Below are 144,179 nucleotides of genomic sequence, written 5' to 3' on the forward strand. Positions count from 1 at the left end.
GTACAATTAATTAACTGTGTGAGACCGTAAAACTATTCGTCTGGTGGGATAGAGGATTTAAAACGTTAAATTATCATTTTTGGCGTTGTTAAATGATTTCTAGTTGACCGATTTGATCAGCCTGCATCCCACAGAGAGTGCAATCAGCATGGACACAGAAAAGTTAAACTTATTCTGTTATCACTGTATACTTCAGATATTACTTTATATAACTGGTACTTGTCCAAACATTTGTGCTTTTACTTTGAATAACATGCCACTTATATCTTCCGCCTTAAGCCTTCATTTTGACCCTGTATTTTGATCAATAGCTTGCCTAAATCCTGTGCTTAGATACAATACTATGATCTTGTGCTTAGATCAATAGCTTGCTTCAGTCGTGTACGTAAGAGCTTTTACCTTCCTTATGTAATATAATTTGCCTGAATCCTCTACCTTGATCCTATACTTTGATCCTCTTCTTCAATCAATAACTTGTCTATATCCTGTGCTTAGATAATGTACTTAAATAAATAACTTGTTTATATCCTGTGTTTACCTATCTCACTTAGGTCAATATATTGCATCAATCCTGTACTTAGAACTTTTACACACTGATCTTGTACTTAGATCATACATTTTCTTGAATATTCTACCTAAATTCTGTATTTTGATCCCTTGCTTAGATCAACAATTCACCTAAATCATTTACTTAGATCATGCTTAGGTATATAAATTCTTTACTTAATTCACGTATTATGATCTTCTGCCTGGCTTATATACGTCATATCCTGCTTAGGCTTTATAATAAGACAGGTAGGCTTCTTAGACCCTTGCCTTTGATGGTGTGGTTAGATCCTGTATTCATATCGTGTGCTTTGAGTTTCTGCTTTGAGTGTGCACTTAGATCATGTGCTTAGATCGTGCCTGGATTCTATGTATGTGCTTAGATCGAGTATTTACATTATGCTTAGAATCCGTTTATTGGTCTTCTTTATGTACTTAGGTCAATATGCTTAGACTGTCATGGTTACTGTATATTTTCTTAGATTTGCTTTGATCATGTACGTAGATTGTGCTTTGTTTCTGTATGTGTCCTTAGTTAGTGTACTTAGACTGTGCATGGTTTCTGTATGTTTGCTGAGATCATGTGCTTAAACCATGTACTTAGGTTGTGCTTGGTATTTTTATATTTACTTAGATCATGTGCTTAGAATGTGCCTAGTTTCTGCACATTTGCTAAGATCTCGTGTGCAGATGGTTAGGCCTTTGAGGTAGATCCAGGATTCCAGAGGCTTGGATGATATGTGAATGACTGTGTGGCTCATTTCACTGGACGTGCTGTTGATGGCTCTCCTACTTTTGTTTCCTCTCTTTCTTTTTGTGGACCCTGCCATGCCCCATATTATCATGGGAAAGATGATGATGATGGTGATGGGGATAGTATTGGTGATGGTCATGGTGCGTAAGACTGTTCTTTTTTATTGTACCGTTTATTCTTTTTAATCTTATTGTGGGGGCGCTCACCATCCACTCACTTGATGTAGTGCTGCTCTCGGGTGTTTGCCCTTTCCTCTCCTCCATCCTTCTTTCCTTTCATCCTCTTCTGTCTGTCTTTTCATTCCTTCCTCGTCCTTCTGCCTATTGGTGATTTTAGACTCCCTCTTCTGTCTTTCTTTCATTCTTTCCTAATCCTTCTGCCTGTGGGTGACTCTACACTGAGTGACAAGACAAATGGTTTCCTGTACACCAGGAAACCACTGACTACGCTGGGTGGTAACCATATAACCAAATTTTGGCACCTGGTGGTTTAGTGGGTAATTACGGCGCTCCAGTCGGATTGAGCCGGTGACGGTTTATAACCAAGGGATGATTGGGGTTCATTGATCACATAATGCCACTCAGGAATTAGTGATGCTGGTCACTCTCCTCTTAAATGTCAGGACCAACTTGTCTAGCCCCGGGCTTCTACGCTTCTCATGGGGGAACGTAGGACTGGATGATGATGATGATGATGATGATGATCAATTTACTTACTATTATGGCGCATATTACGGGCTTTTGTATATGAGTGGTAGTTCGTTCATGTTCACAGGTTATTTATCCAATAACATATACCGTTAACTCTAAACAGAGTACTGTACCATAAAGTGAAGGGATAAGGGAATGTTATATCTAATCCCTCTAATTTGAAAAGTCTGTCCCAAAGTTAACAATATTGTCTGGAATTAGCAAAAATATATTGCTAAATAAGTCACGGATTAAAGGGTTTAAGGTTAACACAAGACGACCTTACTGAGCAAAGAGAACCATCAGCAGTCAGAGTTCAACACTGGTGCTGGAATTGTCTGCCTTTATCACAGTTTCCGTGTGTGAATTTCATGTCATCCATATACATGTATTAATCACAAAATAAATGGGTTATGTTCCTTCTAGTATTTTCTCTCTCTCCGTCTGTTGTCTGACACCGTATCCTGTGAGGGCGGGCCTAAACCTAAAGATTCTAGTAGCCGGATTCTCGTCGGCTTAGTAGGTTTTCTAACACCTCTGTCTAGCGATGCATTATTGTCCACTTTACATTAACCCCTTCACTGCGATGACGTGTTTGCACACTTTAATCTATCAATAAACAAATATATTCAGTTTTAGAAAGTCTTTCTATCTGAAGGGGTGGAAGAAACATAGAGCTTATTCTTCCAATTCCAGAAATCTTTCGAATATATAAAATAATGTGGAGATGGGATGAATAAGAAATGCATCATCAGACTGAAGAAATTTAAACTCTCTTGTTCTCACACACACAAAAAAAAACTTTATATAACTAAAAATTGTTGGTCATTTTGCTTCGTCTGTCACATCCTCTTTACACGCACCAACGAACAGCCGGTGAGAGCAGACGTCCCAGCCATCGCTGCTAACCTTAAGTAGTTTCAGGAATTTTGTCTGTCCTGTCTCCTAAGGTCTTGTTTTAAATTTAAAATAATGAAAGTTAATAGACTACCAAAAATGCAAAGATTTATTGGCTAGAGTATACATGAATGTTTGTATTTTTTTTCGGTAACAACTGTTTTGGTACTTAACCAACATCAAACATGGCCGAAAATGTAAACAATGAGGGACTCGAATTTCAAGGATTTGATACAAATACCAATGTCATGGACCTGGTTAAAACATTAATTATGAGGATTAGTGAATTTGAAAAGAAAGTAGAGAATCTAGTGATAAAGGATGTGTCTGAAAATACGGATACTACCATACAGAGTCTGATCCAGTCCAATGAAACAGCGAATGAAGAGATTAGAAATTTGAAGCATGAAAATGTTGAATTGAGGAGGAAACTAGAAGACAGTACTAATAAAAGGAAGAAGGTGAGTAGTGTATTAGAAGAGCATAAGGCAAAGTGGGCACACGTAGAAGAAGAACAGAAAGAAGTGGTCAATTTAAGAGAGATCATCCAGGAAGAAAGGGAAATGAACAAGAAAAAAATGGAAGAAAATGTAGTGAAAATACTGAAGAAAAAAGAGAAAATAGTGAGAGAAACTGTAGAAAGGAACAGATGTGTGGTAGTATTTGGAAACAGGGAAGAGGAAGAAAAGGTTAGGTTCGTAAGACTCGAGAGAGACACGAACCTGGTGAGAGGAATATTAGGCAAGATTGACCCCGAAGGAGACAAGTGGGTAAAAGAAATTGAGGAAGTAAGGAGGATAGGGCCTTATAAGAAAGGGGAAACAAGACCAATGAGAGTCAAGTTTACATCAGAAAGTGTAATAAATGAGATACTTAAAGTGACCTGGAAATTAAGCAAAGAGGCAGGGATGGAAAATATAATAAGAAAAGATCTGAATGAAGAAGAAAGAGAAGTTTTAAAATCATTAAAGGAAGAAGTAAAGGAAAAAAATGATAAGAGGACAGAGGAAGAATGTAGTACTTTTTTTTGGAGAGTATTCGATGTGACAGTAAGGAAGTGGTATTTAAGGAAATAGAAGTGAAGGAAACTAAGGGGGATGGCTGTGAAAGATCAGAAGTTGAGGAAGGGGTACGGACAGAAAGTAGGAGAAAAGAGGGTATTAAAAACATCAAAAATAATTTGAAGGTGATATATACTAATATTGATGGTTTCATATCGACAAGGATCGAAATTAACGATTTCTTGAGAGAACATGAACCTGATGTCATGTGCTTTGTAGAGACCAATTAAGAGAAGATATTGATGTTCATTTGGGAGATGGTAAATACAAACTGTAGAGAAGAGACAGAAAAGAAAAAAAGGGAGGAGGAGTGATGATAGCAGTGAAGAACAACATAAATGTAGATACTGTGGAAATGGGAGAAGGCAGGGCTGAAGTGATATATATGAAATTAGAAACTGGAGAGAATGTTAAGAGAGATATGGCGGTAGTGTACGTTCCCCCAAAGACGAGAGCATGGAAGGATGGTGAATACCATGAGATGTTGTCAGATACGGCTAGCTATTTGCAAAAAATAATTGAGAAAAGCAATAATATAATTTTGGTGGGTGACTTTAACTGTAAAGAGGTGAACTGGGAGGAATGGTACTCGGGAGGCGGCGAGGATTCGTGGGGCACTATGTTATGAAATATAATAATGAATAATGTGATGACGCAATGGGTCAAAGAAGAGACACGGTTTCGAGGTGAGGACACACCAGCAAGGTTAGATTTACTGTTCATCAAAGAACCCGATGTAATAGAATCATTGAAATATCTCTGTCCTTTAGGAAAAAGTGATCATGTGGTCATTGAGTTCCAGATGTTAATAGGGAACGTCGAGCCAAGAGACGAGCTTCATAGACAGGGAAGATACAACTTTGGGAAAGCAAATTTTACAGGATTGAGAAACTTTTTTGAAAATGCGGATTGGAGAAAATTCAGAGAAACAAGAGAGATACAGAGGAAGTGGGATATCTTTCTAGACCTCTATAATTTGGGAGTGGAAAAATTTGTACCAAGAGTAAGAGGGAAAGAAAACAGGAAAAAGGAGTGGTTTAATAGAAGGTGTATGATAGCAAAAAAAGGGAGAGATAAGGCGTTGAACAATTGGAGAAAGAGAGGTAACAACAGAACAAAGGAAGAATATAAAAGAACAAGAAATGAATACACAAGAATACGTAGAGAAGAAGAAAGGAATTTTGAAAAAGGTATAATAGACAAATGCAAGGATGAACCCAAACTGTTTTATAGATTTGTTAATGGCAAACTGAAACAAAAGGAAGGAATCACCAAACTGAAAGTAGAAGGAGAGGTCTTTAAGGATGCGGCAATGCAAGCAGAAATATTGAACAAACGTTTCCAGTCAGTTTTCACTAAAGAAAAGGAGCTTGTGAAAGGGGAGGGAGTGATTAGAAATGTTCCGGTGATAAAAGATATAAAAGTGGAGGTACAGGAAGTGTATAAATTACTGGAAACTCAAGATGTAAGGAAAGCTCCAGGACCTGATGGAATTTCTAACTGGGTACTGAAGGAATGCAGAGAACAACTGGCGGATAAAATTCACAGTTTAATAGTATGCTAACTGGAAGAGGGGGAAAGTGCCACAAGAATGGAAGAGGGCAAATGTGGTACCAATTTACAAGGGAGGAAAGGAAACAGGGAAGAACCCCTGAATTATAGACCAGTGTCTCTAACCAGCATGGTCGCAAAATTGTGTGAGAGAATCCTGAAAGACAGATGGATAAAATATCTGGAAGAGATGAATATTTTGGCTGAATGTCAGTTTGGATTCAGAAGTGGAAGGTCATGTGTTTCTAACTTGTTGAGCTTCTACTCAAGAGCGATTGACGTGGTACAGGAGAGAGATGGTTGGGTGAATTGTGTGTACTTAGACTTAGAGAAGGCCTTTGACAAGGTACCTCATAAGAGACTAATGTGGAAACTAGAATATATAGGAGGACTGAAGGGGAAACTTCTAGAATGGATGAGAGACTTTTTGAGAGACAGACAAATGAGGACGGTAATAAAGGATAGAATGTCTGGATGGAGGAAAGTAACAAGTGGAGTCCCTCAAGGCTCGGTGTTGGCGCCAGTAATATTACGTTCCTGATTTACGTAAATGATATGGTAGATGGAGTGAACAGTTATGCAAGTCTGCTGATGATGTAAAGATCTTGAGGAAGGTAGAGATTGAGTAGGATTGTAAAATACTGCAGGAGGATTTGGATAGGATACACAATTGGAGCCGGACGTGGGAAATGAAATTTAATATAAAGAAATGTAAAATATTGGAAATGGGTAAAAGTACCAAGAGGCCATCACTGAATTATTTGTTGGGTAATGAATTAATCACAAAAAGGAGAGAAGAAAAAGATCTGGGAGTGCTGGTCCAAGATAGTTTGTCACCAGAAAAGCATATTAACAAGATAGTTGGAGAGACTTATAAACTCTTAACTAACATAAGAGTAGCATTTCATTATATGGATGAGGAGATGATGAAAAAATTGATAGTGGCCTTGATCCGCCCCAGGTTAGAATATGCAGCGGTAGTGTGGTCCTCACACAAAAAGAAAGATATAAACAAGATTGAGAGAATACAAAGAACAGCAACCAAGATGGTCCCCAGTCTGACAGACCTGTCATACAGAGAGAGGCTGGAAAAACTGGATTTGCCTTCCTTAGAGGAAAGGAGAAAGAGGGGAGACATGATTGCAGTGTTCAGGACCATGGTGGGAGTAGATAAAATTGACAAAGAAGATCTGTTTGTATGGGATAAGAGAGCAACAAGAGGACACGGAGTGAAATTGAAAAAGTCAAGCTGCTTGAAGGATATCAAGAAATATAGCTTTCCTTACAGAAGTATAGACTTATGGAATAGCCTGGACAAAGAGATCGTCCAGTCTAAAAACTTAAACGAGTTCAAAGCTAAATTCGACTTACTGAGAAACAGCGACGGAAACCCACGAGCATAGTACATTCCGTGTATATCACAATTAGGTATATTAGGTAAATACTTAAATATTTGGAACGACTTAGACAAACAGGTGGTGCATGAGAAAAACATTCATGTGTGTAAAGGTAGAGTTGATAAATGTGGATATGGAGACAGGACAACACGAGCATTGCTCAATTCCTGTATACTACAAATAGGACAAATAGGTAAATACAAATAAGTAAATATATATATATATATATATATATATATATATATATATATATATATATATATATATATATATATATTTAAGCTAAATAGTTGGCATCCCCAAAATATAAGTTGATAATTACGTGCCACAGGTAACAGAAACTGGTAAGATGGAAGTCCTACAAACTCTAAGCCTATGAGAATTTATCTGAAATATATATATATATATATATATATATATATATATATATATATATATATATATACAGTATATATATATATATATATATATATATATATATATATATATATATATATATATATATATATATATATATATATATATATATATTGTTACATAGCCTATGATTTCATCATCCTTTGTGTAAATCTAACGTACAGTATGCTGCATGTTTGATCATCTAGCAGTTGTGTAATTTGAGTATAAGTGTTGTTGCATTTTTTCTTGTACTGTGTAGCATAAGGTGTTAATTCGTAGGCCTAGTGAGGTTTTTGTGATTCACTCCCCCCGTCCTCCCTTATAGTAGAGTAAGTCGTTCTTTCTGTTGTTCAGAGCAGGATTGTCAACTCTTTGTCCCCATGGCTTCATTTGTGCGTCCTTCTTACAAGTTGTATCAAGCTCTGGCGGCCCCTATATAATGAGCTCAGTCTCTGCATTATTGCCACTTAGATCTACTCCTCATTTTGCTCACATCTCTGTCCTCCCCTGTACAGTTGTTATTATTGTGAGTGCTCAGGAAGTCTCCAACCATCTAGCAGTTGTGTAATTTGAGTATAAGTGTTGTTGCATTTTTTCTTGTACTGTGTAGCATAAGGTGTTAATTCGTAGGCCTAGTGAGGTTTTTGTGATTCATATGTTTTGGGTGTCTGCCCTTATTAATAATATTTTGTATCTGTAATAATATATCTTGCATTCACTGAGTATTATCTGGTATTTTCATTTTATCAGGGCTGACTTAGATAAATTTACTCTTGCTAATTTCGTGTTAATAGAGGCTATTGCAGTTAACCATATATTTAACCTGTTTTTTTGCCATTACATCATCCTTATGAGTCCTGAATGTTTTGTTGTTAGTTTGAGCATTAAACTTTAACTTGTAATTTTACCTAACTCTCTTGTTTTGAACCTGGAACTTTACGGGACCGTAGTGATTTTTAGTATTCTCGCTTAAAGTGTACATTATCTTTCTCTGTTCCGTAACATAAATTTGGCGACCTCTTATCAGGATATTCAGGATATTATCAAAGGATATTGCTCGATATTTTGTGACTGATTTATTCATGATGTCTACTATTACTACGCTTGATGAAGCCAAAGATTTTTTGTCAAATGTGCAAACAGTGTGTAATGTAGAAAACAGAACAAACAATGAACTTAAGCTTGTTGCTCAACAATTGGGAATTGCTGTTCGCTCTCATCATTCTAAAGATCAAATTGTTGACATGATTAATGAAAGCTTGTTTAATGTAACTCCTCCAAATGAGCAAACGCAGATTGAAATAGCTAAGTTACAGCTAGCCCTGCAGGAGGCTCGTGCTAAGGAGGCTGAATTTCAGGCAAAAGCTAAGGAGGCTGAGTTTCAGGCTCGTGCTAAGGAGGCTGAGTTTCAGGCACAAGTTGAACTTGCTAGGATTCAGGCAGACCATGAGTATTGCATGAAACAAGGTGGAACTGGATCATCTAGCTCTGATGCTTTTGATGTGGCTAAAAATGTTAAACTTGTCCCTCCTTTTAATGAATCTAATTTAACAAAGTATTTTCAGCTGTTTGAGAGGGTAGCTACAGGTTTTAATTGGCCCAAAAAGTATTGGCCAGTACTCCTTCAAACTGTTCTCACCGGTAAAGCTCAAGTAACTTATGCATCTTTGCCTCAGGATCAATCTGATAATTATGATGTAGTTAAGAGCTTGATTCTTAAGGCCTATGAGCTTGTTCCTGAAGCCTATAGAGTAAAATTTAGGACAACTTATAAGCAAGACAAGCAATCCCATGTTGAGTATGCAAAAATCAAAGAAGATCTGTTAGAGCAGTGGTTAAATTCTAAGAATGTGGGTTCTGATTTTGACAAATTTAAGCAGATGATTTTGCTGGAGGACTTCAAAAGGTGTGTTAATAAAGATGTAAGCCTATATCTTGATGAGAAAAGAATAGATAATTTATCTGATGCTGCAGTTTTAGCTGATGAATATGTTCTCACTCATAAGAGATATTCTAAAGAAAAAGGGAAAGCTGAGAGTAAGTACGTTGCCTCTACTCAGAGTACAGGTAACAGGAAAGAGAATAAAGATGATGTTTCTCAGGAAGTAAATACCAGCTTCACCTCTAGATTTCAGAAAAGTAAATGTGCTTATTGTAGTAAGATTGGTCATACTACGGAGAAATGTTTCAGGAGACAGCGTGATGTGAACAAAAAGGAGTCTTTAAATATTCAGTCAAATGGTCTAGTGTCCACCCTTGAGAGTTCCCAGAATTCTTTAACTGAGTTAACTGAACCTGCTTTGAGGGGTAAATTAAATTCTTATGATGGAGCTCCTCTTTTGAGCACTAACGTGGGTGACACTCTCAAGAGTTCATGTGCTAATTTCCTGTCTGATGGTTTTGTCAGTCCTCTGGACAGTAATGACAGGAAATCAGTTAAAATAAATCTTGATACAGGTGCTTGCCAATCCCTTATGCTGACCAGTGTTCTAGGCTCTAATGTTAATTCCTCTGATGAAACTGTAATCTTACAAGGTGTAGGGAATAATTACTTCTCTGTCCCTCTGTGCAGAGTGAATTTAGAGTCTGGTTTTGTTAATGGTTCCGTTATGGTTGGGTTGGTTGAGACACTCCCAATGTCAGGAGTAACTTTCTTCCTTGGAAATTATATTGGTGGAAGTCAAGTGTGTCCAGCTCCTCAGTTGTCTAGTGAGCCAGTGGCTGCGGCCCGGGATTGTGATGTCCCTGATGTGTTCCCTGCATGTGCTGTCACTAGGGCTAAGTCTAAAGTTACTGGTGACTTAGAGGATAATGATGATGATGATTTTATCCTAGCTGACACTTTTGTTGCTAATTTGGACCACTCACCAGATGAGGCAGTACCCCGTAGTGTTGATAACTTGTCTCGTCAAGAGTTGGTTGAGTTGCAGGTTGCTGACCCTGAGTTGAAAGGTCTAGCTAACTCTGCTTGCAGTGAGGAAGAGTCAGCTGGTGCTTCTACTTGTTATTATATAAAGTCAGGAGTACTTATGAGGAAGTGGAGACCCCCAACAGCATCAGCCGACTGTGAATGGGAAGTTGTACATGAAGTTGTCATCCCTCGTGTTTGTAGGCAGGATATCATTAGAGTGGCTCATGATTCCAGTTTGGCAGGACACCTTGGAGTGAGGAAGACTGTGGCACGCATTTTGAAACACTTCTACTGGCCAGGTATCTTTAGGGATGTTTCCTGGTAATGTAAGTCTTGTCACACCTGTCAAGTTGTGGGGAAGTGTAATCAGACCGAAAAGGTTGCACCTCTAGTTCCCATTCCTCCTTTTGAGGCGCCATTCACCCGTGTGTTGGTGGATATTGTGGACCCTCTTCCTAAGACTTCTTCAGGATTTTCTTATGTGTTGACCCTGATTGATATGGCTACTCGTTATCCTGAAGCCATTCCACTTAGAAATATCTCAGCAAAGAACGTGGTTAAGGAAATGCTAGGGTTCTTCACAAAAAGTTTGGTCTGCCCAAGGAGGTACAGTCCGACCGGGGAAGTAATTTCATGTCAAATGTTTTCAAGCAGTCTCTGAAAGAGTTGGGCATCACCCAGATCACGTCTTCAGCTTACCATCCCCAGACTCAAGGAGCGTTGGAGAGATATCATCAAACACTCAAATCGATGCTCAAGAAATACTGTTTGGAACATCAGAAAGACTGGGATAAAGGTCTTCCATTCGTTGTGTTTGCCGCAAGAGAATCTCCAAATGAATCACTGGGCTTCTCACCTTTTGAACTACTGTTTAGCCATGAAGTAAGAGCTTAAGCTACTCAAGGAATGCTGGCTGTCGGAGGAAGATGACGTCAACCTGCTGGAGTATGTGATGAGGTTCAAAGAACGGCTGTCCACTGCTTTACAGCTGGCGAGAGAGAATTTAGGAGCTGCTCAGGAGAAGATGAAGACTTGGTATGATAAGAAGTCCAGGTTACGCCACTTTCAGCCAGGAGATCAGGTTTTGATTCTGCTACCGGTGCATGGGCAACCTCTTCAAGCCAAGTTTAGTGGTCCTTATTTCGTGGAGAAGAAACTCAGTGATGTCAACTATGTCATCGCCACACCAGATCGTAGAAAGAACAAGCAACTTTGTCACATCAACATGCTAAAGTTATATCACAGGCGGGACGAAAATAACCCAGTCTGCACTGTAGCTGTTCCACCCGAGTCTGCAGCATGAGCCTGAGTGATAGTTTGGGGAAGAATCCTGATATCATGAATGATCTCCAGATTAAGCTTTCTCATCTACCTCCCGAGGAAAGGCAGGAGTTTTCGGCATTACTGCAGGAGTACCCGCAAGTGTTCCGTGCCACTCCAGGAAGAACCACTGTGTTGATGCATGATGTCGATGTTGGAGACGCAAAGCCAATTAAACTGCCTCCTTACCGTGTGAACCCAGTGAAAGTTCCTCTCATCCAGAAGGAGCTTGGCTACCTGTTGGACCACAAGATGATTGAGCCCTGTCAGAGGAAGTGGAGTTCTCCTGTCACTCTGGTCCCTAAGCCAGGGGGGTTACAGCGGCTTTGCATTGACTACAGACGTGTTACTCAGATAACCAAAACAGACACTTACCCTCTCCCTCGTGTGGAAGATTGCATAGACAAGATCGGAAAGGCTAGGTACATAAGTAAGTTTGATTTGTTAAAGGGATCCTGGCAAGTACCTATGACTGAACGTGCTAGGGAGATCTCATGTTTCGTAACACTAGGAAAGACTTTTGCATGTTCTGTAATGCCATATGGTATGAAGAATGCACCAGCCACATTTCAGAAGCTCATGAATGTTGTAACAGAGGGTTTGGCAGGGTGTGTTGTTTATATTGATGATGTATTAATCTTCAGTGACAACTGGAAAGATCACCTATGCCATGTCAGTAAATTTCTTGAGCGTTTGGTTCAGGCTAATCTTGTAGCTAATTTATCAAAGTGTGAGTTTGGTCAAGCTAAAGTTCAGTACCTTGGGTACGTAATTGGTGATGGACATGTTGCACCACCAGGAGCTAAGGTTCAGGTTATAAGTGATCTTCCCAGACCTAAAAGTAGGAAAGAGCTACAAAGATTTTTGGGAATGGTAGGTTATTACAGGAGATTTGTTCTTAACTTTTCAATTCTTGTATTACCACTTACAGACCTACTGAAAAAGGGAGTTAAATTTGTCTGGACCGATAACTGTGAATCCTCTTTTAGTAAACTTAAAGCTATCCTATTAAGTCAGCCAGTGCTCGCTACTCCAAATTTTGCTAAGCCTTTTAAGATGGCTGTTAACGCAAGTGATACAGGAGCTGGGGCTGTTTTGCTGCAAGAGGATGATCAGGGTATTGAACACCCTGTATCTTATTACAGTAAGAAGTTCACTCCACCTCAAAAGAACTACTCAACTATTGAGAAAGAGCTTTTGGCCTTGATTCTGGGTTTACAGCATTTTTCATTTTATTTGTGTTCTGGTTTTGACCCCATAGTCATTTATACCGATCATAACCCACTGAAATTCCTTAGTAAGTTTAAAGATAAGAATCAGAGATTGACAAGATGGAGTCTACTTCTTCAGGAGTATTCATTAGACATACAACATGTATGAAAAGTTGCAAGAAGGAGTAGGAAGGGTACCTAGACATGATGTTTTGATCTGCGTTGGAGACTTTAATGCAGTAATGGGCTGTTCAAATGAGGGATTTGAGGCATGTATGGGTAAGATGGGAGTTGGTAGTAGGATGAGTGAAAACGGAGTGAGGTTTGGAAGCTTCTGTCTAGCAAATGACTTAGTCATCGGGGGCACACTCTTTCAGCATTGCAATATACACAAGACAACATGGGTGTCGCCGTGTGGAAAATATAAAAATCAGATTGATCACATCGCTATCAGTAGGAGGCATAGAAGTTCTCTGCTAGATGTTCATGTTAAACGGGGAGCGGATATTGGTAGTGACCATCAACTCAGCATTGCAAAAATAAGGTTTAAACTTAAAAATCAGAAGAAGGAAAAATCTGGTGTTGGTAGATACGACATTGTTAAGCTTAGAAGGGAAGGAGAAGAAAAGGAGGAATTCAGATTAGAATGCAGAAATAGGTTTTTGGTGTTGGAAACGTTGGAAGAGGGGGAGAGAAGTGTAGATGAGATGTGGGAGGATGTGAACAAAGTTTTGCATGAGACTGCTGAATGTACGATTGGAAGGAGACATAGCTTCAGGAGAAAGAAATGGATATCAGAGGAAACGTGGGATATGATAAAAAAGAGAGGTGAGGCTAAATTGAGGAGTGAGTTGCAATGCGTTGATGAACGAGAGATTGAATTAGCAAGAGCTGCGTACTGGAGTTTGAATTCAGAAGTAAGAAGGTTAGCTAGGAGAGATAAAAGAAGATGTGTGGATGAAAAGGTTGCAGAGACTGAAATCTTAATAAACAAAAATGATGGACAGAGTCAAAGAATAGCATATGAATCGATTAGAGAACTGAGTGGTAATGCAGGTAAACGCAAGAAAATACCAGTTAGAGACAGGGAAGGAAATTTATTGACCAAAGATGGAGATATTAAAAATAGATGGAAAGAGCATTTTGAGACAGTTCTTAATAGACCAATACCACCAGAAGAGGATATACCGTCTGCTCAGGAAGATTTAAATATAGAAACAGGAGAGTTGAGGCTTGCAGAAGTGGAGAAAGCAATAAAACAGTTAAAGAATAATAAGGCACCAGGGGAGGATGGTTTATTTCCGGAAATGTTTAAAGTGGAGGGGGATAGATTAATAATGATCTTGACCAAGCTATTCAATAAGATATGGGTGACGGGGTTACTACCATCAGTTTGGAAGAATGGTGTAATTGTTAAAGTTCCGAAGAAGGGAGACCTGAGTGAATGTGGTAATTGGAGGGGAATCTCTTTGTCACCGATAGCTTTGAAAGTTTTCAGTAGAGTGTTGTTAAATAGGTTGGAGCCGGTGGTTGAGGGTATTCTGAGGGATGAACAGGCTGGTTTTAGAAAGGGACGTGGTTGCAATGATCAGATCTTTATAGTTAGGCATTTGATGCAGCAAGTTAATGAAATGAGAGTACCGTTAAGTCTTTGTTTTGTTGATTTTGAAAAGGCTTTTGATAGTGTTTCGAGAGAGACTATGGGGAAGATCATGAGACATTATGGAATACCAGAGGAGTTTGTGAGGGTCATTATGAACATGCATGAGGACACATTTTGTAAAGTGATGGTTGATGGTTGTCTTAGTGATTCGTTTGAAGTCAAGTCCGGAGTAATTCAAGGTGGTGTTCTATCGCCTTTACTATTTATATTGGTCATTGATTACATTATGAAACGCGTTGGAACAGAAACCGGTGCAGGTATACTTTGGGGAGAGAACAGGAAACTTTTGGATTTAGATTATGCAGATGATATAGTTTTGATTTGTGATGGGCCAGAAGAGATGCAGAGAGTGTTGGACTGTTTGGTGAGTGAAGGTCGCAAGGTGGGTTTGGTTATTAATTGTGGAAAAACTGAAATAATCAATATGAATATGGAAAATGCGCGGGAATGTGTAATTGAAGGTATGGTTGTAAAGCAAGTTGATAGGTTTAAATATTTAGGTACTTATTTAGCCAAGGATGGTTCTTTGAACTTTGAATTCCAGGAAAGGTTAAAGAAGGCTAATCAGGCAATGGGAATGCTTAAAAATATTTGGAATAATAACAATTTCTCTGTGCATACAAAAATCAAAATTTATAAGGTAATGGTTAGGAGTATCTTAATTTATGGACACGAGTCTTGGTACAGCACAGTGACTATGGAAAATAAATTCTTGGTGTTTGAAAATAAAGCACTTAGAAGAATATTAGGAGTTAAGTGGTGGGAAAGGATACCAAATAGTAGAATTAGAGAAATAACGGGAGTGCAGCCGATCGATGAATATGTTAGATTCTCACGATGGAAGTGGCTAGGACATGTGTATAGGAGACAGGGAATAGTACGAGGTACACCAGGGTGGGTGGCACTTGGTAGGAGAGGTAGAGGAAGGCCAAAAGAGACGTGGGTGAGGACAATGAGACGGGAAGCTGGAGATGAGTGTTGGGGAGATCTTGAGGAGTTAGCACAAGATAGGATGTGGTGGTGTGAGTTCATCGAGGCCCTATGCATCCCCGAGGGTGCCACAGGAAATGATTGATTGATTGATACAACATGTCAAGGGGAAAGAAAACGTTATTGCAAATTGGTTATCTAGACTTTAGACAGATTGTTTTAGAGTAATAAGAAATTTCCTTTGTAAATATTTTTTTTCTTTGTGGGGAGGTGTTACATAGCCTATGATTTCATCAGCCTTTGTGTAAATCTAACGTACAGTATGCTGCATGTTTGATCACGAGCGTGTTCTACCTCACTCCCCCCGTCCTCCCTTATAGTAAAGTCGTTCTTTCTGTTGTTCAGAGCAGGATTGTCAACTCTTTGTCCCCATGGCTTCACTTGCGCGTCCTTCTTACAAGCTGTATCAAGCTCTGCCGGCCCCTATATAATGAGCTCAGTCTCCGCATTATTGCCACTTAGATCTACTCCTCATTTTGTTCACATCTCTGTCCTCCCCTGTACAGTTGTTATTATTGTGAGTGTTCAGGAAGTCTCCAACCATCTAGCAGCTGTGTAATTTGAGTTTAAGTGTTGTTGCATTTTTTCTTGTACTGTGTAGCATAAGGTGTTAATTCGTAGGCCTAGTGAGGTTTTTGTGATTCATGTGTTTTGGGTGTCAGCCCTTATCAATAATATTTTGTATCTGTAATAATATATCTTGCATTCACTGAGTATTATCTGGTATTTTCATTTTATCAGGGCTGACTTAGATAAATTTACTCTTGCTAATTTCGTGTTAATAGAGGCTATTGCAGTTAACCATATATTTAACCTGTTTTTTGCCATTACATCATCCTTATGAGTCCTGAATGTTTTGTTGTTAGTTTGAGCATTAAACTTTAACTTGTAATTTTACCTAACTCTTTTGTTTTGAACCTGGAACTTTACGGGACAGTAGTGATTTTTAGTATTCTCACTTAAAGTGTACATTATCTTTCTCCGTTCCGTAACACTATATATATGTATATATATATATATATATATATATATATATATATATATATATATATATATATATATATACACACACACACACACACACACACACAAGTGCTCGTGGGCCCTTCGGGCCCCTCGCACTTGCTCCTGGAAAGGGCTGTCACTTTTATGTGCTATTCTAGTGTAACGTTGTCACTTGGATATTTTGCAGCTAACCAATTGATAGTGTTATTTGCAGCTTCGGGAATGGAACCCAGTTTCCTTTAGTTGTACCTTTGGGCAAAAAATTCAATGGAGATCCTATGCCGGGCTCCAGGAGCGGCGTTTTTTTGGGTCAGAAATGTGATCGCTCATTAAATATAGTAAAAGTTCTTCAATCGTGATGGGACCAAGTTTTTTTACATCAGCGATTTTTTTGTGATTCTTTTGCCAGTTTTGGTGCGATTTGAATGTGTACTTTCGATTGCCCAAAACACACACACACACACACACACACACACACACACACACACGGCTATAATATTTTATATATATATATATATATATATATATATATATATATATATATATATATATATATATATATATATATATATATATATATATATATATTAATGTGTGTGTGTGTGTGTGTGTGTGTGTATCGGGAAGAGCATGTGAAGACTGTTAGGCTCGAAAGGATTGATCTTGCTGGTGAGTCTCTCGAGTGTGTGGAAGAGTTTTGTTACTTAGGAGACATGTTATGTACTGGAGGTGGGTCTGGAGCTAGCCCTGTGCCTAGAATGAGGAGTGGTTGGAAGAAGTACAGGGAGTTGTTGCCTCTCCTGACATTGAGAGGGCTCTCTGTGCTAAGGGATCTTTGTATGAGGCAAATGTTAGGAGTGTAATGATGTATGGCAGTGAGACCTAGGCAGTAAAGGAAGAGGATATTCTCAGGCTAAAATGTACAGAAATTTCAGTGATTAGTTGGATATACAGTGCGTCTTTGAATGCAAGGCCTGGGGGAGCTGGGTTTACGATGGAAGAGTTAAGAGAAAGGGTGGGACTGGAGTGTATTGGTGCTGTGATGAGGAGAGGTAAACTGAGATGGTTTGGCCATATGGAGAGGATGAGGAATGGCAGTTGAGTGCAGAAAATGAGAAGTGTTAATGTTAGTTGTAGGGTTTTGAGACGCAGACCGAAAAAGACCTGGGACGAGGTCATACAGTGTTACCTCAGGAAAGAGGGACTAAATAGGGAGGCTTCCAGAGATCGAGCAGCGTGGAGGGCCGCCATTAGGTGACCAAGGCTGACGCATGCAAGCATGCTGGAGCCTTTATAAACGAAACGAAACGATATACATACATACACACACACACACACACACACACACATATATATATATATATATATATATATATATATATGTACAGCCCAATAACCGAACATCCCCACTACCCAGACCTAATCGTCCTGGGATCCAACATTCCCAAAATGGTCCGAAACCCCCCCCCAAAAAAAAAAAAACGATTTTTTTCCCGTCCGTAATTTGAACTTGCCGCCCGCGCCGCGGGAGAGCATTGTTTTGGCGCATTATTCCTCCGACGTCCGATAGAGCACTGCTGCATCCTCCCCACTTCCTGCCTGTCTCTCACCGCGAGTGTATGCTCCTTGTAATGGCTGCCCACGTGATCGCTTTTGTGGTGGTGCCCTACCTGCTGCAGGGCCTCCTGCTGCTCTTTGGCTTCCTCTTAGTGTGTGTGATGATGGCCCCACCACCTGCGAAAAGGAAGAGAGTGGTGTTGACTCTGGAAAAGAAGAGGGAGATATTGGAGAAAGTGGATGCGGGTTGGTCTTCTTCCCGCATTCTCCGCGAGTACAACCTGGTCCGGTCTACTTTGTTCGATATCAAGAGGTCCCGAGACAAACTCATGCAGTACACGGCTGACTTCTCATCAAGAAGCAAACGCAATATGGAAAGGAAGGTTATGTTTACCCCCAAGTTTGCAGAAATCAACCGATCCACGTTGATTTGGTATCGACAGCAACGTGCTGCTGGTGTGATGGTACGTGGAAAGGAGCTGAAGGCTGCTGCTGAGAAGTTCGCCAGGCTTCATGACGCCATAGACTTCAAGGCATCCGAGGGTTGGCTCTTCGCGTTCAAGTTGCGACATGGCCTTACCAACCATAAAGCACATGGCGAAGCATTGGACGCTAACGAGGATGGAGTTGACGAGTTTCGGCAGAAGGTGAAAGGCTTGATCGACAGGGAGGGCCTAACTCTCGGTCAAATCTACAATGCTGATGAAACTGGCCTATTCTATCGCTCGCTGCCAACGAACACTCTAGCCGAGGAGACGGAGAAGCGTGTACCTGGCCGCAAGCTTTCCAAGGAACAGATATCTGCTTTGTGTTGTGCCAGTGTTCACGGCATGCACCAGCTTAAGCCCGTTGTTGTTGGCCGTGCAAAGCAGCCTCGGTGCCTTCGTGGCGTGATGGATGTCCTTCCTGTCGTCTGGTACCATTCTTTGAAGGCATGGTTCACAGCTGTGATCTTCAAAGACTGGTTTCACCGTCAGTTCGTCAAGGAGGTCATCCATTATCAGACGAAGACACTGGGAATCCCGCGCGACCAGGTAAAGGCTCTCCTTCTACTCGACAATGCACCTGCCCACCCGTGCGACAAGGACTTGGTTGCTGAAAATGGCCGTATTAGGTGCATGTTTCTGCCACCTAATACGACTGCTCTCATTCAACCAATAGACCAAGGAGTGATCGTGGCAACAAAGCGCCTATACCGTCGGAAGTTCCTGGACGAGGTGATGGTTGTTCTCGAGGACGAGGACGAGCGCAGAGAGGGACGGGACACACGAGGCAAGCGGACTTTGGAAAACCTTCGCCGCTACATCAAGTCTGCGTTGTACAACTGGTCTAGTGCATGGAAGGAAGTCCCTGTGAAAACTCTTGAAAATGGTTGGTCTCGTCTGCTTCTCAGAACAGATGTGGAGTACGATTTTCTAGGGTTTGACATGGATGACTTCCATGCACGGCTACGTATGCACGGCGACGATGTAGATGTTCGTGAGTGGTTGGTTGACGACGAGGGCGATCCTGGGTATCAGACGTTGTCTGATATCGAGATCGCGTCTTCGGTTGCTGGTGTCAGTACCAAACTTGAAGATTCCAACGAGGAAGGCGACGATGATGCAGACTCCTCTCAGCAGGACACTACTCCAGCCACCCCCAAGCTGAGCGCACTCCGGGAACATCTAGAGTTCGTCCTAGACTACCTGGAACACCCGGACTGCGACAGGGAGATGGGGCCCTTGGGACTCGTGGAGGAAGTGCGTGCTTTCAGGCAGCGCATCATCAATCGTCAGAATCGTCGGTCATTGCGTCAGTCAATGATTGACAGTTTTTTCAGGCCCATGACCCCCGCTGTGCCCAGCCCTGGCTCCACTCCGTTGCCTCCCCAAGTCAGGCCCTCGTGCTCCGAGCCACAGCCCAGCACATCAGCCACGGTGGAGTCACCGCTCGACGTGAGTTTGCGGCTTTCTTCAGAGTCCTCTGCAGTGGGTACGCCATCACCACGACCCAGCGATGCACCCCTTGGTCGCCTGCCAGTGATACTCTCGGACTCTGACAGTGAATAAACAGCAAGAACTTCTCCACTAGACCACACGGGAATTTTGAGTGTTGTGCAGTGAAAAAAACGGTGTGTTGTGTTAAGGATTTAAAGTTGTGAGAGAAAAGACTCAATAGAAAAAATTTTTAATGTAAATAGACTTGTTTGTTTTGGCTTTGGAAAATTAAAAGAAATTGGGAAAAGTTAAATTGCAACACTAAGTTACAATGGAGCATTATTTGGACAAAAGTGAACACTGTGAAGAGAACGGACTTCTGTGTGTTATTGACTAAGTTCAGTGCAAGACTTCAGGATGAGTGTACTGCAAGTGCTTCAGGAAATCGTTCTTACTGTCAGAGTCCGAGAGGAGGCGGTTATTCATCGAGGTGGCCAGGGACTTGCTGTAAGTAGCCAGAATGTTTCATACTGTACTTTTTTCCCTACTATACTTACCTCATTTCACTCTTTAATGTCCTTTATTGGTGTGAATAGGGTGTTAGTAGCTATGCATGTGCAGTAGGAATGTGTTTTTCTGAGTTAGGCTAGGTTAGGGTCCATAAGTACCAGAATGTTTATTAATGTATGAACATACTTCTAGACCCTCATTTTATGTTTCTGTTCTGGTGTCAACATCTTTTTCCATATGAAGTTGTAGTATCACACATTGTACATAATAATTTTTAAAGCTGTTTAGTCATAATTAACAGTGTGTAATGAAGTGTGAATGATGAACAACCAAATATCATTTCGCTGTTAGCTGTGGTTTAGAAGAAGGTGGATGGCAGACCATAAGTGCCACCCTGTTTCAATTATAAAATGAAGGTTAGGAGAAGTGAAAAGATATCTGAATAGTGCGTAAGTGTAAAGTCCTGGGGAACCATTTATTATGTTGGTATATGTGAATGTACTTAATACCATTTAATAGAGGTGTATAATGTGCTAGTAGAGTTGTCATTTATCTCTACTTTTTGCATAAGCCCAGAGTATATGTAAATGCTCGGCACCTCACTTTTTAGCTGACCTCAGCACCACGCCCTAGTCGGCTCGGTGAGCGTACAGCGTCAGAAGCCTTTTTACAGTTTTAAAGGGAGGTGGTATCGCTCTTACATATCTCCCGGGTCGCAGTTATATTATTCTGTACCCAATAAAGAGAGATTTAATCTGCTCATTTCTGTCACCTTACGCTACCACTTAATAACAGACCAGCTTCTACCTTCTTGTGGCAGAGGACCTTTGGTGGGAAGTGTCGGGCAGTGACGGCGAGTAGCTGACGTGTACTACAGACAGTGTCGTCGATCCAACACGGTGGTCTAGTTATATTAAACAGCAGAACACTTAATATGTAGTCAACTGCTACTCCATAACAGCTACATTAAATTGGTGGCCAGCAGTGCGACGATACATTAAATTGGTGGCAGCGGTGGGATTCGAACCCACGCCTCCGAAGAGACTGGTGGAGTGTGGAACGTGGAATGTGGAACATCATCCTGGACTTTCATATCTAGGTAGTGTCCATGCATTAGTAATCCACACACACACACACACACACACACACACACACACACACACACTTGAATCAACACACGTTAGTTAGTTGATGAGTGGAAATAAAGGTTTCTCAGAATTCCCTTGAAATAAATATACTTTCTGTGTATTTTATATGTGTCCCGTTCTCTGTCACTTACCATAACTATCCTTTTTTATGTCAGTTTATCTTCCTGTAACTGGGAGGGGAATATTACTGACAGGGTTAGATGGATACAGTGAAGTGGGGACATAGAATTAGGGGAAACAGAGATCAGGCAATCCCACTAGACTCAGAATTTTATGAGTGGGTTGATACATCAAATAAAAGTGCTCAGACATATTAAATGAGTGAAGGACATATTGAGGACAAGGTGATGAGGATATTTCTGAAGGACAGGATGAGGATTTGAACGTTTTGCATTTGCGTTCTGGTCATATTTATTCAACAGTCCCAGAGCAATCAGTTAGATCCAAAATGGCCACTAGTCTTGCTAATGAGGGTAATCCTAGTGAGGAGACTGTGGAAGTTGAGACTACAACAGTACCTTTGGTCACTCAGGATATGCAAAATCCAGTCATTAGTGATAGTACTACAACCACTCACATACCTGTGTATACTTCAGATGTTTTCAGTACACCACAAGGTTTTGGACAGAATTTATTTTCTGTTCCTTATTCAAATGCGTGGGGTATAAACACAGATGGTATTGGCATGCGAACCCAGAATCCTAATCAATGGGGCATGAATACTGTTATTGGCATGCAAACCCAGAATCCTAATCAATGGGGCATGAATACTAATATTGGCATGCAAACCCAGAATCCTAGTCAATGGGGCATGAATACTTATATTGGCATGCAAACCCAGAATCCTAATCAATGGGGCATGAATACTAATATTGGCATACAAACCCAGGGCCCTTATCCAAATACCTGGGGCATGACTAACAATATGGGCGTGCAAAGTCAGACTAACCCTCCTCCTTTGTGGCAGATACCTGTACCTAATCTGGCTACTGATATAGCACAGCAGCATCCTAACTGTACTGAAAGTCAGGCTTTGGCGAAGGCAGGCATATGCTATGCAGAAGCTAGCAAAGCCTTGCAAACTTCAGGCTGGAGAGATACAGCTACTAGTTCTCCACAGCAAAGGACCAAGGCTGTTAAGCCAGAGGTGAAAAGATGGTGTGTCATACATGGGCATTGTCCACATGAAACGGACTGTTGCCCCTTTGTCACTGAAAAGAGGAAGAAACTAGGGAACCCAGCTAGTTCGGGGGAAGCTCAGGGCCGCGCGCAAAAGTAATTAAAATAGTACAATCCACCGATGCGTGTGTGGCAGCTATTACTAAGGTGGACTTATTATCTATTCCTTGGATCATAGGGAAAGGCCAACTGTCCCTGATCGTAGATACAGGGTCATGTACAAACATTATTTCTAGTAAAGCGTTGGAAAGACTTAAAAGTGAAATGCCTCTAACAAACTGGACATTATCACCACCTGATGTATTGTTGACAGGTGTGACAGGGAGTAGAATGAAGATTGTAAGCCAGGTGCCGTTGACATTGAGGGCAGATAAACGATCTCCTGTGTTACGTGCTACGTTTTATGTGGTTGAGGATTTTCCTCTGCCAGCTGATGGGCTGTTAGGCTTTGAAACCATGGAGGAGTATGATATAGTAATACACCCTCAAAGACATTCCATTTCCTTTAATGGGAAAGAGTTTGTAGGCCTTAATCCCTCAGCAACACGAACTGGAACTGGCATCCAATCAGGAGCCGTCCAACCAGTTGTGACCCCGACAAGTGAAGCGTCAAGGGAGTCCCCGGATGCACACGAAACGGAGGGTATGGACTGGAAGAAAGTCAGGGCTATAGTGAGTGGTAATCACCACTTACCCAGTCAAACTGTCTGTAAAATTCCTGTCCGAGTACCTGACGTGTCGGTGGGAACTGATGTAGCATGCTTAACTGAGACTGTAAAACATAAGGCATTGTCGTTGGAATCGACTCTGACTAGCGTTGGCCAAGACCAGAAGACGCCCCTCTTCATCGCAAATATGAGTGGTGGCGCAGTTAAGCTCAGAGATGGTTGTTATATAGGCGACTTGATGTGCTATGGTGCCCCCATAAAGGAAGTCGACGACGTGCCGGTGATCTCTCCAGTAGTTACATATCAAGCAACGACTCAGTCGGAACCCGTACGTCTGGCTAAGGAAAAACAGCTGGAGCAATACGTGAAGGTCACGGATAATGTAGACCATAAAACACGACTCCTAGCTCTCCTTAGAGAATTTTCCGACGTAGTAGCACTTCCAGGAGAAGCGCTGGGTAGGACGGATAGGGTGAAGCATCATATTGGTTTGTGCCCTGGTACAAATCCAGTTTATGTGCCTGCATACCGTCTACCGCACAGCCAAAGGGAAGCAGTGGATGAGGAAGTTGAAAGGATGCTTCGTGATGAAGTTATCCAGCCTTCCTCCTCGCCTTGGAATGCACCACTCTTTCTAGTGCCTAAGAAGGACGGTGGTGTGAGACCTGTTGTGGATTTTCGGCAAGTGAACAAGGTAATAGTACCGGATCGTTACCCGATTCCGCATCTGCGAGACTTACTTCAATCATTAGGTAAGGGAAATACTGTGTTTACTTGTCTGGATCTAGCGTCAGGGTATTGGCAGGTGGAGCTGACCGAAGAGTTGCGTCCCATTATTGCTTTCAGCACTCACCGTGGGCACTTTGAATTTCTCCGGATGCCTTTTGGACTGAGTAATGCTCCTTTAACATTTCAACGGATGATAAACCAATTGTTTGGCGAGATGTTAGGGCAAGACGTCTTAGCGTATCTAGATGACCTAATCATCGTGAGTAACAATGTTAACAGTCATTTTAACAAGTTAAAACGAGTGATAGAAACCTTGAGATCCGCAGGTCTGAAAATTAAGCTGTCTAAGTGTGAATTTCTGAAATCCAGTATTAGATTTTTAGGACACCTAGTTGATGGTAATGGCATCAAGACTGTGCCGGACAAGGTAACACCAATGTTAAATTTTCCTACACCACAGAACAAGGATCAGATAAGATCGTTCCTAGGCCTCACTGGCTTTTATAGGAGTTTTGTCCACAGGTATGCCATCATAGCATCACCTTTAACGACGCTACTTAAGAAGGACGCTGCATGGAAATGGGAACCCTCGGAAGAGAAAAGCTTCAACGAGCTCAAACAAGCCATGTCAGAAACACCCGTATTAGCGTTTCCTGATTATACACAACCTTTCTATCTGTGCACGGACGCCTCAGGTCTGGGTCTGGGAGCGGTGTTACAGCAGAAGGATGAGCAAGGTAAGACACATACCATAGCATATGCTAGTAGGGCATTAAGACCCCCAGAGAAGAACTATTCGACGACACATTTGGAGACATTAGCAGTCGTGTGGGCGTTAGGACATTTCCGGGATATTATCTTTGGCTACCGGATAATTGTTTTAACTGACCATGCACCCATACGCGACTTGTTTAAAGGAAAAAACTTGCACGGTAAGGTTGCGCGTTGGTTTGGCAAGGTAATGGAGTTTGATCCAGAGGTCAGATATTTACCAGGCCGTCAAAATGTTGTAGCCGACGCGTTGAGTAGAAACATTGCTGCTACCATAGCCGAGGATGTTGCTCTTGATGAATATTCCTCAGACATGGTAAAAGCGGAACAACGTAATGATGCGATGTGGTCTCAAGTCATCTATGCCTTGGAGTCTGGCGACGAGACTTGTCTACCTGAACTCCCAGTACCAATGACTCACTTCCATCTTCAACAGGGTCTTTTGTATAAGCAACCCCCAGGGAAGGACACTGCATATCAGTTGGTTGTTCCTGCTACCTTACAGCAAGCCGTGCTACAGTTAGTTCATGATGTACCTCAAGCGGGTCATCCCGGTCGCGATAGATGCATACGTGAGGCGAGAAAGAAATACTATTGGCCGACCATGAGGAAGGACATAGAAGCCCACGTCAGTCAATGTGTCAAATACGCGGAAATACGAGGAACGACGGGACTTCCGACTCCCATCTTAGAGTATCCTCTACCAGGAAAACCCTGGGATACAGTCTCCATAGATCTCTTAGCGCTGCCGAGAAGTCGTCAAGGTTCAAGTTATGTACTGGTGGCAGTGGACCATTTCTCACGATTCACTGTTTTAGCACCTTTACAGACGAAAACTTCAGAGGAGGTGGTGCACGCTTTTGTGACTTCAGTGATTTGTCCATACTCTACACCCAAGGTATTGCTCAGCGATAATGGCAGTGAATTTCGTAACCAGGTGTTACAAGAAATCTGTCGTATGTATGGAGTAAAGCAAGTTTTTGTAACGCCTTACAGTCCTAAGAGCAATGGCCTGGTGGAGAGAACAAACAGGAAGATACTGGAAGTTTTGAGACCAGTAATAACCTCAAATCAAGAGGATAACTGGGAAGACTGGTTACCACATGTAGCGGCGATCATCAACTCCTCAGAAAATTCATCAACTGGGAAGTCTCCTCATTATATCCTTTATGGAGAAGAGAAAGTGTTACCCTATGATTTGTTGGCTGGACCTCCTACTCCAGTATACAACGAAGAAGACTACGCAAAGGTACAGTTGTTGAAATTCCAACGTATACACAGTGAAGTACGGAAAAGATTAAAAGCCTCAAGAGCGGAGATGATGGCGAAACAACACAAAGGTAGTCAAGAAAAGACGTTACAGGCAGGCCAGAAGGTCATGATCCACAACCCTGAGAGAATTTCCAAGCTCAGACCTAAGTTCCGTGGACCATATACCATTGTGGAACGAGTACGTGGAAATACTTATAGAATAAAGGATGAAGTTAATGGAACTCAGGAGGCAGTACATGCTGATAGGATCAAACTAGTAAGTCAAGAGCTAGGCCTATCGTCTGATGTGTTGTGCCCTCTGTCTTCGTCACAGTCTATGTCATCATCCGTACCTGTCCCTAACCAAGAGTATCGCAGCAAGCTACGATCCCACAACAAGAGTGATTAAGGGAGTATCTACTCTTGCAGAAAAAAAAAAAATGTGGCTGTGGCTCATACTCCTCGTGCGTTGCTTGGGGTGGACCTATGGAAAGACATCGGACATGGACACGACTGCGTTAATGCCAGGAGCACTGAAGAGCCCACTTGGAGAAGTCGTAGTTGTGGAAGATGCAGTATGCGTCTACTATCCAATGGAAGGCTATCTCCAAACGCCAGATATTGTCAAGGAGGTCTCCAAAGGCTTGTCGAATCTCAGACAGCAACTATTGGAAGTGGGAAAGATGTTTAATCGAAACCCACGATTGACGAACTCTGACACTGAAGCTTTGGAACGAACCTTGCATGGAATTGTTGAGCTTCAGACTAGGCATATAGACAGGCTCACCGACAGGCTCACTAACTTGCATGTAGCTTTACCTAACGTACACTCTGATCTTTCCAAGCATGTCCATGCACGTACTAAGAGAGGACTTGTGGATTTTCTAGGAATCCTGTCTCAACAACTCTTTGGTACGGCATTAGATAAGGATGTAGTGCAATTGGGTAGACAGATGCATGACTTGACACTGGCCGCCAAAGCCAATAATAGATTAATCATGCATGTGTATAAACAGTTAGATGAGTTCACTAACAAAGCTAACGAGATAATTAGGACTACCAACCATCTAGTAGAGCTTGTGAACAACATCCAAATTAACCTACCAACCCTAGCTAACTTGGTGTTATTCGCTGAATACTTACATGCTCTCGACGAGTCAACCACTGCTTTGGAGAAGCATGCAGCCAATATGGTGGACGGCTTAATCGATGCAAGTTTGAACAGGGTTAATGCTTTATTGCTGCCTACTAATATACTAACAAATGCACTTGATATAGCTATGTGGAAGCATGGACTTATGCCACTCTTTGATCTGAGTCAACTGGAATATTATTACCCATTGTTAGAGGCCCAGTTGACCCATGAAGGCATCCTGATATTGGTACCTATGAGGAATGCTGTAACATACCAGGCATGGCGGTTCATTTCCTTCCCTTTTGCTACAGCTAATAATACACTTGTTGTTATTGAAGAGGGTCCAGAGGTGCTAATTGTCTCAGATGACAAGAAATATGTAGCAGAAACGACTGTGGATGAATTTGAGAAGTGTAAGGCCTCATTTCTTGATCTCCATGTATGTCCTGCTTTCCATTTTGTCTTCGTACCATTAAAGGTAGAGGAGTGTAAAAGGGCCTTGTTGGACACAAATACTTCCTCTGCTCTGCAACGTTGCACCTTCCAACCCATTTAGTTGAAGTCAGTTTTCCATGCTCATATTCATGCGAAACAGTACTTGTACTTTCCTGAGACAGAGGATGTAACTGTGATTTGTGCCTCGCGGAATCAATTCCTTACAGTAAAGGGGTACTATATTGCACCTGATTTTTGTGAGTTACACAGTAAAGAGATAGCAGTTCTGCCTAGCAAGCATCATCTAGCTTTGTCAGTGAACTTCTCATCCCAGTTACGACCCTTTTTACCTTCATTCAATGTTCCTTGAATGTGAACAGGCTGTCTCATGTAGTAAAGGAGCTTACCTTCCTCTCCCACCTGAACAGGACTGATTTAGAGCCTTATGTACTGTCCTATCTTCCTTCATACCTTTCTCCTTCCTATTTTGGTCCTGGCGTTGGTCTTCTACTTATTGTGGTCTTGTCCTGTGTTTGTGGTTTAGGCTACTATTTAAGGCGCCAATTAAGGAACCCACTGATACCACGTGTCCGTACTCGAGGATTGCAAGTGGATGTTCCTGAATAGTTAGCTACCCTACACTCTGGTTAGGCTACACGGTAGTTAGGACAACAATGTCGACGAGGACGTCAATGGTGTGGCCGAGCGATGTTCTGGTGTCAACATCTTTTTCCATATGAAGTTGTAGTATCACACATTGTACATAATAATTTTTAAAGCTGTTTAGTCATAATTAACAGTGTGTAATGAAGTGTGAATGATGAACAACCAAATATCATTTCGCTGTTAGCTGTGGTATAGAAGAAGGTGGATGGCAGACCATAAGTGCCACCCTGTTTCAATTATAAAATGAAGGTTAGGAGAAGTGAAAAGATACCTGAATAGTGCGTAAGTGTAAAGTCCTGGGGAACCATTTATTATGTTGGTATATGTGAATGTACTTAATACCATTTAATAGAGGTGTATAATGTGCTAGTAGAGTTGTCATTTATCTCTACTTTTTGCATAAGCCCAGAGTATATGTAAATGCTCGGCACCTCACTTTTTAGCTGACCTCAGCACCACGCCCTAGTCGGCTCGGTGAGCGTACAGCGTCAGAAGCCATTTTACAGTTTTAAAGGGAGGTGGTATCGCTCTTACATATCTCTCGGGTCGCAGTTATATTATTCTGTACCCAATAAAGAGAGATTTAATCTGCTCATTTCTGTCACCTTACGCTACCACTTAATAACAGACCAGCTTCCACCTTCTCGTGGCAGAGGACCTTTGGTGGGAAGTGTCGGGCAGTGACGGCAAGTAGCTGACGTGTACTACAGACAGTGTCGTCGATCCAACACGGTGGTCTAGTTATATTAAACAGCAGAACACTTAATATGTAGTCAACTGCTACTCCATAACGGCTACATTAAATTGGTGGCCAGCAGTGCGACGATACATTTCTTTTGCATTTATTTCAGTCATTTATGTGCCTTATTGGTGTGATTTGGGTCTTAAATAGGTACTATGCATGTCCAGAGGGAGTTGTATAGGTGTTTCTCTGAGTTAGGGTCCATAAGTACAAGTCCATAAGCTGGGGCCCAATATCCGGACAAAACCAATAACCAGACCTACCTATGGCTCTATGACGTCGGATATTGGAGTGATTACTGTATATATATATATATATATATATATATATATATATATATATATATATGAGGAGTAGACTGTAGCACCAGTCGAGTAGGGCAGTACTCCCAAGGTGGATGGAAAGCTGATGACAGGGAGAGCTGGAGCTCTCGTTTCATCAGCCTTTGGGACTAGTTCCTGACCATCCCCCCATGCTAAACTTTTTCAGTGTTTTAGTAACACAGAGAGTAGGCCAGCATGCTCTCCGGCACAAGTTTCTCTAACTATCAACATCAAACTACATGCACAGTACACACTACACTTCCTTTTCCAAAAAAAAAAAAAAAAAAAAAAAGTAAAATGGTGCACTACAACAATGCCCCAGAGTCCCCGGGTGGGGTGGGGAACATAAATGCCCCCACCATCTGCCCCTCTCCCGGTGACAACTCTCTGAGCTACCTGGATGCACTGTCTGACACTTCTTCTTCATTTCTGCAACATTCGCGGTCTTTCCTCTAACTTCCTGTCTGTCAAACACCATCTCTCCTCCTCTAAACCTCGCCTTCTCTTCCTTACTGAGACTCAGCTGTCTGAGGCAACTGACAGCAAACCCTTTTCTGTATTCCCCTACTTTCTCTATGCTCATTTCAAAGCCGAAGGTGGATGTTGCATATATATATGCAATGGACTATCTTGCTCTCGTGTTCCTGAGCTTGATTCCTCTGAATTCTCTACTCTCTGGGTTCGGCTCTCCTGTCATTCTCTGACTAAATATAGCTGTGCTGTTTACTTATCTCTTAAATATACTATCAAAAATTCTTCTAATGTCTTACTTCTACGATGGAACACATTCTATGCATTTCTCCTTTCTCTGAAATCTCCATTCTAGGAGATTTCAATGTTCACCACCACCTTTGCCTCTCTTCTCCTTTCTCTGATCCACCTGGTGAACAAGCCTTCATCTTTTCTATCCTTAATGACCTAGAGCAACTTCTACAGCACCCTACCCGTATCCCTGACCGCCTTCGGGAGATCCCCAACATACTTGACCTCTTCCTTACAGCTAATCCTTCTGTTTACACTGTTAATCTTTTCTCTCTCTTGGGTTCCTCCGATCATAACCTTGTTACTTTAACAGGTCCTATCGCTCCAGTACGGCCTGGGACCCTTCAAAGAAACGTCGTCTGTGGCACTTTCGAGATGCAGATTGGGAGGCCCTCAGACAGTACTTCTTTGATTTTCCCTGGGATGATTATTGCTTCTTTGGCCGGGAGCCATCTGAGTGTGCCCTGTGCATTACGGAGGTTATTTTCTCGGGCATCGAAGCATACATTTCTTTCTCATATCCTTTGACTAATGCAAGAAAGCCTTGATTTAATCACTCTTGTTCTAATGTGTGTGTGTGTGTGTGTGTGTGTGTGTGTGTGTGTGTGTGTGTGTGTGTGTGTGTGTGTGTGTTTGTGTATCAAACACCAATATTCGTCATAATGAAGGAGTTAAGATTACTTCAAGACATCAAGGACTGAAAATATTCTGCTTCTGTCTAGAAAGAAACTGACAGTAAAAGGGACAGAAAAACTCTGTTTGAGATCTGAGACAATATTGAATGGAACAATGTGTCAATGTTCCATGAGCAGTCACATACATCCACCTATCAGTGTGTTGTTTTTCCCATAATAAAGACTAAATCTAGAGTGATCAGTGTTTTTTCCAGATGTGTCGGTTTGCCTGATCTTCATAGCCATGGCATGATGATGATTCATTGCACTACAACTAAAATAAATTAATGGAACAAAAAGTGTGCAGAATATGCTTCGTGAAACAAAAGTAATTCAAGATTCTTTAACTTATGCATTAGAATACAAAACACAGCGAGAGAAACTGTACTTAGCCCATATCTTGAAAAACAGGATGGGCGTTTGTAGAGAGACAGGTGTTTTAGAGACAGGTGCTGCAGAAATATGCTGCAGGGAGGTGTTGAAGAGACAAGTGTTGTAAAGACAGATGTTGAAAAGACATGTGCTTCAGAGACAGGTGTTGTTGAGAGACAGGTGCTGCAGAGAGACAGGTATTATAGAGACAGGTGTTGTAGACAGGTGTGGTAGAGACAGGTGTGGTAGAAAGACAGATGTGGTAGAGAAACAGGTGTTGCAGAGATAGGTGCTGCAGAAACAGGTGCTGCAGAAACATGTGTTGCAGAGAGACAGTTGCTGCAGAGATAGGTGTTGTAGAGAGGCAGAGGTTGTTGAGACAGGTGCTGCAGAGACAGATGTTGAAGAGATGGGGGTTGTTGAGAGAGACAGGTGTTGCAAATAGATAGGTGCTGCAGACACAGGTGTTGTAGAGAGGGGGTTTGTAGTGATAGGTGTGGCAGTGAGAAAGGTGTTGTTGAGACAAGTGTTGTAAAATCAAGTGTTATGGAAAGACAAGTGTTGTAGAGAGGCAAGTGTTATAGACAGACAGAACTGAAGAGAGACAGGTGTTGCAAGGAGACAGATGTGGTAGAGACAGGTACGGTAGAGAGAGTGATGTGATGGAGAGACAGTGTGGTGGAGGGACAGGTGTTGCAGAGAGACGGATGTTGCAGAGAGATGGATGTTGTGGAGAGATGGATGATGCAGAGACGGATGTTGCAGAGAGATGGATTTGGTAAAGACACGGGTTTGGTAGAGTGATACGTGTTGTAGAGAGACAGGTGTGGTAAAGAGACAAGTATGGTAGAGGGACAGATGTTTCAAAGAGACAGGTGCTGTAGTCAGGTGTGGCAGGACAGGTGTAGCAGGATAAGTTTGGCGGGAAAAGTGTGGTGGGACAGGTGTGGCACGGTAGGCAAGATCAATTAACTCCTTCCTTACACTGGCAGGACGGGACAGCAGGTCAAACTAACCACCTTGTTTTTGTCTCCTACCCTGTTCCTGGTCAGTTGCACAGCAAGTTGTCCAGGAGGACAGTACAGTATTTTGTCCCACGTATTAGTCTGCTTTTTGTATTCTTCGCCTAGCCAAGGCCCAGTGGACACCAGCACCTCACCACAGCTACTTTTATCCAGCGTGTGATTCCCCATCGTCATGCAGTCGCCATTTAGAGTGTCCCTGTTCTGCCATCTCCTCTCGTCCCCTCCAGAGTCCTTCACAGACTTAAACCCGGTAAGTACTGTCTCCCCAGAACAAGCTTGCGAGGCCTGGTTACTTGGTCCTGCCCCTGTACTGACGGAGGTCCTGCTAGAAAGGGTAAAAGTGGCTCCCGTCAGAGGAACCCGACACTCGAAAAAGTCAATGGTGCTTTCGTTGCTGTCACCCGGAGCCAGGACAATGCCACCGACGGCAGAGTCGGTGGGGCAGGACTCTTCCCTTTTCGTGTTGTCCATTAGAGTGATGGATTCCACTTCTGATCGGAGTGGAGTGGTGGCAGGGATGGTAGTAGTTGTGGCAGGGGTGGTAGTAGTTGTGGCAGGGGTGGTAGTAGTTGTGGCAGGGGTGGTAGTAGTGGTAGTGGTAGTGGTAGGAGTGGTGAGTGGGTTGCTAGTGGCCGAGACAGGAATGGTAATAGTGGTGGCGATGGCAGTGATGGTTGGGGAGGTGATAGTACTAGTGGGGATGGTAGATGTTGCAGCAGAGGCAGCAATTGTGTTAGTAGCCGTAGCTGTAGTGGCTGGGATGGTAATTGTGGTGGCAGGAGTGGAAGTCGTGGTGGCAGAAGTGGTAGTTTTAGTGAGAGCTGTGGTTGAGGGGATGGTAATTTCAACGACAGGGGTGTTAGCAGCTGTGGAAGTAGGGATAGCTGTGGCAGCAAGGGTGTTGGTAGCTGTGAAGCCAGAGGTGGTAGCAGTGGTGACAGGGGAGGTAGATCTGGTAGCAAGGGTGTTAACTGTTAGGGTGGCTGTTGTGATTGCAGGGGTGTTGGTATCTGTAGTAGCAGGAGAACCGATTATGACAGTAGGGGTATTGGTAGTTGTGGTGGCAGGAGTGTTAGTTGTGGTAGGAGGGGTGTTAGCAGCTGTGGTGCCGGGATCGCTCGTAGCTGTGGCAGCAGAAGGAGCAGCTTTGGAAGTTGCCATTGTGATGTCAGGATTGGTTCCAAGGTTGGGAGTTGTGGTGGCGGGGATGTTGGTGTTTGAGATCACAGAAGTACTGGTAGCTATAGCAGAAGGGGTACTGGTAGATAAGGAAGCAGGGCTGTCGGTAGTTGCAGTCGCTGAGATGTTGCTAGTTGTGGTGGCAGAGATGTTGGTAGTTACAGAGTTGGCAGTTGTGATGGCAGACTGAGGCAAGACAGTTGTGGAGTGAAGTATATTCATCATGGCCGACACTGTAAGAGAAATAAAAACATGGTGCCATTTTATTTTTGTACCTTCAAGTGTCCACAAATACAAAAAAATAAATAAATACTTTTGTATATATTCACAATTATGTCTTTTTTTTTTTCAGTAAGGTATGTACAAATCTGTACAAATGAATTAAGGTCCCCCATTCTCCCATACCTGTGGGGGTTCGTCGTTATCGATATACACGGACAGACAACTCTGCATGCAATGGTGCAAAGACTATTGCAGGCAGATGCATTGTTTTTGAGACAATAATGTGAAACTGAAACAACTCCTAGTGGGCAGGAGGGAAAACATATGAATAGCTAAAAATTGATTTTCCTCACGACACAGTTACTACACTTGAAATTTCGGTATAAGAATATAATCTAGTACTGCTGGCACCGGCGCTATGTTATGCATTCGGCTGTGTAAAAAAGTCCCCACAAATTCAGTCATTCTGCTGCAGTTGCGAAATAACTGACACCAAGCCTGTATAGCTGCAAACGATTGAGATTCGAGGGCGAAGCACTTATCTACTAAATATTAGACACAACAGAGGACTATTTTCGAATCGGCAGTAATGTGAATAATTCATTCAGTATCCAAGGCTGCACCCAGTGTTACCAAATGAGATGAGCACCCCACTTCAGGTACAGGAAAGCGGGTGGCATCAATTCATTTGTCTGCATTTGTACTATAGTTAATTTTGCGTACAATCAAAGACAGAAGTCGTGTCATGAAATATGGTGAAAACATCTGCTGAAAGGCTCGGTTCTTGGTGCACTCTGCTTTGTGTTATACTGACGGTTGGAAGCACTGACATGTGTTGCAATTTTCACCAGGTGACAAGCCTGTGGGTGAGAGTATATTTGCGGTAACTAAGCGGAACAAGTCTATGTATTGCATTTTTGCTGATTCTTTTACTTGATATGTGTATGAACGGTCTCTCATGTTCTCTTTTTTAATGCCGTGTCGGTAACATGGTAATTCAAATACCTAAAGACATGCCCGGAAATCAGTTTTACTTGATATGTGTATGAACGGTCTCTCATCTGTTCTCTTTTTCAATGCCATGTCGGTAACATGGTAATTCAAATACCTAAAGACATGCCCGGAAATCAGTTTTACTTGTTTATTAATTTAACTTCTACTTAAGCTGGTACCCATAAGCTATAATTGCCATTATCTGCCAGTGTTATCAAACAAAGTTGTCCAAACTATTCTACATATGAGGGTTGAGTTACTGTACAGTGATAATCGAATGTTTTGTTATGCGTGGTTAAATGAATCCCATAGGCTGATGTTCAAAGTCTACTCGCAACTATTAGTGTGCTTCATTCTAGGTGCAGGTCGTCTCTTCCGACAAAAGCACTGCTTGCAGGTGCTGCCTTTCATCGTTGTGATTATTTCCTAGTCCTAACTATTGCTGTGGTAGCACTAGGGTGACCGGAGCGATGATCATTCTCCGTTGTGCCTTCCCCCCAAAATTTTCTGATTCACTTTTCTTCGGTTCTGCTTACACCGACTGTTTGCACCATCTGTCCGGGATTTTCTCCCCGTAAAATAAAGGAATACCATATCCTCTCTCATATTCCTAGTAACTGGATGCATGTTGTTTGCCCTCTCCGTACTTGACGTTTAGCGGTAAGATGTAGCTGCCTGGCAATCATCGCCTGACTGAATATGATCCACATTTCTTGTCTCTGACGCAACAGTTCTGGCGAATGGATGTTAAGGAATCGGAATTTCTCGGGGTCATTTACACCGTCAAACCATCAACAGCAGATATGAAGCTTAAGGAAAGTCAAACAAGCCAACCAGGAATATGTAACTGTGGTAGAGCTCTCATAATGCTTCAGACTAAACTGCAACACGAGTTTTGTCTTTGATTATACGTAGGTTACTATGTTGAACACCATCACAGACGTGTTCTTCATGCTTTTTTCATGTGACGAGAGCAACAGAAAACCCTGCAGTGACGGATACTTACGATATCTCACGGTTGCAAATTCATAGTTTCCCGGGGAAACGTCCATTTATCATTACTCCTGTCAAATGATCTAAAACGTCAGTAATACATTTCAGAGATAGTCACACACATTGGCGTTACCCATACACTGAAGTGGATATTCTATTGTCATCATACACTTGAACGCATGTACCCCGGCAGCATTTTCTTTTTCTTTTTCTTTTTTTTGTCGCACCTACAAGGAAGACCAAAGGTGGTACTTACCCCTAACTGTGTCACTCACTTACTGACAGTTACTGTACTTCCTTGCAGAATGGAGTTCAGGCCTTATAGAAGGAATGTTCCGAAATTGAAATTTTGCATGCGTTAGACCTCCCACCAGGCCAGGTTTCAGGCACGGCAAGATCCCTGAGGTCCTTACCCCAAGGAGTGTCCCATCCAAAACCGTTCTGCACGATCTTTGTTTTTCTTTTTTTTCTTTTTTTCTTTTTTTTTTTTAAACTTAGGACAAGAACTTTTTAACAATGGTAGACTTCACTCGTGTCAGGTTATAAGTACTGTAGGAACCCCCGAGGGTCACCCCCTCAGGGGAGGATGGTCCCCACTGGTCTTGAAGAAAGTCATCATGCACAGCCTAAGTTTTTAATCGAAGAACATAAAATATTGCATACTGACGGATGTTCACCTTGGACACGTTTTGGAAAGCGTGGAACTATTGAGGGCCGCTCCTCACGAGAGGAGGGGTGGTCCCCTGGAGTTCCAGCAAAGTCATTATGCACAGTCCTAGTTTTTAATTTAGGAACACGGAATTTTGAATATGGTAGGAATTTACCCCAGCTAAGTTTAAGGCAGGATGGGACCCTCGATGACCATCCCCCATGGGCGGGGTGGGGGTGACCCCCAGAGGAGAGTATAATTCCATAGTTTGTGCCTACTGTCCATTCCAACTGGAAATCTCTGTTGGCCACGCCACCTTTACTACGTCGCCTGTGCATAGTTGGCAGTTCTCGTACGGCTGGCAACACCAATGCAGCAGTAACACCACTTTCAACTGACGGCTTTAGTAACAACAACACCAAAGCTATTTGTCTGAATACAAGAGCATGGCATTCCACAAACAGTTCCGAAAGACCTGATGTTACTACTCCAGTTGTCAGTTTGAAAGTGGTGATAGTGCCACGTAGGCAATGCCAGCCATACGACAACTGCCAATCAAACACAGATGCTGGAATGTAGGTAAGGGGGTGGCCAACGGAGATTTCCAGTTGAAATGAACAGTATGAAATAAAATTTTGCACAACAGTAGATCTTTACTGTGGCCACGTTTAAGGCAGAGTGAGTGTCACAGAGGCCACCCACCACGGGGTAGCGGGTGGCTCCTAAAGATCCTGGCCAGGGTCTTTATGCACAGTTATGGTTTTAATCTAGGAACACGGAATATTGCATGCTGGTATACTTTCCCTCCTGCTACAGTTTGGGCAGGATGAGACACTCGATTGCTAATCCACACAGGGGGGTGGCCATTGGGCCAGAGTCTTTATTAACCCCTTCAAACTACAAGACTCTTTTATGTTAGATAACGTACAAAAATGACCATAACTTTCTAACAAACAAGCCTTTTAAAAATCAGTGAAACAAGTATAAATAAGAAGATGCCCTCACGCAGCGTAACACCCATACTCACCAGTTGGCCTAAGAACCAAACATTAGACTTTGTGCTGTGACCCTGTTCATTGACTGATTGTTCTCAAATTTGAATTACTTCATTCATGCCTGACCCTTAATTCTTTCTCCAAGTTTGGTCCAAATTGAATCAAAACTGTTTAGTTGGCCTCCCCATGTGACCTTGACTTTTGACCTTTCCGTGTTCTTGACCTTTGATTGTTTTTTTTCTCAAAATCGTATCCCATTAACGTCATCATACTCTAAACTTTTACTGAAAGTAATGTCTAGATCGAATAGAAACAAGAAGCGATGCCACGGCACAGCAAACCCGTCCCTGGCAGTGATTTAGTGTTGACGTATAAACACATCAGGATATCTAGTCAAAGATGTCACATATCGAATTGGGAGTAAATCGGGTGAAAATTGGCGATTTTATGTCCATTTTAAATCTTAGGCCCGACCCACCTGACAATGACCCCCCCTATCGCTAACTGGGGAGTGACCACCCTGATGTAATGAGGCATGTTAGGGGATGCAGATTTGAAAGCTGCATCTTTAGGCTCTGGTTTCATGTCGATATGACGAATTTGAATGGAGTAATGGGAAAAAACGATTTTTACCCATCCCCCCCCTTTTTTTTTTTTTTTTTTTACATTTTTGGAGCCTTCAGCCTGGGCCTTGGCCCAATTTGGCCCAATATTTAATCAGGTGATCAGAAGGTCATAGCCCATCATCGCTGTAAATTTGGTCAAAATCGCACCAGCAGTTTTCGTGTAAAGTTAACTGACAAACAAACAAACAAACAGACAAACCGAGTTAAAACACTACCCGTCCCCGAGCCCCTCCATGGCGGGGACAGGTAATTATCTAACTTGACCTTGACCTGTGACTTTGACCTTTGAGCTATTGTTCTCAGAAACAGTAGGTCAGCCCGTTGACCGAAGCTCAGCCATTGCACCAAGTTTAATCCAAATTAGAACTATGTTTTAATTATGTTGTTCACACACATAGACACACGTCTGAGTGTTCTCAGAATCGAATTCATCATTCTGCAGTAAATGAATCCTCAACCCTTCCACCGAGTTTGGTGAAAATCGAGTGAAAATTATGGTAAAATTGTTAGATCAGATTTTTACCTAGCCCTGTGACCTTGACCTTTGACATTTTTTCTCAAAAACTATAGGTTAGCCCATTAGCTGTTCCTTAACCTGTCTACCAAGTTTGGTTGACAATGGGTAAAAACCGTTTGTTATTTTAAAAGACACACACACACACACACACACACACACACACACACACACACACACACACACACCAATCAAAACATAACTTCTGCTTCCACTTTTTGAACACAGGTCTAAAATACAACTTAGGGAATGAATAAAGCTGTAGGGATGGCTTATCATAGTGCCAAAATTCATAGGAACATGGATGACGAAGTAAAAGTACATTTTTAAACTCTAGTAAGTGTTTTAATATGTGCACTAATTATTTAGGGATAAGTACACCCCAAAAAATGCCGTAAGTACAGTATAACTACGACTCGACATTGTGGTGCATAAAAGTATTTCATTAATAGTACTGTATATATGGAGGTCTGTCCCTCTATCTGTCCGTCTATCTAGACCCAGATGCTTTAATCCCGAAAGGGGTGGTCATGAACAAATTACCTTCATGTCGCCCTGTTCCCTACCATTTCGCTGCCCCTCCCCCAACATATACCCCCCCCCCTCTCTCTACTATACCTCTCCAATCCATCCCACCATCTCATCCTCAGTCTCCCCCTCCCTTTCCTCCCTTTCCACCCCACTCACATACACTCTCCTCGTTAGTCTCTCACTCTCCATCCTCTCCACATGGCCAAACCGCCTTAATGCATTTCTCCTAACGCTTTCTATCACATCCACATCCACAACACTACGCACCTTCATGTCCGTATTTGTCAGTCTGTCTCTTCATGGAACTCCACATGCTCCTATCAAATAACTTATTTCCACTGCCCTCATTCATGACCTGTATCCTTCCAATTCACTTCCGTATGTTAGAATGTGTATCACAATACCATCATACTGCAACTTTTTACTTCCATGCTCACTTCTCTTTCTTAGCATTCCTTTCAATGAACAAGCATCCTTTCTTCCCTGCTGTACTATTTCAAGCACTTCTTCCTCTAAACTTCAATCCTTACTCATCACACTACCCACGTACCTAAATTCACTCACATTTCCATAACCTCATTATTCAGCCTCACTGTGCATTCAGTGACCCATATAATTTCTCTCGAAGACCATAACTTTACCCTTCCCTACATTCATCTTTAGATTCCGCTTCCTACACACTCTCCTGAACTCATTCACCAAGCCTTGCAGTTCCCCTTCGTCTTCTCTTAAGAATACATTATCATTTGCAAACAACAGGACAGGAAGTTTACAAATGCTGCCCTCTCTCATTTGGGCCGCTCCAACATCCGCTGCCCTACCTTGAATCTCATTTATAACTCCACCCGAATACAAACTGAACAGCCATGGAGACATGGTACTTTCCTGTTTCAGTTCAACATTCAGATAGAAAAATTCAGCCAGTTCACCATCTACACGCACTGCAGCCTTAGCACCCTCATGCATATTCTTCACGGCATTCAATAGCTTCCCATTTACTCCATGTATTTTTAGCATTTTTCACATTCCTTGTCTATCCACTTTGTCAAATGCTTTCTCCAGATCCATGAAAGAAGCATATAATTTTTTTCCCTTTTCTAGAAGGGAGGTCCACCCACTAAAAAATCATTCAGCGCCAGAGTGGTGTACTCATAATTCATTATGACACATGAACCAAGGATTTTGGGTTATCAACACTACCAAATGTTGATTTCACTTTACTGATTAAATTAAAGCTCATCACTCTCAGGGTTGTTGAATAATGTTCCAGTAGGTGTATATGTGATTTTACTGCCTTGACCTTGCTCTTGTGGTCTTGCCAGTGTGCCTACCCTGCATCTTCACACGTCTTTATGAAATGTATATTTATACCTGTCAAACAAGCATGAAAAAAAGTGCAGACAAGGCACCCGAGCTTGTCTGACGTTTTGCCATGCAGGCTACATATATACTATAATCCCAGACAGATGTGTGTGTGTGTGTGTGTGTGTGTGTGTGTGTGTGTGTGTGTGTGTGTGTGTGTGTGTGTGTGTGTGTGTGTGTGTGTGTGTGTGTGTGTGTGTGTGTGTGTGTGTGTGTGTGCAAACTTGCAAGTCATCCTACTGGTGGACCTTGGTGGGTGAGTGGGTGAACTGGAGTAACTATGTGGGTAAGTGGGCGAGTGGGAGGAGTGGGTGCAGTGGGCAAGGTGAGTTGGCGGCTGGGTGGGTAGGTGAGGTAGGCTGGTGGGTAGGTGAGGTAGGCTGGTGGGTGGGTGGCTGGATGCAATGTGGTCTGAGCATATGGGGTGAATCAGCAACGGGTTCAGAGTGGGTGGGGTGAGGGGGCAAAGTATGTGGGCAGGTGGGTGACAAGGTGATGTGGGTGGGTACTTTTTGTGTGTGAGAGTGGTGGGTGGAACAGGTGGGATGGCTGGGCTTTGTGGGTGGGTGGATAGAAAAGTATGTGGGTTTGTGTGTGGATGAAGGAAAATACATTCACTGACCCTATGAATGGAACAGGTCCATGTGGGAAAATAAGTCCATAGGAGAATATGTTCTTTGTGGAAATCGGGCCAAATTGTAACACAGGTCCAAATGAAAAAAAAGGTCCTTAGAGGAAATCCATCTTTGGGAGGAAAGAGATCCATTTTGGAATTTAATGTTTTCCCATAAGAGAAGATAGGTCCATGGGTAACAAAACGCTGAGAACTCAGGCCCCGAGCTGTCGATGCAAAGCATTGCTCGGTACGCCTCCGCCAAGCCTTGTGCACATACTTGCCATACAACCTCCCTGACCCTGCTGACCAAATCACTTCATCCCACCACCACCATCTTGGCTGGGGTGAGGGACTGAGTCAGATCACTCGTGATGGAGGTTGTGGGTGGGGCAAGGGGAACCCATTGGAGCTGGCCAGGTGGGGAAAGGGAAAGGCAAAGGGCTCGGAGGAGGAAAAGGAAACAATGAGTTAGGACCGAGATGGTAAAACAGATTGCCTTTCTGGCAGTCCAACCCCGAAAATCCCAACCAGGGAAGAATATAATCTGTCCCTATCTAAACCCCTGCCCACCTCTCCCCTTCCCTCCTCGTAGTCCTTTCCCTTCCCTCACCACCCCTGTACATCACTGGCTCACATTCTCATTGGTTAAGGGCACTCCCTGGCCCCCCCCCCTTCCCACATTATTTATACTTATTGACACCAATGCCTTACAGGTGTAATATGCAAAATATGTCATTGGAGGAGAGATGCTAGTGAGTTCCTAAACCAGTGACAATAAAAGCCCCCCCCACACACACACACAGGCACAGGAGAGAAAGAAAGAGGACAGAGGGAAGGTTGGTGATTCCTAGGCTGCCACTCCTGGGATGCTACATCAGCCCAAATCTTTAGAGAGGGAGAAGACGTGGTGGGAAAGAGGGAGGTGGGAGGAAAGGATGGTTGAAATGAGACAAGACCTAAACTAAGTTGACTTCACATGGCCTTGATCTTTGACCCCTTGACCTTGCTGACCTGATCAATTCAGAATCCCTGCATACTGTATCACTGACAAAAGTTGGTCGAAATCCATCAAAGGGTTCAGGAAATATCGCGCCAGGACTCATATGACCTAGACCTTTGACCTTGCTAACCTAATCAGCTCATCGTCCCTTCATACTACATCACTGACAAAAGTTTGTTCAAAATCCATCAAAGGGTTCTGGAGATATAATGCCAACACCCATATGACCTTGAATTTTGATCCTTTGACCTTGCTGACCTAGTCAGTTCATTGTCTCTTCATAATGTATAACTGACAAAGTGGTCGAAATCCGTTGAGCAGCTCAGGAGATATCGCACTCACACCCATATGACCTTGACCTTTGACCCCTTGACCTTGCTGACCTAACCAGTTAATCATCGCTTGATACTGTATCACTGATAAAAGTTTAGACAAAATTTATCAAGGGAATCAGGACACATTGCACCCATAAGGATAAACTAAGTTGAATGACCTTTACCTTTGACCTCTTGATCTTGATGACCTAAACAGTTCATCATCCCTTCATACTGTATTGCCGACAAAAGTTTGGTTGAAATCCGTTGAGGGGTTCAGGAGATATTGCACCCAGAGTGGTAAACTATGTCGACCCCATATGACCTTGACCTTTGACCCTTTGACCTAATTGAACTACTTAGTTCATCATCTCATACTGCATCACTGACAAAAGCTTGGTAGAAATCCAAGAATGGGCTCAGGAGATATCACTCCCAGATAAGTGCTACCGACACACACACGCACCAACACACGCACCTACGCAATCATGGACAGACCAAATGCCTCCCCAACCACAGGTGGACGGAAGCAGATTTATGTTGGACGAATAGATCCACAGGAAAAAAAAAAAAACAAGTACATGGGGTAAATAGGCCACTAGAAGGAATATAGTCATGGGAGAAATAGGTCCCTGGAAAAAAAAATAGGTCCATGGTGCAAATAGGTCCATGCTGATAAATAGGTCCATGCTGAAAATAGAACCATGAGAAAGTGGGTCCATTAGAAAAATAGGTCCATGAGTTAAAAAACAAAAGTCCATGGGTGCAATAAGTCCATCGAGGAAAGTATGTTCATGAGGAAAATGATCACTGGGGGAAAGTGTGTCCATGGTGAAAATGAATGCAAAAGAGAAAATAAGTCCATAGGGGGATATAGATCCAACAGGGAAAATAGGTGGATGGGTGATGACCTGTAGGGGGAAGCAGGCAGGGACAGGCTAATGTACTTGTTCCTAAGGAAACCTACCTGGCAAAGTATGTGATAAACTTGAGTCTCTTCACTGCACTTTTTTTTTTTACTCTGTAGTGTTGCAGCCTTTTCTGCTCACAGTCAAGTATGTTCCTTAACCGCATACCCCTGACATAACCTTCAGTCAATAGAACCATCAGCTGGCATAATCTTTAGAAGAACACAGAATGAAAATAACTATGCATTTCCCATTCAAGCCAAGCACATCCATTTTTATCATTTACATTCATTCAGGTTGTCAGGTGAGTTTAAGTCCAAGTATTTAGGTCCAATCAAGCCATTCATATAATTCACATTCATCCAGGCTGACAGGTGAGCTTAGGTCCAGGTAGGTCCATTCAGGTTCATGTAAAGCATTTCTGGTGTTTTAGGTCTATTCAGGACCAATAATGGCCAGTGAGGCCATTTAAGTGAGTCATGTCAGTTCAGATTCTTTCAGGACCAGTCGGGCCTAATTATGTTCATTAAGACCCAATTATGTCCATTGTATCCCCGTTACTTACACCTGCTATATATATATATATATATATATATATATATATATATATATATATATATATATATATATATATATATATATATATATATATATATATATATATATATATATATATATATATATATATATATATATATATATATATATATATATATCGACACTCTTTTAGTGTGATAAAATATGAAAAAGAGGACGAGAGATCCGAAAATAAACTTGTTAAGTTAACGTGCCTGGTTGGTATCCCTGATCTCCTGAACCTTGGGTCCGTATTCACAGTGGCATCGGAGGCTTCGTATCACCGCATACCAAACAATTTGTTTTGCTTATTATGACTGCCTTTTACATTATTTAGAGAGTCTGACTATCAACACAGTTTTCATAAAAATCATAAACGAGGATGCTGGTATGCAGAATAACTAGAAGTGTTATGAAAGAACCCGAATCCACTTTGAATATGAGCCCTAGGCATGAGTATTCCGTGGCAACTACCAAACTGTCCAAGCTGAAGCAGTTTCATAGGCAACATATCCCTCACGGTATAAGCAAATCGAGAACCGTATGAGTAAAAGCCTTAACTAAAATAAATGAACATGCCTACCAATCACCTCCTCTACAGTGTTGTTATCATTTTCACCAAACAGGTGATACACCATCTCAGTTTCGTAATCCAAGCACTATATACTGCATTCATGTGTCATTGATGTGGTTAATATTATAGTAACATCATGACACATACTGCATATACTTTACATGCGTTGTTCATGGGGTGCTGTATATACTCGTACTGGACATTTAGGCCTATAAAGTTTGCCATCAACCCATTCTTAAAATGCTAATAGTGACTGTCATTGTATCAAAACGTGTAAGAAAATCCCAAGGTGGTAACTTGGATACGATTGGTGCCAAGCAGACAAATAGAATTTTGATTTCTATATTAACTTGTGAATAATGTTTTGCTGTTTTGAGACCTTCCGGCAAACATTATGTCCATTGCTATGAATTATTCGTTATACACGAAATGAAGCTACGAGTTATACTATATCTAGAGAGAGAGAGAGAGAGAGAGAGAGGAGGGGGGGGAAGGGAGGGTCAGAGATTGAGGGAGGGAGAATGTGTACCAACCATTACTGCATATTCACGGCTTCTGCACCAGTGATAGTTGCGAAGGGTATCGAAGAAAGGGGTGCCGATAATCATTTTAGTGGGTGTACATTCAAGTTTAATTATGTCCATTAATATCAGCTGAGTCTATTTACGTCCTTCACATTTATTTAGGTTTAGCCAGTCCAGTTCAGGGCCTTTCAAGTTCGGATACTCGTACATCCATTTACAGCCTTTAAATCGAGACAGACCCGTCATTTCATTTCAGATCCAATCATACCCATCCTGATCAACTTAGATCTTTTCTAGTTCACATCAATTATATCTAAGCCCTAGTAGATCAACTGAAGATTATTTCAGGCACTTTAAAAGTCGTGTGAAGTCACTCCAGGTTCATCAAGTCGACTTAGGTCATGACGCATTTAGGTCATGCCTACAATAAAAATGCATGAACCAAAAATCAGTCCAATAAAGGTTCTGTTTTTGTTTTTTCCAGTATGGCATTTCAGGTCTTAAGTGTTAAGTGGTATGGGCAGAGATGAATGGATGGGGCAAGCGTGAATGGTAATGGTTGGGGAAGGATGGTGGTGGGTGAGGTACGGCACTGAACATTGGCTGGTAGTGATGCATTTACCACATCAGAATTAAAATGGGTGGAGTGGGTGTAAAGAAATGGACAACCATGGTGGGGAGAAGTGGGACATGCCGGGAGGAATATACTCGTACGGTATGTTGATAAGTGTTGATAGTAGGCCAGTCAGGTAGAAGTCCAATGTATTGGAGGAAATTATATCAGAGGTTAGAATGGAATGGGTGGGATGAACAAGAAGAGCAGCTGATGCAACAGCGCAGAACTTTTACATCCTGTGAAGCAGTCCATTGTAAAGGGAGTAGCACTGGTGATGGCAAAGAATTTGTTATAAGAGTTTGATGCGAGGGACTAAAAAGGGTAAGATAGGTGGAAAAAGGCGGGTGGGATGGGTGAGGTTGGTTATGAATGATGGGATAGGGTGGGACAAGGACATCCTTTGAAAATGGGTGTCGTATGATGGGTGCTATTGCTGATAGGACTAGATTTCTATTATGAGTTTAAAGGTAAAAAAAAAAAAAAAAAAAGGTCGGGAGTCGCCGTGGTTAATTTCAAGGCTTTCTACTTAAGTAAGAAAAAGAACAACAACTGCAAGAGGAAAATAAATATACATCATATTCTTATTCCTGTATCTCGTGATGCAAATAAAATGCCGTTGTCATAAGTGAAGTGGCTGAGCCATATTCTCCTCAAAATAACTCGCTAGCAGGTTGGCTTACCTTGCCCATTGTGGCAGTAAAGGTAGTGGTCCCGGTCCTCCGTGTGAGCCTCCTGTAAACTAGTGACATTACTGTAGGCGGTGCAGAGGTGACTCCCAGTGTATCTGAAGGCCACACACTGCACTGCATTACACACTGCACCACATTCCACCCTCGACCGCACCTGAGGATGGTAAGACCACTCTGAAAAGTCTGCAGGATTATAAAGATCAAGTTACTGGGTCTGAGTGTTTTTGTTAACTGTTTCCCTGTCTATCGTAATAACCTGTATCGATATTTATGTACCCAGCTATACCACACCACAAACCGCACGACACTTCACCCACGAGCACCAAAAATTTGTCCACACCAACCTAATGGACATTTTCTTCATTGTTGCCATAGGCATACGAAGTGGGGGTGGGTCAGGGGAGGCGGTAGCTCCCCCCCTTCCCCCCAACTAGCAAAATGAGACTTTTTCTGATCAAAGCTGATTTTTATTGAAAAGCTGACATTTCAGGGAAGATCCTTCTGATGGTTTACTGATAACACTTATCTCTAAAAAGAATTATGGTTAAAGCTTAATGTGTGAGGATAAACTACAGTAATTCAATAGTTTTCGTATTGTTCTGATACATATTCATTATTCACTTTCATTTTTCATGTGAGAGCAAGTGTGAACACAACTATTTTCATATATACTCATATATTTGCATACTATGCGTATATGGTACGTTAAAATATTACATCAAGTTTTCTATATTGTAGCTAAATAAGCTTGCAATTTTTCAATATATCAGTATATTCTGTATTAATCTTAACACGTATGTTTTTCCATACGTATGGATAATATACTGCTTATTTGGGGATCAGGGCAACTTTGAGTATTCTCAAGACAAACTCCCCTCCTCCCCCCGTGAAATGCCTTTTTATAAGTTTATGCTTTTTGCATCTTATTTCCCGTATCTCAGTGGCAAAACAAGACAATATTAAGGCTCTCCATCCTTCCTATAGCATTTTTTTCCTGATTGTATTTTAATTTAGTGTTGATTTTTTGCTATATAGAAAAAAAAAAAAAAGAGCAGTCAAGGTGGAGAGATAGCAATTTCAGGTCAACTTAAAGTGGACGGACTATATCTCCACTTCACCTGCTGGCGCCCAGGTTTGATTGCATACGAGTAAAAGGAAGTCGATGTTCATTTCTTTTGTTCTAGTAAGAAACCAAAATAATATAAGCACAAGTTTGAAAGCTACATGTTTGCATAATAAACAAATATACCTAGAACCCAGTTAATTTGTTTGCCTTCTTAATATTACCTCTGCACAATTGTTCCGATTCCAGATCATTTTTCATAATAATTACAAAATCTTTTTTCTCATCATCAAGTTTCATATTTATCATAGAAGTTTTTTCTTCTTCTTCTTCTGTCATTGCCTACCACTGCATTTTCCAACACTGAAAACCATTGGCAACTTTCAGGCCCAGTTCACCAGTTTATTGATGCATCATCCCCAACCTGACAACGCCGTCCCATATCACTTCCCTCTTTGTGTCCGTTGACCGTAGGGATGACTGGAGTTGTTTAAATATTATTAGTCCTAACAGCTGTCCTGGTTGAGCTACTTACGTTTCTTCCGTGACGTATTGATGGTCAAGAGTTTATATAAAGTTTCTGTTCAAGAATTCATAACGACAAATTAGTAATTCTCCAAGTAATGTTACGCAAGACAAAAACAGACTTATGCATAATAAGATTTTCTCACTTGCTGAGAGAAGACTGTAGCACTAATCGAACAGGGCAGTACTCCCAAGGTGGAAAGGAAAGCTAATGATTGGGAAAGCTGAACCTCCCGGGACCATCCCTCTTTACTGAACTCTTTCAGTACTTTAGTGACACACATAGAACAGGACACCTTACTCTCCTATACAATTTCCTCTAACTGTCAACACCAATCTACATGCACATTACACACCACACTTCCATTTTTTACTTTCAAAAAATGGCATCTCAACACCCAGCCTCAGTCCCCAGAGAAAGGGGATCATAAATGCCCCCACCGTCCCCTCCTCTCCCGGAGACGAAAAAGAAAGATGCCTGGAGCCACTGTCTGACTCACTCCTTCATCATTTCTGCAACATTTGTCGCCTTTCCTCTACTTTTGTTTCTGTTGAACACCAGCTTTCTTCCTCTAAACCTCACTTTCCCTTCCATACTGAGACTCAGCTGTCTGAGGCAACTGATAGCAAACCCTTCTCTGTATCCTCCTACTTTCTCTATGCTCACTGTAAAACCAAAGATGGCTGTTGTGTATACATCCCAACAACATATTATCCTCTTGCGTACACACACAACAAAAAAACTATTGTTACACCTTCTGCGCGATATAAAATGACACACGAATGAAGGTTTTTGATAACAGCCTCCTCCATTGGTATCCCTGCGTGTGTTTGTTGCATATTTATTATAAGCTATATCCATTGCTTCTCCCATGCATATTTCTACCTCGTCCTATTTGGCAACTCACCCACTGTCAGGCTTACCAACCCTAGCGAGACAGCCAGGTTGTTCAGTATGAAACACATCGGACCCCCCTGTAACGATAGTTTTTTTGCTGTGTGTACCTAAACTTGAATCTTTTGAATTCTCTACTTTCTGGCTTCGGTTATCATGTCATTCTTTTATTAAATACATCTGTGTTGTTCATTAACCCCCTAATTTAGCTGACTATGAAAAAATCTTTAGCTATCTTACTTCTAAGATGGAACACATATCAATTTTTCCTTTCTCTGAAATCTCCATTCTAGGTGATTTCAGCGTTCACTACTACTTTTGGCTCTCCTATCCTATCGCTGATCCACCTGGTGAACAAGCATACATCTTTTCACTCCTTGAGGGCGTAGAGAAACTTCTACAGCACCCTACCTTTATCCCTGACCGCCTGAAGAGAGTTCCAACTTTCTTGGCCTTTTCCTTAACACTAATCCTTCCGCTTATGCTGTTCATCTTTTCTCTTTGTAAGGCTCCTCTGATTACAACCCTATCACCTTAACCTGTTCTATCTCTCCAGTAAGGCCTATGGACTCTCCCAAGAACTTTGGAGCTGCTAATTGGGAGGCCCTCATACAGTACTTCTTTGATTTTCTCTGGAATGATACCATGGCCGAGAGCCATCTGAGGTTATTCTCTGGGGCATGGAAACATATATTCCTTTCTCGTACCCTGTGACTAATGCAAACTTGTTATAATGCTGTTCACAGCAAGGCGAGGACCTTCAAAATATACCGGAGACAACCCACTCCCGAATATTATCTCTTCTATATTTCTGCTCGGAATCATACTAAGTCTGTTCTTCACTCTGCTTAAAATTGTTAATTTCCACTAAATACTCTGAACTATTCAACTCAAATTCTTCCCGCCTTTACTGGCGCCCTGCCAAAAACCTTTCTAGCAACTTTACTTCATCATCCTTGCCTCCTCTTTTCCGCTCTGATGACTCTGTAACTGTTTCTTCTACTGATAAAGTAGAACTCTTTGCTCAGATTTTCTCCTCCAGTTCCACCTTAGACTATTCCAGTGCTGTTCATCCACCGTTTTCCCACTCTTATTTCCTCACGGTTGTCATTCTTTTATTTCTTCAACTGATGTGTTTTCTGCTACCACTGGCCACAATACTAACAAGGCATATGGGCCTGATGGGGTCCCTCTTGTTGTCGTCAGGAACTGTGCAATTTTGTGCTTACACCCTAGCTAGGTATATTCTTTCATCTTTGTCTGTCAACTTGTACCTTTCATTCTTGCTAGATGTTTGCTCTCATTCAGCCTGTCCTAGAGAGGGGTGATCATTCCCAGCCCTCTAACTATCGTCCAATTGCTTTAGCATCCTGTATTTCTAAAGATATTGAATCTATTCTTAACAAAAAAATTTTAAAAGCACCTTTCCTATCATAACCTATCTGATCGTCAGTGTGAGTTCCGCCAGGGACGCTCCACTGGCATTCTTATAACCTTCCTTTCAGGCGGTGGCTCAGTCGGTAGAGAGGTGGCCTGCAGTCTTACCAGACCCAAGTTCAAATCCCCGCAGGGGCAAGGAACAGTTTAAGGATTTGAACTTCAAAAAAATTAGACTTTACTGATCTACCAGAAGGCCCGCCGACATGTGAAAGTACCCCTGCTAATACCAATACACCAGTCCTGTATGAGATAGCCCTAGCATGTATTCAACATGGACGGTGGGTATTAGTGCCGAAGTTGTGACATGTAGAGGTGTATGGTATGCAGGAGGACTACTGGGCCTTGGTAACGGACTGTGAAGCCTATGCCCACAGTCGGACCCATTAAAAACAAAAAAAAAAAAAAAGACTCTTGGTCATCCTCCTTTCGGGACTTCTGAAAGCTTTGCCGTTGCACTTGACATCTCAAAGATTTCAATCGAGTCTAGTACAAATCTTGAATTTCCAAACTGCTCTCTTGTAGTTTCTATTCATCCATCTGTGCCTTCATCTCGAGTTTCCTTTTCGGTCATTCTATAGCTGCTGTTGTAGACGGCCATCTTTCTTTTAGAAGGGCTACCAATAGTGGTTTTCCTCAGGGTTCTGTCCTATCAAGAACTACAGTATCTTCCTTCATTTCATCAGTGACCTTCTAAGTTGTACATCTAACCAGATCCACTCATATGGAGATGACTCCACCCTTCACCTTTCCATCCACTTCCCACAGTGTTCCCCTGAACTAGCCTCTGTTCTAGCTAGATTATTCAGACTAAGCATACGTACTTTTTTATTCCCAAATTCATGGAAAGAAGCCAATATCCACCCAATTCCGAAGAAAGGAAGTTCATCTGACCCCTCTGATTACAGACCAATAGCTGTCACATCTTCTCTTGGTAAGGTATCTGAAACTTTAATTAATAAGCACACTGTCAAACATTTTGAATCCAACAACTTAATTAGTGATAGACAATATGGTTTCCGCCACGAAAGATCCACCATTGACATACTCATTCTCCTAACTCATACCATCCATAAACCAATTGATCTACATGGAGAAACTCATGCAGTAGCTACTGATATTTCTAAAGCTTTCGACAGGGTATGGTACCGTTCCCTGCTGTCCAAACTCCCTTGCTATGGACTAACGTCTTTTGTTTCTTTGATTTCTTCATATCTTAGTGACAGGAAAATGAGAGTAAAAGTAGATGATGTATATTCCAATTTCCACTCAGTTAACGCCGGCGTGCTGCAGGGATCAGATCTGGCGCCAACCCTATTCCTGGTTTATATTAATGATCTCTTATCTGTCACCCACAATCCCATCCACTCATACGCAGATGACTTAACACTACATAGTTCATTCACGCTCAGACACCCATTTACAAAGTCTAATGTCTCTACCTCTCAACTCACTACAGCCATCTCCATAAATCAAGACCTATCTACGATCAGTGAATGGGGACAAAACAACCTTGTCTCTTTTAATGTTAGCAAATCTAAATATATACAATTTACTAATAGACAGATATTGCCAGATTCGTACATTACCTTCAGTGCTACTGTATATTCCCATCTCCAAAAGTATTGAAATTCTCGGCGTCTCATAACAATGCCCTCAGCTGGAGCTCTCATGTTAGATCACTTACTAAAACCGCCTCAAAGAAACTTGGATTATTGTACAGAGTCCGTAACTTCTTCGCTGATGAGCAGTTAGTTATAAGAGTCATGTGCACTCTCAGCTTGAATATTGCTCACCCTTGTGGAATGGATGTGGAGAGGTTGCATTAAAACAACTAGACAAAATTCAGAACAAAGCTGTTAGAATTATTAACAACCCTGCCATTACAAATAAACTACCTTCCCTGCAAGTAAGAAGGAATGTTGCCTCTCTTGCATTATTTTACAGATATTTTTTTGGCAAATGCTCAGACGAAGTTGCGTCCATGGTGCCACCTCTCCATGCCTTCCCTCGTGCTACACGGGCATCTGGTAGCTCTCATGACTGGAATGTCACTCAGCCATATTGCAGAACTTCTGCCTATCAGAATTCTCTCTTCCCCGAACTGCATCTCTCAGGAATTAGCTTCCTCAGAGTTGTTTCCCTCCAAATTTCAACCCACAGCTGTTCAAGTCTAACTGTTACAGATATTTTATGAACAGAGGACATCAATAATCTGGTGTATGGATTGTTTTTTGTTTTATTCATTTGTCTTTCCTTCCTCTGTCCTGTTATTAAAAAAAGGGGGGGGGTGAGTCTATGGCACACCTAATGTCTGACTTGGTTCATATATCTAATTGGGGTAAAGTAATCTTTTTTTTTTTTTAATGCATCAAAAAATCAATTCTTACATCTTCTTACCCATCAAAATCTACCACAAGAATATACTCTACTTTTTTTTTTTTTTACAATACGCAACTCAGTCCTGCATAATCTTTGAACATACTTGAGGTTTCATTCTCTCAGGATTTGTCTTGGAAAGATCTCTTGTAAACTCTGCTTCCAAGAGATTAGGTGTGCTAAGCCGACTCAGTGCCTTCTTTACCCCTGCTCATTTGTTGACTTTATACACAGCTTTTAGTTGTCCCTGTGTACAGTACAACTCTCATGTGAGGGGAGACTCCCCACATATGGCTTTTCTCAACAAGATGGAGTCAAAAGATTTTCATCTCATTAACACTCCTCCTCTATCAGGCTCCCTTCAACCTCTATCTCTTTGCCACACTGTTGCACCCTTTTCTCTTTTCAGTCACTATTTCATTGGTCACTGCTCCATCGAACACTCTGCTTTGTATCCCTCCACCACCACGACCGGCGCGTAGCATCTGCCTAGCCGCAAACTCTCATTCGGGCTTCTTGCCCTTGGTTCCTTCATCCCTGCATTATATATATATATATATATATATATATATATATATATATATATATATATATATATATATATATATATATATATATATATATATATATATATATATGTGTGTGTGTGTGTGTGTGTGTGTGTGTGTGTGTGTGTGTATGTAATTCACCGGGTCGGTCAGGATCACTTGATGGTCGTGATGGTCAGCTTTTACCCTCCTGGAAGGGAGCTGAGAGCTCATATAGTCCGATCTAAGGGCAAGGCTGTGACCTTCACACACGCACACACCCGTCCCCTTGCTCAAGGGGGACAGTAACCACCCACTTCGTCAGTGAAACTTTTCGCAACCTGAGCGAGGCGCGAACTCCCGTCCACCGGTTGGCAAGCGGGAACGTTACCACCGCACCAGCGAGCTGTGTGTGTGTGTGTGTGTGTGTGTGTGTGTGTGTGTGTGTGTGTGTGTGTGTGTGTGTTTGATAAGTTTAGAATGGGTTCTTAGTGATTTAGTGATTAAGGCGCTCCAACAGCATGGGGCCTGCAGCAATTTCACATAAGGGTTGGTTGTGGTTTACTGCACTTATAATGCCGCTCAGGGTTAAGTGAGGCTGGTCACCCTTGCCTTAAATGCCGGGACTGGGTAACCTAGCCCCGACCCCATAGTCCTACGTTCCCTCTCTTGGTGGGTCAAATAATGCATTAAATTATACCGGTAGCTAGACTGATAAGCTTACAAATCAGTTATAATTCTGAAAGCTTTAACTACCGTATATACTTGATCTTTTATAGAACAGGTTGCAGCCAGATGGCTATCATCGACGATGGGAGTATTACCATGATACTGAAATGTGGCTACAAGTTCAGCAACACCACACAGTCATCGCTCTCAGACATGAAAAACTCCGTGAACATCCCTCTGTGAATTTGTACATAGAGTCCAAATTGAGACTCCCACAGTGGTACAAGTCTTATTACACATTTCAAATGCCTTTTTCTTTAAGTTTTCAGCTATTGTTCGGAAGTATTTAGCTGGTTTTGGTTTAGCTACCAGTCCATAGAAAACATCATCTGTACCATGGGTAACCTCAGCACGGTGATTCTCTGAGAGGAAAGATGGTGCCATTTTTGTGCATCAGTTTTAAGAATTTCGAGAAAATTTAGACCGTCTCGAAAAATCGTGACAGAATCTCTCTCTCTCTCTCTCTCTCTCTCTCTCTCTCTCTCTCTCTCTCTCTCTCTCTCTCTCTTTAAGGCCTCAGCCAAGAGTATAGCAATGCTGACTAGACGAGGATGACTTTTGTGTGTGTGTGTGTGTGTGTGTGTGTGTGTGTGAGGAAGAAGGAACCAAGTGCCACGAGACCGCAAACTGCTCCTTCAAAGAGAAAAACAAAATACAAGAGAGAGACAAATTCAAGATCCGATCATTTCGAGATGCCTGGACACACTGCGCTTGAAAGACTGGAGATCATAGGAAGCAGGAAATACAGACAGAGGGAGACAGTTCCAGAGTTGACCTGTTGCATAAATGAAGGACTGGGAGTAACGGTTAACTCTTGCATTAGAGAGTTGGACAGAAAAGGGATGAGAGTTTGCTGCTAGACGGGTGCTACGAGCCCGTCGTATAGGTGGAGGAATGCATGCAGACAGTTCAGAGCAGTGACCATTGAAGTAGCGATAGAAAAGAGATAAAGATGCAACAGTGCGGCGAAGAGGCAGAGGTTGAAGGGAGTCGGTAAGAGGAGGAGAGTTAATGAGACGAAAAGCCTTTGACTCCACCCTATTGAGAAGAGCTGTATGTGGGATGCCTCCCCACACATGAGAGTTGTACTCCACACAGGGGCGGATAAAATCCCTGTATAGAGTCAACAATTGTGCAGGGGTAAAGAAGGAACGGAGTCGGCTTAGCACACCTAATCTCTTGGAAGCAGATTTTACAAGAGCTGTAATATGATCTTTCCAAGATAAGTCCCGAGTAAATGAAACCCCAAGCATGTTCAAGGACGATGCTGGATTAAGCTGAATATAATTAAACATTAGTGGGTATACCTGTGGAAGATTTTGTCGGGCTGATAGGTGTAAAAACTGAGTCTTTGATGCATTAAAAACAACAAAATTATTTTTACCCCAGTCAGAGATACGAGCCAAGTCAGACATTAGGTGTGCCATAGCCTCATTCCTTGTTTGTTGAAGTACCTGCTGAGATGGACGTTGTGGGAACCGAATGGAAAGGTGAAAGGTGGAGTCATCAGCGTATGAGTGGATAAGGTTAGATGTACAGCTTAGAATGTCATTGATGAGTAAAAGGAAGAGAGTTGGTGTTAGGACAGAGCCCTCAGGAACACCACGGTTAATAGATCTAGGAAAAGAACGATGGCCGTCTACAACACCGGCTACAGAACGACCAGGATGAAAGCTAGAGATGGAGGCACAGATAGAAAGATAGAAACCGTAAGAGGGCAGTTTGAAAATTAAAGATTTATGCCAGACTCGATCGAAAACCTTTGAGATGTCAAGTGCAATGGCAAAGCTTTTGCCAAAGCCCCGAAAGGAGGATGACCAGGAGTTTGAAAGGTGGTGAGAAGATCGCCTGTGGAGCGTCCCTGATGGAACCCATCCTGACGATCAGAAAGAAGGTTGTGATAGGAAAGATGCTTTAAAATTTTTCTATTAAGAATTGACTCGAAAACTTTTGAGACACAGAATGTTAAAGCAATTGGACGATAGTTGGAGGGTTGGGAGTGGTCACCCTTCTTTGGGACTGGCTGAATGAGAGCAAACTTTCAGCAAGAAGGAAAGGTACAAGTTGACAGACAAAGGCGAAAGAGTTTGCCTTGGCAGGGTGTAAGCACAGAGGCACAGTTCTTGAGAACAACAGGAGGGACTCCATCAGGCCCATATGCCTTATTAGCATTGAGGCCAGTGATGGCAAGAAATACATCACCTGAAGAAATTTTAATGTCAGCCATGAGGAAGTCAGAGGGGGGAAGCAATGGAGGAATAGCACCGGAATCGTCTAAGGTGGAATTGGAGGAGAAAGTCTGAGCAAAGGGATCTGCTTTATCAGTAAAAGGAATAGCTACAGAGCCATCAGAGTAGAAAAGAGGAGGGAAGGATGATGAGGTAAAGTTGTTAGAAAGGTTTTTGGCAAGGTGCCAGAAGGAGAGGGAAGAAGTCGAGTTAGAGACTTGAAAGCATTTAGTACGGATGAAATTATTTTTAGCAGAGTGAAGAACAGACTTAGCACGATTCCGGGCAGGAACGTATAAAAGATGTGATTCAAAGGTGGATTGGCTCTGGTACCTTTTATAGGCCCTCTCCTTGTTGCAGATAACATTAGAACAAGCGTGATTAAACCAAGGCTTTCTTGCGTTAGTCAAAGGATATGAGAAAGGAATGTATATTTCCATGCCCGAGAGAATAACCTCCGTAATGAGCAAGGCACACTCAGATGGATCCCGGCCATGGAAGCAATAATCATTCCAGGGAGAATCAAACAAGTTCTGCCTGAGGGCCTCCCAATCCGCAGCTCCAAAGTGCCACAGACAACATCTCTTTGGAGGGTCCGCCGTACTGGAGCGATAGGACAGATTAAGGTGATAAGATTGTGATCGGAGGAGCCCAACGGAGAGAAAAGGTTAACAGTGTAAGCAGAAGGATTAGTTGTAAGGAAGTGGTCAAGTATGTTGGAGCTCTCTCGATGGTCGTCAGGGATACAGGTAGGGTGCTGTACAAGCTGCTCTGGGTCATTAAGGATAGAAAAGGTGTAGGCTTGTTCACCAGGTGGATCAGTGTAAGGAGAGGAGAGCCAAAGGTGGTGGTGAACATTGAAATCTCCTAGAATGGAGATTTCAGAGAAAGGAGAAATGGATAGAATGCGTTCCATCATAGAAGTAAGATAGTCAAAGAATTTTTGATAGTCAGTAGAATTAGGAGATAAGTAAACAGCACAGATATATTTAGTCAGAGAATGACAGGAAAGCCGAAGCCAGAGTGTAGAGAATTCAGAAGAATCGAGTTCAGGAACACGAGAGCAGGATAAGTTGTTGCGTATATATACACAACAGCCACCTTTGGCTTTGAAATGAGTATAGAGAGAGTAGGAGGATACAGAAAAGGGTCTGCTGTCAGTTGCCTCAGACAGCTGAGTCTCAGTTAGAAAAAGAAGATGAGGTTTAGAGAAGGAGAGGTGGTGCTCAACAGAGCGAAAGTTAGAGGAAAGGCAGCGAATATTGCAGAAATGAAGAAGAAGAGAGTCAGACAGTGGTTCCAGGCACCTCGAGTCGTCACCGGGAGAGGGGCGGAAGGTGGGGGCATTTATGTTCCCCCCCTCTGGGGACTCCGAGGCTACGTGTTTTTCTGCCACATTTTTTTTTTTTTTTTTTTTTTTCAGAAAAGGAAATGTGATGTGTACTGTGCATGTATGTAGTTTGGTGTTGATAGTTAGAGAAACTTGTATTGGAGAGCATGTTGGCCTACTCTCCGTGTTAGTGAGACATTGAAAAAGTTCAGCAAAGGGGGATGGTCGAGACCTAGTCCCGAGGGCTGATGAAACAGGAGCTCCAGCTCTCCCTGTCATCAGCTTTCCATCCACCTTGGGAGTACTGCCCTGCTCGACTGGTGCTACAGTCTACTAGTAAGACCGATGACTCACGTTTTGCTATTGGCTGTCAATTTCGGGCTGCCTTAGCCAACCACTTTTAAGCTGCAAACATGGGGATGTAGCCCGATGAAACTTTTTTTACGAATGAGCTACACCTGAATCCACTTTACCTTTTCATCTACCTGTTGTAAGTTCACCTACCATTCTCTGCGCTGCAACTTCACCCTCGGTAGACACATACTTCAGGGTCACATACTGGATGTTGGTCACACTCCTTCCCCTACCAACCTCCACCACCACCAGCACAGCAACCACAGCCGCAGCCACCATGCACCACATCTGAATCAAGACAAACAGACCACATTAACCTCTTCTATATTATGACTTCATTTTTAGTTTATTCTTGCTACTTTTAGCGACTTTTACATAGCTTAGGAGAGCCTTTCGAACGTGAGGAGTTCCATATAGCCTTAATTAGCCTTTCCATTTCAGAAATCCTTACAATGTTGACAAAAAGAAAAAAAAATCTAGCAGTAAAAAGAATGTAATACAAAAATATATCGTCGGACTCATGGGGTTTAGGACATACGAGTGAATGAAGGAATGGATGGAGGGAGAGAGATTCAGATGAAGAGGTGTTGTGGAGAGAGATAACAGAGAGCTGGACACGACAGACATAAGACGCTGGAGGAGATGCAGAAGTGCGACCCACCCCGATTAGTAGATGTAGCTCCAGGTTCTTCTGAATGTGAACCCAGTGGACTGCTGGCTGAAGTTGTCCTCCTCCTGCAGTCCGACATACCCTTTTTTTGAGAGATAGGAAGAAAGCTTAAGGACATTCGTACAACCGTGCAGTAGAACCGCGTGGTTGTATCACTGCCACCACACGAAGGCATCCCTCTCCATCAACCCCCCGTCCCTTCCACCTGACTAGGGATAAGACTAATAAGGAGGCGGTGATAAAATTAGTCATTTCATCACCAGTCTACTCTATGCAGCTTTGGAAAGACTTTCTAATCTGGAGGAATTACATTTAGCCGTCATTATTTTACCCCTTCACTGCTGGAGGTCTGTCCTAAGTTGAATAAATTCACCTAGTCGCAGCAAGAATACAACAAAGTATGGGCAACTTGAACGAAGGTGTTATACAAGATAGATGGATAAATAGATGGATAGATTAAGAGGGTGCCGTAGTACGAGTATACCATTGATATGTTCCCACATGTATGCAGTCTATCGACGTTCTGTCGATGACATACAGATTTTTTCACTCTTAGACACATCCAGCACAGCACGATCTAGATCCTCATACACCCATTGTTTACTCCAAAACCCCTGCACACATATATCCAAACGTATAGCACCGGATGAGTACGGTGCGGGTCATATCTCCAGTGACAGAAAGTGGTGTTCCTCGACCATGTGGGTAAAATGCCTTTCCAGACCCTTATAACACAGCTTCAACATGTATAGTGCAGTTGCCGGTCGCTACAGTATTATGTCCAGTCCAGTTTATGAATATTAGGACAGACATTTCGAACTGGAGGGGTTAGTTGTATTCTTCATTAACTTCTCTGCTACGGGACTCCCCTGATTGTCTGGAGGCAGCAGGAATAAAATATAAAAACATGTTGTCTTAATGAAGGAGTTAAGTCAGTATACCACCAATTACGTCAATTAGTCATTCATATTTTATATAATTCTTTCACATATCTGTCCATTAAATGTTTGTCTTCAGCTGGGATTAAACCCTGGTCAGGAGGACTGTAAGGTGCGCGCTCAACTTACTGGATTACGGGAGGTCCTATCTCTCTCTCTCCCTATCAATCTATCTATCTATCTATCTATCTATCTATATCTATATCTATCTATCTATATCTATATCTATCTATCTATCTATCTATCTATATATATATATATCTATATCTATCTATCTATCTATCTATATATATATATATATATATATATATATATATATATATATATATATATATATATATATATATATATAATAAACTGTATATTGTTATGCAGTGTCGCTTCTCGAGTTCAGGTACGGTGCGACCTTGGGTTCTTTGCTCTCGACCGGGTCAGTCAGAAGCAAGGAAGGAAAAACACAAACAGCACTGGTCAAAGACACACTTATATATTATCAAAAGGACAAACACACACCGTTCTATGTGCAAACTAAGGAACTTACAGTGACTTAGAAATCCATATGCAACAATTAGCAAGTTCTGGCTTATACATGGGATTTCACCTTCCTGAATTAAGAGTATATCCACAGTGTCACAGGCAATATAACCACAATAGGTCAGGTATGTCATATTCCCATGTACAGACAGTATAGTACAGTATTGTATATCCATTCGATCAGGCGCGTGACATATGACGGCATATATTCAAGTCCTTAAGCCTATTGATTCGCGTGACATAGACGAGGCCCTAGCTAATACAATAGTTACGTGTCACATAGAACGAGGCCCTAACTAACCTTAGACTACGGACGCGTCACATAAGACGAGAGTGTATGATGATTCACGCTCGACGGGGGGGAAGGGGGGGATTAGTGAGTCTAGGGTGGGGTTACTCGTGTGGGGGCCGGGGACTGGGGGCCTGGGGAAGGGAGAGAGAGAACACACTGGAAGGGATCACACTGAGTTATACTGCCCGGAGGGGGAGAGAGGCACTGTGGGGAGGGTTGTCACTGTTGGGGAACCGACCCCGGGGAAGGGGTGTCGAGCACTCTGCGTACGAGCTCACAGGTAGAGTCCACTTTAACACACTGAAGCGAGATAATACCTCGGTTGCCGGGAGGAGGGGGAGGTGTATGGGGAGGGTGAAACACTAAGGAGGGTTATATCACACTGGGGAGGCACACCGCGAGTATGGGGGGAGGGGCACAGGGGTTGGTTCACTGGGGAAGGGATCTAATAGCACTGGGGGAGCAGATAGTCACAGTGTCTGGTACTGTACTCACAGTTTGTGCTGAGGGGAGGACACGGCCCACAGGACAGAGGGGCCTACGCCAGGAGCTTCGGCTGGTGGCTGGGCATGGGAGGTGGGCTGCCCAGCGAGTCGTGTAGGGGATGGTGGTCCATGTAGCCGTCACTAGTCCGGGAAGAGTGGGCGGGTGGTGTGTAAGGTGGCTCCCTAGCCATGGCGACCCAGCTGGAGGCAGGGCTCTCCGGGCTAAGGCCGAAGAGGGTCAGGAGGTGCGCTGCTTGGCGCCAGCCCTTAGTCGTCGTTGGGGTCCTGGTAGAGGACCTGGGGAGGCCCGGGCCTAGGGTTGGCCGGGAGGATGTCCTTACTGGGCTGTCGTCTCGTCCGGCAGGGGCGGCCTTCAAGGAGGAGCTGCGGCCACCTGCACTAGGGGAGGGCCGACCGCCACAGCAAGCATCCAGGGAGGCCCACTGTCTCTGGGAGCTGCAGTCTCTACTGGAGGAGGAGGCAGTCAGGGTTAGACTGCAGCCTCTTGTTCTGGCACAGCCTGCCAGCACCTGGAGGAGGCAAGGCTGCAAGAACCGGACACCCAGCCTCGGGGACGTCTTGCCCAATCTGGTCTTGGGTGAGGAGCCTGTAGGGGAGCAAATCCCACTTTCTCGGGTAGAGAGGTGGGGAGAGGGGTGCCTTACTCTGCCACAGAGGTGGTGGCCGGCACTAGGGGCGTTCCCCTCTACAGGAGCCTGGGGACTGGTGGAGGGAGGGTGACCAAGGGCCGAGCCTCCTGCTTGGCAGGCCCGTAGGGCCCCACCGAAACTCCGGTCCAGGGTATGCAGAGGAGGTCCAGGGGACCCTCGCTCTGTCAGGCAGCCCCGTTGGGCACTGCCTGGGCTCCTAGAGGAGGCAGGAGAGTGGAAGGAGTCAGAGGAGACTCTCTGGGACACTGCCGACCCGGGCAGCTGGGATATAGTGCCCATTGGGCTCTCCCAGCCACAGCCACGGATCTAGTAGGGCCTGCGCTCCGGCCGTAGGTCCTGACGGTGGGAGAAGGAGGTCGGACGAACTCTCCTGGCTTTTACCACAGCTCTGACAGAGCATGCCCTCCTTCCGTAGGGGTCGGGATTCCTGTCCTGGCACTGGTGGGAGGAAAAGGTTGGATGAACTCTCTCGGCTTTTGCCACAGCTCCGACAGAGCGTGCCCTCCTTCCGGCAGGGAAGGTTTTGTCCCAGGGACAGGGAGAGGAAGAGGTCGGATGAACTCTCTCGGCTTTTGCCACAGCTCAGACGGAAAGTGCACTCCTGCCGTAGGGGGATAGCAACCCTTGAGGCTCCTCCTGAGTCCTCTATTAAATAGAAGGCCGATCCAGGGGACTCAGCGTCCAAAGGTGTGCTTGGGAGCTTGTTAATACAAGTCCCACCCCGATTCTGGTAAGCGTTCCCTTTGCTGAAGAGTAGTGTACTTTCCCTGCACACTGCCGGGCGGTGTGGCGCCAGGTCATGGGAGAGATATGTCGCTTTAACCTGGACAGTGAGCCAGGTAAGCCAGCCTCTCTGTTGTCCCCTTGTGGGGTGGGTGTCACCCCCTCATACTCTCCTCCTGGGGTGGTGGTGTCGGGCTCACTCCGCCGTGCGGGTATTTCATATAATTATATATATATATATATGTGGCCGCGTTGGTGAAGTGGTCTACTGTACCAATGAACGCGGGTTCAAATCCCGACTGGGTCAGTGAATGTATCAAAGGATTTTAATTTCGTGAAAACCGATCTTACTGATCTTCCAAATACCCTCCAACATCTCATAAACACACCTCCTCTACCAGCAATGCATCATTTCTGTATGAGACAGCCCTAGCATGAATTAAATGTGGATGCCTATTGGACGGTGGGTGTTAGCACCGAAGAAGTGACATGTGGTGGTGTATGATTCGTAAGGGGATTGTTGGGCCCCAGGGAACAAGCTCTTAAGTCTGCTGACTATGAAAAATTTCATCTACTATTTTGCTTCTAAGATGGACCACATCCTATCAATTTCTCCATTCTCTAAAATTTCCACTTTAGTTTATTTCAGTGTTCACCATCACCTTTGGCTCTCCTTTCCTTTCACTGATCCACCTGGTAAACAAACCATCTTTTCTGTCCTTTCTAGAGCAGCTTGTACAGCACCCTACCCGTATCCCTGACTGCCTTGGAGAGAGTTCCAACATACTTCACCTCTTCCTTACAACTAATCCTTCTGCTTATTCTGTTAATCTCTTCTCTGCTGAACTCCTCCAATCACAACCTTATCACCTAGCCTGTCCTATCGCTCCAATAAGGACAGTGGATCCTCCCAAGAAGCGGCAGCTGTAGCACTTTGGAGCTGCTGACTGGGAGGGCCTCAGGCAGTACTTCTTTCATTTTCCCTGGAATGATTATTGCTTCCATGGCCAAGAACCATCTGGCTTTGCCTCACATATTACAGAGGTTATCTTCTCAGGAATGGAAACATACATTCCTTTCTCGTATGCTCTGACAGATGTGGAAAAAAAAAATGGTTTTATCACGCTTATTCTCATGCTGTCGACAACAAGGAGAAGGCCTTCAAAAGGTATCGGAACCAACCCATCCCTGAATCTCATCTCTTTTATGTCTCTGCCAGGAACCATGCTAAGTCTATTCTTAGCTCTGCTAAGAACAATTCATTCGTACTAAAGGCTCTGAACTCTGATTCAAATTATTTCTGCTCCCTCTGGCACCTTGCCAAAAACCTTCCTAACAACTTTACCTCCTAATTTTTCCCTTCCCACTTCCGCTCTGATGGCTCTGTAGCTAATTCCTCTACTGATAAAGCAAAACTCTTTGCTCAGACTTCCTCCTCCAGTTCCACCTTAGACGATTCTGGTGGTGTTCCTCCATCACTGCCCTCGCTCTGACTTCTTCATGACTAACATTACAATTTCTTCAGTTACTGTACTTTCTGTCATCAATAGCCCCATTAGTAAAAAGGCATATGGGCCTGATGGGGTCCCCTCTGCTGTCCTCAAGAACTGTGCTTCTGTGCTTACACCCTGCCTAGGTAAACTCTTTTGTCTTTGTCTGCCAACTTATACCTTTCCTTCTTGCTGGAAATCTGCTCTCATTCAGCCTGTTCCAAAGAAAGATGACCATTCCCAGCCCACAAACTATCGCCCAATTGATTTAACAGCCTGTATTTCTAAAGTTATTTCATCTATGCTTAACAAAAAAAAATAAAGCACCTTTCCCATAATAACCTTCCCGATCCCCAATAGGGGTTCCGCCAAGGATGCTCCACTGGTAATCTCCTCACTTTCCTTTCGGACTCCTGATCACCCTTCTTTCGGGACTTTGGCGAAAGCTTTGCCATTGCACTTGACAAATCAACGGCTTTCGATCAAGTCAGGCATAAATCTTCAATTTCCAAACTCTTACAGTTTCTATCCTTCTCTCTGTGCTTTTATCTCAATCTTCCCTTCAGGCCGTTCTATAGCTGCCGTTGTAGATGGCCGCCGTTCTCCTCCTACAGTTATCAGTGCGGTGTTCCTCAAGGTTCTGTTCTATCACCAACTCCCCTCCCTCTCTTCTTCGGTATCCTTTTAAGCTGTACATCCAACTCTCTCCACTCATACATTCATGACTCCATCCTTTGCCTTTCCATTCATTTCTCGCAGTAATCACTTCAAATAACAAGAGATGAGACAATGGCACACCTTATGTCTAAATTGATTCATATCTATTTTAGGGTGAAAGTAATCTTGCTGTTTTTAATGCATCAATAACTCAATTCTAATATCTTTCGACCTGCAGGAGCATCCCCTAGTTTTTAACAATATCCAACTCAATCCTGCATCATCGATGAACATACAAGGGGTTTCATTCTCTCGGGATTTATTTTGGAAAGGTCATATTATCTCTCTTATAAAATCTGATTCCAAGAGATCAGGAGTGCTAAGCAAACTCCATGCCTTTTTTATCCTTGCAGTTATTGATTATATACAGGGGTTTTATTCGCCCCTGTGGAGAGTACAGCTTTCATGTGTGGGGAGGCTACCGACATATCAGCAAGGTGGAACCAAAAGCTGTTTGTTTCATTAACTCTCCTCTTACTGGCTTCCATCAACCTCTGTGTCTTGTCCACGCTCTTGCATCTTTATCTGTTTTCTGTCGCTACTTCACTGGTCACTGCTCCTCCGAACTGTTTGCACGTATCCCTCCACCACTACGCAGTCCCGTAGCACGCGATTAGCAACAAATTCTCATCCCTTTTCTCTCCGGCTCTCTAATGCAAAATTTAACCGTTACTTTCAGTCCTTTATTTATGCAGCAGGTCAACTCTGAAACTGTCTTCCTATGTCTTTATTTCTTACTGCCTATGATCTCCAGTCCTTTAAACCCAGTGTCCAGGCATCTCGAAACCAACGGATCTTGAACTTGGCTCTCCTATTTTGTTTTTATTTTTTACTTGGAGGGAAGAATCTTGCTGGCTTCTGGCTTTTGGTTCGTCTTTCGTTGTTATATATATATATATATATATATATATATATATATATATATAGATATATATATATATATATACCTCCCGCTAATACCAACACACTAGTCCTGTATGAGACAGCCCTAGCATGTATTCAATACGGACGGTGGGTGCTGGAGCCGAAGTGGTGTCATATGGAGGTGTGTAGAAGGACTGCTGGGCCTTGGGATAGGCCCTGAAGCCTTTGCCAAGAGTCGGACACGTTTTATATATACTGCGCGTGTGTGTGTGTGTGTATATATATATATATATATATATATATATATATATATATATATATATATATATATATATATATATATATATATATATATATATATGCGTGTATGTATGTTTATATAGACAGATAAATGGATGGACAGATATAGATGAATAGAAAAAAATGAATTGTAAATGAAATAAAATATGAACGAAGTAAAACATATATGAATTAAGTGAAAGACAAGCAAATGACAGCCTGTAACTGAAAACAGTATTATGGACCATGTGTCCAACACTCGTTTTTTGCAATCGTGGGTTTCCTTCCACTGTTCCGTTCTTGCTCCTTCCATGTGTAACAATCCACCTTCTCGTGTCCTGGCTTCCCTCAGTACCGGCAACCTCCTCCGATCTTCTGTTCCCTTTTCCACTTGTAGCAGTCCTCTTTCTTATGTCCTGGCTTTTCACTGCACCAACAACTTCCCTCAAATTTTTCTGCCTCATGTACCTGCCCCTTTCTTGCCTTGAATCCTGCATTACGACCTGCCCGAAAAGTGGACGTACTGGACCTGATGTAGGACTCAAATTCTTGAGTCCTGGCTAGTGCTTATTGCATGTTTCTGGGTTGTGCCTGCATCACTTGCAATTTCAAATCTGCACTCTCAAGAGCATCGATGCTCTGGTCCCTCAGAAGAATAGCCAACAGCTTAGGTTTTGCTCCAGGGTACGCCTTGTATGCCATACTCTCCAAGTCATGAGCAAGCTGCTGTGCAGATTCGCCTCAAGCCCGTACATGGGTCTGGAATCAAGCTCTGTAAACCTCAGTCTGGTACATGGTCTCATATATGCACTCCAGCACTTCTACTTGGGAATGATCACTGTTCCACTCCTTCACTGACATCTGGCCCAGAATTTCCACTGCGGCACCCTTGAGGCTACTAACAAGCTGCACTACCCTCTGCCTATCATCCCAACCATTCTGATCAGCAAGTTACTCATACTGAGCATGATAAGCTTCCCAAGATACTCTACCATCAAATTCCTTAATTGTAACCCCATAATAGCCATGCACTTCACTGGTTTGGGGCCTAAAAACTAGGGCATCATAATTAAGTCCAGGACTTAAAACTTCTGCATTCTGATTATTCAGCCCTATAAAGCTACCCTTAGATGCTTGGGATTCATCAAGATTCACCATACACTGTCCATTCTTTTCACATGCTCCCTGTACACTAGCCTGAGGCTCAGCAGTGCTATATTTCTCTACAGCCTCAATTTTCTCACTAATTATCTTCACATGGTCGACTACATGCTGCAATTGGCTATATACAGTACATGTTCTCTGCACTCCATCACAATTCTCTCACTAATTGTCTTCAACTGGTCGTCTACATGCTGTTAGCATTCCATCACATTATTGGTGACCTCATACTTCTGCTGCCATAGCTCAGCCTATATTTCCTCCTTCAACTGTTGATGTTCTGCTTTCATTTCCCCCATGAAAGCATCTAGCTGTCCTTGCATCCTCAGTTGTACTTCCCTCTGTTGCTCCTGTAATGCCTCTTGAAGCTGTTCATATTGCTCTTTCTGTTCTTCACTTTGTGCCTCTGGCTGTTCACTCTGTGCTTGCGATTGTTCTTTGATTTCTTCTTTGTGTCCTTAATTGTCCTTTGAGTTCTTTCTGTCCTTCATTTTGTGCCTGTAGTTGTACTCTTTGTGCCTGTAATTGTTCTTTGAGTTCTTTCTGTCCTTCATTCTGAGCTTGTAATTGTACATTTTGTGCCTGTAATAGCTTCATAATTGCAGCCAGCAATGCCTCTTCTTGTCTAGCTTGGCCTCTTGTCTGTACACCTTCTGCCTCCATGTCGAAGGTTTGACTAATTGCAGCACTTTCTAATGATCCACACTCCTGACACCAGTGTTACGTCCCCAACCCACACTGCCACAGGCTCCAACAGCAGTAGTTCAGTATAGGAAGGACATTGCCCAGTGAGTTGTTCTTCCTTTGGTCAGCCTTTCGGTGTGTAGCACACAAGATCAGCTCAGGCGTTGTAAATAAACACTGGCTTCCTAAGTTCACTGTCTTTATTTTCCAAATAATTACATTTAATGCTTGCCAACTTCACTTCGCTGTTTTCATAAGTACCAGAGTTAAACAATTTTCAATGCACTGACACTGACACTACACTCAAACTGAAATGTGAACTGACTGAAAATGCTCCAGTTCTTTCCCACCCTTATATAAGCTTCCTATGTACTAGAATTATCTACTACTTCTCCAAAGTTCTTGTGCATTCTCGAGGGAGTAACGGTTACAACAGTTACCAACTCGGAGACATCCAAAACATGCCAGACTTTTCTTACACTACTTAACACTCTAAATTATTTTGCATACAAACTGAATTCAGTTTACATAATTTAACAATCACATAAATGAAACATTATAGAGAAAAAGAATATGAAATTTATTGCATAACTTTACAAAATACCTCTGCTCACAAACAGCAGGTTAACTGGTAACTCTGACACGTAACAAAAAAAAAAAAAAAAAAACGAGAATCATCCGGAATAATCCAGCATGACCTAACTTGCAAATCCTGCTTCTTAACAATATATATATATATATATATATATATATATATATATATATATATATATATATATATATATATATATATATATATATATATATATATATATAAAAGGGCAGGATCCCTCTGCCACCTGGCGCATCCCTGGGTGGCAGATACGGGAAAGCCTAATAGATGTATGAGGTACTGTCTTAGATGTTTCGAACCATGGGACCCCCTGCAGATATACAGGGCTCCACCTAATAAAATAAAGAAGCTGGCACAAAAATTTTATCTTACCAGAAACTATGTGGCAGGGAGGTAAGATTACTTACCACAGTCCCTCCAGCCAAACATGAATATTACTGGTAATGATTTTTTACAGGTGTTACCGTTTGATCATCGTCCACTGTCCAACTACATTGCCTCCTGTGGTTAAAGGCAGTGTGCCACCGAAAGTGAGTAGGCACTGTCTCAACAAATCAGAGACCGGGACATTAAACATACTGAAATCAATAAAAATCAATCTATCTATCTATTTATTGCCAGACGCCTTAATCCCATACGGGGTGGCCAGAAACAAATCGCCTCCACGTCGCCCAGTCCCCAGCCATTTCACTGCCCTGCTCCCAGCTCACACACCCCTCTCTTATATACTTCTCCACTCCATCCCTCCATCTCATCCTTGGCCTCCCCCTCCCTCTCTCCCCCTCAACCTCACTCACATACACTCTCCTCGTCAGTCTCTCACTCTCCATTCTCTCCACATGGCCAAACCACCTCAATGTGTTTCTCCTAACGCTTGGTATCACATCCACATCCACACCACAATGCTACTTCACATCTTCACTTGTCAGTCTCTCTCCATGTGACTCCACATGCTCCTCCCATATAACTCATTTCCACTGCTCTCACTCTTGCCTTGTGTCCCTCCAACATGGTCTAAGCTTCACTTTCATACGTTAGAGTTAGTATCACAATACTGTCATGTAGTAATTTTTTCACTTCTATGCTCACTTCTTTGTTTCTTATCACTGCTTTCAAGGAACCTGCAACCTTTCTTCCTTGCTGTACCCTTTCAAGCATTTCACCCTCCAAACTTCCATCCTGACTCATCACACCACCCAAGTACGTAAACGTACTCACATTTTCCATTTCCTCCTCATCCAGCCTCACTGTACATTCACTGACTTCACTTCTCTCGAAGACCATAACTTTACTCTTCCCTACATTCACCTTTAGATTCCGTTTCTTACACAATCTCCCAGACTCATCCACCAAGCCTTGCAGCTCCCCTTCGTCTTCACTTAACAACACAGTATCATCTGCAAACAACAGTACATGGAGTTTCCAAACACTGCCCTCTCTCATTAGGGCCACTCCAACATCCACTGCCGTACCTTGTATCATTTTTATAACCCCATCCATGTACAGATTGAACAGCCATGGAGACATGACAAATTCCTGTTTCAACCCAACCTTCAAATAGGAAAATTCACTCAGTTCACTATCTACATGCACTGCAGCCTTAGCTTCCTCATACATACTCTTCACAGCATTCAACAACTTCCCATTGACTCCATATATCCTTAATACTTTCCACAATCCTTGTCTTTCCACCCTGTCATATGCTTTCTCCAAATCCATGAAGGCCGCATACAACTTCTTTCCCTTCTCTAGAAAATTTTCCACTAAAGATCTAAGAATGAATATCTGATCTACACGACCTCTTCCCTTCCTAAAACCTCCCTGTTCTTCTTCAACTAATTCCTCTGTTATCTACACAACCTCTTCCATTCCTAAAACCTCCCTATTCTTCTTCAGCTAATTCCTTTGTTATTTCCCTGTCAGTAAGTAGCCTACCATATACTTTTCCTCTTACGCTAAGAAGACAAATGTCTGTATGATTACCACACATTTCTTTTTCCCCTTGTCCCTTGTACAAGGGAATAATTATACTTGACTTCCAATCCTCTGGGACTCTACCTTCCTCCCACGCCAATTTGCACATCTTCCACATCCATTCTACAACTATCTCTCTCCCATGCTTCAGCATGTCACAACACACTCCATCAATTCCTGGGGCTTTCCCCAATTTGACTTTCTTCATTGCTTCCACAACTTCCATCCTACTGATTTCTTCCTGTCTTCTCACCTCCCTCCTTCTCCCAGCCATTCCCCAGCCACTTATACTCCCATTCCTTTCATTCTCTATGTTCAACAATTCCTTAAAGTGTTCTCTCCATCTGCTCACTTTTTCTCCCTTCTCCACTAGTAATCTACCATTTTTATCTTTCACTCCCCGACTAACTTCACAGCCACCCTGTCTAACTCTCTTTACCTCTTTCCAGAACATTTTCTTACATTCCCTCCACTTTACACTCAAATTCCTTCCAAATTCCTCATCCACTCTCTTCTTACTCTCTCTTACTAATCTTTTCACCTCTCTCCTCCTTTCTACATATAACTCTCTCTTCTGTCTCTCAACTTCTTCCACGCCCCTATTTCTCATCCATGCATTATATGCTTTCTTCTTCTGTGCCACAGCCTGTCTCACCTCTTCATTCCACTATGCTGTTCCTTGCACCCCTTCTCGTCTTCTCTTCACCCCACACACCACATCACATGCCGCACATATTTCTTCTTTGAATATCTTGCGCACACCGTCCATGTCCTTCATCTGCTCCAATCCATATTTACCCAATCGTTCCTCCACTTCCCTCTTATACTCTGCCTTTTTCTCATCCTCTTGTAACCTTTCCACTCTCCTTGCATCTACTCCATCCTCCAGTCCTTCCCTTCTTCTATATCTCCATTTTACTTGGACCTTGATTCTGACCACCCAACCTCTATATGCTCTTTCATCCATTACACACCAACGCATCCTTTCATCCACACACACATAATCAATCATTGCCTTCCTTTCATTCAGTTCACCACCCACCCTTCTCATCACTCGCCATGTATGCCTGCGGATCATTTTGTGCCTGAAGAGGGTATTGGCTATCATCAACCTCTTCCTGGCACAAATATCCACTAAAGCACTGCCATTCTCATCCATCTCAGAAGGCACACCTCACTTACCAACTACTCCATCCACCGACACATTCCCTACTTTACCATTCATATCACCAATCAAAAACACTCATTCTTTTCAAATTTTTCCATGCACACTTCCACATTTGTCCAGAACTCTTCTCTCACCCTGCTTGCACAATTTTGCATTGGCGCATACACGCACACAATCACCCACATTTGAAGTCCAACTTTCAATCTTACCCACACAATCCTTGAGCCAACTGATCCATACTCTCTTATATTCTCCTTCCGTCCGTTACTTACAACAGTACACACTCCTTTTGCCCTCTCATTATCACCTACTCCCGCGCATATACCCCATCCATGCTCTCATTCTCTCACACTCTCTCCTCCCTGTTTAGTTTCAGTTAATCCACATACATCCACTTTCGCACCCTCAAGCACCTGGGCAATCTCTCTCTCTTTGATCTCATCATTTGCACCCCTTACATTCCATGTCGCCATCCGTATCATGTCCTTTGTTCGGTCCTTAGTCGTCATCTTTTGGTCTGACCTTGTCTGAGGCTTCTTGTTCGTATTTTTAGTTAGTTGTTTTCCGAGGAGGGGCACTAACCCTTCGCCAACCCACTTGCTGTCACCTAGGGAACACGTGTCAGTTGGTTATAAGGTTACCACCCAGCGTCCTAAATGCTTTCCTGGTTTACAGGTAATCATTTGGCTTGCCAATCAATGTAGAGTTACCCTGTACAATTTAAGAAGCCCCAGAAGTATGCAAACTTGATACCTCAATGACTGAATAAAAAAAATTTAGTTGGGATGTTATGGGTCTGAGCGAGATCCACAGAAAAGAAGAAACGTTAATATAACTCCAAGACAGCAACCACCTAATAGTATTTTACTGTAGAGAAATGCAGAATGGGAGAGTTAGCGGTGTAGGATTTCTAATTAACAGATACCTTGCTGAGAACGTTGTTAAAATCAGCAGTGTGTCTAACATAACATCATGGATTGTAATTTGACTGTGCAAAAGACACACCCTGAAAGTAATACAAGTGTATGCACAGACTTCTCAAAGCATTGCTGAAAAAATAGAAACATTCTATGTTTTCATACGGAAGAAAAAGCAAAGGTATTCTACACTCACGGGTGATTTCAGCGCAAATGTCGACCAATCAAATACTGCAAAATATTATATGGGAACATTCCGAGTAGGAGAGAGGAATGACGGAGGAGAAATGATAAATTTTGCTGAAATGCATATCATAAGTGTTATGCTGAGTGTTTTTGGGTCGACTCCTCGTCCTAAAAACACTAGCGACTGAACGGGGTCCTCTTTCCGGACTGGAAGTAAAGCACCAACAAAGGAACAGGACATAAAAACTAGGCAGTATACCTTAACACATCTATTGCCTTAATTCTAAAACCGTTACAATATAACACAGAGTGATATTTAAGATACAGGATACAGGGACACAGAGTTAGACTTTGATACCACAAAATACAGTTGCACTTAACACACGATATGATACATGTATACCAATCTCTTTAGTTATTTATATGGAGATACCCGTATTTCATTTAAACCCAAAACATATATGCACTTGATAACAAGGGGAATAAACAAGGTTAAGAATCTGTGGGGGAAATATTACTATAAAGAAGACAGGGTGCGGATCACGACACTCGACACAGTTACCTGGTCGCGGCGGCACTTTACACAGGCTTTTGATTCTCCCGCGCACCCTGATCTTCATTCACAATTACAGAAAGTTCTTTTATTCTGGGGCAGGTGTAATTACTCTACTTTCTATGATTGTTGGTCTAAGTATTTTTTACTCTGCTGGGTATGTAATTCTTTTAAATTAATAACAATTGTCACCGGTTTTACATTAGTCACACTCTGTCACTGTTTACTGTTCTTCTTCCCGTGGCTTATTCTCGGTATAAGGGGCGTCACTTATTTACCCGTGTTTCCTGGGTTGTTACACTCTGTCGTCGGGCGTGAGGAGAGGACCTCAGGGGGAATCTGCCTGCAATGGGCAACACACTACCCGCAGGGGAGTCACTGCCCGGGTCCGGGCCATCGGTGAGATGCAGGGAGGCCCTCCTGTCTGGGGGCCTCGACCTGAAGGGAGGCCCTTGCCTCGGGGCCTCGTTGGTGGGGTGCAGGGAGGCCCTCCTGTCTGGGGGCCTCGACCTGAGAGGTGGCCCTCTGGACTGGGGCCAAACAGCTGGAGGAGGCAGGCCTGGCATCTGCGGCTCCGCAGGGTGAGGGAGTCGGGGTCGCCCTCGCCTGTAGTCTGCTGGGCTAGCCTGGGGGTCCTGGGGGTGCGGTCGTCTGCTGGGGGACGCGCTGTCAGGGTTGGACTGCGGCTTCGTCTCCTTCTGGTGCCTGCAAAGGACAGAGATTTCCCAGGCGTGGGAGGCAGGTCTGGTCTCGGACTTTGCCACCATTCTGGCGACACCTCCGGGACAACACTCCCGGGTGGTGACGAACAGTTCCCACAGGGGAACGAGATAGGCCGAGTGTACACGGAGACCATGTCCTCTCCTATATACAGGGAGGGAAGCACAGAGGCGACTCTCTCTCCTGGGTCCGTCACAGCCGTGGCTTCAAGTCTTTTCACCCTGGGACCCACTTCTAGCTGTCTGCTAGGGCCTCCTGCCCTTGGAGTGGCTGAGGGTACTAACGCCCCGGTGCTCACATAAGGGCCTCCTGCCCTGGAAGTGGCTGAAGGTACTGACACCCCGGTGCACACTATAGGGCCTCTTGCCCTTGGAGTGGCTGAGGGCACAGACACCCCGGTGCTCACTATAGGGCCTCTTTCCCTGGAAGTGGCTGAGGGCACTGACACCCCAGTGCACACTATAGGGCCTCCTGCCCTGGACGTGGCTGAGGGCACGGACACCCCGGTGCTCACTATAGGGCCTCTTGCCCTGGAAGTGGCTGAGGGCACTGATAGCCCGGTGCACACTATAGGGCCTCCAGCCCTGGACGTGGCTGAGGGTACTGGCGCCCCTGTGCTCACTACAGGCCGTAGCCTTGGGCCTCCTGCCCTTGAGGGTGTAACTTTGGCTGTCGCCAAAACGTTACTTGGGACTGAAACCTGTTCAGTCCCACCCCACTGCTGACGATGGTTGTCCCGCCTGCAAGGTCGTTGCCGATCTTTGGTCACCTAGTGTCGGGGCAGTTGCGGGGAAGAGGGGCGCAGGTCAGTAGTGGACGGGTGACCCTCTTGACCTGGGTCACTAGCCCCCCCGTTGTGTCTTCCTGGGGTGGTGGTGTGGCGGTGGCCCGGTGGTGGGGTGGGGGGTGGCGGGGTGGGTGGTCCGGCGGTGGGCATTTTAATAAGGATATGAACACATTCTTCCACAAAAGAACAGGAAGAAATAGATGTGGAGAAGATCAAAGGGAGAAACAAATAATGAAATCGGATAAGAACAACACAACGACTGATGTCATAGTTAACAAAATAAATATAGGATGTGACCATACAATGGTAGGTTGCACAGTCAGATTCAGTTTCAGAAGTGAAAGAAAGAAACTGATTACAAATAAAAGGAGATGGCCAATAAAAGTAAGCGAAAGCAAAGCTGTCTCTCGGTTAGAAATAAAAAACCTATTTCAGGCTCAAAATTATGATGAGTGTGACATTGTTGAATTAAATGACGTCAGACTAACAAACGTGTTAAAGGAATCAGTGGAGGTAGAAGGGAAAGCTATGCAACCAAAGCCAGGAAGTATTCAAAAACGAGCTTCAAACTCATGAAAAGGAGAAAGGAAATGAAAGTAAATACAAAGAATGACGGAATACAAAGGGCAGTATTAACTAAGCTTATCAACAAGAGACAGAGGGAAGAAAAACGAATCAGATCAAAGAAGCCATCAAAAAAGTAAAACGTCTTGAAATAGGTACGAAACAAAATGGAACTAGGAAGGCAACATTTTGCGTCAATGAAAGGCAAAAGCGATGAAATCATTAAATTCAGAGAGAAGACGGTAAAGCGAGTTGAAGAATTTTACAAAGACTTTTTCGTTGACAAATGAAATACCAGAGATAACACCAAACGAAGTAAACATTTCTCTTAAAATTATGAAAAGAGGAAAAGCCAAAAGAGAAGTGGAGAAGTAACTGATTTACTGTCGGATGCAAGACAAAATTTCAAAACAGTCTCACCCACCTAGTTACTCAACGTATAAAGAAAACGATCATTCCCAAACATGATGTAATGCCAATCTTATTTAGCTTTATAAGAAAGGCGACTCAAAAGGTCTTGGTAACTATCTACCCATTTGCTTATTATCAGTTTTTCACAAACTCTTCATTAAAGTCTATACAAACAGCATAACAACAAATTCGGAAGAAAACCACGCAGCTTCGTGAGTAGGCAGAATTCTGAGGCGGATATTCGACTACTTATCGTGTACAGTACACACAGTGAATCAGGTAATTGAGAAAACTATAGAATATAATAAACCACTGTACTTAGAAGCCTCAGACAAGGATTGACCAAAAGATGACGACCAAGGACCGGACAACGGACATGGTACGGATCGCAACATGGAATGTAAGGGGTGCGAATAATGAGGTGAAAGAGAGAGAGAGAGATTGTCCAGGTGCTTGAGGGTGCGAAAGTGGATGTATGTGGAGTAACTGAAACTAAATGGAGAGGAGAGAGTGTGAGAGAATGGGAGTATGGATGGGGTATGTAATGCTAGGTGTTTTAGGTTAGGCTTCCCGTCCCGTAAACGCCTAGCGTATAGCGGGGCTCTCTTTCTAGACCGAGGCTTAGACAAATAGGAGAGAGGTAGGACACATAAACTCCAGGCAACAACCTTACACGTTTATTACTTAGTTGGACTGGGGAACGAGTAGATGTCACTGATACAAATACACCTGGCAATTACAAGATCTTATGTCTAGATATGGTTATCAGTATCACGTAGGATACTGCTTGGGTCACAGTGAATAGCACTTGAGGCAGAGTGTTCTTAATTATGGGAAGTCTGGGTTTTCTATACTCGTGGAATTCCAATGTCATTTCCTACTGATGAGTGTTACTTTGGCACTGGGGTCTGATTATGGACTTAGTATCAGGAGGTATTTTCTGATGGTAGCGTATTTACCCCGTTAGACTGGACTATCACTGGGTGGCTGTATTGGTGTTTACACTGCCGCTGTCACTCACTCCACCACTTTGTTATTATCGCTGACTTCTGTTAGAGGCGTAGTTCACTATTCCATCTCTATATCCCTTGGTCACAGACACTGTACACTTTACTTGTTATTCTCTCCATCACTTTGGTATTATCACTGACTTCTATTAGAGGGTTAGTTCACTGTTCTGCCTTTATATCACTTGGTCACAAACACTGTACTATTACTGTCATTCCTGTTGGGTCTGGGCATCGTGTGGTCAGGTGCAAGGGCAGAGGGGTGTCACGGCTCTGCTACTGATGGGGCTGGGCACCACTGGGGCTCTATATCCAGAGGCCACGGGATCACATGCAGGGGCGTCCGTTCTCATCTGGGGCTGTGGGTGGCGAAGGGTCCCACACTCTCAGGGCTGAGGACAGGGATGCGGCCCTCAGGGCTAGGGCCGAATATCTGCCTGAACCTGTTGTTCAGGCTCCTGACGGAGGACGAAGATCTCTGATGTCGAGGTGTAGGGAGTTCCCACCCGGGAGTCCTGGGGGTGGTCTGGGGTTCCCGAGAGCTGCAGTCCCAGGGTTTGGCGGTGCTGACAGGATGGGGCTGTGGTGTCAGTCTGCGTCGAGGTCCATCAGGTGGGTCTCCTCCAGATCTGGTTGTAGGGAGCAGAGGCCGGGGGAGACTAAGAGACCTCTCCAGTTCTTCTCTAGGCCCGGGACTCCCTCTGGGTCATGGGTCAGGGAACAGGCGTCAGCTTCAGACGGAGGAGTGGCTACAGGCCATCTCCTGCCGTAGGGCCCGGCTACTGGCAGTGGCTTCCTAGGGGCACAGCTACTGGCCGTGGCCTGGGGGAGTGAGCAGCTGCCAGCAGACCCAAGGGCACCTTTGGAGCGACTACAGGCCATCTCCTTCAGGAGGGTTGAGCGGCTACTGGGCGTCTCAGGGAGGATACCTTTGGAGCGGCTACAGGCCATCTCCTCACCCTCAGAGCGGCTACAGGCCGTCTCCTTCAGGAGGGGTGAGCGGCTACAGGCCATCTCCTTCTCACCCTCAGAGTGGCTACAGGCCGTCTCCTTCAGGAGGGGTGAGCGGCTACAGGCCATCTCAGGGAAGGCACCTTTGGAGCGGCTACAGGCAGTCTCCTGACAAAGGTAGGAGTGGCTACAGGCCGTCTCCTTCAGGAGGGTTGAGCGGCTACAGGCCTTCTCCTTCAAGAGGGTTGAGCGGCTACAGGCCGTCTCCTTCAGGAGGGGTGAGCGGTTACAGGCCGTCTCAGGGAAGACATCTTCGGAGCGGCTACAGGCCATCTCCTGATGAAGGCAGGAGCAGCTACAGGTCGTCTCCTTATTACCCTCAGAGTGGCTACAGGCCTTCTCCTTCAGGAGGGGCGAGCGGCTACAGGCCGTCTCAAGGAAGGCACCTTCAGAGCGGCTACAAGCCATCTCCTTCAGGAGGGTTGAGCGCCTACAGGTCATCTAAGGAAGGACACCTTCAGAGTTGCAACAGGCCGGTTCCTGACGAAGGCGGGAGCAGCTACAGGCCATCTCATTATCCTCAGAGCGGCTACAGGCCGTCTCCTTAGCGAAGGGCGAGTGGCTACAGGCTGTCTCAAGGAAGACACCTTCAGAGTTGCTACAACCCGTCTCCTGACGAAGGCAGGAGTGGCTACAGGCCGTCTCCTTATTACCCTCAGAGCAGCTACAGGCTGTCTCCTCAGCAAGGGGTGAGTGGCTACAGGCTGTCTCAGGGGTGCTGGCAGGAGTTCGATAGACAGCTCCACCCCATAGCTGGTTGGGGAAGGCTCGCCCGGAAGGTAGTCTAGTATTCCTGCTATGGTGGCGCCGGGCGAGTTCCGGGTCATAGGGGCGCACGGCCCGGGCGGACTTACGCTGTTGTCGCTCCGAGTCCCGCCGCGCTATCGTTGCTCCTCTGTGGGCTCCTTGTGGGGGTGTCTGGGTGCCCCTGGGGGCACTATGCTGCATTTTAGGGTATATGTGCAGGAGTAGGTGTGAATGAGAGGGCAAGGGAAGGAGTGTGTATTGTTGTGAGTAAAAGATGGAAGAAGAACATAAGAGAGTATGGATCAGTTGGGTCAAGGATTGTGTGGGTAAGATTGAAAGTTGGAATACAAATGTGGGCGATTGTGTGCATGTATGCGCCAACTCAAGATCGTGCAAGCAGAGTGAGAGAAGAGTTCTGGACAAATGTGGAAGTGTGCATGGAAAAGTTTGGAAGGAATGAGAGAGAGTTTTTGATCGGTGATATGAATGGTAAAGTAGGGAATGAGAAGGTGGATGGCATAGTTGGTAAGTGGGGTGTGCCTTCTGAGATAGATGAGAATGGCAGTGCGTTGGTGGACATTTGTGCTGGGAGGGGGTTGGTGACAGCCAATACCCTCTTCAGGGACAAAATGATCCACAGGTATACATGGCGAGTGATGAGAAGGGTGGGTGGTAAACTGAATGAAAGGAAGGCAATGATTGATTATCTGTGTGTGGATGAAAGGATGCGAAGATGTGAAGAGTATGTATGATGATGCTAAGGCTGCAGTGCGTGTGGATTGTGAAATGAGTGAATTTTTCTCTTTGAAGTTTGGGTTGAAACAGGGATGTGTCACGTATCCATGGCTGTTCAATCTGTACATGGATGAGGGTAATAAAAGAGGTACAAGGTAGGGCAGTGGATGTTGGAGTGGCCCTGGTGAGAGAGGGTAGTGTTTGGAAACTCCCTGTACTGTTGTTTGCAGATGATACTGTGTTGTTGAGTGAAGACGAAGGGGAGCTGCAAGGCTTGGTGAATGAGTCTGGGAGAGTGTGTAAGAAACGGAAGCTAAAGGTGAATGCAGGGAAGAGTAAAATGTTGGTCTTTGAGAGAGGTGAAGTCAGTGAATGTACAGTGAGGTTGGATGGTGAGGAAATGGAAAATGTGAATACATTTAAGTACTTAGGTAGTGTGATGAGTAAAGATGGAAGTTTGGAGGGTGGGGTGCTTGAAGCGGTACAACAAGGAAGAAAGGTTGCTGGTTCCTTGAAAGCAGTGATAAGAAACAGGGAAGTGAGCATGGAAGTGAAAAAGTTACTACATGACAGTATTGTGATACCAACTCTAAAGTATGGAGGTGAAGCTTGGACGTTGTTGGAAGGACATAAGTCAAGAGTGAGAGCAGTGGAAATGAGTTATTTAAGAGGAGCCTGTGGAGTCACATGGAGAGACAGGCTGACAAATGAGGATATAAAGGAGCGTTGTGGTGTGGATGTGGATGTGGATGTGATAGGAAGCATTAGGAGGAACACACTGAGGTGGTTTGGCCATGTGGAGAGGATGGAGGGTGAGAGACTGATGAGGAGAGTGTATGTGAGTGAAGTGGAGGGTGGGAGATGGAGGGGGAGGTCGAGGATGAGATGGAGGGATGGGGTGGAGAGGTATATGAGAGGGGGGAGTGTGAGCTGGGAGCAGGGGAGTGAAATGGCGGGGGACAGGGCGACGTGGAGGCAATTTGTTTGTGGCCACCCCGTACGAGATTGAGGCGTCTGGCAATAGATAGATAGATAGACTTAGGTGTTGTCAGTTACAAAATGGCTTTCGGCTCAGTGGAACACATAACAATTACAGTGTAAATTCATTGCAGGTGTTATGCTAGGTGTTTATGGGTCAGCTTCCCCTCCCTTGAACGCCTAGTGTGCAGCTGGGTACTCATTCAGACCGGAGCTTAGACAAATAAGAGAGAGGCAGGACACAAAAACTCAAGGCCACAACCTTACACGTGTATTGACTAATTCTATTTGTGGAACAGGTAGATGTCACTAAAACAGGAATCTGGGTAATTATAAGTCATGTACTAGTATCGTAGTATCACGCAGGATACTACTTAGTCAATGGTTCTGGATAGCAGGTGAATGGCACAATAAATAGTGTTCGTAGTATTTTGGGCAGGGGGGAATAGTTCACTGTCAACTGGAGGGAAATAGAACTGTATTTAGGCTTGGCAAGTATTACACTGGTCTTGTAGTGCAGAGAAATTACACTATAAAGGCCGAGTCTGATATTTACTGAAATCACTGCACTCTTATTAAATCTCTCTTCTTACTCTCACTGTGTCATTGTTCGCCCAGATCCTAATTCTCACACATTACTAGGCCTTGGACTTATGTTCTCTTGGATATTACCTGCCCGATATTCTAGTCACTATTACACTGTCAGTGCACTATTCACTGTCACTCACTGTCGGTGGGCCAGCAGCGTGGGGCCTGAGTCCCGCCTGTGGGCCTCTGTATCCAGCAGACACGGAATCACTCGTAAGAGCGTCCTCTCTCGTCCAGGGCTAGGGGCAGCGAAGAGCCCTGCACTGTCAGGGCTGGGAGTTGGAGTACGGCCCTCAAGGCTGGGTCCGAACAGACCCCTGAAACAGGCACTCAGGTGCCTGATGGAGGATGAGGGTCGTCGGCGTCAGGGTGGGGAGAGACCTCACCCGGGGATCCTGAGGGTGGCCACGGGGGGCCGGTGACTGCTGCCTCCTGCCGTCAGGGGCGCCGTCAGGGGTGAGCTGCGGCGTCTGTCGTCATCGAAGTCCGTCAGGTAGAGTCCTTCTGGAGCCGGCTGGGTGGAGTGCAACGCTGGGGATAGCACGGGGCCTCTCCTCAGGTCCTCGGGACTGGGACCCACCTCCTGGAGGATATCATGTCGTGGGGGTGTGGCATCTCCCGATGGAGGAGCGGCTGCTGGCCGCCTCCTGCCGTAGGGCCCAGCTACTGGCCGTGGCCTGTGTGGGGGAGCGGCTACCAGCCATCTCCTGAAGGCGGGGTGAGCGGCTACTGGCCATCTCAAGGGCACCTTTGGAGCGGCTACCTGCCATCTCAAGACAAAGGCAGGAGCAGCTACTGGCCGTCTCCTGAATGAGGGGTGAGCGGTTACAGGTCGTCTCAAGGGCACCTTCAGAATGGCTACCGGCCATCTCAATACGAAGGCGGGAGTGGCTACTGGCCATCTCCTGAAAGACGAGTGAGCAGCTACAGACCGTCTCAAAAAGGGTACAGCTACCAGTCGTCTCTGGGGTGCTGCTTGGAGCTAGAGAAATAGCTTCACCCCGATCCTGTCGAGGGTCAGCTCACCCGCAAGGAAGTCTATTTTTCCTGCTATAGAGGCGGGGGGCGAGTTCCGGGTCATAGGGGCAAGCGCCCCGGGCGGACTTATGTCCCTGTCACCCGGGGTTGGGTCGTGCTCTGTTCACCCCTCCGTAAGCTCCTCCTAGGGGAGTCGTGTTCCCCTCAGTTGCTATTATTCCCGGCATTTTAGCGGGAACAAGGAGTAATTAGTGGGAACATTGTAATATTGCTCAGAAACATTATAGAGAAAGTGGGAACTGCTACAGTTGTTACATAAAAACTCAGAAAAAAAGGAAGATTCAGAGAAGTGTGCATCAGTGAGATAAAATTTCACCAATATTATTTACAGCATGCATTGAAAGTATTTCAGAAAGCAAGAATGGGAGAACAAAAGAGTAAACATAGACAAAGAAAGCTTAAACTGTTATGTAGCATGCTCTGGGTCCCGACTCCTCGGTTCCAGACATAGTGCGGTTCAGGGTTCTTTATTCCCGACCGGGTCAGTATCAGCAAGGAAGGAAAACACAAACACCACGGGTCAAAGGCACAATTATATATTATCAAGAAACAAATACACACACCATTCTATGAAAATAGCGTTTACAACAATGGCTCTCTGTCTAGCTCAGCAAGTATGACCTTTCCACGGAGTTACACCATTCTGATATGAGGTTATATTCACCCTCTCGCACACAATAAGCTTTGGTAAGTTTTCTGGCTCACGAATTTATCCGCCTGGCCGCCCGGCTGCCCGTGCACGGCAAATAACATGTATTCTCGCCTTATTTTCGTCACCCAAACATCAATATACTGCCATGAAACCTATCTCATCTTATTAGTCGATGTTTGTTCTAGCTGATAAGCACCACAAAAAAAAAAAAAAAACACACACACACGAACAAAACATTAGCCGGCCATGAATAAACATTTCACTACGTCAATTTCACTTCCCAACATCACCATTCGAATGCTTTCCATCATACAGGAAAATGTTATTAGAAGTTTTGATAGAGAATTTCACCAGCTTTCTAATGAGAAAGTCCGGTTGTGATAAGATTTGTAGTTTTCGAGAAAATAGCCAAAAACTGAGAGCCATTTTTGAAAAAAATTCAGGGAGCTTTTCTGAAGAACTTATCTCGCACACCTTATGTTTTTATTGCATAATATTAAGCAGAATTTCACGAGCTTTCTCATGAGCACCAGCTGGTTTCGATAAGCCTCATAGTTTTCGAGTAAATCGCCAAAAACTACTGGGTACTCAGGGCTGTGCGTCACTTTCATGATGCGCGAACAATAATCATTATATTCCCGTCTTTTCATCGGAGATATTATATTGTTATGTCCTGAACATACGTAGAATTCACTGATCTTTATCATGGTTCTTACGGGAAATCGATAGGTACAATAGTTTTGTAGTAATTGGACGACAAACGTAGAATACTCCTCCTCGCCCGCAGGCGAGATAAAAACGTTCTTTCCCTGCCTCACCCACACCTACATATTTTCGCTTGTTAGGTTTTATTATTTTCTTTTTTTACTCGACGTATACACGTAAAATATCATAAGGGTTTTGATAGTGCTCTCAGAAACTCGACATGACCACTAGTCTTTGATAGGTACTGATACTGAAGCTGAACTTTCTTCCATCTCATATGTGTGTGGTAAAAAACATTACTTACTATTTTGTGTAAAAAATATAGAACTATAGAAATAGATCAATTTAAAAATCAACAAAATACGGATAACTCACTTCCTCCAGAGGTGTTGAGATGCTGGCAGGAGCTTGAAGGATTGCTGGAAGATGAGGAGTTAGGTAGTGTGTGAGCATATGTGTGTGTGGGTGAGTGTGTGGGTGTGTGTGTGTGTGGGTGGGTGGTGTGTGTGTGTGTGTGTGTGTGTGTGTGTGTGTGTGTGTGTGTGTGTGTGTGTGTGTGTGTGTGTGTGTGTGTGTGGCGTATTTTCTTCTCTCCTTGTGATACATTTGCCTAAAACACATGCGATGCACACAATAGTTTTCTCCACGAACATTCACTGCACGACATGCGTATATATATATGTGGCTGTGACATATTTCTTTTCTCTGATACTTGCACTATGTCTTCACTAAGTCAGTCAATGCATGCAATATTTCTCGGTGAACACTCACTGCACTATTTTATACGTATGTGTCACACTAAACCATATGCAATATAGCACTGTTTGAGATTGGTACAATACCTTTTCACTGAAGTCTGTGACTGTGTGGTGTATTTGTTGTCTCTGATACTTGCGCTAGGTTTGAGCTAAGTCAGTCAATGCATGCAATATTTCTCAGTGAACACTCGCTGCACTACTTTATACGTATGTTTCACACTAAACCATATGCAATATAAATCACTGTCACATGATTCCATCCTAACCTCCTCTATTATTCCCTTTTCGACTCTGTGGTGTATGTGACTGCCTGTTTCCTTAGCGACTGTTGCATATCTCTATAGCGTGCATAATGCCTGCTATGGTAGGTCAGTTATTTCACCAATCCAGGCACTATATGTTTCACAAATATAATTATTGGCTTCACCATATAACCAAACCATACGTGTTCCCTACGTGCCAACAAGTGGGTTGGTGGAGGGTCAGTGCCCCTCCCCGTAAAACAAATAACTCAAAGTCAAGTGGCCACCCCTTGCGGGATGATGGCATCTGGCAATAGATAGATAGATAGACTATAAAAAGGTAAAATACTCCTCATTTACGGGCAGGGTGAAGGAGAGTGGAAACCCCGATATAACAAACTAGGCCCCTGTCTGTAGGCTGATAAATGGCCACAATGCTTTACAAACAATATATCTGTGTTCCATAGACACAATCACTTCACATTATAGTTAAAAATACTGTACAATCACAATATTTCAATAAAGGCTTCTGCCTCGGGTGGGAGGGGGGGAAAATGGCGGGTTTGAAGGGACGACTGACAGCTGCACAACCCTCCAGCCTGGTTAGTCGTGAGATACTGAGGTTTTTCTGCTATGCATTGTCTCATCAGAGCAGTCACAGTTGTGCCAATGCCTTACCTCGGGACAGACACGCGCCTGCTAGAACGCACCAAAATTTGACACAAATCGGCCAAAAACCTAATTTGGGGGGAATTATTTGTGCTTAGGGACCCGATTCGCATGACTGTGCCTCTTCCTTCCAAACCACATGGAACGCAATTCACGTGACTGTGCCTGAGAGGGTTCAGACAGCGTCACAGGTAATGTTCCACAGCTATGTCAGGCCAGTGCAATATACACAGACAACACAGTTCAGCATATCCAATGTGCCACGTATGACAATATATATATCCAGTTCCTTAACTCTAGGTATCCGCGTGACATGTACGAGGTCCTTGCTAATATAATAGATCTACGTGACATGGATGATGCCTTAGCTTGCCTTTGTCTACATACACATTATTTGGGTCAAGGATATATAACGTCCTACGCCGGTCACCGGGGGGGAGTTAATGAGTCTAGGGAGGGTAGACCCCGGGGGGATGGGGGTAGGGGGAGGGGTGCATGACATGTATGAATGTATATATCCTGACCCCTTAGCTTCAGTATGCATGGGACATGTATGAGGCCCTAGCTAATATTATATATCCGCGTGACATGGACGAGGCCCTAGCTAGCCTTATGACATACACACTCTACACAGGACAGGTATATGTAGTGTCTTACTCGGATCTCCAAGGGGGGGAAAAGGGGGGGACAGTGAGTCTAGGGAGCGTATGTTCACGTGGGGATGGGGATTGGGGTCCAGGGAGGAAAAAGAGGACACACAGGTAAGGATTACATTGACGTCTGTTGTTCTGTGGGGGGTGACACTGGGGAGGGTTCATCACGGTAGGGGAATCAGCCAGTATAAGGGGGTGTCGAGCACTCCACCTGGGAGTATTATGAGTAATAGAGTTCACTATGGTACACAAGGGGGAGGGGACCACACTTGGGGGGAGGTTGGTCAATACTAGGGAAATGGCTGCACTGACTCGAGGGGGAAGGAGTAACACTGGGGAAGGAGTCTGGCCACACTAGGGAAGTACATAAACAGAAAGTCTATTACTCACGACTCTGGCGGAGGGGAGGACAGAGCCCACGGGATGGCAGAGACTACACCGGGAGCTTCAGTTGTCGGCCGGGCATGGGAGGTGGGCCGCCCGGCGAGTAGTACAGGAGTGAGTGGTCCGTGAGGTCACCACTAGTCCTCAAGGAGTGGGCGGGTGGTGTAGTGGGTGGCTCCCTAGCCGCTACGGCCCGGCAGGAGGTTGGGCTCTCTGGGCTAGGGCCGAAGAGGGCCAGGAGGTGCACTGCGCAGCGGCAGCCCTTAGTCATTGTTGGGGTTCTAGAAGAGGACTGGGGGAGGCCCAGGGCTGGGGTTGGGCATGGGGAGGGTGGCGCCCTGAGTGAGGCAGCCGTCAGGGAGGGGCTGCGACCGCCGTTGTGGGGCAAACCTCGGCTGCTATGACAGGTACTGGGAGAGGCCTGCTGGGTCCAGGGGCTGTGGTCTCACTGTCAGGAGGTGTCCAACCAGGAGTGGGCTGCGGCCTCTGGCCCAGGGGGAGTCCAGCAATGCCGTGGGCTGCAAGGACAGGACACCGGCCCTCGGGGACGTCACACCCGCTCTGGTCTCTGGTGGGGTCCCTGAAAAGGAGCTGGAGTCGCCCTCTCATGTCAAGGGGCTGGGAAAGGGGCACCTCACTTCATCCACAGAGTGGTGTTCGGGGCAGGAGGTGCCTTCCTCTACATGAGCCTGGATATGGTTCGAGGGGGAATGACCGGGGGCCGACCCTACAGATGCTACAGACCCTGGTGGTGGGGAGTAGGCACCCGATGGATACACCCAGCTATTGCCACAGCTCTGATGGAGGCTGCAGTCCAGCCATTGTTCTTGCAGCGGGGAGAAGGCGCCCGATGGATATGCCCAGCTATTGCCACAGCTCTGATGGAGGCTGTTCTTCGGCTGAGGTTTTGGGGGCAGGGAGATGGCACCCGATGGATACGCCCAGCTATTGCCACAGCTCCAATGGAGGCTGTTCTCCGGCCCTGGTTCTGGAGGCAGGGAGAAGGTACCCGATGGATACGCCTGGCTATGGCCACAGCACCGATGGCAACTGCTCTCCGGTCTTTGGGTCTGGGACTCCTTTCCTGGAGACAGCACTGGTGGACGGCGATGTCTCATCCGCTGCTCCATGATGGGGATAGCAGCCCTTGAGGCTCCTCCTGAGTCCTCTTTCAAAGAGGAGGCCGATCCAGGGGACTCGGCGTCTGAGGGTCTGCTTGAGAGCTTCTTAATACAAGTCCCACCCCGATTCTGGTGAGCGTTCCCTCCACCGGAGTGTAGTGTGCTTTTCCTGCACGCAGTCGGGTGGTCTGGCTGCGGAGAAGAGGGGCATCAGTGCGCGAGGGACATAGGACGCTCTAGCCTGGAAGGTATGACAGGTGAGCCAGCCTCCCTGTCATCTCCTAGTGGGGTGGGTATCGTCCTCCCCATACTCTCCTCCTGGGGTGGTGTTGTCCGGCTTACCCCATCGCGTGGGTATTTCATAAACCATTTAAGATTTGCAGATGATATTGTCCTAATTTCAGAAACGGCAAAGACTCTGCAAGAAATGTTAAATGACCTAAACAGAGAAAGTCTCAGAGCAGGGCCAAAGATGAACAGGAATAAAACCAAAGGAATGTTTAATTCAAATTCACCAATGAGCATCACCAAAATAAACAATGAAATTCTTGAAGTAGTTAAGGAGTACAGTTTCTTGGGACAAGTACTTAAACGAACAAACGGCCATGATAGCGAAATAAAAACACACATTAAAACTGGATGGAAAGCTTTCGGTTGCCATAGAGACATCATGAAAAGTAGTTTACCATTATGTAAGAAACGAAAAGTAAATAACGAATATATCATCCCAGTTGTGACGTACGGTTGTGAGACCTGGCAACTTACTAAACAGATCGAAAATCAACTGATCCGTTCTCGAAGAGCAATGGAAAGGTCATTGATGGGATTGTCTTTGAAAGACAGGACACGATCTTGGGTGAGATAACATTCAAATCAAAGACATTATAGAAATTATAAAAGAATAGAAATTGGGGTGGGCAGGTCATGTAGCAAGAATGAAAGATAACCCATGGAGTATGAGGCTGACTGACTGGACTCCAAGAGATTGCAAGCGCAACAGAAAAGGTCAGACAGGAGGCGGAGAGGTGAAATGAGAAGTTTGTAGACAAAACTTTGAAGAGGTTGGCTCAGTTAAGGAATTCGTGGGGACGATTGGGAGAGGCATTTGTTCAGCAGTGGACTTGCAATGGCTGATTTTATATATATATATATATATATATATATATCATCATCAGCCGTTTGAGTATCCACTGCAGGACAGACCTATCCCTACCGAAGTCGGAACGATACAGCCAATGTATCTCTATCAAGTGGCTTAGGCTGTCTGGTAGAGATTGTATGTAGGGTGAGAAGTGCTTGTAAGTGTAACTGTAGTGTTGGAGTCGCTTTGGATGTGTGAGTAGTCTGTGAACCAAGTGTAATCGGCCCGCGCAAGGCAACTGGGTGCAAGCATACTTTATAGTAAGTGACACTGGTTCAACCACAGCACCCCTTGTGTCCGCCAATGCAGTACGTGGCTAGGTGAACACTCCCAAAGTTTATTACCCTGGCGGGGCGTGAACCCTGGTTCACCCGTGTACGAAACGCACACTCTACCACTGTACCACAGAGGCTTATATATTATATATATATATATATATAGTGTAATGCTAGGTATTTTAGGGTCGGCTTCCCGTCCCTCTAACGCCTAGTGTGTAGCTGGGTTCTCTTTCTAACTGAAGATTAAACAAATAAGAGAGGATGAACACAAAAACTCAAGGCAACAACCTTAAACATGTATTGCTAAATTCTACAAGTGGAACGGCTAGATGTCACAAAAGTAATTATTCTGAGCAATTATAAACCTTAGGTCTAGACTGTGGGTATTAGAATCGCACAGGATACTATTTGAGACAAGATCGGGTAAAGTGAATAGCACGTTAACTAAGATCAGGAGTCCTAGGGCAGTGTAACCAAACACTGTCACTCGGGAGTAGTCCAGCCTTTATCTATCAGATGGAATTCCGTTCACTGGGGCAGCGGCACTGTTATCATTGTTGGCAGTCGATTTCGTTTGTCTGTCACGTTATTAATTATTACTATGGCGCTGGGAGCCTCCGACTGATCTCAGCGTGAGGCTATGTCACTATGATGGTATTATGTTCACTCAGACAGACACTTTACTCACTGCCCGGCCGTGTTCACTGTCTCACGGTCACTTTATCTATTCTACCTTTATTTTGCACTAACATGGACAGGTTTTATTTCTTACTTCCCGTATTCTAGTAATTCACTGTTCTGTCCTCACTTCACTGTATCACTTTCACTGTGCTTTCACTGTCACTCACTATTGGGACTGGGTGTGGTGGCGGTCAGGTACAAGGGAGGTGGGAACAACTCAGCCTGACTACTGATGGGGCTGAGCTCCGCCAGTATTCAGGGGCCACGGGATCATGCATAGGGGCGTCCTCTCTCGTCCGGGGCTGTGGGTGGCGAAGGGCCCCACGCTCTCAGGGCTCGGGGATGGAGTCTGGCCCTCTGGGCTGGGGCCAAACAGCTGCCTGAATCAGTCACTCAGGCACCTGATGGAGGACAAGGGTCTCCGGTGTCGAGATGTGGGGATGTCCTGCCCGGGGGTCCTGGGGGTGGTCTGGAGGTCCTGCAGGCTGCGGTCTCCGGTGGTAGGGGACGCCGTCAGGAGTGGGCTGTGGCATCAGCCTCTGTCGGGGTCCGTCAGGCTAGGCCTCTCAGGGACTGGCTGTAGTGAGAAGAGCCCGGTGGTGGTCATGGGGCCTCTCCAATAGTCCTCCAGGCTGGGGCCTCCCTCTGGGTAGTAGTCTCGTGGAAGGGAGTCAGCACCTGATGGAGGAGCGGCTACCAGCTGTCTCCTCTCGTAGGGCCTGGCTACTGGCCGTGGCCTTCTAGGGGTGCGGCCACCGGCCGTCTCAAAGGCCCAGCTACTGGCCGTGGCCTGTGTAGGGGAGTGGCTACAGGCCGACTTGAGAGCACCTTCGGAGCAGCTGCCGGCTGTCTCCTGATGAAGGCGGGAGTGGCTACCAGACATCTACTGATTACCTCCAGAGTGGCTATTGGCCGTCTCCCGTAGGAGGGTCGAGCAGCTACCGACTGTCTCTTTTAGGGCACCTTCAGAGTGGCTACCGGCCGTCTCCTGATGAAGGAAGGAGCGACTACCAGCCATCTCCTGATTAACTCCAGAGCAGCTACCGGCCGTCTCTTTTAGGGTACATTCAGAGTGGCTTCTGGCCGTCTCCTGACGAAGGCAGGAATGGTTACCAGCCGTCTCCTGATTACCTCCAGAGCGGCTGCAGGCTGTCTCCTGTAGGAGGGTTGAGCAGCTACCGGCCATCTCAGGGGTGCTGACTGGAGCTAGAGTATTAGCTCCACCCCGATCCCGTCGGTGGTTGGCTCGCCCTGAAGGTAGTCTCTTTTTCCTGCTATGGTGGCGGCGGGCGAGTTCCGGGTGATAGGGGCGCGCAGCCCAGGCGGACTTATGTCCCTGTCGCCCGGAGTCAAGTCGCATTCTATTCACCCCTCCATAGGCTCCTTCTGGGGGTGTTGGGCTGCCCTCAGTAAGACTATTCAGCATTTTATATATATATATATATATATATATATATATATATATATATATATATATATATATATATATATAAACTCGAGATATTGGAGTGTAAAGCCCGAACAGATACACAGAGGGACAACTGCTGGACACAGACGCGACCAGATACATTACCTGTCTCCTTTCGGTGTCATAAACTCCGTTGATACAATATCAGGGTAAACGAGGACTGCTTCTAACTTTTCCCTCCAGAGTCATATAGCCAAAGAAATCATATGTACCGTAGGTATAGTATGAATTAGATAAAAAAGGACGTCCTCTAACTGAAGTTGATATAATTTCTTCTGTAACTTACTGTCTTCCAATCTTACTGCTTGCTTTGGTTTGCTCAGTCTGTAACTGACGTCTGCTGCTCTGCTCCCTCCCCTGCTGACTGCCTCTCTCTCGCCTGCTTCTGTCTCATTTCGCAAGCCTACACGATAATCATAAATCAAACTGGTATACCAAAACAGTTCCAGCACCTCGTTTCTAAACACGCCACCATCGATGTTCCAGTACGACGCTCACAGCGGTATTGTGGGAGTGGCAGACCAAACAGTGCCAATCAGAAGTGCCCTGATTTTCGTATTTGACTCCATGAATAGCTAGTTGTTTTGCTATTCGACTCTAAGATCAGCCAATTTCCATACGTCGATATCTTTTCACCACTATTGAGACAGAAGCTGTGATGTGTTTACCGATACTGGACACGGACCCACAAACGACCCTACTAGGAAAATCGGTTCCATGAATCCAGACTTTTATTTCTTTTCGTCGCAGGAGATACAATGGAAAGTGAGTGCAGAATCTCCCCATTCCTCAGTCGTCGGCGAAATGCAGACAACACTGCGAAAAGGAGCTGAACTGAATGTCAGTTCCAGCCTAAAGCCGTATTCTCGTTAGCAAGAGAGACTTCGTAAAACATTTACTTCAGAGGTTTACTGTCCATATTACACTTTGACCTCTTCAAGCCAAGAACATATTTATATATATTTTACCAATCTCCAGACAATTTTATTAACCTCAGAGATCCTTCTCCTGGATGAATTAGGTGTAGCATTCATTAACCAAGTCAGTACTAAAGCTTATCCGATCTCTTCTGAGAAGAGAAGAGTGAATAGGCATAGAGGTTCTTCCTACAGTAAGTTGAATATAGTAGTTTGGAAGCAGTAAGAATGGAACCAAAAAATAAGACGATATGAATGAAGAAGCTGAAAATTTTGTATGCTGTTTGATTTTCATAGATAGATAGATAAAGTTGGATATAGATACAGATATATAGATACAAATATAGATCGATAGACAGATAGACACAGATAGCTAGATAGATAGATAGATAGATAGGTAGGTAGGTAGGTAGATAGATAGATAGATAGATAGATAGAAAGACAGATAGAAAGATACTGTAGATTTAACCGACACGGTATGCATCAGTTATAGCCTAGAGGATATGAAAATGTTATCGCTGAGGAAGAGAGGCTACGAAATTCTCTTTCGCCAACGAGAATGCCATCAACTGCCATGAACCCCAACACTGTGACTACGCACTTCCTTTCAGTTTAAAAGACACGTTCCAAATGGGGGTTTAGATATGGCCTTCATTAACCCCTTCAGTTATTACAAGTCCACCTTAACCTGAATCCCATTGTCTTGTGACCTGAATATCGATAAAAACGTCATTATAAAACATGGGTTCGGAACACAAGTACGCAGCGACTGATCAAGAGGCTAACCCTTTCATTACCATTTATTCTTTTTTGACACCAGGTTAATGGGAACAACGCGAGCTTATCTGTTTTTGTTGGGGAACATTTTGGAACATATTTTAAGCCGTTAATCCTGCAGCACACATTTCCACAGGGTATCATTTCATGCCCCCCCCCCCTCCATGTCCCATCACAATTCCAGCTCATCCAACCCATTTCCTTGTTCCCATGCCCATTTCTTTATCTCCTAACACTTTTATTCTTCGAAGAAAAATTAAAAGAAACCGTCAGATCCGTCAAACCACTATGATAACCCCACAGTATCAGTTTTCACGAAGTATACTTTCTTTCCCCAGCCGCACCACCTATTGAGTTCCCCGCTCATCCCACTCCCTCCTTCGCTCATCACGCCCATTTCTTTACGTCCTCTTTTATGGTTTCACGGAACGACGCAGGTCACGCGGTCGACAAACTCATTTGCCACCACCAAACGATCGGATTAAGATTTTAAAAACCTTCGTAGCGAAGGAATTGAAAACTTACTGAACTTCCTCAGTACGATGATGTCTTACCCCACACTGTCGCTTCCGGGTTCCACTATTTAGACCATTTTGGGACACCCACCATCCACTCACTTTATGTAGGGCTGCCTTCGAGTAACTCTACACTGATGACAAACCAAATTGTTTCCTGTGAACCAGGAAGCCATTTACTACGCTGGGTGGTAACCAGACAACCAAATAACGTCTCGTGGTGTAGTGGATTACGGTGTTCCAATCGGATGGAGGCTGATAGGTTTTATATTCAAGAGATGACTGGAGATTAAGGCTCATATAATGTTAGTCAGAGGCGAACGAAGCCGGTCACGTGTAACTTAATGTCAAAACTGAGCCAGGCTGGATCAGAGCCTATAAGTAGACTAGCCCCGGGTTCCTTATCAATTGATGGAGTAAAAGAGAAGTGAGTGAAGGATTGGATTCATAAGTATTTTTTACTGAGATACTTTTGTTACTACTGTATACGATTAAAGGCACTTCCACTAATACCACTACCACTAATGTCTGGTGTAAAATGAAATATCGGATTTGTCCCAACCATGAGATAATAAATGGAGACAGTACTGACACTCTCAGACTCCTATATTCACTCTCACTTGCATAAAATTGTCTGAAGCAAGCTGGAACAGAATACCAAGAGTTGTCCCAACGCTGAGAGGGTTAGTGGACACAATATTATCACTTCCAGGTTCCCATGACCCGTTCCCAGATGAAGAAAATCGTCTAAAGTAAACTGGAATAGAATAATCAGTTATTCCATGAAAGTATTGATGGTGGCGGTATTAATATTCCCGGGTTTCTTTGACACTCCCAGCTTAATAAAACCGTCTGGCGTTATCTGTACTGGAATAATAGAGTAGCTCACCCTAAGAATGTTAATACTGTAGCTTCTCCACCAACACCAATAAGGCTGCCTCCGACACTGCTACTGATTCCACTACTGTTCCCTTCCCTAACTGTCTACCCCCCCTCTCCTCTTCCTTTATTCTCCTCTCCTCCTCTCCCGCTCCTCTCCTATCCCTTCTCCTCCCATTTCCCTTTACTTCTCCTGCTACTTCTACATTGTGATACTCATGCTCAATGTCTGTGCATTTTGAGAAACAAACACCGAACCTGACACTCATGAGATATTATGATCATGACAGTCTTAGGAACAGAAACATTTTGGTAGATGGTACGCTCTTCCTTTTCAGTCTCTCCTTCCAACCCTCTTCTCTTCATTCATTTTCTCTCCCCTCCTTTCCCAACTCCCTTTCTTTCCTCCTCATGGTCGTCTCTCCTAGTTTCCTACTTTTACCTCCCCTCCCCTCACCATCTCCTTTTCCCCCCCTCCCTCCCCTTCCCTCCCTCCCCATCTTCCTTTCTTTCCTCCCCTCTAGCGTCTCCCTACTTCCCTCCCTCTCCGTCCTCATCACCTCTTTCCTTCTTCCCTAACCTCTTTATCTCCTGTTCTTTCCTCCCTTCTAGCATCTTTCTCCTTTCCTCTTTTTTTCTCCCTTTCCCTCCCCTCCTCAGCCCTCCCTTTCTTTCCTCTCCTCCCTTTCCAACTCCCATCCTTTCCTTTCCTGTCCTTCCCTCACCTCCCTCCCCATCTTTCCTTTCCGCCTCTCTGACGTGTCACCCGTCTTTCCCCTATCCTACCTCATCCCAGTCTGCTCTCTTTCCCTCCTTCTCTTCTCCCCTCCCTTCTAGCTCTCCTTTACCCATGTTACCCCAACCCCTTCTCTCCTTTCCGTACTTCCCCTTGATCTCTTCGCTCAGTAGTACATCTGGGGACCTGGACAGAACATCGACATTTAGAGTAGGATTCTAGGGGAAAATAGTCTGTCTTCATAACCTTCGTTTACTCGATAGGCACTGATTCTAAGCCCTCTTCTTCGCTTTCTTCTCCCTTCCCCCTCCCCTACTTTTCCTGGTCTCATTTTTCCTCCGCTTCTACCTCTTTCCTCCTGCCCCACCTCCTTCCTCTCCCCTCTCCTGCCCCACCCTCTCCCCAGTTCTCCCCTGTTAGTTTCTTCTTTCCTCCCGTTTCCTCTTCTCTGTCATTTCTTTCCCTCTTTTTCTCTCCATTCCCCCTACCCTCTCCCCTCTTGCACTCCCATCTCCTTTCCCTCTCCCCCACTGCCTCAATCCCTCCTTTCCTCCCCTCCTGCCTGTCTCTCTATTCAGATTCTCGTGTACCTACCTCTCCCTCCAGCTCTCACCCCCACTCCCCTTTCCTCCCTCTCCCTCCATACCTCTCCTTTCCCCCCTCCCCACCCCTCTTTCAACCAAATACCAATACCTGTGTCTTTATCCTCACGTAGATCTGTAATTAGCGTGACTAGACCGGATTTTTTGTATCGTGTGTGTGTGTGTGTGTGTGTGTGTGTGTGTGTGTGTGTGTGTGTGTGTGTGTGTGTGTGTGTGTGTGTGTGTGTGTACTCTTATTTGTATGTTTGAATTTGTTTGCTTGTGTGTGTGTGTGTGTGTGTGTGTGTGTGTGTGTGTGTGTGTGTGTGTGTGTGTGTGTAATTTTCCTGATACTGCATGAGTGCATGTTCACATCTGTACACATATTCCTACTTGTGTGTGTGTGTGTGTGTGTGTGTGTGTGTGTGTGTGTGTGTGTGTGTGTGTGTGTGTAATTTTCCGATACTGTATGAATGCATGTTCGCATCTATGAACATAATTCTACTTGTGTGTGTGTGTGTGTGTGTGTGTGTGTGTGTGTGTGTGTGTGTGTGTGTGTGTGTGTGTGTGTGTGTGTGTGTGTGTGTGTGTGTTTACTGGTACTCGCATTGTTTGTATCTGTTTCTATCCACGTGTTTGTACATTTGTTTTTACGTGTGCTGTCGCCCTCATAACGTAAGGTATCGTCGTATACCACTTTATAGCGATATTTTGTGCAATTAAATCTATAGTAAATTACAAAAGACGGTCCATGAAGGTCCCATTGCAGTCTATAGAAGTACATTTGCCTGTATTTCCTAGATTCAGAGTCCCAGTTCCTTGATAAAAGTTGTGCTATAATAAAACATCCTTGACATATGACCAGAGTTTATTGCACCTGACGCCAAAACTGAGGACGCAAAGGTGTCACCAGGCCCCTGATATTTGATGGTCATTTATGGAACACCTGTAATTGTTAGGTGTGATCAACCCGCATCCCACGTTTCAGAGCGTAGTCAGAAAAAGTAAATGGTCCATCATAATCACGTTTCAAATTTATCGCAAAAAAAAAAAAAAAAAAAAAAAAAAAAGGGGGCGTTTCCACAGTGTACTCTCGGTTTAATTCGTATTCTGGATGATTTTGGAGAGTTCGTAGCATCTCTTCTTTGCGATTCGTTCTGTGCATTACACCTCAATATCCACTTATAAGTTGCTAATGGAAGCTATGTCGATAATGAAACGATAAACAAGAAATATATATGCAAGAGAATGTTAAAAGGTGGCATGGATGAAATGCACCAAGAAAATGGTACTAGGAAGTCTCCTATACCACCCAAAATACGGCCATAAATCGTATTCTAAGTGGCAATGTAGGCTTTGTAACCTTTTTTCTTAGCGATATATGCCTCGATATTCTCATTTAGGTTATTAGGTCTCCCCACGCTAGTGCAGAGCCATGCTGCATTACTTCTGTTTCTTTCTCCTGCTTTCTTCCAAACACTTTTCAGTTTGGTGCCATGTCTTTATTTGTTCACCAATTTGTTTTAAATTTGCCACAGTTGTGTAACCATTTGTAATATGTAGTATGTAAGTATAGCACGTAAATGTATTGTAAGTGTGTTCTTAGTAGGTCTCCATGACCATAAATCCCTTACTAAGGTCTGGCCTGAATCAAATTTTGCTTATGCTCTCAGTTTACAGGAGCACGCCGGCTCCCTAGCCAGTCGCCAACAGCGTGGGGACGAGTGAGGTGCAGGTTAAACTGTGGTGCTTAATACATTATCAGAAAACCACTCCCAGACTTTGAATTCACCTACAACTGACGTCTAGGGAGTTTAACAAGTGGTGGCAGCGGTGGGATAAACGTCGTCTGCAGGCAATCTCGGCTCTATTGCCCACTTTCCCAAGCTACTGTTTCTCCCACGACGATACAGCCTGTCTCTGCTCCTGCCTCCAGCCTTTTTTGTAGTCTTGGTGTGGTTCTTCCGTGGTTATGGGAACATCCTCGTAGGTTTGGTGTGGTTTGGGGACTCTACTCCACATCAACACCCCACCTACCACTACAACACCACAGCCACATTAGCCTCCACCACTACCCTTACTACCTGCCTCATCCGCCAGTCCTGTGTGACCTGTTATATTGCCATGCTGTACAGGGTTGGTTTTAGTCCTCACAAACCCCAACGAAACCCACACTCCAGGAAGAAGTCCCCCAGCCGCTGCCCAACGCCGTTGCGTCATCGTTCTCCCCTACCAGACAGCCTTGACATCACGCAGAGAGTGTGGCCACTCACAGCCAGTTACGTCACATCCTCACGCTCCTATCAGCTTCTCACTTTGCCCAGAACCTGACTGCCGCCCTGTTACGTCACGATCTGCTCCACCCAATCAACGCCGTCGGGGGGAGAAGACAACTCTTGGAGAAAGGCCCACTTTACGTCCAGCTCTCGTATCAAACACATCTTACCACAAGTATTTTGTATGTGCATTTTCATGCATTTTCTTATCACATTAATTGATTCCTTTCTACAGTACAGAGATGGTGAGCTATCTCTATAGAACGTGATTATTTTATTCATTTATTCCTGTTCATTCTCTGCATTCTTCGTCCCTCATTTTTCGTTCACTCAGAATTTCTCGTTCACTCACTCCTACTTCATCCCATTTTCTCCCAATTACATTCATCCTCAGCTGTAAATAACTTATCCATTTCCGCTCATATTCATTGTATATAAATCATTTCTTCATATACTCTAAATATTTTCATTTATTCATTCCTTCATTCATCTATTCATTCATTTACTCATTTACTTGCTTCCTATTCTATTAAAGACCTTTTTCAAAAGGGTTGATCTCCCTCCAATTGAAGCTGATCGTGAAAATGATGATCGTGTGTGTGATGATAGTGTGACGTATCTTCGTAGTGGCAGATCTTATAGTAAACATACCGTAAGTTCTCTAACTACTACTACGACTACTCTTACTACTCCTACCACACTTACTACCACCTATACCAACCCTACTACTGCTACCCTTAATCCAGATATGTCGACATCAGATACTCTATCATCTTCCCCAACCGATTCTCTTGAAGTCACACAGCCTTCTCCACAGCTTATCCTTACCTTCTACTACACATACACCACCACTGACCACGATACACACCACTACCGCTACAACAGTTCCTTCTCACGCACCGTCTTAGCTTACTATCGTGCCTACTTCCTCACTTTCGCAGCGTCACCCTCTTACTACGATGACGAATCAGGACTCCCCACCTCCCCAGTCCATATATTTGGACGATGCTAACCGACCCATATTAACAGCAGATGACAGTACAGTTTCCATCTACGACTTCCTCAGAGAGGTCGAAACAGACATTCGTAATCGGCAAATCACAACTGAATCCTTAAAAATTTCTTGTGTAATGTGTCGACTACATCAAGGCAGGTCACTATTCGTGCGGGGCACTTCAAAAATTGTCAGACATTTGTTGCATGCCATCAATTATTAATTCAGCTTTACTGTCAACATTCCAATGCCGCATCTCTCATTGGTTTGACAAATCTTAAACAGATGGAAGAGGATACGAAAATGCCTCCCCAACATGCAAAGGTAATTGAAGCAGGTGCTATGATGAAGGCGACGAGTTCTGAGATGCGCCAATTGTTCCATGGAACTCAATGGGTAACTGAAGTTAATGGTGAGCTTATGGTTACACTAAACAATTTTGGAGATTTGCGGGGTTACCTAAGATTTATTAACTGGCTCACAGATCACCAGAGGGAAATAGCCCAACAGATTGTCTTTAATCCCGGTGACAAAATAGTTAACATCTCAAAGGCCATAGTAAAAAGATCGGGATCAAACGTCACTCGCCAGGCCATTACTCACACCTCAGCCTCTCACTCTGCAGGCAGTACTGCGAGAGTACTGCACACCACCACTACTTCATCAGATTCCTCAAGTTCGCGGCCAACTGCGAAAGGCAAACCTAGTAATCGTTCTCACAGTATCAATCACCATCTAGCGATCGTGACAAATCTAATGTGCAATGAAGCAAACAATTCTTGATTGTCTGCTGGCACTGCAGTAACGTAGGTGATCGAGAGTCTAGCTGTGCAAGCAAACAAAGACGATTTCACTCACGGGAACGGCAGCACACACCTTCTCGATCCCGTCGTCTTACATGCAAATATCACAAGAATAGCACAACTCATTCCACTGACGAGTGTCGTTACCTTAAGAGCCATCAGTCGGGGGAAGAGGAGCGCTCGAATCGGAAAAATGTAACATAACAGAGAAAGATCTGCCAGTGCCTGAAGGTAATGTAACAGAAGATCAACTCCCCTTTTGCCAGGTGGGACGCATAACTTCTTTCGGCCTAGTCATTCTAGGATGAAGAGAAGGGGTACAAAGCACTTTCCTCATGGACACCAGATCTATGGTGAATTTGATCTCCGATGCCTCTCTAAACAACATCAGGGAAACAGCTAAAAGAGTTGGACTCCTCGAACCGCCTGACATTTGCCTATGCAGCGTGGATGGCTCAGAATTTCAGGTCAAGGGAAAAGTCTCTTTAGAAGTACAACTTGATAAAGCCTCAAAACCATTTTACGCTGAATTTCACGTCACCAATGACCTTAATTATCCAGCAGATACTCTCACTGGCTTTCCGACAATGGCTCAACAATCATTTGCTCTATTACCGGCTTGTCGTAGCGTAGATATCAATGGGTTCCCGATATCTAGCATGGAATATCGACGTCTAGTCCTCTCCCAGATAAACTCAGTCATTCACTCTCACGTGATTCCACCATTACCCAAGAGTAAAGAGGTAGACACACCGTTACTAGAACAGCCAAATTCACTAACATGTAGTACTACACCCTCTGAGCATTCACCGGTGGATACACCCTCTGAGCATTAAACTGTGGATCATGTCAACCCCTCTAACAGTGGCACATTTGCCGACTCAGACACGTCTCATTTAGCTACCTCACATGGTGTGAATAATGTTTCACGTCATGCAGAGACAAGGCGTGCAGTAACATATCAGGGCACAATTTTGTTACCGCATAAATTTACTAAAGTCTCTGTTCGTGTTGTGGGTGCGAAAGCAGGAGTGGATGTACTAACCCTACCTGAGACGTGTTGTGTGAATGGCTTAGCTTATGAGTCGGCATTGTGTACGGTGCTGGAGGATAGCTTATGCTACTTGTACTTAGCAAACACTACTAATGCCTCACTTAAGCTGCGTACGGGGACACAAATTGGTGATTTCTTGGTATATCCAGCGGCCGTACGTATGTGCCAAGACTTTCCTCTCTCTCTGTTGCAAATGTGTGCTCAGTTACTCAGTCCACCGACATTCCATCTGATCTTGAATCTCATGAGAAACAGAGTGATTATCCAGAATACAGAAGTCAACTGCTTACTCTCTTGCGAGACTATCGTGAAGTTGTAGCCCTACCCAGTGAGAACATGGGTAAAACAAGCTTAGTTCACTATCACATTACATTACAGCCTGCAGCTCAGCCAGTATATATACCTCCCTACTGTTTACCACACAGCCAATCAAAAGGCTGATCGTCTTATTCAGGACATGTTGGACAACGAGGTCATTGAACACTCTGACAGTCCGTGGAACAGTCCACTATTTCCCGTTCCAAAGAAAGTGGTGAGTTACAACCAGTGATAGATTACAGACGGGTGAACGCGCTGACTGTCCCGGACAGATTTCCAATTCCTGTACTCATTTATTTGCTGGAATCCTTAGGTGAAAACAATTGTGCTTTCTCCTCCCTAGATCTTTTGAGTGGCTACTGGCAAGTAGAAATGGAGGAATCATCTCATCCAATCACCACCTTCAGCACCCCATCCGGGCATTACCAATTTCGTAGACTTCCATTCGGCTTAAGAAATGCACCGTCGGCGTTTATGTGGCCAATTCATACAGTTTTCGCTGGCTTGATAGGTCACTCAGTCTTTGCTTATTTAGACGATGTCATAATTGCTAGTCACTCTATAGTGGAACACTTAGAAAAATTGGCCGAAGTGTTTGCTAGACTCAAACAAGCTGGACTTAAACTGTCAAAGTGCCACTTCTTACGTAAGAAACTACAATTCCTAGGACATGTCGTCAACGCTTACGGAATTCATACATCAGATGACAAGGTCAGAGCCATAACAAATTTCCCTACTCCAATCAACACCGATGCAGTATACAGTTTCCTCAGTCTTAGTGGCTACTATCATCGTTTTATCAAATGTTACGCCCAAATAGCTGCGCCGTTAACAAAACTGTTAAAGAAGGACGCGCCTTTTGTGTGGGCTGATGAACAAGCGACCATATTTACAACCCTGAAAAATGCCCTAACACAAGCCCCGGTTTTGGCATTCCTTGATTATTCAAAACCATTTCTTCTCTGTACTGATGCTGCCGGAGTAGGCCTAGGTGTTGTTCTCATGCATAACGACTCTGAAGGAAAGAGTCGTGTCATTGCCTATACCAGCCTTGCGTTAAACTCCGTGGAAAAGAATCACAGTGTAACTCACTGGGAAGTTCTAGCCATGGTCTGGTCTCTAAAACATTTCCGCGACAACATCTACGGTTACCCTGTTCACATCCGAACAGGCCATCTTCCCCTATATGACCTGTTTCGGGGACGTAACCTTACCGGTCGACTTGCACGTTGGGCGGTCACTGTGAATGACTATAATCCAACATTTGAGTACGTTCCTGGGAAGTCCAATGTCGTAGCCGATGCCCTCTCTCGGCCTGTAGCCACGGTCTCAACTGGTTGTGAAGTAAACTTAGCGTTAAATTATGACACACTGCATGGGTTCCAGCGTGTGGGTCCTATATGGTCACAGGTCATATACTTTCTAGAGTCAGGCGATGATTCTTCCTTGCCCAAGTTATCAGTCCCTGTATCTGATTTCTTCCTTAACAATGAATTGCTCTATAAACACTCAGTACTCAAAGATAACAACGTACCTCATCGCAAAGTTAAGCAACTAGTCATTCCAACAGACTTAATTCCAGCTGCTCTTCATTTAATCCACGACACCCCTCATGCATCACACCCTGGCAAAGACAGAAGCTTACGGCAAGCACGTCTTTCGTATTGTTGGTCCACTATGTGAAAGGATATAGATGAGCGCTGCGACACATGTTTATCGTGTGCCCGTCATAAGGGAACCTGTCAACCTGCTCCTATACTGCAGTACCCAGTACCGTCAAAGCATTGGCAAACTGTCTCTCTTGATCTTCTGAAGCTGCCTCGTACAGAATCTGGCTTTGCCTATCTATTAGTGGTAGTCGATCATTGCTCTAGATTCGTTATCTTAGCCCCATTGCGTGACAAATCTGCAAATGCAGTGGCACATGCCTTTGTCAGTTCTGTAATTTGCCCTTTCACCACACCAGAAGTCATTCTAACTGATAATGGGTCAGAGTTTAACAATTCAGCGCTGGAAGAAATTTGTCTTCAATATGGAATTAGGAAATGCAACATAGTTGCCCATCATCCAGCCTCGAGTGGTCTAGTAGAGCGCTAGAATAGGAAGATATTGGAGAGTCTGCTTCACATAGTGGGAGATCAGATTTCCACTTAGGACAAGTGGATCCCGCAGGGAGCTGCTTCAATTAATTAATCCATCAATAAGTCAATTGGTGAGATACCATTCTTTGTCATCTATGGCTTTGACAAAAGCTTAATTTATTCATTGTTGCACTCCATACATGATCCGATATACAACTACAATGACTGTGTGCGAGTCCACTTATCCAACTTCCAGAAAATTTATAAATATGTTCAGGATAATCTGGCCCTTACAAATGCAGAAATGGTACGTAACCAACACGCCTCTGCCTCAGATGTTACCATCCAAGTAGGTGACTTGGTTTTTGCCCTAGATCATGACAGAGACTCAAAACTAGATAGTAAATTCTTGCGTCCCTTCCGCGTCATATCTCGTAAGGGAAATAAATTCGAAATAAAAGATCCATACAAAGCAGAGACAACACAGATGCATGCAGGTGATCTCAAACGTGCATCGAAGCGCATAGTCTTCGAGGAGCCACTGGGAGAGGCCTCATCTTCTCAACAAGGAGATGCTTCTTCTTCAAGTCTTTCTTCTGACACTACTACTCCACCTTCCCCTACTATTAATAACTATCGTGCAAAAATTGCGTTCTGCTACTAAGTCTCTTGCATAACGCTATCATCTCACACTCTCGTCATCCTCTGCATTAACATCACCTCTAACATCAACTTATTTTATAGGAAAAATGTTGTGGGTCTACTTGCTGGCCGTGCTGACTCTGGTCCGATCTGGATCGGGTGAGGACGATGGTACCGTACGGCCCGGAGCTTTGGTTGGCTCAGAAGGCGAGGTAATGGTGGCGAAGGATGTAGTCTCCTTGCGCTACGACCTACAGCTGCTGGCCGCCGGGGCCATCGCCCTGCCTGATGTTGCACGTCAGCTAGAGGACCTACAGGGACTCCTGTCAGACATTAAGGGCCAACATCGTAGAGATACGTTTTGGTACCCACTCTCCCTACCCATATGCTGGAAACTGGATTATGTTCGTTATCAGTTCTCTCATCTCCAAGATACCTTCCCTAACCAAACACCCGTGGGCCGTTCACGAGTGAAACGTGGACTCTTTGATCTTGGAGGAGAAATTCTGGGGGGATTATTTGGTGCAGCAACTACCCGTGACCTTTCTGGATTTAAGGAAGACTTAATTCAAATAGTAAATGCCCTAGAGTCTCAGGACAAAGTAATAAGTGTTCAACATTCTGTGCTACAAAAGATCACACACGATTTAAATGATGTTACAGACACGTTAAATAATTTTACCGGAATTCTACAACAGGAAGTGTCAAAAGTCAATATTGTATCAGAACTTATATTATGTAAAACAACATGTAGATAACTTGCAAGTTTCTCTGGACTCTCTTGTTTCCCAAGTTTCTAGTTTAATTCGTATTCTAGTCAATGCTGTCGATGGTCGTGTCACCCTGGATTTAGTACCTATCACTGACCTTCGCTCTACATTGGAATGGGCTCACTCCACTTTCGACTTGTCTCCAGTGATTTCATTTTCTTCCTTAGAACACTACTACCCAGTACTAGAGGCCATATTTCTTACTAATGATATAATTGTTCATGTCCCTCTTCGTTCTTCAATCACATTCGACCTCTTTCACATCATTCCCTTTCCATTCTGGTACAATACGTCCTTAGTACGAGCCTCCGTCTCTTCGGAGTACTTCCTTCTCTGCCATGATCATCTCTATATTGCCTTCACTTCCTCAAGTGACCTCGACAGATGTTCTTTTCTTACACCAAACTCTCGAGTTTGTGCTGCATACCTCCTAACAATCTTTCCTAGCAGCATTGCTCCTTGCGAATCTGCCTTAGTCCGTAACTTCTCAGTACAACCTGTCTGTACCTTTGTTCGGGCTCCCAAGCTCCAAGTACACCATGCTCGTCTGAATCACATCCGCTATTTCTTCTTTAGTGTCTCAACTCCTGTCGGTCTTAATTGTCCTGGAACTCCTGTTCGCTCGGTATCTGCAACTAGTTTGGATAAGGCCCCTGATTATTGTACAGTAAAATCCGAATCGGTAATTGTCCATGCTACACATTATCACTTTGCACTTCGCTCCCACAAACATGACATCTCCAAACCCATTAATATTACCTTTCGTCTGCCAACAGACAATCGTCTCATCACATCAGAGAACCTATGTATGTTGGACTATCTCAGTCAGTCTGATTTTGTTATGAACCAGCTCCCTTCAGCCTTTAACCGTTCCTGGATACATCCAGTCTTTGTATTTCCTCCAGTGGTACTTTGTCTTATTGGATTTTTTGCTACTATATGTATCCTATACTGTTGTGTCAAGCGAATGGACAAAAGATTGCACGAGATCCGTGTTGCAGCAAAATTAGTGCGACAACCACGAGACCTGGAAACTGGTAGGCCTAGTTCTATGTGACACTCATTATGATCGGTGATGTGAAGCTCACACATGGCCATGTACCGTGAATATATTTCTTCCTTATTGCATCCAACTTCTTACATTATAATATAATACCCCTTTTATTATTATACTCCCATGTAGTCCCCAGTTAACGGTATTATCTCACTCTTGCCATATTACAATTTCATACCTCCACCACTGTCAGGAGACACGCTTTTCATAACGAGAGGGAAAATTGTAACCATTTGTCATATGTAGTATGTAAGGATAGCATGTAAGTGTACTGTAAGTGTGTTCTAAGTAGGGAACCATGACCATAAATGGATGGATGGATGGATAGAATGATAGATAGATAGGCATCTTAACACTGCCACACGTCACTCTAACACACACACGCACACACACTCAAAGTCCCCTTTCCTACATTCGTATACATAAATTCCCCCCCCCCCCTCTCTCTCTCTCTCTCTCTCTCTCTCTCTCTCTCTCTCTCTCTCTCTCTCTCTCTCACACACACACACGCACATCAATGATGCTTACATAATGAATGTGAGATTAACTAGAAGAGTGATGTGGGTGAGGTGGAGGAGGGGAGAGGGAGACCGAGGAAGAGATGGAGGGGTGAAGTAGAGAGGTGTATGAGAGAGGAAGGGTGTAAATTGGAGGAAAGGCAGCGAAATGGCAGGGGACAGTGCGACATGAAGGTGATTTGTTTGTGGCCCTCCCTTACGAGATTAAGGCGTCTGGCTGGAGAGAGAGAGAGAGAGAGAGAGAGAGAGAGAGAGACGCCAAAAGACCAGTGTGTATCAGAGTTCATAATCAAAATATCATCCACGTCTATCTATTTATCTAACTATAAACTTACCTAAATCTACCAGACCAAAGCTAATCTACCTGTACTGACTACCCTGCCCTACCCTGCCCTACCTTGCCCTACCTTGCCCTGCCCTGCCCTACCTTGCCCTGCCCTGCCCTACCCTACCCTACCCTACACTACCCTACCCTACACTACCCTACCCTACCCAATCCTATTCTGCTCTACACTACCCTACCCTACCCTACCCTACCCTTCCCTACACTACCCTACAGTACTCCACCCTGCCCTACCCCAAGGTCTAGTGACGTCACGTGGCACCTGAGCCCACCTCTCCAGCAGGGTTAAGATTTATGCCCCAGGGTGAAACCTGCAATAGATCGGGGTCTCATTTACTACGTGCAACCCGGGGGTGGGAAAGGTAGAATAGGACTGACAAATAACAGCTTGCAAACTACATCCGTTTTTCGTTACTACACACACACACACACACACACACACACACACACACACACACACACACACACACACACTGCAATGGAGGAGGATGGAGTTGACACTGGAGAGGGAAGAGGTTGGCAGTGGCACTGGCACAGGAAGAGGTTGGCAGTGGCACTGGCACAGGAAGAGGTTGGCACTGGCACTGGCACAGGAAGAGGTTGGCACTGGCACTGGCACAGGAAGAGGTTGGCACTGGCACTGGCACAGGAAGAGGATGGCATTGGCACTGGCACAGGAAAAGGTTGGCACTGGCACTGCCACAGGAAGAGGTTGGCACTGGCACTGCCACAGGAAGAAGTTGGCAATGGTAAAGCAGGAGGATGACACTGGTAGGGGAAGAGGTTGGCACAGGATGAAGACTGGGTTGGCAGTGTGGGAGGCAGTGGTTGCTGCTGTAGTACAAATAAGATACTGGAGGCGCCATCTACCAGGCTTAAAATCTGTGGCCCAGGAGGACGAGCCTGACTAATCCAGGACCTCGCCTATAGACCCGTTTGCAAAATGGTGTTGGGGGGATTTCTCACCTGATCTTAGTTAATGGGTCCCTGGACATGACAAATCACGGAGGTGCTTGTCTGCCATCGCGCCACGAATGTTGCTGTGGTCAAATTAAATATGGCTGCAGTGAACAGTGATAAAAATTCACATTTTTTTATTATTTTCAGTAGATACACATGTAATACTTCCAATCCAACTATTTTGAGGGTGGAAAATTCATTTTTGATGTTTCTTTTACCATTCAGGGTCATCTTGACCTTCACCCGTGTGGGTCATCAATATTGAATGAATTTTACCATTTACTGAATGTTGAATGGAACTCTAATGTTTCGTTTTCCTTGTTTCTTTTCAGCCATGCGCATGTTGTTCCTAAATGCATGAAGCTTCATCTCACTGCCATGTGCATGCTGTTCCTAAATGCATGAAGTTTCATCTCACTGCTAATCATGAATTATTCTGCATTACCTGGACCAAGTAGGGTAAATTTGGCCGCCTCAGTGGAAAGGGAGATGGTAAATCCAAAACTCTGCATTATCTGTCAAGAAGATAACAAAGTACCTGTAACTAGTGAAAAGGCAGGTCGTGCAAAAATGACAAGAGCTGCCAGAATTCGAAATGATGTTGTTACAAAGCGTATCAGACTGGTGACAGGGGTATGAAGAGGAGAGTGATGACAGTGACATGTTTGTTTACCATAATACCAACAAGTGCTACAAATTTTACACACATTCTTCCAAGCTTAAAGCTATTGAGGAAAAGAGAGCAAGAACTGAAGAGCCTACGGTGTGCCACACAAAAATCACGTCTTCTGAAACTGCTGGAAATAAGAAAACTCTTCGTAAAAGTGTGTTACCCTGTTCACCTCCAAGCTGCGACAAGGATCCAAGAACACTACCTTGCGTTATCTGCGCAAAAGTCGAACACAAGAAATGTCGTGACAAATTCAGAATCTGTGAGTATGGCAGTGCTAAGAAATTCATTGATGCTGCGAGGCTCAACAATGCTGTTTTTACAAGAATTGCAGATAGACTGAATGACGATGAAGACAGCTCTGTCAGATCAGTCGTATCTGTAGATTTATACTGCCACAATCTCTGCCGTCAAAACTACATGCGTAAATACGAATGTGACGTTAGACCAGAAGAGCTGGAAAAACTGCCCATCAACAATATGAAGCGTGTGCTTTTCACACGTGCTATCCCATATATTGACAAAATTTTGATGAGTGGAGACTGTTGCACTATGACTGATATTGTAGAATTTGCACTGAGCCTGCTGGAAGAAGGAGAGGTGCTTACGAGCACCTTTCAAAACCGTGATATGAAACAGTTGATCATCTCCCATTATGGTGAATCAGTCACAATCAGTCCAAACAGTAAGGTGAATGAACCTGAGATTTTTTTTTCCTCTGGTATCACAGCTGCTGATCTAGCCATAAAGCTGAAGAAGTTGAGAGACTAACTTATGGACGTCGACTTTGGTCTGCAGGACAGCTTCTGTGACGGCACTGACTTAAAGACTTCATGAGAGAGAACAATGATGCCAGCACCTCTTCTCACATTCTTAGCTGCTCTATTCAAGGTCGAAAAGCACAAGCTCTTCCGAAGTAGTATTAAAGATCTAGAGAATCTTATCCAACCTTTCGAAGATGAAGATATTAGCCGAGAAGAAGGAGAGTTCCCACAGCAGCAAGATGACTTGCATTCCGACCAGCAACAACCCTCTCAGGAACAAGAGGAGACATGGGTCAGGGATCACAAGAGTACACAGCTGCACTGTCTGTTCCAAATGCTTGTGTACAACATCCACAGTGGAAGGAAAAAAACTCCATTACATATAATGCTTGGCCATGCCCTCTATGCAAGAGATCATAATAAGAGCCTTCTCACAGTCTTCAATCGAATTGGTTCATGTACAAGCTACCAGACCATTAGAACTGCCCGTAACCTTCTTGCTAGCTATGCTGTTAAATGCTCAGAAAAAGAAGAGACACCCTTACCGAGTACTTTTACCAGGGAGGATTACACAATGGCAGCCATGGACACCTCAGCCTATGCAGACAGATCATCACTCTCTGGTACTGAAAGTTCACACTATGCAACCTTAGTATTGTTCCAAGATGCCACAGTGAATAAGCCCCTCCATAAACCTCCAGTATCAGCTGCAGGACTTAGCCGCTCTGATTTATTTCTGCAGAAAAAGTTGCCTTGTCAAGAGGTCCCTCCCCATGATAAGCCTATAGTTCTGCCTACCTTGCCTCCAGACATGCTGTTGCATCCTGAAACCAAACAAGCAACGTTGCTCGATATGCAAACTGCCCGAAGTGCAGCTGTTAAGAAGGAGTTTTTGATTTCTTTGATCCGTCTAGGTCTGTCAACAGGATATCCCCATATCTGGGCAGCTGTGCACACACTTGTCTCATCTGGTATGGTGCCAGTGATGCATGTCGGCTTCCTACCTGTCATACCAAGACCTATTACCGAGCGAGCAAGTGTGAGGCACTGCCTTACCAACATTCAGAGTGTATGCAGGCAGCTGAACCAACCGTCAATGGCGGTATGGTGTGATGGTGTGTTCAGCCTTGCTGCAGACATTTACCTGCATGAAATGGAACAGTTCAAAGATCTATTTCTCTGTTTGGGTCCTTTCCACTGGATTCGTGTTTTGCTCAGGTGCCAGGGCAGACTGCTCCAAGGTTCTGGTCCAGATGATACACTGATTGAGTGTGCTGTGTTCGGACCTGGCGTGATGGAGTCAGTCTTGAATGGTAGCCATTATGTCCGGGCTCTCACAGGGATGCTGATTGTGGAGGATCTAATCCGTTCACTCCAGTGGCAGATGTTCTGGCGTCAGAAGGACAGAGCTACATATCCAGAGCTGGCGCAGGTGGAGATGCTACAAAGCACACTGGCTACAAACCAACGTTGCCCAGAACAGTTTGAGGCAATAATTGGACAGACTGGAAAGCTGCATCAGGACTTTCTGGAGTTTGAGAAAGAATGCGAGGCCAAGTCTGAACTCTGCCAATTCTTTGGAGTTTGGCTGCAATCAGTCACTGTAATTAAGAATGCTGTGGCTCCTGAAAGAGAAGGAAACTGGAATCTGCTTCTTGCTACTGTTGAAGATTCTATGCCAATATTCGCAGAATTTGACTGCATCAGCTACATACGGCATGGATCATGGTATCTTGAACAAATCAAGGTTCTGGAGTTCACACACCCTGAGCTCTGCCAGCGCTTCGCAAACAGACAGTGGGTTGTTCGTGATCGCCCAGGCTGGTTTTGTGCTGTCGGAGGTGATATGAAAGTTGAACAGACCATCCAGCGAGTGTCAAAGGGACCTGAAGGTCACTACGTGGTGGGAATGACACGAAATGCGAGTGCTGTGGCAGAATTCGAACTTTTGTACCATGAAATCGGGTCTATCACCAATGCGCTCAACTATCTCACCACCAATCATCCATTGAACCACACAGAATGCAAACTACAGCATGCTCTGAACACCACCCGTCGTCTCACGTTCAACAAAAATGTTGCAAAACTGCTGGACTTTGTGCTAGACCACCAAAATCCTTATTCAGTGTTGGTCAATGTACCTGTACCATTGCACAACCTGCTTACAAAACAGGCTGTTCACAAAGAGGTTGCTGTGCATTTGCTCAAGTGTCTCAAGAACGGTGAGCATGACTACCAATCATTCAGGCAGGAGAGGGTAGTGGAGAGGAGCAAGAAAATGAGTACAACCATATCGAAACGTAAGCTGCCTCATTTCACAGACGAACCACATAAGATGCCAACAACTATTCCAAAACAGAAGGACCTTTCATCCAAGGAGGTGGCAGAGGCACAGAGGAACATAGACATTGCTAAGGAGAGAGGGATGGACTACAGACAGATTCTTGCTCATGATGTGTTCACAAAATCGCCACTCTTTGATGGTGACTTTCCTTCTCACACAAAAAAGTCTTCACTAACTGGGGAGATTGAACCTTATCTGGACCTCACCCAGTGGAGTTACAAGTCTACTCTTAACACTCATATTGTGGTAGACTTCATGTCCAAGATGCGGCAGATGCCTTTGACACAGTTTCCTAATATAGGTGCTGTTATAGATGCAGTCCTTAGTTCAACATTATGCATGTCACAGGAGTCACAGTTTGTCCATCTCGTATTGGACTCCTACAATGACGTATCTCTGAAGGAAGGGGAGCACATGTGGCGTACTAATCCTGCATTGGGCATTGACATTGTTGATATCAGCAGGGATACACCCATCCCTCGACAAACTGACAAGTTTTGGGCTTCTCAGGCAAACAAGAAGAATCTCCAGCTGCTGGCTCGAGACACAGTTTTCCATCAAGCCTCCAGTAACGTCACCATCATCGCCAGCTCTATTGTGTCTGATGACGAGGTGCTTCCAGCAAAAGCAAGTGATGGTGAAGAAGTACCAGAGTTGCTGAGTTGGACTGAAGAGGCAGACAGCAGGCTGGTGGTGCATGTGGAGTGGGCTGTTCATGTAAAACAGTGCAAGAGAATTATTGTAGTCTCCAGTGACACAGACACCTTTGCAATATTGCTACACTACACTCCATACCTCCAAAATCTGGGGTTAACAGAAATGTGGCAGCAGTATAGCACCGGTGAAAAGCGATGCATGCTTCCACTGCATCAGGTGATTTCTCATTTTGGAGCACCACTGGCCAAGACTATGATCAAAGCCCATATACTAACAGGAGATTACTGTATGAGTAATGTGGGCACCAAGCACGCTGCTATGGCATGTGACCCAGTACAGTATCTGGCAAACTTTGGAGGACGGACACTTTGTCAGAGCAAGATGCAGCATTAGCAGAGAAGTATTTGGTGCGTGTTTGGGCAGGAGCTAAATTAACTACAACTGCTGAGACGTTTGAGCAACTGAGGGTAGAGAACTATGTAGGTGGTATTGCTGGCATTGATTCACTCCCTCCTACAAGCAGTGGGATTAGAGGCCACATTCAACGAGGAGCCTTTCTAGTGTTTAGGGCATGCCATCTACTTGACAAAGAGACAACCAAAGAAAATTATGCAATATGGAAACCACTGGGACATGGATGGGAGGAATTTTCTGGAACACTATTACCATGCAAGTATCTGAAACCATAACCACAGAATCTGCTCAAAACATGCAAGTGTGCAGGCAGGTGTGTCAGTCAACTCTGTGGGTGCCGTTCGGCTGGAGTTAAGTGTGTAATTTTTTGCCATGGAAAGAAAGAGAATTCGTCATGTCAGAACCTGCCACTGAAACAATAACTTACACGTGTGATGTGGTGCACGTTTGGAAAAACATTATATTATTTGTTTTCCCTTTGCATATTTTTTTTTTTTTTTACCGAGAAAACGTTATAATTTTATTAACACTGACACTTTCCATTTAATTATCAATGATATTCAGCCATATATTTCAGAGCAATTATGACTTTCTGTTTATACCATCATGTCACAAATCAGTATAGTGTGTGTTTTGATTTAAATCTGAGGTATTAATTTTGGAACCCATGAGTGAATTACGGTCTAGTTGTGGTCACATTGTCCCAGACATTTGAAGGTCAAGATGACCTTCAAAAATGAATTTTCCACCCTCAAAATAGTTGGATTGGAAGTATTACATGTGTATCTACTGAAAATAATAATAAAATGTGAATTTTTATCACTGTTCACGGCAGCCATATTTAATTTGACCACAGCAACATTCGTGGAGCGATGGCGGACAAGCACCTCCGTGATTTGTCATGTCCAGGGACCCATTAACTAAGATCAGGTGAGAAATCCCCCCAACACCATTTTGCAAACGGGTCTATAGGCGAGGTACAGGATTAGACATTGAAAACACAAAAGTGCAAATATCTCGAAAACGGTGCATTTTAGAGCAAAACTGAGCGACGGCGACGGCCGTTGATTATCAAAATATACCATTTTTTACTGCTCTATCCCGTGAGCTAGGTCTCATCACCATACCTCCAAAGGGAAATGGGTAAAAATGGGTCACTTTTTTAAATGTGCCATTTTAGAGAAAACCAAACGAGGTATTTTGCCCAAAATGAAACGGGTAATAGATGTGGGTTTTATCTAAAAATGGTATCCAAGATTTTTTCTGTAAACACTGGGGTTCGATAGGTATTTAAAAAAAAAAAAAAAAAAAAAAAAAAAAAAAAGAGCTGAGCAATAAAGTCTACGGGTGTTTCACTCCTCTTTCCAGACACGTTCTTCCATCTGACCTCGTTTCTTCATGGATTTTAACTAGAAATCCGAGATAGGAAATCTTGTGATAGAGGCACACCCCTCGTGGGTAAATAGGTAAATAGGTCTATATGGTGAAGAGGCATTTTGAGGAAGAGAAAGATATTATAATGCAATCAGTCGGGCTTCAACTCCACTCGAGAGAAGTTCCTCAGCTCCTCCTGGCTTTTCGCTACAAGCGATACATTCTAAATTATTTTATTATAAGGGTCCCAATACCCGATTGAAGAAATAATTGCCTAAATAAAACATTATATATAGTTATTTGTGTGGATTAATTTAAAAACGGAGCCTTACAGTGTTTGTCAGATGGTCTTGACATTTGATATTTTGAATTCTCGGGTCTCAGGTAAAATTTAACGAGTACCTTGATTCTCCTGCCTACCATGTTCAGGGAAAATATGGTACATGATGCCATTACGATGATAGTTTGTAAAATATTACCTAGATATATATATATATATATATATATATATATATATATATATATATATATATATATATATATAGATATATATATATATATATATATATGCGCGGGGAGGCCAAACAATGAGATCTGTTCTCACTAGACCTTACCCTACCCTACCATACCTACCTTACCTTACCCTACCCTACCCTACCCTACCATACCTACCTTACCCTGCCCTCCCCTCCCCTGCCAAACCAACCTACCTTCCTTCCCTACCCTACATCGTGTCTAAAATCTACCCAACACTGCTTCCTCATACACCCCATAACTCATGCAAGGGAACGCATTTATGAACCAACCTGTTTTATGACTTTTCCAGAGAAACATGGAAATAGGGTAGGACTGGGGTTGGGTGGGGTGCAGTGGGATTGGGTGGGGAGGAAGGGGGTTGGGAGTGGGGTTGGGTGGAGTTGGATGGGGTGCAGTGGGGTGTAGGGGATTGGGTTGGGTGCAGTGGAATGGGATCAGGGTTGGGTGGGGTGTAGGGGGGTCAGGTCGCGTGTAGTGGGGTAGGATCGTGGCTGGGTGGGGTGTAGGGTGGTTGAGTCGGGTGTAGGGGATTTGTTGGGGTGTAAGAGGGTAGGGACGGGGTTGGGTGGGGTGTAGGGGGGTCGGGTGGGGTGTAGGGAGGTTAGAATCGTGGCTAAGTGGGGTGCAGTGGGGTAGGATTTGGGTTGAGTGGGGTGCAGTGTGGTACGATTGGGGTTGAGTGGGGTGCAGTGGGGTGGGATCGGGACTGGGGGGGTGTAGGAGGTTGGGTGGGGTGTAGTGGGGTAGAATCGTGGTTGGGTGGGTGTCGGGTGGTTGGGTGGGGTGTAGGAGGTTAGGTGGGGTGTAGGGGGCGTAGGATTGTGGCTGAGTGGGGTGTAGCGAGTTTGAGTTGTGTGTAAGGGGTTTGGGTGGGGTGTAGGGGAGTGCAGTGGGATGTAGGGGGGTTGGGTGGGGAGCAGTGGAATAGGATCGGGGTTGGGCGAGTGTAGGGGGGTTGGGTGGGGTGTAGGGTGGTGCAGTAGAGTGCACGGGGGGTGCAGTGGGGTAGGATCGGTGTTGGGTCGGGTGTAGGGGGGTTGGGTGGGGTGTAGTGGGGTTGGGTGGGGTGCTGAAGGGTTGGGTGGGGTGTAGCGAAGTGGGATCAGGGTTAGGTGGGGTGTAGGGGGGTTGAATGGCTTGTAGGAGGGTTGGGTAGGGTGTAGGGGTGTTGGGTGGGGTGTTTGGGGGTGCCGTGGGGTAGGATCGGTGTTGGGTGGGGTGTATGGGGTTGGGTGGGGTGTAGGGTGATTGAATGGGGTGTAGGGGAATTGACTGGGGTGTAAAGAGATGCAGTGGGGTAGGATCGGTGGTGAGTGGGGTGTAGGTGGGTTGAGTGGAGTGTAGGATGGTTGGGTGGTGTGTAGGGGGGAGGAGTCGGGTAGTTTCCGTGTTGGATGGGGTGTAAAGGGGTTTAGTGGGGTGTAGGGGGGTGCAGTGGAGTAGGATCGGTGTTATGTGGGGTGTGGGGGGGTTGGGTGGGGTGTAAGCGGGTTGGGTGGGTTGTACGGTGGTTTGGTGGGGTGTAGGGAGGATTGGGTGGGGTGTAGGGGGTAGGATCAGAGTTGGGTGGGATGTAGGGGGGTTGGGTGGGGTGTAGGGGGGTTGGGTGGGGTGTAGGGGGGTTGGGTGGGGTGTAGGGGGGTAGGATGGAATGTAGGGGGAATGGGTGGGGTGTAGGGAGGTTGGGTGAAATGTAGGGAGGTTGGATGGGGTGTAGGTGGGTTGGGTAGAGTGTAGGAGGGTTGGATGGGGTGTAGGGGGGTTGAGTGGGGTGTAGGGGGGTTGGGTGGGGTGTAGTGTGGTTGAGTGGGGTTTAGGGAGGTTGGGTGGGGTGTATGGGGGTTGGGTGGAGAGTAGAGTGGTTGGGTGGAGTGTAGGGGATTGGAATGGGGTTGGGTGGGGTGCAATTTGGTAGGATTGGGATTGAGTGGGATGCACTGGGGTAGGATTGGGGTTGGGTGGGGTGCAGTGGGGTGTAGGGGAGTTCTGTGGGGTGCAATGGTGAAGGACTAGGGCTGGGTGGAATGCAGTGGGGTAGGATTGGGGTTGGGTGGGGTGCAGTGGAGTGGGATCAGGATTGGGCGATGTGTAGGGGGGTAGGGTGGGGTGTAGAGGGGTTGGGTGGGATTTTGGGGGGTTGGTTGGGGTGTAAGGGGGTGCAGTGGGGTAGGATAGGTGTTGGGTTGGGTGCAGGGGGGTTGGGTGAGGTGTAAGGGGGGTTGAGTGGGGTGTACGGGCCTTGGATGGAGTGTAGGGGAGGTGGGTAGGGTGTAGGGTGGATGAGTGGGATGTAGGGGGGTTTGGTGGGGTGTAGGGAGGTTGGGTGGGGTATAGTGGAGTGAGATTGGGGTTGGGTGAAGTGGTGTGTAGGGGGGTTGGGTGGTGTGCAGTGAGATAGGATTGGGGCCGGGTGGAGTGCAGTGTGATAGGATTGCGGTTGGGTGGGGTGCAGTGGGATAGGATTTGGGGTTGCGTTGGGTATAGTGGGGTAGGATCGTGGTTGGGTGGGTGTCGGGTGGTTGGGTGGGTGTCGGGTGGTTGGGTGGGGTGTAGGGGGTTAGTTGGGGTGTAGGGGGCGTAGGATTGTGGCTGAGTGGGGTGTAGCGAGTTTGAGTTGTGTGTAAGTGGTTTGGGTGGGGTGTAGGGGAGTGCAGTGGGATGTAGGGGGGTTGGGTGGGGAGCAGTGGAATAGGATCGGGGTTGGGCGAGTGTAGGGGGGTCGGGTGGGATGTAGGGTGGTGCAGTGGAGTGTACAGGGGTGCAGTGGGGTAGGATCGGTGTTGGGTCGGGTGCAGAGGGGTTAGGTGGGGTGTAGTGGGGTTGGGTTGGGTGTAGGGAGGTTGAGTGAGATGTAAGAGGGGTTGGGTGGGGTGTATGGGGGCTGAGTGTGATGTAGTGGGGTTTGGTGGGGTGAAGGAAGCTTGGGTGGGGTATAGTGGAGTGAGATCGGGGTTCAGTGGGATGTAGTGGGGTTGGCTGGAGTGTAAAGGGGTGCAGTTGGGTAGGATCGGTGGTGGGTGGGGTGTAGGGGGTTGGTGAGATGTAGAGGGGTTTGGTGGGGTGTAGGGGAGTTGGGTGAGGTGCAGTGGAGTAGGATCGGGGTTAAGTGGGGTGTAGAGGGGTTCGATTGGGTGTAGGAAGGGTTGGTAGGGTGTTGGGGTGTTGGGTGGGGTGTAGGGGGTTGGCTGGGGTGTAGGGAGGTTGGTTGGGGTGCTGGGGGGTTGGCTAGGGTGTTGGGGGGTTGGCTGGGGTGTAGGGGGCTTGGGTGGGTTGTAAAGAGGTGCAGTGGGGTAGGATCGGTGGTGGGTGGGGTGTAGGGGAGTTGGGTGGTGTGTAGGGAGGTGCAGTCGGGTAGTTTCGTTGTTGGATGGGATGTAGGGGGGTTTGGTGGGGTGTAGGGGGTTGCAGTGGGTTGGAGGATGGTTGGGTGGGGTGTAGGGGGGTTGGGTGGGGTGTTGAGGGGTTGGGTGGGTGTTGAGGGGTTGGGTGGGGTGTAGGGGGGTTGGGTGGGGTGTTGAGGGGTTGGGTGGGTTGTAGGGGAGTTGGGTGGGGTGTTGAGAGGTTGGGTGGGGTGTAGGGGGGTAATGTCGGGGTTGGGTGGGGTGTAGGGAGGATCGATGGAGTGTAGGGAGGGTAGGATTGTGGCTGACTGGGGTGTAGCGAGTTTGGGTTGTGTGTAGGGGGGTTGGGTGGGTTGTAGGGATGTGGAGTGGGATGTAAGGGGGTTGGGTGGGGAGCAGTGGGGTAGGATCGATGTTGGGACGGGTGTAGGGATGTTGGGTGGGTTGTACTGGGGTTGGGTGGGGTGTATGGGGGTTGGATGAGATGTAAGGGGGGTTGTGTGGGGTGTACGGGGGTTTGGTGTGATGTAGTGGGGTTTGGTGGGGTGTTGGAGGGTTGGGTGGGGTATAGTGGAATGAGATCGGGGTTAGGTGGGGTGTAGGGGGGTTGGGTGGGGTGTTGGGGGTGCAGTGGGGTAGGATCGGTGGTGGGTTAGGTGTAGGGGGGTTGGGTGGGGTGTTGGATGGTTGGGAGGAATGTAGGCGGGTGCAGTCGGGTAGTTTCGGTGTTGGATGAAGGTGTAGGGGGATTTGGTGGGGTGTAGGGGGGTTTGGTGGGGTGTAGGGGGGTTTGGTGGGGTGTAGGGGGGTGCAGTTGGGTAGGATCGGTGTTGGGAGGGGTGAAGGGGGGTCAGGTGGGGTGTAGGGGGGGTTGGGTGGGTTGCAGGGCGGTTGGGTGGGGTGTGGAAGGGTTAGGTGGGGTGTAGGGGGAGTTGGATGGGGAGTTCGAGGGAGGATCGGGGTTGGGTGTTGTGTAGGGGGGTTGGTTGAGGTGTTGGGGGGTTGGGTGGGGTGTAGGGGGGTTAACACTAGAATGGTGCTAGTCACGAAGAAGTGGTATGGAAATTATGAAGAGCTGTAAGTTTGTCTGGTTCTTTCACTGAACTACAGGAAATCAGCCACAAAAAAACGACTATCTCGGCCTAGTTCAAATGAGAACAACTTTGTGTGTGTGTGTGTGTGTGTGTGTGTGTGTGTGTGTGTGTGTGTGTGTGTGTGTGTGTGTGCTTCAGGACAAAATAATTTACATACAATATTTTTTTTTCCATCATATTGTCCCTCTGAGATCTGAATCTAACTGTTCTGTTTATATTCAGGTCCCAGACTGTACAGTGTAGGGGAGGGGAGGGGAGGCAGGGTAGTGTAAGGTAGGGTAGATATGGGTAGGGAAGGGTATGGTAAAGTAGTGTAGGGTAGGGTAGGCAGTTTGTTACACACTGATAGACGCACACAGTAAAATACGCGCACTGAGCACGTACACAGTAAGTAAGCTCACACTGAGAACGTACACAATAAACACGTACACATTGAATACGCATACACTGAACACGCACACACTGGACACGCAGACACTGAACACGCACACACTGGACACGCAGACACTGAACACGCACACACTGGACACACGCATTAGACACGCACACACTGAATACATATAGATTGAATACTCAAACACTGAATACGCACACTCTGAAAACGCAATCTCTGAAGAAGCACACACACACACACACACAAACACACACACACACACACACACACACACACACACACACACACACACACACACACACACACAGTGAACACGTACCCACAATGAACACGTACCCACAATGAACACGCAAGCAATGGACACGCACGAAATGGACATGCACACATTGGACATGCACACACTGGACACGCAAACACTGGACACGCAAACACTGGACACGCAAACATTGGACACGGAGATACTACACACACGCACTGAACACGCGCACATTGAACACGCACACATTGAACACACACACACTGAACACGCACACACAGTGAACTCATACACTGAGCACGCACACAGTGAGTACGTACACACTTACCAGGACCACATTAGGTAACCACACACACTAAACTAACACACTGAACGTGTAGAAACTCAGCACGTAAACACTGATGCACACAGGCACTGATACACACAGGCATTGATACACACAGGCACTGATGCACACAGGCACTGATACACACAGGCACTGATACACACAGGCACTGATACACACAGGCATTGATACACACAGGCACTGATACACACAGGCACTGATACATACAGGCACTGATACATGCAGGCACTGATACACACAGGCACTGATACACACAGGCACTAATAGGCACTGATACACACAGGCACTGATACACACAGGCACTGATACACGCAGGCACTGATACACACAGGCACTGATACACACAGGCACTGATACACACAGGCACTGATACACACAGGCACTGATACACACAGGCACTGATACACACAGGCACTAATACACACAGGCACTGATACATACAGGCACTAATACACACAGACAATAATACACACAGGCACTGATACACACAGGCACTGATACACACAGGCACTGATACACACAGGCACTGATACACACAGGCACTGATACACACAGGCACTGATACACACAGGCACTAATACACACAGGCACTGATACACACAGGCACTAATACACACAGGCACTGATACACACAGGCACTAATACACACAGACAATAATACACACAGGCACTGATACACACAGGCACTGATACACACAGGCACTAATAGGCACTGATACACACAGGCACTGATACACACAGGCACTGATACACACAGGCACTGATACACACAGGCACTGATACACACAGACAATAATACACACAGGCACTGATACACACAGGCACTAATAGGCACTGATACACACAGGCACTGATACACACAGGCAATAATACACACAGGCACTGATACACACAGGCACCGATACACACAGGCACTGATACACACAGGCACTGATACACGCAGGCACTGATACACACAGGCACTGATACACACAGGCACTGATACACACAGACACTGATACAAGCACACTCAGATACGAGCACATATATACACGCGCAGAATGATGCACACACACACACACACACACACACACACACACACACACACACACACACACACACACACAGGTGAATGGACTCAGTGATGCTCGGAACGATTAATGCACGCAAGCATTTATGTATGTGGACATGTAATTTCTCTCTCTCTCTCTCTCTCTCTCTCTCTCTCTCTCTCTCTCTCTCTCTCTCTCTCTCTCTCTCTCTCTCTCTCTCTCTATGACGCACCCCCCCCACACACACACACACAGAAACCTGCACATAGCTGCACTTCCACATTGCCACACCTCACAATGTCTCCAAAGTCACATGCAGTACAACATGGCATAGAAGACCCCGGTTGTGTTATGATTACCCCAATCAATCCTACATCATACTTTTTTTATTTTATTCTTACTGTCTCAAGACGATTTTATTTAATACTAAAGATCTCTGGCACTGAAGGTTAATTAAGATATTATTCCTTTCGCAGGGGTGATGAGCGGCCAGTAACAGGAGCAGCCAACAGAGAGCTATGTGGTTTTTCTTTACTGCAGTGTGTCACCATATCCCGCCCCACACCACCACACATCCCCTCCAGTCCCTCTCTACTCACCAGTCTTCGAAACTACCTAACATTGTCTTTCCAGAGCCACGAAGTGTAGATATTGATACAAATAAACGTGAAATACAATTATGTCTGAGTTTCTCTCCTCAACAGAGCATGTCATCAAATAAATAACTGGTATCTTGTGTAATTACCCTTTTTTAATATTAACTAACAGGACCCTCCCAGCATAAAAGCAGTCAAGATAGAGGGTTCTCAGCCCCTACATCACTTCAAAATCTCTTTACCTAAAATCTCGTAGCCAATGACGATCTAGATTTTTGCATAATAATCTGTACATGGAACGAATAACATGCTAGTTTATGGAATACAGGAGTCTGCCACAACTCTCCATTTGGGGAAAAGAATGGTTATAGGAAAAAACGTAGACAGAGGCGAATGGGAGAAGGCTGTGGTATTAGACTGTTAGGGGTACTATCGATATTTTCTCTGCCTTTTTTATCTCTTATACAGAGTGAAACTAAAGCTTTATTAATCCTCAGATACGCACATCATTGTTAACTGACGTGATCTGGTACGAGCATGGCTGAAAACAAAATATGTAATCAGAAAAGCGGCCAGAAAAAAACAATCGTTGTTTCTGCAACTAGTGGATGTTATTACAGTCAACCGAGAAAGCCCGATGAAGCTATGCGTTTAACCAGGTTTATATATCTGTCTATCAGTCTGTCTGCCTGCCTGACTGCCTGCCTGTCTGCCTTTTCTGCCTGCTTGACTGCCTCCCTGCCCGCCTTTGTCTGCCTGCTTGTGTGTTAGCAAGATTATAGGAAAAAGTCAGCAGATTATCTTATTTCTTTATTTAGATTTTGAATTTACCATTCTATATAAACTCATACGAACTCGGGAACGTTGTCGCTGGAATCCAAGCAGGAAGAGTCAGCAGACAGTGACTGACTAATTTTTCGCAGTTACCCATCCATATTACTGCTTTCTCTGAAGAGGAAGCCCACCCCGACTTAATCTGTGGAGTCACAAAAGGTGCGCGGGGAAGTCAAGCGAGCAGATCATCTCTGTCATTAGACTGTGAGTTAGGTTAGGATGAAGTAATTTGTTTTTTTAATAGCATTCAGTAAAAGGTCAGGAGTATAAGACAGGGATAAAGGTTCAGTCAGCCGTCATGTCCGAGTGAGAGGCTCATCAATTTCGAAGCATTGTGACGAACAAGCAATAAACAGTAGGTCAGAGGTAGACTCCGTGGAGAGAGTGCATCAGAACATCACTTCTACACGATTATTTTGTTTTCTGTTATCATACTTCAGAACCACAGGTGTCTATTGATAAAGTGGACGGGCGATTGAACCGACTGTGAGGCGCGAGTGTTGCTGGCGTCACTTCATATGCTGGTGGTTAGATTTTGCTGGATATTTCCGCCATTGTTCTCAGATCCGCCTTGTTCCCACTGCACCCACCAAAGGTATGCTGTTTGACTTTATTAATTCTGTACCCATTTTACTCAAACTTGGCCTAAAATTTTCATCTCTCCAACTTGAATACTGAGTTGTAGCAATAGATTAATACTAGAATATATAAGTCACAAAAAAGTGCCATTGAAGAGGAGCCATAGCGCTGCTTTTTTCTGCAAATGACCCATGTGAAGTAAGTGGCAAAAGGACGAAAATCTGAGTCAAGTTACCCTGAAAAAAAAGTAGTATAATGCAGGATAGTATGATATTCTAGGAAGCTGTGGACAGTTGAGAGTAGTTTGTGGTTTGCAATAGCGAGACAGGCAGAAAGAAAGACACACAGACAGAAGACAGACAGACGCAAGACAAGGAGACAGGAAAGGGGAGAAGAAGCATGGCATTATTTTGAGTGAAGTTGACATCATAGCACATTAAGACATATTTGTGCCGCAACTTTAATAGCATGTCTTCCTATGTATTACCAAGGTCCTTTGATGAGTAGTGAGCTTACACAAACACACACACACACACACTGCAACCACATCAAACTATACAAGCCCCACCCCCCTCCACTCACAACACACACACACACACACACACACACACACACACCACTCTTTCATGGAACTTGCTAGTGGGGAAATGTATGTAACTGTGGTGGTGTGGGAGGTTGCCACGGTAACACATAGGCACCTCCCACCAGTCAAGCAGAGATTTTCTTAGCGATATATTTTATCAGAAGACTGGTTAATATCTTTTCTTACACACACACACACACACACACACACACACACACACACACACACACACACACACACACACACACACACACACACACATTTACTAACATGCATACCCAAACCTCCATTCACACAGGCTCACAATGAACTCGGCCATCACTCCACACGCAGTATCCCAGCCCGACACACACAGGCTCACCTGCGTACACACAGACAACTCAACACACACACACACACACACACACACACACACACACACACAATACTCTTTAATGGAAGTTGCTGGTGGGGAAATGTGTTTATGTAACTGTGGGGGTATGGGAGGTTGCCATGGTAACACATACAGTAGGCACCTCCCGCCAGTCAAGCAAAGATTTTCTTAACGATATATTTTTGCATAAGTCTTGTTAATATCCTTTTGTACACACGCACACACACACACACACACACACACACACACACACACACACACACACACACACACACACACACACACACACACACACACACACGCACACAGAGGCACACGTTCACAAACACAGACACAGACACAAAGGCAACCAAACACAGAACCACACCAGCATCCCACCACACCCCCAGACACACAGCCACAGCTCTGCACAGCCTCGCCTCCAAGGACACACGCCATCCCTCCACACAAACACCCACTCCTCTACATATCCAAACCTCCACACGTAGCCCTACCTCCACCTACGTAACCCCAACCTCACCTCCACACACTTAGTTCCACCTCAACACACGTAGCCCCACCTCCACTCATTCGTACACAATGACATCTTCACATATGTCGATTCATCAACACATACATATCCATAACACGACACACAAATTTCTATTTCTATATACATAGCCATTTCTTTAAATATATATAGTTATCCCTGAACGCATTAGACCTTTCCGTCCCATACAGAACTGCACTTACACACATGCAGATCCAGCTTAGACACAGCCATGTCTCCATTCACACACACACACACACACACGAGAGAAAGAGAGAGAGAGAGAGAGAGAGAGAGAGAGAGAGGGAGGGAGAGAGTAAAAATTTTTCCTTAGTGCACATATCAAAAACCCCTAAATAAACGCGCGCGCACGCACACACACACACACACACACACACACACACACACACACACACACAAACTTATTCTTGTACACAGAACAGTCGAAAATTGGAGTGTGACATCCGTTGACTTTCAGGCAGCAAAATTTCTTAGCGAATTTATGGCCGATCGAAAGTTAGGTTAGGTCACCTTGGGCAGGGTTTGGTCTGATTAGGTAATTTTTGGTTGGGTTGGGTTCACTTCGACTACATATAGACTGATTAGGTTAGATTGCTTTAGAATACGTCGGTTTTGATATGTTTTGGGTTAGGTTTTATTTGGTTGGATTAGGCTGGGTTAGGTTCGGTTGGATTAGGTCATTTTAGGCTCGACTGGGTTGGGTTAGGTCTCACTTAACCATACCAGGTATGGTATGGTTAAGTGAGATGGGTAGGATTAGGTAGGGTTAGATGCGGTTAGGCTGCGTCAGAATTGGTTAGGTTAGGTATGGGGAGGTTACATGAGATTGTGCGGTTAAATACAATTAGACTGGGTTAGGTGAGGTTAAGTTAGATTAGGCTGGGTTAATATAGGATGGATTAGGACATTCGAGGTCAGGCGGAGTTCAATTCGAGCAAATATTGAGAGGTTAGGTGAGACTGGGCTAAATTAAATCGGTTTAGATATCATTAGGTTGGTTTGGGTTAGGTGAAGTTGAAATACAGCTCCCCACCTCTCAGGCAAGGGTGTTTACTGTCTATTACATTCTTGCTATTGGTAACATCACTGGTATGTGTTTACAGCTCCCCACCTCTCAGGCATGGGTGTTTACTCGTTTCTATTACATGGATGTCTATTACAATCGTCCTATTTGTGATCTGTGAATGGTATGTCTTTAAAGCCTCCTACCTCCCACTCGTGCAAGGGTGTTTATTATCTATTACACTCCTCCTGTTGGAAATGTGTCAATAGCATGTTTGTAGCCTCCGACCTCCCTCGTGCAAGGCTTTTTACTGCTTATTACACACACCATAAATGGAGTCGCACATGTCCTGTCTGATTAAACAATTACAACTCTCTCAAATCATTCATGGTCTTCTCATAGCCTTCATCAGCCTCTGAACCACGTAGTCTCGTCTGCTTATACTTGCACTCCTCATAGTCCTGACCAGCCTACGAAATACCTATCCAAACAGTACATAAGGCCAAACAGTCCCACACATTCCTGCAGATCCACCTAAGATATAACCATATCTCCACACACACACACACACACACACACACACACACACACACACACACACGCATACATATGCACATTTACTGATATGCATACACAAACCTCAATTCAGACAGGTTCACTATGAACTAGGCCATGCATCCACACGCAGTGTCCCTGCCGGACACACACACTGGCTCACCTGCGTACACGCAGATAACACAACACACACACACACACACACACACACACACACACACACACACACACACACACACACACACACACACACACACACAAAATACTCTCTAACGGATCTTGCTGGTGAGGAAATGTCTTGATGTAAATGTGGTGGTGTGGGAGGTTGCCATGGTAACGCAGTCACCTACAACCAGTCAAGTAAGGATCTTCTTAACGATATATTTTGGATAAGGCTGGTTAATATCCTTTTGAACACACACACACACACACACACACACACACACACACACACACACACACACACACACACCTGCACATAGTTGCACTTCCACACATCCACACCTCACAATGTCTCCAAAGTCACTTGCAGCAGAATATGGCATAAAAGACCCCGGTTGTGATATGATTACCCCAGTGAATCCTGGATCATACGTCTTTTATTTTATTCTTACTATCTCAAGACGGTTTTATTTAATACGATAAATCTGTGGCAGTGACAATTAACTAAGATATTAATCCATTCGCAGGGGTGACGAACGGCCAGTAATAGGAGCAGCCAACAGAGAGCTATGTGGCATTTCTTTACTGCAGTGTCACCATATCCCACCCCGCACCACCACACATCCCCTCCAGTCCCTCTCTACTCACCAGTCGTCAAAACGATCTAACATTATCTTTCCAGAGCCAAGAAGTGTAGATGTTGATACAAATAAACGTGAAATACAATTATGCCTGAGTTTCTCTCCTCATCTGAGCATTTCATCAAATAAATAACTGGTATCTTGTGTAATTACCCTTTTTAATATTAACTAACAGTACCCTCCCAGCATAAAAGCAGTCAAGATAGAGAGTTCCCATCTCCTACATCACTTCAAAATCTCTTTACCTAAAATCTCGTGGCCAGTGACATGCAAGATTTTCGAATAATACTCTGTACGTAGAGCGAATAACATGCTAGTTTATGGAATACAGGAGTCTGCCACAACTCTCCATTTGGGGAAAAGAGTGGTTAAAGGAAAAAACGTAGACAGAGGCGAATGGGAGAAGGCTGTGGTATTAGACTAATGGGGGTACTGTTGATATTTTCACTGCCTTTTTTTCTCATATACAGAGTGAAACTAAAGCTTCATTAATCCTCAGATACGCACATCATTGTTAACTGACGTGATCTGGTACGAGTATGGCTGAAAACAAAATATGTAATCAGAAAAGCGGCCAGGAAAAAAAAAAAATCGTTGCTTCTGCTACTAGTGGATGTTATTGCAGTCAACCGAGAAAGTCCGATGAAGCTATGTGTTTGGCCACGTTTATATACCTGTCTATCAGTCTGTCTGCCTGCCTGACCGCCTACCTGTCTGCCTTTTCTGCCTGCTTGACTGCCTGTCTACCTGCCTTTGTCTGCCTGCCTGTGTGTTAGCAAGATTATAGGAAAAAGTCAGCAGATTATCTTATTTCTTTATTTAGATTTTGAATTTACCATTCTATACAAACCCTTACGAACTCTGGAACGTTGTCGCTGGAATCCAAACAGAAAGAGTCAACGAACAGTGACTAATTTTTCGCAGTTACCCATCCATATTACTGCTTTCTCTGAATAGGAAGCCCATCCACGATTTAATCTGTGGCGTCACAAAAGGTGCGGGGGTAGTCAAGCGAACAGATCATCTCTGTCATTAGACTCTGAGTTAGGTTAGGATGAAGTAATTTGTTTTTTTATAACATTCAGTAAAAGGTCAGGGGTACAAGACAAGGATAAAGGTTCAGTCAGCCGTCATGCCCGAGCGAGAGGCTCATCAGTTTCGAAGCATTGTAATGAACAAGCAATAAACAGTAGGTCAGAGGCAGACTCCATGGAGAGAGTGCATCGGTACATAACGTCTACACGATTATTTTATTTTCTGTTATCATACTTCAGAACCATCGGTGTTTATTGATAAAGTGGACGGGCATTTTAACCGACTGTGAGGAACCAGTGTTGTTGGCGTCACTTCATAAGCTCATGGTTACAGTAGATATTGCTGGATATTTCCGCCATTGTCCTCCTGCCTGCGATCTGTCGCCTTGTTCTCGCTGCACCTACCAAAGGTATGCTGTTTGACTTTATTAATTCTGTACCCATTTGACTCTAACTTGGCCTAAAATTATCATCTCTCCAACTTGAATACTGAGTTGTAGCAATAGGTTAATACTAGAATATGTAAGTCACAAAAAAAAGTGCCATTGAAGAGGAGCCGTAGCGCTGCCCTTTTCTGCCAATGACCCATGTGAGCCGCAAGAGGACGAAAATCTGGGTCAAGTTACCCTGAAAAAAATTAGTATAATGCAGGATGCTATAATATTCAAGGAAGTTGTGGACAGTTGAGAGTTGTCTGTGAATTGCAATAAAGGGACAGGTAGACACACAGACAGATAGAGGACAGACAGATGCAGAGAACGAAGTCACGATAGGGGACAAGAATCCTGACCTTAATTATGAGTTTAGTTGACTTCATAGCATACTACATTATATTTGTGCCCTAACTTTAGTAGCATGTTTATGTATAACCAAGGTTCGTTGACAAGTAGTGAACTAACACACACACACACACACACACACACACACACACACACACACACACAATACTCTCTAACGGTAGTTGGTGGTGGGGAAATTTGTGTATCAAACTGTGGTGGTGTGTGGAGGTTGCCATGGTAACCCACTGGCCCCGCACACACACACACACACACACACACACACACACACACACACACACACACACACACACACACACTGCAACCACACCAAACCATACACCCCCCATCTCCCCACACCCCCACACATACAACATATCCCCCCCTCACCCCCACACACACTGCAACCACATCAAACCATACACCCCCCACCAACCACCCAACACACACAACACATCCAAACCCACCCGCCCACCCACCCACCCACCCACACACACACACACACACACACACACACACACACACACACACACACACACTGCAACCACATCAAACGATACACCCCCCACCCACTACACACAACACATTCACCTACACACACACACACACACACACACACACACACACACACACACACACACTGCTACCACATCAATCTGTACACCCCCCCCACCCCCCCCGCACACAAAACATCCACACACACACACACACACACACACACACACACACACACACACAGCAACCACATCAAACCATTCACCCCCATCCCCCATTTTCCACACACAACACATTCACACACACACACACACACACACACACACACACACACACACACACACACACACACACACACACAAACACACACATACATAGTACTCTCAAGTGGAACTTGTTGGTGAGGAAATGTGGATATGTAACTATGATGGTGTCGGGAGGTTGCCATGGTAACACACAGGCACCTCGCACCACACACACACACACACACACACACACACACACACACACACACACACACACACACACACACACACACACACACACACACACACACACACACACACACACACACACGTTATTTTTGGATAGGGCTGGTAAAGAGACCTGTATGATCATGGGAGTTAATAGAGAGAGCATTAACACTCTTAGAGCGGTATGACTGACTCTCAGCTGAATGCTATCGCCAAGCAGTACCTGGAATGAAATACTAGAGTTGCCCCTACCATGAGAGGGCCCGGATACCATCTAGTGGTTGTAAAAGTATCTAGATAAGTTACTCGTCTTGGTAGGCGTCGCTACTTGGCTACTATTGCTAGTGGCCGTATGACAGTGGAAGGACGAGGGTGTGTGTGTGTGTGTTGCTGTTGCATCATTCCCCTGAGATATGTGTTGGATATTTGCTGTTTTTAGCCATTAAGGTGACTACATTAGGACACAAGGATATCGCACTGGCAGCCAGGAAGTATCATGGCCCAAAGAAATAATACCTATGAGGCTACTAGACGTAATTCTGATGAGACAAGGGGGCTGTTGGTGTGGGGGAGATGAGGAGGCCTTGTAGTCCAGTGTTACCGTTTTTTGGAAAATCGTCTGCTAATGTGGAAAAATAAATGAACGACGAGCAGGGATGTGGGCAGGTGGACGTCATTCCACACTAGTGTGAAATTTTTTTCCACACTAATTGTTCACGTTATTGTGCAGGAATAAGGAGGATTTTATCATGACTGTGAGGCACTAACATGAATTGTTATTCAGACCCAACACAGTTAAACTAACGAATATGTAGCGTTTGTCTATAATGCAGTCATTTAAAACAAGGAAGAGTACGTCGTTGAACAGTCTACCTCTACCCACCCGGCGATATCATAAATATATATATATATATATATATATATATATATATATATATATATATATATATATATATATATGTATATATGGGTGTGTGTATGTAAGTATATATCTATCTATCTATCTATCTATCTATCTATCTATATATATATATATATATATATATATATATATATATATATATATATATATATATATATATATATATATATATATATATATATTTACAAGACACACGCCAACCATTAGCAGTCCACACTTGCTTTGTAATATTAAAGAAATACCGAAACAATGTTGTAAATCGTGTACAGTTGATATACTAGAAAATTTGGATGTGGACAAACTTACTTGTCTCTTGGCTTGTTATTAATCAACATTTGCTGACTTATTAACTCTCTTAATCATTAAACGTCCTTACACTTGAATCATAATAGGTCTGACATCATTAATTATACCCTCTCTTCCAGTATTCACATTATACCACATTTTATGGTAGTTATACCAACAATACATCCTCTGTCATCCTGGTTATTAAACGAGACCGTGTGCAATAATGAAGTCACAGCCAGTGTGCAATTCACAGGAACTCTGCCTTGTACCGCCTCAGTCTTGGTGTCTCAGCACTAGTGAAATAACTGTGTGAGTGTCGTCCTGTTGATTCTCGTGCCGATCAGACTGGTGGACTAGGTTTGCCTGCTCCCTTGTCCCTGTCCACCCAACAGTACAGTTTGGGACCTGAATGTAAACTGATAAGTGCGAATCAGATTTCAGAGGGACAGTGTGATGGGAAAAAAAAATTATTGTATGTAAGTAATTTTGTCCTGAAGCACACACACACACACACACACACACACACACACACACACACACACACACACACACACACGTACGCGTATATTGTGGTGGTGTTCCTTCATTCTACCAAGGCCGAGATAGTCGTTTATTTTTTTTTTTTTTTGCAGCTTATTTCGCGTAGTTCAGTGAAAGAACTAGACAAACTTATAGCTCTACATCATATCCATACCACTTCTTTATGACTAGCACCATTCTAGTGTTAACCCCTTGTCACAACACAAAATTTAAGAAAGAGATTGCAGTTTTACGCCAAGTTAGAGTGAACAGGGTATAGTAGTGATGCTGCAACACACGAATATTTGTCCTCTTGTTTACAGGTCAGTCCACACGCAGTCCTTAGGTCACATCTTCCACAGAACAGGTAACGCATGGGCAGCCAGCGTAACTAAATGGCAGACCAGAGATGGAGTGAGAGGATAAGGCACAGAGGGAACAAGATAGAGATGATACTCGCAGATCCACCGAGCTGGGACGGAACAAGCTAACAACCAAAGGATCGGAGTGGAGACAGGTGAGAGAGGTCCTTATCCTGCAGTGGTGTGTCACAGGCTGATGATCATGATGATGATGATGAAGATGGATGTTGCTGCTGCTGATGATGATGATGCTGCTGCTGATGATGTTGATGCAAACTCTAGAATATGGTTATATGATAGTGATGTATTTAATGATAATGGTGATGATACTGATATAACTTCTGTACTACATTTTTAACAGTGTTGGGATGGTGATGACATGCTGCTGCTGCTGACGATGATGATGATGATGATGATGATTATGAGGAAGATGATGATGGTGATGATTATGACAACGAAGACGACGACGACGATGATGACGACGACGATCTTCAAGTCACTGGCTGAGTCACATCTCTCTTTCCTTTCTGTTTAACTTCGTGTTTTGGTGACTGTGTGTGTGTGTGTGTGTGTGTGTGTGTGTGTGTGTGTGTGTGTGTGCGCTTGCATATGTTCGTGTATGTGTATTTTGGTTGATGATACCGTAGTTATTCAAATGGCAGAATTATTTCCACCCATTCCTAAATATAGGACCTTTTACCTATACAATTACGGGACACTTTCGCAATATTCTGAAAAGCTTATTACCTCTCATAGACCACAGCACAGGGTTTCATAAGTCACTGATCACAGTCTTTTTATGTATCGTTGGGAAGTGGATGAATATGAGTGAAGTAATACATATGTTTTGGTTTTTATTTGAAGGGAAGAATTAATCTCACATATTCTTTTTAATTTTAAGGATACAACACATGATTTTCTACATTTTATCACAGTAGCTCTAGGACCGGCCCTGATCGTCTGCTTCTCACTAACCATATTCGGATGAGAGGTGTACTCATATAGGCTTTAGAGATTATACTGAAGCCAAGTTACGTTCTGCCAGCCTCACACACTAAATCACATTCCACCACTCATCAACACCACACCACACCATACTATCCCCCCACACCATATCACACCACACCATACCAGTCTCTCACACTACATGACACGAAATCACACTCCCACACAACACAGAACTATCCTCCCACACCACACCACACCACAAAAAATCCTCCTCCCACACCATACCACACCACACATAACCACCCTCCCACACCACACCACAAAAAAATCCTCCTCCCACACCACACCACACCACAAGAAATCCTCCTCTCTCACCACACCATATCACACCACACATAAACACCCTCCCACATCACACCACACCTTAAAAATCATCCTCCAACACCCCACCACACCGCATAAAACCACCCTCCCACACCACACCACACCACAAAGCTTAAAACCACCCTCCCACACCACACTACACCGCACCACACAACCCTCCCATCATCACACAACCCTTAACACACCACACCACACAACCCTCCACACACCACACCACACCACACTACACCGCACCACACAAACCCCTCCATACCACACTACACCACACAACCTCCCCCTATACCACGCTACACCACAAAACCCTCCCACCACACCACACCACACCACACCAAGGGGATTAACCAAAGGGGCCTGAAGCTCCCGCATCTGGTAATTCTGAGCTTGTTTCCAGGTACCTTCACACACACTCCTCTGGTCACATCTTCCACAGAGCAGGCAACAGATGGACAGGCAGCGTAACTGAATGGCAGGCCAGAGATGGAGTGAGAGGAAGAGGTACACAGGGAACAAGATAGATGAAACTCGCAGATCCACCGATATGGGAAGGAACAGGCTAACAACCAGTGTATCAGAGTGGAGAAAGATGAGAGGGGTCCTAATCCTCCAGTGGTAATGTCAGGGCCTGATGATGTTGATGATGATGATGATGATGATGATGACGATGATAATGATGATATTGATGATGATGATAATGATGTTGATGCTGATGATAATGATGATTTAACTTCCGTACGAGGTATCAGAGTTGGGATAACGGTGATGATGATGATAATGATGATGATGATGATTACAGTCATGATAATTTTAATGATGATTATGATGATGATGATGATTGTAGTTATGATAATGATAATAATCGTAGTAATAATAATAATAATGATAATTATGATAATGATAATGATACTGATGATGTTTTTTGTCGTTAGGTGGACGGACGGACAGAACTGCAAGAACTTGGTCAGCAGTCAAAGATCCACGATTCGCCATCCATCCATCCATCCATCCAGCTCCCTCTGATGTTAAAAGCTAAGTCAAATTTCTGTGTCATACGCCTTTTGGAAACAGGGCAGTATTTTAGGAAGCCCTGAAGTCTTCTCAGTGCCCCTTCCTTAGCTATTTATTTTTGCATATTACGTCTTAACATTTTCTTGTAAGCTGTTAAAATCAGCTTCATATCGGCAGAGTTTACATCTCTCTCATAAAAGAGGGTGTTGTGGTGTAATGTGCTGATTAAATCGCTAAGGAAGAGATGTAAAAAATTTCCAAAGCAGCTTACAGTACGATCCTGGATGCCGAAAAAAAAAATGAAACGAAGTTGTCATATTTTGAAGTCGAGAAAAAGATATTAATTTTATATATATTTTGTTATGGAGAAATTTGTCCAGATTTTCACATTAAGGTGCAGTATATTCCTAGATTTCCACTTTCCTTTTTATTGAGCCATAAGCGTAATAGTGAACAAATCTAATGAAAAATCGAATAGTCTCTTTCTTGACCCAGTGCCCACCTACCTACAAGATTCCATTGAAAGCCGATAGCAAGTTTTTGATATATCTTGGCCATAGACAGACAGATACACAGATAAAAGAACAGACATATAGATAGACAGATAGAAAGACAGACAGATTGAGAGATAGATAGATAGACACAGACAAGTGTGAATACATAACCTCCTTCAACTTCACTGGCTGAGGTAACTAGCCACATAAAGCAGTCACGTCATGAGCATTATCAAACCCTCCAGCATCCCACCACACGCATCCCACCACGAGGATCCCACCACACGCATCCAAACACCAGCATCCCACCACAAGCATCCCACCACCACCATCCCACCACCAGCATCGCACCACAACCATCCCACCACCACCATCCCACCACCACCAACCCACCTATAGCATACCACCACCAGCATCCCACCACCAGCATCCCACCTACACTATCTCGCCACCGGCACACACACACACACACACACACACACACACACACACACACAAACTTATACGTGTACACAGAACAGGCGAAACTTGGAGTGTGACATCCCTAGACTTTCAGGCAGAAAAATTTATTGGCGAAATCATGGAAGATCGAAAGTTAGGTTAGGTCATTTTGGGCAGGGTTTGGTCTGATTAGGTAATTTTTGGTTGGGCTGGGTTCACTTCGACTAGATATAGACGGATTAGGTTAGATTGTTTTAGAATACATCTGTTTTGATAGGTTTTGGGTTGGGTTTTATTTGGTTAGGTTAGGCTTCATTAGATTAGGTTGGATTAGGTCATTTTAGGCTTGACTGGGTTGGGTTAGGTCGGGTATGGTATGGTTAAGTGAGACTGGGTAGGATTAGGTAGGGTTACATGCGGTTAGGCTGCATCAGAATTGATTAAGTTAGGTATGGGGAGGTTATGTGAGATTGTGAGGTTAAATACAATTAGACTGGGTTAGGTGAGGTTAAGTTAGATTAGGTTGGGTTAATTTGGGTTGGATTAGGTCATTCGAGATTAGGCAGGGTTCAGTTCGAGCAAATGTGGATACGTTAGTTGAGACTGGGCTAAAATAAATTGGTTTATGCATTGCGGTCTTTTGTTGGTCGGTCCTTCCAAAGTCAAACATCACAGGAGGCGGGCGTGGTTTTGTGTGTGTGTGTGTGTGTGTGTGTGTGTGTGTGTGTGTGTGTGTGTGTGTGTGTGTGTGTGTGTGTGTGTGTGTGTGTGTGTGCTCGCTTCATGTTTCGTCTATTTTACATATTTTCTGTGTGCCTTGTGTGACTGAAACTTTGTGTTTGTATGTTTCACTTCTCGTGTGACTGAGGGTGGACTGCTTAAGAATAGCGCCCTTTATAGTTACGATTGCCTCTTCCTCAGTATAGCATATGTTTTTTGTTTATTTAGCTCTCTCTGGACGATTGTATAAGAGCTTCGTGGAAAATACTAGAACTAGAAAGATGGCAGTAGATACAGCCTTGTGTACCAGATATCCTGCCCAAGTTTCATTAGCAGATACGTTGCCCAAGTTGAATAAAGTCATCTGAAGTAAGAATAAGGTCGAAGAGACGTTGCTGTACTGAAAGTCGTTGGATATGCCTTGTTTTGTCTTTTCGTATGTGGTTGCGAGATAACAGACTCAGGTTCAGTGTTTTATGGCAAGCGTTAATAGATATCTCAGTGCTTTGCTTAATATGAAGGTTAATATGTCACTGGAATGTTTCTAAAGCTTTCCGCCTCCTCTCAAGTAAGGATGCTTACTGTCTATTACACTCGTCCTATTGGTGACATCACTGGTAAATGTTTACAGCTCCCCACGTCTCAGGCATGGGTGTTTACTCGTGTCTATTACATGGGTGTCTATTACACTCGTCCTATTGGTAATCTGTCGATGGTATGATTTTAAAGCGTCCTACCTCTCTCTCGTGCAAGGGTGTTTATTATCTATTACACTCCTCCTATTGGTAATGTGTCAATAGCACGTTTGTAGCTTCCGACCTCCCTCGTGGAAGGCTTTTTACTGCTTATTACACACACCACAAAGGGAGTCGTACACGTCCTGTCTGATTATACAATGACAACTCTCTCAACCCAGTCATCGTCTTCTCTTAGCCTTCATCAGCCTCTGAACCACGTAGTCTCGTCTGCTTATAGTTGCACTCTTCATAGTCCTCATCAGCCACCGAACAACATATCCAAGCCATATATTTATGTTACCCTGTGTTCTTTTTGTCGTTCTTCTTTATCTCAATTTTTCTGGCCCCATCCTGCCTTTCTGCTTTTTGTTTCAGTCTCTGCTCTCTTTATCTCATTCTCTGTTATTTTTGCTTTTACTCGCTGCTGCTTTTCTCTGATCCCCCCTCTTTTTCTCTCATATTCCTGCCACGGTCCGCCAGTTACAATATTTCACGGTTCATTATGCAGATACGAGGCGGTAACTAACGACCAGGCAAAATGATATATTGTAGCCATTGCGAATCAGAGAGACATATATGGTAAAAGGTCAGACATAGACTTACATATGCAATTCTAAACTGAACTGGAGTAAAGAGAGAGAGAGAGAGAGAGAGAGAGAGTATATAAATTTTTCCTTGCAGAACACATCTCACACACCCCTAAACAAACAAACACACACACACACACACACACACACACACACACACACACACACAAATACTCTCTAATGGAACTTCCTGGTGGGGAAATTTATTTATGTAACTGGCGGAGTGTGAGGTTTCCATGGTAACACATAGGCACCTCCCATCAGTCAAGCAAAGATTTTCATAACGAAATATTTTTGCATAAGGCAGGTTAATATCCTTTTGTACACACACACACTCACACACACACACACACACACACACACACACACACACACACACACACACACACACACACACACACACACACAATACTCTTTAATGGAAGTTGCTGGTGGGGAAATGTGTTTATGTAACTGCGGGGGTGTGGGAGGTTGCCATGGTAACACATAGGCACCTCCCGCCAGTCAAGCAAAAATTTACTTAGCGATATATTTTTGCATAAGGCTGGTTAATATTCTTTTGTACACACACACACACACACACACACATACACTTTCACAAACACAGACACAGACACAAAGGCAACCAAACACACAACCACACCAGCATCCCACCACACCCCCAGACACACAGCCACAGCTCTGCACAGCCTCGCCTCCAAGGACACACGCCATCCCTCCACACAAACACCCACTCCTCTACATATCGAAACCTCCACACGTAGCCCTACCTTCACCTACGTAACCCCAACCTCACCTCCACACACTTAGTTCCACCTCAACACACGTAGCCTCACCTCCACTCATTCGTACACAATGACATCTTCACATATGTCGATTCATCAACACATACATATCCATAACACGACACACAAATTTCTATTTCTATATACATAGCCATTTCTTTAAATATATATAGTTATCCCTGAACACATTAGGCCTTTCCGTCCCATACAGAACTGCACTTACACACATGCAGATCCAGCTTAGACACAGCCATGTCTCAATACACACACACACACACACACACACACACACACACACACACACACACACACACACACACAAGAGAGGGAGAGAGAGAGTAAAAATTTTTCTTGCAGTGCACATCTCAAACACCCCTAAATAAAAGCGCGCTTACGCGTGAACACACACACACACACACACACACACACACACACACACACAAACTTATACGTGTACACAGAACAGGCGAAAATTGGAGTGTGACATCCGTTGACTTTCAGGCAGCAAAATTTCTTAGCGAATTTATGGCCGATCGAATGTTAGGTTAGGTCACTTTGGGCAGGGTTTGGTCTGATTAGGTAATTTTTGGTTGGGTTGGGTTCACTTCGACTACATATAGACGGATTATTTTAGATTACTTTAGAATACGTCGGTTTTTGATATGTGTTAGGTTGGGTTTTATTTGGTTGGATTAGGCTGGGTTAGGTTCGGTTGAATTAGGTCATTTTAGGCTCGACTGGGTTGGGTTAGGTCGGGTATGTATGGTTAAGTGAGACTGGGTAGGATTAGATAGGCTTAGATGCGGTTAGGCTGCGTCAGAATTGGTTAGGTTAGGTATGGGGAGGTTAGGGGAGATTGTGAGGTTAAATACAATTAGACTGGGTTAAGTGTGGTTAAGTTAAATTGGGTTGAGTTAATTTAGGTTGGATTAGGGCATTCGAGGACAGGCGGAGTTCAATTCGTGCAAATATTGATAGATTAGTTGAGACTGGGCTAAATTAAATCGGTTTAGATATGATTAGGTTGGTTTGCGTTAGGTGAAGTTGAAATACAGCTCCCCACCTCTCAGGCAAGGGTGTTTCCTGTCTATCACACTCTTGCCATTGGTAACATCACTGGTATATGTTTACAGGTCCCCACCTCTCAGGCATGGGTGTTTACTCGTGTCTATTACATGGGTGTCTATTACACTCGTCCTATTTGTAATCTGTCAATGGTATGTCTTTAAAGCCTCCTACCTCCCACTCGTGCAAGGGTGTTTATTATCTATTACACTCCTCCTGTTGGAAATGTGTCAATAGCATGGTTGTAGCTTCCGACCTCCCTCGTGCAAGGCTTTTTACTGCTTATTACACACACCATAAATGGAGTCGCACACGTCCTGTCTGATTATACAGTTGCAACTCTCTCAAATCATTCATGGTCTTCTCATACCCTTCATCAGCCTCTGAACCACGTAGTCTCGTCTGCTTATACTTGCACTCCTCATAGTCCTCACCAGCCTACGAAATACCTATCCAAACAGTACATAAGGCCAAACATTACCACACATTCCTGCAGATCCACCTAAGATATAACCATATCTCCACACACACACACACACACACACACACACACACACACACACACACACACACACTTACACACACAGGCACACGCATATATATGCACATTTACTGATATGCATACCCAAACCTAAATTCAGACAGGTTCACTATGAACTCGGCCATGCATCCACACGTAGTGTCCCTGCCGGACAAACACACAAGCTCACCTGTGTACACACACACACACACACACACACACACACACACACACACACACAAAATACTCTCTAACGGATCTTGCTGGTGAGGAAATGTCTTTATGTAAATGTGGTGGTGTGGGAGGTTGCCATGGTAACACAGTCACCTACAACCAGTCAAGAAAGGATCTTCTTAACGATATGTTTTGGATAAGGCTGGTTAATATCCTTTTGAACACACACACACACATACACACGCACACCTGCACATAGCTGCACTTCCACACATCCACACTTCACAATGTCTCCAAAGTCACTTGCAGTAGAATATGGCATAAAAGACCCCGGTTGTGATATGATTACCCCAGTGAATCCTGGATCATACGTCTTTTATTTTCTTCTTATTATCTCAAGACTGTTTTATTTAATACGATAAATCTGTGGCAGTGACAGTTAACTAAGATATTAATCCATTCGCAGGGGTGACGAACGGCCAGTAACAGGAGCAGCCAACAGAGAGCTATGTGGCATTTCTTTACTGCAGTGTGTCACCATATTCCACCCCGCACCACCACACATCCTCTCCAGTCCCTCTCTACTCACCAGTCGTCAAAACGACGTAACATTATCTTTCAAGAGCCAAGAAGTGTAGATGTTGATACAAATAAACGTGAAATACAATTATGCCTGAGTTTCTCTCCTCATCTGAGCATTTCATCAAATAAATAACTGGTATCTTGTGTAATTACCCTTTTTAATATTAACTAACAGGACCCTCCCAGCCTAAAAGCAGTCAAGATAGAGAGTTCCCAGCTCCTACATCACTTCAAAATCTCTTTACCTAAAATCTCGTGGCCAGTGACATGCAAGATTTTCGCATAATACTCTGTACGTAGAGCGAATAACATGCTAGTTTATGGAATACAGGAGTCTACCACAATTCTCCATTTTGGGAAAAGAATGGTTAAAGGAAAAAACGTAGACAGAGGCGAATGGGAGAAGGCTGTGGTATTAGACTAATGGGGGTACTGTTGATATTTTCACTGCCTTTTTTTCTCATATACAGAGTGAAACTAAAGCTTTATTAATCCTCAGATACGCACATCATTGTTAACTGACATGATCTGGTACGAGTATGACTGAAAACAAAATATGTAATCAGAAAAGCGGCCAGGAAAAAAAAAAAAATCGTTGCTTCTGCTACTAGTGGATGTTATTACAGTCAACCGAGAAAGTCCGATGAAGCTATGTGTTTGGCCACGTTTATATAACTGTCTATCAGTCTGTCTGCCTGCCTGACCGCCTACCTGTCTGCCTTTTCTGCCTGCTTGACTGCCTGCCTGCCCGCCTTTGTCTGCCTGCCTGTCTGTTAGCAAGATTATAGGAAAAAGTCAGCAGATTATCTTATTTCTTTATTTAGATTTTGAATTTACCATTCCATACAAACCCTTACGAACTCTGGAAAGTTGTCGCTGGAATCCAAACAGAAAGTGTCAACGAACAGTGACTAATTTTTTCGCAGTTACCCATCCATATTACTGCTTTCTCTGAATAGGAAGCCCATCCACGACTTAATCTGTGGCGTCAAAAAAGGTGCGGGGGTAGTCAAGCGAACAGATCATCTCTGTCATTAGACTTTGAGTTAGGTTAGGATGAAGTAATTTGTTTTTTTAATAGCATTCAGTAAAAGGTCAGGGGTACAAGACAAGGATAAAGGTTCAGTCAGCCGTCATGCCCGAGCGAGATGCTCATCAGTTTCGAAGCATTGTAATGAACAAGCAATAAACAGTAGGTCAGAGGCAGACTCCATGGAGAGAGTGCATCGGTACATAACGTCTACATGATTATATTATTTTCTGTTATCATACTTCAGAACCACCGGTGTTTATTGATAAAGTGGACGGGCGTTTCAACCGACTGTGAGGAACCATTGTTGTTGGCGTCACTTCATAAGCTGGTGGTTACAGTAGATTTTGCTGGATATTTCCGCCATTGTCCTCCTGCCTGCGATCTGTCCCCTTGTTCTCGCTGCACCTACCAAAGGTATGCTGTTTGACTTTATTAATTCTGTACCCATTTGACTTTAACTTGGCCTAAAATTATCATCTCTCCAACTTGAATACTGATTTGTAGCAATAGGTTAATACTAGAAAATGTAAGTCACAAAAAAGTGCCATTGAAGAGGAACCGTAGCGCTGCCCTTTTCTGCCAATGACCCATGTGAGCCGCAAGAGGACGAAAATCTGGGTCAAGTTACCCTGAAAAAAAATTAGTATAATGCAGAATGCTATGATATTCTAGGAAGTTGTGGACAGTTGAGAGTTGTTTGTGAATTGCAATAAAGGGACAGGCAGACAGACAGACAGATAGAGGACAGACAGAAGCAGAGAACGGAGACACGATAGGGGAGAAGAATCCTGACGTTATTATGAGTTTAGTTGACTTCATAGCATACTACATTATATTTGTGCCCTAACTTTAGTAGCATGTTTATGTATAACCAAGGTTCGTTGACAAGTAGTTAACACACACACACACACACACACACACACACAATACTCTCTAACGGTAGTTGGTGGTGGGGAAATTTGTGTATCTAACTGTCGTGGTGTGGGGAGGTTGCCATGGTAACACACTGGCCCCGCACACACATACACATACACACACACACATACACACACACACACACACACACACACACACACACACACACACACACACACTCACACAATACTCTCTAACGGTAGTTGGTGGTGGGGAAATTTGTTTATCTAATTGTGGTGGTGTGGGGAGGTTGCCATGGTAACACACTGGCCCTGCGCACACACACACACACACACACACACACACACACACACACACACACACACACACACACACACACTGCAACCACACCAAACCATACACCCCCATCTCCCCACACCCCCACACATACAACATATCCCCCTCACACCCCCACACACACTGCAACCACATCAAACCATACACCCCCCACCCACCACCCAACACACACAACACATCCAAACACACCAACCCCCCACACACACACACAGACACACACACACACACACTGCAACCACATCAAACGATACATCCCCCACCCACCACACACAACACATTCACCTACACACACACACACACACACACACACACACACACACACACACACACACACACACACACACACACACACACACACACACACACACACACACACACAGCAACCACATCAAACCATTCACCCCCACCCCCCACCCTCCAGACACAACACATTCACCCACCCACTCACATACACACACACACACACACACACACACACTCATCCCCACCCCCCACACTCCACACCCAACACATCCATCCACCCATCCACACACACACACACACACACACACACACACAGCAACCACATCAAACCATCCATCCCCACCCCCACACCCCACACCCAACACATCCATCCACCCACCCACACACACACACACACACACACACACACACACACACACACACACACACACACACTGTAGCACCTGTCGAGCAGGGCAGTACTCCCGAGGTGGATGGAAAGCTAATGACAGGGAGTGCTGGAGCTCCCGTTTCATCAGCCCTCAGGACTAGTTCCTGACCATCCCCCTTTGCTGAACTTTCTCAATGTCTCAGTTACACAGAGAGTAGGCCAGCATGCTCTCCAGTACAAATTTCTCTATCTATCTTCACCAAACTACATGCACAGTACACACTACACTTCCTATTCAAAATTCACCAAAATGGCATCAATTCACCCAGCATCGGAGTCCCCAGGGGGGGGGACCATAAATGCCCCCGCCATCTGCCCCTCTCCCGGTGACGACTCGAGGTGCCTGGAACCACTGTCTGACTCTCTTCTTCTTCATTTCTGCAACATTCGCGGCCTTTCATCTAACTTTCGCTCTGTTGAGCACCACCTCTCCTCCTCTAAACCTCACCTTCTTTTTCTAACGGAGACTCAGCTGTCTGAGGCAACTGACAGCAAACCCTTTTCTGTATCCTCCTACTTTCTCTATACTCATTTCAAAGCCAAAGGTGGCTGTTATGTATACATACGCAACGACTTATCTTGCTCTCGTGTTCCTGAACTTGATTCTTCTGAATTCTCCACTCTCTGGCTTCGGCTTTCCTGTCATTCTCTGACTAAATATATCTGTGCTGTTTACTTATCCCCTAATTCTGCTGACTATCAAAAATTCTTCGACTATCTTACTTCTACGATGGAACACATTCTGTCCATTTCTCCATTCTCTGAAATCTCCATTCTTGGAGATTTCAATGTTCACCACCACCTTTGGCTCTCCTCTCCTTTCACGGATCCACCTGGTGAACAAGCCTACATCTTTTCTATCCTTAATGACCTAGAGCAGCTTGTACAGCACCCTACCCGTATCCCTGACCGCCTTGGAGAGAGCTCCAACATACTTGACCTCTTCCTCACAACTAATCCTTCTGCTTACTCTGTTAATCTTTTCTCTCCGTTGGGCTCCTCCGATCACAACCTTATTACCTTAACCTGTCCTATCGCTCCAGTACGGCCTTCGGACCCTCCAGGGAAACGTCGTCTCTGGCATTTTGGAGCCGCGGACTGGGAGGCCCTCAGGCAGTACTTCTTTGATTTTCCCTGGAATGATTATTGCTTCCATGGCCGTGAGCCATCTGAGTGTGCCTTGCGCATTACGGAGGTTATTCTCTCGGGCATGGAAGCATACATTCCTTTCTCATATCCTTTGACTAACGCAAGAAAGCCTTGGTTTAATCACGCTTGTTCTAATGCTGTCCGCAACAAGGAAAAGGCCTACAAAAGGTACCGAAGCCAACCCACCCCTGAATCACATAATCTTTACGTTTCTGCCCGGAATCGTGCTAAGTCTGTTCTTCGCTCTACTAAAAATAATTTCATCCATACTAAATGCTCTCAACTCTCCAACTCGAATTCTTCCCGCTCATTCTGGCACCTTGCCAAAAATCTTTCTAACAACTTTACCTCATCATCCTTCCCTCCTCTTTTCTACTCTGATGGTTCTGTAGCTATTTCTTCTACTGATAAAGCAGATCTCTTCGCACAGACTTTCTCCTCCAATTCCACCTTAGACGATTCCGGTGCTGTTCCTCCATCACTTCCCCCCTCTGACTTCCTCATGGCTGACATTAAAATTTCTTCAGTTGATGTATTTTCTGCCATTACTGGCCTCAGTACTAACAAGGCATATGGGCCTCATGGGGTCCCTCCTGTTGTTCTCAAAAACTGTGCTTCTGTGCTTACACCCTGCCTAGGCAAACTATTTCGCCTTTGTCTGTCAACTTGTACCTTTCCTTCTTGCTGGAAGTTTGCTCTCATTCAGCCAGTCCCAAAGAAGGGTGACCACTCCCAACCCTCCAACTATCGTCCAATTGCTTTAACGTCCTGTATTTCAAAAGTTTTCGAGTCAATTCTTAATAGAAAAATTTTAAGGCATCTTTCCTATCACAACCTTCTTTCCGATCGTCAGTATGGGTTCCATCAGGGACGCTCCACTGGCGATCTTCTCACCTACCTTTCAGACTCCTGGTCATCCTCCTTTCAGGACTTTGGCGAAAGCTTTGCCATTGCACTTGACATCTCAAAGGCTTTCGATCGAGTCTGGCATAAATCTTTAATTTCCAAACTGCCCTCCTACGGTTTCTATCCTTCTATCTGTGCCTTCATCGCTAGCTTCCTTTCTGGTCGTTCTATAGCTGCTGTCGTAGACGGCCATCGTTCTTCTCCTAGATCTATTAACAGTGGTGTTCCTCAGGGCTCTGTCCTATCACCAACTCTCTTCCTTTTATTCATCAATGATCTTCTAAGCTGTACATCTAACCCTATCCACTCATACGCTGATGACTCCACCCTTCACCTTTCCATTCGGTTCCCGCAACGCCCATCTCAACAGTTACTTCAAGAAACAAGGGATGAGGCTATGGCACACCTAATGTCTGACTTGGCTCGTATCTCTGACTGGGGTAAAAATAATATGGTTGTCTTTAATGCATCTAAGACTCAGTTCTTACACCTATCAACCCGACAAAATCTTCCACAGGTATACCCACTAATGTTTAATAATATTCAGATTAATCCTGCATCATCCTTGAACATGCTTGGGGTTTCATTTACTCAGGACTTATCTTGGAAAGATCATATTACATCTCTTGTAAAATCTGCTTCCAAGAGATTGGGTGTGCTAAGCCGACTCCGCTCTTTCTTTACCCCTGCACAATTGTTGACTCTATACAGGGG

Source organism: Coenobita brevimanus, chromosome 102, assembly GCF_032717465.1.
Source record: "Coenobita brevimanus isolate Jiangsu-jjx chromosome 102, ASM3271746v2, whole genome shotgun sequence".
NCBI lineage: Eukaryota > Metazoa > Arthropoda > Malacostraca > Decapoda > Coenobitidae > Coenobita > Coenobita brevimanus.